Source organism: Delphinapterus leucas, chromosome 19, assembly GCF_059928025.1.
Source record: "Delphinapterus leucas isolate spDelLeu-1000000601 "Yukka" chromosome 19, BTC_Dleu_Yukka2, whole genome shotgun sequence".
In the NCBI taxonomy this organism is placed as follows: Eukaryota; Metazoa; Chordata; class Mammalia; order Artiodactyla; family Monodontidae; genus Delphinapterus; species Delphinapterus leucas.
This window is the reverse complement of record NC_143147.1, coordinates 68,761,511-68,886,120: the sequence shown is the minus strand read 5'-3', so window position 1 is coordinate 68,886,120 and position 124,610 is coordinate 68,761,511. Positions and strand designations below refer to the sequence as shown.

Below are 124,610 nucleotides of genomic sequence, written 5' to 3'. Positions count from 1 at the left end.
AGGTGGTTACGAGGGGACTTGAACCCGGGCCTCTGTTCCCTGCTGGAGGGCCTGGGCAGTTTGAGGGCCACGTGAGGGTGTCAGGGGCAGGGTGGGTGGGGAGAGGACAGAGCCAGGGGCTGGGCCGGGAGATGGAGCAAAGCTCAAGGTCTCAACCCTGGCCCACGGCCATCGCTGCTCCTGGCTGGAGAACCCCCGAGCCCTGGTGACCCACCGGCTCCGCCCCAGTTTCTCCACCCGAACCGGAAGCCGGGCTTCCGGGCTTCCCTCCCACCCTTGCCGGGAGCTCCCGTAGGGCGGGGGGCCCACGTGTCCCAGGCACAAGCCCCTGGTTTGGCCGGGGCTCAGCTCCTCTGCTCTGGGGCTGATCACGGTCATCGTCGGCTGCCTGATTGTCAGGGTTAAAGAGCTCCGGTTTCGAAAGCCACTTTGAGCTGTGGGAAAGAGAGGGTTTGAAGGAGAGAGCTGAAAAGAGCAAACGAATGGGCCACGGGGATAAAGAGACGCTGCTGGGCGCTGAGAGAAAAATCGCTTTGTGTCTCTGTGCTCGCATCACGGTTTTTACTCACTGGAGGCCGTCCTGCCATCACCATGTTTTCTCTGCCTCTCCTCCCCATAGACGTGGACTATACTGACCCCTGATCAGATCACACGGGCATGGCTGCGGACTAAACAAGTCAGGCTCACAGCTTGCCCACAACTTGGACGGTCACTGAATGGGGGCCACCCCACCATCCACCCGGCAAGTGCAGGGTAGCAGGGCCTGCAGGAGGGTGAGAGGGTCCGTGGTCAGAGGAAGGCAGATACGTAAGGAGGCCACCCTGCCGAGCCTTGGCCAAGGAGAGGGGCCAGTGTAACCACTTCCACTGGCTGGACGCAGGCTGAAGTCCCTGAACTGGGCTTGAGCCCCGTTGGGGGGCACTGGGTGTCCGCCCCGTGGTCTGAAGACAGGATAGGATGGCAGGGACATCGCCAGAGCGGAAGGTCTTCTTATAAATTTATTTATTTATTTATTTATTTATTTTTGTCTGTGTTGGGTCTTCGTTTCTGTGCGAGGGCTTTCTCTAGTTGCGGCGAGCGGGAGCCACTCTTCATCGCGGTGTGCGGACCTCTCACTCTTGTGGCCTCTCTTGTTGCGGAGCACAGGCTCCAGACGCGCAGGCTCAGTAGTTGTGGCTCACGGGCCCAGTTGCTCCGCGGCGTGTGGGATCCTCCCAGACCAGGGCTCGAACCCGTGTCCCCTGCATTGGCGGGCAGATTCCCAACCACTGCGCCACCAGGGAAGCCCCGGAAGGTCTTCTTAGAAGGGTCGTTTCCTTGTCTTGGAGTCTTGATGGCTCAGGAGTAGGGGCAGGGGGTGAAGAGAAGGTCCACAGCATCCTGCTCTGAGCGTTCCTGAATAACAGGTACAGGTGGGCTCTCAGCAGTGTCTGCCAGAGCTTTCCACCCAAGCGCATCTTGCCTGGAGTGCGGGGGCGGGGAGAGGGGTGGGGGGAGGGGGGGTGCTGGGCTGGAGTGCAGCTGAGTCAGTGGAAAGGGCTGATTTCCGATTCGAGAAAGCCTGCTATGACCCTCGCTGGCAACACTCTCTCTTCTGAAGCCCAAAGTGGCTGGATTGCAAATGACAAGAAGTGGGAGCTCGGAGAGAAAGGTGGAGGCGTTTCCCCAGTGGATTAATAAAAGCCTCCAGAAGAAAAAGTTTCAAAGCTTAAACACTTGCTGATCATCCAGATGGGATTTTTGTATCTACACCGATGCCAGAGGCAACTGCAGACCATGCCTAATTATCTGAAAACAATTCTTCCCGGAATCGCTCCAAAATGCAGTCTTCTAGCGATTCGTGGGTAGGGGCGGTGAGAGTCCTCAGGGAGAGGGCAGAAGGAGACAGGCAGCGTTGAAAGCAAGAAGAAATCTGTCTTTTGAGATCCCCTTTTAAAAGGACACCCACTGTAATTAAAATTGTGAGGCAAATTCACTTAGATGTACAAATGCTTTCAGTTTTCAGGAATGAGATTGTAATCTTTCCTCTTTCCCTGTTTTCTCTCTCTCTCACTATATATAGATATACACTTATATATACATACAAAAAGACGTCTGTATATAAATGTATATAAATACATATACGTTTTTTCCTCCCCATTTCTGGGCCATTTGAGAGGAGGTGGCAGATATCATACTTCTTTACCCTTTTTAGGGTGCATTTCCCAAGAGCAAGGACATTCTCTTCTGTAACCACAGTAAATTACCAAATTTGGGAAATTTCCATTCAAACAAGGCCTTTACCCAATCTACAGTCCATAGTCCATATTCTGATTTCATCAATTCTCCCAGTAATGTTCTTTCTGGCAACGTTTACCTTCTGGTTTATGATCCATCTCGAATCACAGAAAACAAGGATGATTTTTTGGTCTTAACTGAACCCCATCAATATGCATCCTGTTTTGTTTATATTTTCTCTGCTGGGTTTCAGAAAGGATTTCAAAGCAGCATACCAAAAAGGGGGCACACGTGTACAATAAGATAAAATACAACTTAAAAATATCCCACGAGGGAAATGACACAGAAGGGAAGAAACGCTAGAGCTGGGAACGAGATTACTTCAGAAAGAGACATCGCGTGAAACCCTTCACGGTTGTCGCTGGAGGTGAACCATGCTTCCATCTTGAGCTTTCTATAGGCCAAAACAAAGAAAGAAACAAGATCAGAGAGACAAGACAGCAGGTGGTGGTCCCAGGTGGAGGTTTCTGTCTTGCTGGGTAACTTTATTTTTTCAGTGTTAATGCCTGTGGTGCCTACCCTCTTCCAGCTTCTTCTCCAAGCTTATACCACCCTGGGATGAAGGGGAGAAGGAAGCTTGGAGACACTGTTAATCAACACGATGCAGACTCACCCCCAGGAAGCTGTCCTAGCATTCTTGTTCTTTCTTTCACGACACTGGCATCATTTGTCACTTCCTATGGATTAACCGAACTTGACAGTCGTTGACATATACGTGAGTGTGCACTGCTTGATGATTGCTTCTCTCTGGCTGGATTGGAAGGTCCTGCAGGGTAGGGCCCTCATCTCTTCTGTTCCTTAGAACAATCCCAAGCACCTAACCGTGCTCCAGAGCTTTCGTGGAATAAACGAGTGTCCCCAGGAACCTGCCCTTTCCCCTCCGCACCCAGGACCCACTGCCTGTCACTCTTTCCTCCCCCATGAAACCTAAAAATCCTGAAGGAGCCCGATCAGTGTCTCTGCTTGAACGTGGAATCCAGACTCTCAGAGGACAGACAGTTGGACAGCCAGTGGACAGCCGATAGGACTTGCTGACAGGTGGATACGGGGACTGGCCGAGAGGAGCTGGCGAGGGCCGGGGAGGTGAGGACCCCCGCATGCCCCCTCTGCACCCTGGAAGCGGGGCCCAGGTATGCCAGTGTTCCTTGTGAGCACCGGGCAGTCCTGTCCCCTTCCTCGGAGCTCAGGGCCTCAACAGGCGCCTCATGGCTGGAGGGCTCCAGCCCCCGCCAGATGCTGGGCTCCCAAGGGTGCCCCGCCACCCACCCTGCCCTCTGGCCCCCTGGGGATCCCTCGGGGAGCGGTCGGCTTGGCCTTACCCCTTGCCTCCTTCTCCCTTCATCCCCTGGTTCCCTGGGATTCAGCCAGAGCCGCCCACATATCTTTTATTAATATTAATTCCAAAAAAGGTTTTTTTCCAGTGCTATTTACCATCTGTTTTTTTCCCTTGTCTGAAAATGATTGGAGATGAAACGCCTGCTGCCTGGTCCCCCGAGTTGTCTCGGAAGGAACGTTGGAAGAGACAATGATTCCATTTTGTCCTCCAGCAAGACAAGCCCGGACCAGCTCTCCTCCCCAGGTCGCCCTCCGTCCAAGGGGTCCAGCATCCTGGCGTTTCTCATCACCTGCCTGTTCAGGGTCCTGTGCATCTTGGGTCCAGAAAGAAGTCTTGAGTGGGGAGCTCTGATTTCTCTCAGCCAAGTTCCCTCACGTTGCTCTGTCCTGACAAAGTCTGGCACATTTGATGTTTCACTGAAGTTTGCACCATCTGTAAATATAAATAGCCCGGTCTTGGTTCCATTAGAAGCCCATGAATGGAACAAAAGTATTCCAAACTGGCTCTGCCGTGAGGCCGTGGGCCCACCGGGATGGGGCTCCTGCTTCGGAGGGGGGAGGCGAGGCCAGGTGGGTTTCTCCTTCCCACTGAGCCAGACCTTTTGGCTTCCAGGCAGATGGGCTCCAAGCCCGCCTAGATCCATGCTGAATCATGGAATCGTATGCCACTGTTGAAGGGAACTTATGGGCGGGGGGGTCACTTAGCAGATGAAATTCTGAGGACAGAGCATCCGTGATGCGTCAAGTTCATGGAAGCGGGATGAGAACCCTGCTCCTCTTGCCTGAGTGCACTTTCTGGGGGGAGGTATCCCAGGCTTTCCCCACCCTGGGAAACAGCAGCCAGAGATGGGGGTTCCCCGAGGATCCTGTAGCTCTCGTCACCCAGGGCACTGTGGGCACCTCCACGACCTGAGCCCCCATCCTGCCAACCTCTGTGGGCACAAGGGGCGCCAAGTTTGCCGCAGAGGGACCCGCCATCCCTCCATGGGCTCTGCATGGGGCAACAGCGGGATTCGTTCCTTACAGGGACTCACTGGCTTTCCCTCGTTCCTGCCCTCATCTTTGGAGGTGGCCACCTTGTCAGGTCATTTTGTGCCTACCCTCGGTGTGCAGGTTGAGCTGATTCAATCTTCCATCAATCTCTTTCTCTCTCTTTCTCTCCCCTTCTTCTCAATTTCCAAGGGGGGGGGGGCGGGAAAGAAACAGAATCCTTTTCAATCTGTGTTATAGACCACATATCTGTGTCTCCCCCAAATTCATGTCCAAGGCACTTGGAGTGTGAAGGCACTTGGAGATGCCCCTTTGGGAGGGAATTAAGACATGAAGGGGGCGCCCTCGTGATGGGATTGGTGCCCTTAGAAGAAGAGACGTGACAGGGTTTGCTCCCTCCCTCTCTGTCTCTCTTTGTCTCTCTGTCCCTGTCTCTGTCCTTCTCTCTCTCTCCACTGTCCCCCACCTCCCCCTCCCACCACCACCTGACCATCTGCCCTCGCCAGACACCAAACCTGCCGGCACCTTGACCTTGCACTTCCAGCCTCCAGAACAGTGAGAAAAGAAATTTTTGTTGTTTAAGCTGCCCAGTTTGTGATGTCTTGCTACGGCAGCCTGAGCAGACTAACCTACCGTGTTAAACCTCGTGGAAGTTTCCAGTGGGACGGTCACTCCTTCTTTCACTTATATAGTATTGGCTGAGCTCCTCTGGAGTCAGGGGCCTGGCTGGGCCCTGGGACCCGGGACGGCAGGCATCCTCTGTGCCTTTTACCTTCAAAGTGCTTTGTGGTTCTCAAAGAGGGTGCCTTCAAAGGCGTAGTCCCTGCTCCTATCTGACCACAGAAACCTTTCTTTGAGGAGCAGTGTGCCAAAACAGATACTTTGAGGAACACTCAGTAATACTTTGGTCCAAAGGGGAGTTGGATGCTTTGGTTCGTGTTTCACCATGGCTATTACCTGATCCGGCAGAATGGAGTGGGGCTCAGTACCGAGTACCAGGCTGAACACTGGGAAGACTGAAGAGCAAAGAGACGGTAGGGAAAGAGAAACCACAGCGTATTGGAGAGGACAGGGCCCTTGGAACAAGGTGGACCAGGGTTCAAGACCTGGGTTTGCTATTTATGAGCTGTGTGACCTCTGACTAGTTACTTGACCTCTCTGTGCTTCCGTTTCTTTCCGCGTAAAGTAAGGATATCTTGGAACATCAGGGATGCCTCAAGATAAAACAGATATAAAGTACTTGGTACTCACACATGTGCCATAGGTGGTAGCCATCACTATGTCATGTATAGGCCGCACCCTCAGTGGGCAGAAATCAGAGGACTCGGCTGCTCTGGTCCAGGGTCTGTGAGCAAATCCCCCAGCCGCGTCCCAACACCCATTCAGAAACCAGATTCCTCCCGGGGCAGCCAGATCCTCGTTGCCTTTTGGTCCCTTCGGAGCCCCCAGCCCTCTGGGCCACTGTCCCCACCAGCCCCATCTCCCACGTTGGCCCAGGGAGCCCAGGCTGGGGTGTGCGGATTAACCCTCTATTGCTCTTTACTCAGTGGTCATCGTTGCCCTGCACTTAAGTGGAGGCCTAATTACCAGCACCTAATTCACGTCTTCCCTGGCAGGACGATAGCCAGCGCGTCCTTCTTTGATCTGCAAGAACTTTGCTGGAGTTTGAGATGGGCCAGGTTTGTGTTTCCGCACTCTGATCTGTTGTATTATCCCCCCCAGAGGAGCCGGGGAAGCTTTTTCAGACTTACATTGTAAGTGTGCCTTGCCAGGTCCTTGGCCCCTGTTTGTTTTTTGGGTTTCTTTTTTCAGTAAACAGGGTTGCCCCATCCCCTGTTTAACTTCGCTATTAAAACTCTCTGCGAATTGATGTAAGCTTTTATATACAGGATGGATAAACAACAAGGTCCTACTGTAGAGCACAGGGAACTATATTCAATATCCTGGGATAAACCAGGATGGAAAAGAATATAAAAGAAAGAATGTATATATGTGTGTAACTGAATCACTTTGCTGGACAGCAGAAATTAACATAGTAAATCAACTATACTTCAATTAAAGATATATACTGATTAAAAAAAAACTCTGTGCGAATCCACTGAAATGTGGAATCGAAATACAGCCTGGACCAGTCGAGGTTTGACACCCTCCCCCGCCCACACCTGGTGTGTGCTGTGTAGTATTCGCGTGCTTTCTTTCTCTCCTCCGTGTTCCTGGGGATGCTGGAAAGAAGACGGGACCCGGGTCACGGAAAGGGGCTTGAATCTCTTTCCCCCGCAGGCTCCCTCCATCACAGTGGACACGGTTCCTCCAAGACACGGTTTCCTCTTCTGAAAAGGGGGTTGGCTGAGAATTTCTCGGTGTATTAGTTTGCTGAGGCTGCCATCACAGGGTACCACAGGCTGGGGGGGTTTAAACAATAAAAATGTATTTGCTCGCAGTTCTGGAGGCTGGAGATCCAAGATCAAGGTGTCACCAGGGTTCTTCTGAGGCCTCTCCGTGGCTTGCGGATGGTCGTTTTCTCCCTGCGTCCACACGTGGTCGTCCCTCTGTGTCTGCGCCCCAATCTCCTCTTCTTAGAAGGACACCAGTCATGTTGGGTTAGGACCCACACTAATGACCTCCTTTTACCTTAATGACCTTTTTAAAGGAGCCGTCCCCAAACAGTCATGATCTGAGGTCCTGGGGGTTAGGACCTCAATATACGAATTGTGGGCGGGGGGACAGGGGCACAATTCGGCCTGTAACTCCAGATGTAGCGTAGGGGGACGTGGTTGTATTTATCACGTGGTTGTATAGCGTGCATTGTTGAAACCGAATCTGGTGACAGCCCAGTACCTTCTGTCATTTCGCAAGTTTTCCTCGCTAGCAGTCACCCACACGTTTCATGCCATACAATGTGAATGAGGATGTTCTTGTAAAGGGCACCAGAAAGAACCTTTGCTATTGGAAGATAGTCTGAAACAGCGTGAGACTGACTGCTGGAGCTGGATCCCAGCAAGAACTGAAGCAAGTTACATAACTTCTGTGCTGGACCTCATTTACAGGCAGGGCTGTCACAGGACTGTCGCGATGATGAAATGAGATGATGACTACGCAAAGCTCTTAGCAGAAAGCTTGGAGCATCCTACGTGCATGACCAGGAGCTCTAGTCATGGGATTACTTGGGATTAGGAGCTCTTGGGATTGCTTCCGGTCGGGCCCTTGGATGAAAGCCATCGATGGAAGACAGTCAGGCTAACGTGGGGTTTGTGCGGTTTGTTTCTGGAGTTGAGTTATTCAGGCTCTCCCTGGCTTTTTCCAAGAGAAATGGTTCCAATTCCTTTAAGCTTGCCTCACAGGCCCTTGTTTCCACTGCTTTGATCACTTCTGTGCCTCTTGCTGGACACTCTCCAACCTCCCCAAAGCCCTTTCAGGAGGGTGACACAGACCCAACGCAGCGGCCTAATGAGGAGCTGACGAATGCGGACTCGAGAAGCTGGAGAACTTGGGGGCCGGGGCATGTCACGGGCCTTTTATGCATGTGGAATCCAGCCGGCTTTGAAGAAGGCAAGGTGCTCTGTTGACTACGACCAGATGCCCCGGACTTTCCAGGATGGGCTTTTTGGAGATGGTTCAGATTCAAATATTCTATTTGATGGTCCCCATAAACCTGTAAAACGTCCCAGAACTTCTAACTTTTCTGCTTCCACACTGCAGGCCCCAGAGTGCCTCCTACACAGGGATGGGACACTGAAGTGTCCCCCAGCCTGGCAGGGGACAGATGACATCCCCATGTGGCGAGGTCACATGGTGGCGGTACTAGATTTCAAAGACCCTTCCCTGTAGCAAACCGGGAGTTATTCTTCATGCCAGACCACTCTGTTGGGAGTCTGTGGCCCCTTGGACAGCAATCCCCACTGGGCCTTCCTCTCCATCCCCGTGTCTGGCCCTGATCCGTAGCTCAGGGTAAAGCACCTAGTGGGTGCTCACCTGGTGTCGGTGACCCACTGGGAGCTGGTCCTGTCTTCATCCTCCACATGTGGTGGCCGCTTTCAGCCCGAAATAGATCCCTGTCTAATGGTACTGTTGAGTTCCATCCGGTTTTTGTAGGGTCGTGTTTTCAATTTGTCGTGGTTGTTTTGAACTTGATTCTTGGCTTTCTGAGCGGGAGTCACTCCACCAAGTTTAGCATCATGTGAGGATTTGATGAGCACAGCCTCCATCCTTTTGTTTAAGTCATTAGTAAAGAGAGGCCCGGCACTTAATCCCCATAGGGGCGGCATCCTTTCAAGCCGATGCTGTAGTACTGATTATGCAGTAAAGCGTGGCTTTCCTTGCTGGCCCTAGAAAGTGCGTTCATTGTAGAACATTTACAAAGTGCAGATAAGCATAAGAAGGAAATAAAAATAACCTGTAATCCCACCATGCAGGTGTAAGTGCTGTCTTTTGGTGTGAGTCCTTCTTGTTTAATATATATGTATACACACACACATTAATCAACGGGGATTAAATGATACACATTTGTGTTTATTTGTGAACTTGAACGTATGGCTTGAGAGCTAGTCACTATCCATGCTCAGCTACTACACGGACGTGCCCAAATCAAAAGCTTTTATATGTAATGTGTACACACAAGCACACATGCGAGTGCAACCCACACTACAGCTGACCCCTGAACAACACGGGTTTGAACTGCATGGGTCCACTTAGACAAGGATTTTTTTCAGTAGTAAACATTACAGTACTACATGATCCGTGGTTGGTTGAATCTGCGGATGGGAGGACCCCGGGATGCAGAGGAGCCGTCGGCACGGAGGAGACACAGATAGGGAGCATGAACTATAAATTATACTCAGATTTTTAACTGCATGGTGGGTTGGCACCCCGTAACCCCTGCCTTGTTCAAGAGTTAACTGTATACTCCATGAATACCTCAAATTATACTCAGATTTTTAACTGCATGGTGAGTTGGCACCCTGTAACCCCTGCCTTGTTCAAGAGTTAACTGTATACTCCATGAATACCTCCATGAAATGGTCCAAGAAAACAAGGGTAGCACTGTTAATTCCTTTGAGAAAGGCTTTTCACTATACTGGCCTCTAGGAGATTCCCAATGTGTGTACACATAGTAAAGGCTCTGAGAAGTTCTGCAGTAAAAAAAAAAAAAAAAAGAAAAATCCTATGTAATTTTTTCAAACTCAGCATTCCCCAAATTTAATTATCTATAAAACCCTGTTTCTAGACACACCTATTAATATTTCTTCAAGAAACATTTGTAGAAATGCTGTTATCAATTAAGTCTTGACATCAGGACGAAGAGTAATAATAATTTTTTTTTTTTTTTTTGTGGTACGCGGGCCTCTCACTGTTGTGGCCTCTCCCATTGCGGAGCACAGGCTCCGGACGCGCAGGCTCAGCGGCCATGGCTCACGGGCCCAGCAGCTCCGCGGCATGTGGGATCTTCCCGGACCGGGGCACGAACCCGCGTCCCCTGCATCGGCAGGAGGACTCTCAACCACTGCGCCACCAGGGAATCCCAATAATACTTCTTAAAAGCACTTGACTTAAAGTCAGGAGACCAGATCCCACCTTTGCCTTTAATGAGCTTATGACCTTGGATAAGTTACTTTTGTCTGAGCCTTGGTTTAGCAAAATGCTTGGATTTCCCTGTTAACCCCAACGTGCCCTGTTTTTGCCTTAAAGTGAAGATGAATTAAGTTAAATCGCTCTGGGATCATGTGCTCCTCACAGCACACGATCAGTGTGTCACAGCGTCACCTGGTTATTTCCTCCGTCTCACGGTAACGGGCATCCTTTATTTAGCACTTCATAGGTTAGCTCACTGGGTCCTTAGGGCAGGTAGAAGGAACTGGAGGGGTTAATGCACTTGCCCGGTGGCCACGTAATCAGTGTGGGAATTAGGATTTGAAACCTAGGGCCCCTGCTCTTGTCACTAAGCCGTACCACCCCATTCCTCCCCCCCAGATGGTTGTTGATCAGTTCTAGCATCTTCCCAGGAAAGCTTCAGCCTGCGGCTCACTGGGTAATAGGACTTCTCTGCTCTTTTCCTTCTTCAGAGGTGAGTAGTCATTTGCCACGTCCCACTCTTGGGGCCCCCTCGTCCTCTGTGATGCCACTAGGATAACAGGCCCACCCAGGCATGCACCAGTCCCTTGGGGATCCCTCAGGTGCACCTCCACAGGTCCTGCTGGTTTGAATAAATCTGGCCTCCAAGTTCTCCACAGTTTTCTCCCATCTCCAAGGGAGCCTTCCTTTATCACGGAGACTTCGTCTAATCCCCTGGTGGTATCAGCTCTCTGTACCGCCAAAGGGAAAGGATCATTCCTGTTCACTGCCCTATTTTCTTGCCTTCCCCTTCCTGTCTTTAAAGGGAGTGTGTGTGCCTGTGTGTGTGTGTGTGTGTGTGTGTGTGTGTGTGAGGTGGGGGGAAGGTAAGTTTGCACCAGCCTCTCCAGCCTGCCTATTCTATTTAATAAGAAATAGCTAAGGGACTTCCCTGGCTGTCCAGTGCTTAAGACTCTGCGCTTCCAATGCAGGGGGCCGTGGGTTCAATCCCTGGTTGTGGATTGAACACAAGCTGCGTGGTGTGGCCAAAAAGAAAAAAAATAAGAAAAAAAAGCAATAGCTAAGATTCACTGGGTGTTTACTACGTGGCAGGCACTGTTCATGTGGGCTCTTATCTCAAGAACACTATGAGGTAGCGTTCTTAAATTTACGGATGAATCCATGGAAACAGAGAGGTTGAGTCATTTACCTAAAGCCACACAGCATGTAGGAGTTCGAGCAGAGACAAACCCAGGCTCAGCCCTTCCTCCAGGGGCTGTGCGATTAACGCCTCTGTAATAGCACCCCGCTCCCACCGGGCCCCTCCCCTCCTCCCCCACTTCCTGCCCGCCTGGTACTGAGGGTGCGCCCACCGCCCCCAGCTTCTCCTCCACTCTGCACAAACCTCACTCTCCCCGGTCTCTCCATCGAGTCACACTTGCTCTGGTCCTCCCAGCCTTCTCTTAGTCCCTAAAATGCCCTCTCCTGCTTCCTGCCAAGAAGAGAGGACCTGAGGAGCCCCCAGAACGTCCCTGGGCAAGGTGGGTGATGCAGTTTCGGCCAAGGGGGAGGAAGGCCTCTCAGCATCTGCTTTCTGGTGCCCATCCTCCTGCAGGACCCGAGGGGACGTGATCAGCGTGTCACAGAGCCACCTACCGGCGGCTCTGAGAACAGGCCCTGGAACAGGCTCAGGCCTGAGACAGCAGATGGACACAGTTACTTGGCAGGGTTTTCTGTCTGTTCTGCCCCTTCCCGGGCCAGGCTAGACTCCCCGAGAAGGCCCGGGAAGACCCAGCTCTCTTCCTCTTGCCCTGCTCTGAGGACAAAGCCAAAGGGAAGGGGTCACTTTTATGGCAAAGCATCAGCCCCTGACGATGAGAGGCTGCTCACAGCTTAGGTGTCAGAAAGAGGACGGCACAGAGCCATTCAGAGCCCGATAAACAAAGGGTGGTTTTTCAGTCTTATAAATGGAGGGACAGTAACAGCTCTTGCAGGTCGATTGTACATGAAGTGTGTTATTCGGGAAGGACCGTCCTCCTCGGCTGGCCGTCTCCCTTTGAGTCAGGGTTTACAACCCCATCTCCAGGGCCCGGCACTGTTTGATGCAGAGAGAAGAGGCCACCATTCTGGTTAATTGCCATAATTTGCCTGTTCAGATATTGAGCTGTAAGGTGGCTGTAAGGAGCAGAGCATGGCCACTTCCAAGGAAATCACTGACCGAGAAGACAGCCAGGGAGATTGCACCTCAGGTGTTGTGTCAAAGAACGCGGGACACCGCTGCCAGCCATGCCCCCCGACCCTCTCCCTGCTCAGAGAAGAACATGAGAGGTGGGGCGAATACACACGCATATCTAAGTCACAGCAAAGAGGTGGCGACCCATGCACCCAAAGCATCTCCAAGGTTCTCTCCTGCCTGAACCCCTCCCAGCTGATTTGTCCCTCTGAATGGGGGCCTTATTCTCTAGCCAACATTTGTGAATACTCAGATGCACCTTGCACAGTATTGGGTTTCAGGAAATGGCAAGAGGCTTAAACGCGATCACCATCCTTCTCCAATGTAAGAGGGAGAGCCTTCATATTTAAATATCGGGTCTAGTTATTCTCATGAGTATATTCCTAGAAGGCAAGTCCGAGGAATTTACAGACTCTGTGCTTAAAGAAGATCTAAACCCAGGAAAAGCTAGAGTGATACAGTCATTTAAGAATAGATACCAGGGTTTCCTCAAGACAATCAGATGGCTATTCCCAAGTACTTGGTGCAGATGTGGTCTGACAATTGGAAAGGTGACCATGGATGGTGTAAACATGGAAGGCTTCTTAGAGGAGGAGAGATTGAAAAGGGTCTTAAAGGATGAATAGGCTTTGGCAGGAGGAGACAATGCCAAGGGCAGAGGACATACGAGGAAGTAAACCCATTTGTCTGGAACAGGAAGGAAACCCTGTGACCGAAAGTCCCAACCCCTGAAGTGGATTGTGGCCAGTTTGCAACAGGTTTTGAACAGCCAGCTAAGGGGTCTGGGCTCTCTCGGTGTCCTGAGGCAGCCACTGAAGGTTCTTAAACGGGGGAATCAATAGGATCAGAGCAATGCATCTGGACGACTGCAGCAGGAAAAGCGTTAAGAAACTGATGGAATGGTTCCAGAATGGGAAAAACAGTAGAACCCCATGACTGGGGGACACAGGGTAGGGGGAGGTCCCTGCATGCCCAGCTGGGATAGAGAAGCAGGCCTATTGGGTCCTTCTTCCCTGGAGCTATTGACAGGGTGAAGTTTCAAGCACCGGGTGTTTGGTTTGGTTTTAACATCTTTATTGGAGTATAATTGCTTTACAATGGTGTGTTAGTTTCTGCTTTATAACAAAGTGAATCAGCTATGTGTATACATATATCCCCATATCCCCTCCCTCTTGCGTCTCCCTCCCACCCTCCCTATCCCACCCCTCTAGGTGGTCACAAAGCACCGAGCTGATCTCCCTGTGCTATGTGCTGCTTCCCACTAGCTATCTGCTTTACGTCTGGTAGTGTATATGTGTCCATGCCACTCTCTCACTTCATCCATCGGGTGTTTTTAAAGGGGCTGGGCCTGAGCATGGTCTTTGGGTGTTCAGATGCAGCAGGAGTTTCCCTGGGATGGGGCAGGAGGGGGCCCAGGGTAAGACAGAGGCAGGCCCAGGACATTCATTCCATAATGTTACCTTGAGTCCTGGATGACGGGGCGGGGGTGGGGGGGGGGCGGCGCAGCTAGCCTCGCGCTCTCCTGCAGAAAACACAGTCGTTAAAAAAAAAAAGGTAAAAAGAAATAGATGAAAAGAGTGTTATATTTTAACCCCACCTATCCAGAATATTGTCATTTTAATGTGTAATCGAGGCTTTAAAATTGTTATGGAGATCTTTGACACTCTTTTCAGTTTGTTTTGTTTTGTAACGAGTTGGCCAAAAAGTTCACTCGGGGTGGTCCGTAGCTGTGTTAGAAAAACCCAAACTAACTTTTTGGCCAACCCAATACCAACTCTTTGAAATCTGGTGCGTATCTTACCTGCAGAGCACATCTCAGTGTGGACCAGTCCCATTCCAAGTTCTCTGAGAGCCACGGCTGCTACCTCTAGACAGCACTGAGTTAACCTGGAAAGCATTGTTTTGCAAATCCCAGGTGACCTTCTTCCCCAGGGGACATTGCTAATGTCTAGGGACAGTTTTGGTTGTATCGGGGGGTAGAGACCAAAGATGTGCTAAACATCCTTCAAGGCACCAGGCAGCACGCCCACAGCAAAGAATGACCCGGCCCAACCCGTTGATAGGGGCCACAGGACACTGGGCGGAAGTGGGCACTCAGGGCCAGGTTGTCAGGGCGATGCCACTGCAGACACTCCCGCTAGAGCTCAGGCCTCGCCTCAGACCGGGCAGGCTTCCAGGCGCCAGTGTCAGGCCTTCCTGGTGCTTTGTGATATGGCATGGACTCCACCCTGAGCCACTCAGATAAGACAGATTGTGTTTGGAATGACTATAGTCCTGCAATTACCCTCACCCCACCCCGCCCAAACCTCAGCATTGTGGTTACTGGATTGTGTGCTTCCCGCTCAGGGCAACCGTGCAATGGACAATCATGGGAATGGCCACCCCTACAGTTGTGCAGTGTGCAACCTATACGACTGTACGAGACAGCTCCACTTCCAGAAACCAGGGAACTGTGTCTCATTATTGCAGCAGCCTCTTCTGGTTTTCTTCTCTGCCATCCCCACGTTTAGAAGCCACAAAGTAACAGAGCAACTGATGACGATCTATGTAGTAGAAGAAGACTCTCTCTTTCCATGTGGGAGCCACAGTTGAGAATCGAAAGTACCACTGACTTTCTGTCCAGGATTCCTTCTCTTAAGACAGGGATCCTGCTTTTTTTTATAAGGACAACTTTCCCTCCTTTTTTCCTTCCTTCCCTACCTACAAACATTTATTATAGGGCAAAGTTGTGAGCTCATGGGGGTTGGGCTAGGTCTCTGAGCAGATCAAGGCAGAAGGATCACTGCTGGCTGCAACGACATTTCTGCAGGAAATTAAGATAAACTTGGAGCAAACTGTTTTCGGTAGAACCGGCTCAGTAGATGTTCGTAGGTGATATGATTTTTTTTAAATCTATCATCCAAAAACAAAGGCAATTCTGACTGAAAGCAAGAGTATATACAGCATTATGACTATGCATAGGCACTCGGGCCAGGCTTCTCTACTGGCTTACTGTGCTACCTTAGACAATTACTTAAATGCTCTGTGTCTCAGTTTCCCTGTTTGTAAAATGGAAAGATAATAATACCTACCTCAGAAGGTGGCCATGGGAATTTTAACAAGTCAATATATGTAAAATGCTTAGAATCATGTTTACCACAGAGTAAGTGTTCAATAAATGTTAGCCTGGAAGATAAACAGATTTTTGGGGTTTTTTTTTGTTTTTGTTTTTTACTGCAGAATTGCTCAGTCTTTGACATGCTTATGTGCTTATGTGACTCCTGAGGCAAGGAGTGGGGTAAAATAGATAGTATTTCCTAATCTTATTTGACCACTGTTTTAGACTGGGCCCTCTAGGAGACAAAGAAGAAAGTGCTGATGCTTTACTTGTGGGGATAAAGGCAGTAGGGATGACGGGAGGAGAAAGGGGGCAAGGAGAGGTGCAAAGCGTCATCACACGATACGTCATCTCCCTGGCTACCACCTGACCACGAGGCTGCCCAGCAGGCGTGCTTGCTGGGCTCACAGGATTTCTCCAGACCCCTCAGCAGTGATTCCAGATTCCATATCCGGAGGTGTGAGTTTCCGTCTCAGTGTTCAAGAAGAGCGAGGACGCCAGCCCAGAGCAGGGACGAAGACAGGCAAGGGGATCTGAGGGCGCCCACGGCTTCATGGCAAGGACAACCACGGAGCTCATTCAGGGGGAGTCTTCTCTTGGTAGATGCTCCGGGAAACAGGCTGCAACCTGCCTGCAATGACTCAGAGAGCCACAGTCCTGAATCTGACCCTCCAGGGACCACAAGGAAATTGCTCCAATAGGAAGAATACATGATTCGTTTTGGGAGGACCCCACCTGGTGAGGTCAGAAAGTGAGGTGTGATGCGGGAGGGGAGAAGCCGTGTCCATGCAGCAAGTACTAGCTCCCTAGGGCCACCGTCACAAAGCACCACAAACGGATGGCTGGGAACAACAGAAATTTATTCTCTCACAGTCCTGAAGTCCAAACTCAAGGTGCTGGCAGGGCCAGGCTCGAAGGGAGGAGACTTCCTTGCCCTTATCCTCACTTGTCGTGGTGGCAGGCGAGCCTTGAAGGTCCTGGGCTTGCGGCCACCTCACCCCAATCTCTGCCTGCGTCTAACCTGGCTTCTCCTCTGCAAACGTTTCTGAGTCTCCTCGGGGCCCTCCCTACTCCAGTAGGCCTACAGCTTAACCAATTACGTCGGCAACAACCCTACTTCCAAAGAAGTTCACATTCTGCGGTTCTGGGAAGGACACAAGTTTGGGGGGAACACTGCCCACAGCAGGGACAGCACGCACAAAGGGCAGGAAGAAGAAAGGGAAAGCCAGGCCACAGAAAGCGGCTGGAGCGGCGGCGTGCCTCCAGGGCTTAGCCTGACCCAGGAGTGAGCCTTCTCATCAGAACTTTGCTCTAGAGAGAACCTGGGCCCCATGTGGCCTGCAGTTTGAAGGGATCTGAGTTGAGCAACGTGATGCGATGATTTATAATAAGAAATGTATATTTGGTGTTTGTCCCTCGTCTGGCCCGGAGCTCCTAAAACCCTTGGAATTTGCTAAGTGATGAGAGCGATCAAGGTGTCTTTTGTTATGTTAATGAAATGACTTTTGGACCCGCACCTAAGGATGGGGGCTGGTTGCCAGGAGACCCAACCGAGTTATTAGACTGTTGGAAGTTTCAATCCCATCCCTCCACCCCCTACCCCAAGAGGAGAGGGGCTGGAGGTTGAATCAGTCGCCAGTGGACAATGATTTAATCAATCCTGCCTAGGTAATGAAACCTCCGTAAAAACCCCAAAAAGGACGGGTTCGGAGGGCACGTGGAGGTCTGAGGAGAGCGTCGTGCCTGGAAAGGGCGCGCAAGCTTTCCCCATACCTTGCACCATATGCATCTCTTCCATCGGTCTGCTCATAACTCACATCCTTTTACAATAAACGGGTAATCTAGTGAGTAAAATGTCTCTCTGAGTTCTGTGAGCCACCCTAGCAAATTAGTCGAACCCAAGGAGGGGGTCGTTGGACCCTCGGATCTGTAGCAATTCGGTCAGACACGTGGGCGACAATTTGGACTTTCAGCTGGCGTCTGAAGGGCAAGGGGCAGTCTTGTAGGACCGAGCCCTTCGCCTGTGGGATCTGATGCTGTTTCCGGGCAGACCGTGTCAGAGCTGAGTTGAACTGTAGGACACCCTGCTGGTGTCGCAGAGAATTGCTTGGTTGTGGCTGGGGGAAAACCCCACATCCTGGCATCGGTGTCAAAATCTGGAGCAGGTTAAGCTGGGGAGCCTTCGGGATGGTTTTGAGATCTGGGCTAGGTCTTGAGCAGGCAGTGGATGGGGAGGGAGGTGGGCACGGAAGGCCCAGAGCCCCAAACACGTTGTACGTCGGCTGCGTGCGCGTTTTCGGTTCAGTCCGGATGGAGACACCGTGGCGGGAAGGGAGCCGTGCGGGGTGGCCTCGGAGGCCCAGGGTGCGGGGTCCTGCTGTCTGAGGACGACTCTGCCGGCCCGTGTGCGGTGGGACCGTGCCTCTGACGTTGGACTAGGACGTGCTGAGCCACAGTCCCATGGCCCCTGACCCCAGACATCCCCTGGAGGACCCCAGCCTCTCACGGCAGCTTCTGGAGACTTTCCTAGAGATGGGCTTTCTGAGGCACAGCCCCAGACGACCTGCTGCTCCCCCGCCCGTCCCCCATGGGGGCGGGGCGCTAACGTCTGGCCCCTCCCGGGCTTCCCCCCTCCTTCCCCGACGCACCAGTAACCACGGAGGGGAGAAAGTAGAGGAGAGCAGCGCTGGAGAATGCTGGGGTCAGGAACTCGGGGAAGAATCTCAAATATGAGAGGCTCTGCTGACATGACTTAAGATGTGGGTGGCTGGAAGCTGCAGGGGATTTTAGATTAAAAGAGTTTCTGAAGACACTTCTTCAAGGTCAGTGACAGGAGGGTCCAGGCACATCTCCTGCCTCCTGCCAAGAATTCCAGAGGCCAGGACCCTCTTCTGGGAGCCGAGGTTGGAGAGTTTCCCAGGGAGCCCCCTCTCAGGGGCAGATTCCATCTCTCCCCATTTTCTTCCTCTAGAATCAAAAGCTGAGGGACACCTCAGCTTGAGGGGCCGGGGGCAGGAAAGAGGCAGACACGAGCATGAATTCCATCTCTCCACTGATTAACTGTGTGATCTTAGGCAACTGACTTAACCTCTCTGATCCTGTTTCTTCACCTATAAAAGTAGATTGAGACACTGAGTATAGTGCCTGGAGTAGGTGGTAGATGCTCAATGTCATTTTCCTCTTCAAAAGATGGCTAGTGGGGCAAGATTGTACACGTGAATTACACTACCGACTGGGCTGCCCAATCGGATTTCATGCATGCATGTCACAGATAGGTTGAGAGCTACTACCTGCCAATCACTGTCACGGGCACTAGGGATTTTGTAGTGAACAAAACAGGATCCCTAAAAGCTTGCACTCTGTTGGAGGAAGACAGAAATAAATAATCAGATAGACCCTTGAACAACACAGGTTTGAACTGCGTGGGTCCACTCGTATGCAGGGTTTTTTTTTCCGTCAATACTACGGTACAACACAGTCTGCAGTTGGCTGAGTCAGCAAATAAGGAACCTAGTATATGGAGAGTCGACTGCAAAGTTAATACACGGTGGCACCCCCTAAACCCCGTGTTGTTCAAGGGTCAACAGTATTTAATACATCAATTAATGCTAAGTGCTAAGAAGAAAGAAAGCAGCCCACGGGGGCCAGAGAGCTGGCAACGGGGACACATAGGAGGACCAGGGTGGAATTTGATTGATTGGGTAGCATTTTAAATAGGGACACCAGCGCAGGTCTCAGATCAGATGACCTTTAAAGAGAGACCAGACTCAAGCCAGGCAGAAGCAGCTACAGATGCAAAGCCCCTGGGCAGATGCAGGGGACAGCTGTGAGGTCAGAGCAGCTGAAATGCCAAGAACAGAGGGGTGAGGGGTCAGAAGTGAGGTCGGAAAGAACTGGGTTCGTATCATGGAAGGTCTTGTTGACCACGGCAAAGACTGCGGGCTTTATCTGCAGTGAAATAGGAGCCATCTTATCAATCCTATTTTTCCCACAACTCATATTCATTGGTGCCAGGCCTGGGGCGAAGCACTTGGCATACAATTAACTCTTACAAGAGCCCCTGAGGTGTGAGACCACTAGCCTCACGTTACAGATGAGGAAGGAGGCTCAGGCGTGGAAAGCATGAGTTGATTGCCCAGGCCTAGAAGTCCCTGACTCCATACCCTCCTTCCGTCTTGGACTACCTTTGCCACCGGGCCTCCAACTCTCCAACTTATTTCCTTGTTATCCAAAGAAGAAGGTCATGTCAAGACCCGTGTGAAGACAAACACAGACTGAAGAGAGGCACCCACAAGCCATCGAACTCCAGAACCTTGGAGAGAGACGTGGAATCTCGTTCTGGAAGGAACCTACCTTGCCAGCACCTTGATTTTGGACTTCTGACTTCCAGGACCATAGAAAGAATAAATTCCTGTTGCTTTCGGCCACCAGTTTCAAGATAATTTTCATGGCGGCCGTAGGAAACGGACACAGGTGTGCAGCATAATGGAACGAACCCTGAATTTAGAACAAGATGACCTGGGTTTGAGCCCTGGCTCTACACCTCCTAGCTGTGTATCTTCGCTCAACTCCTTTCCTTTCACCCAGGCCTCAGTGTCCTCCTCTGTAGAATGGGTACACTAATACCTGGCTTCCAGAGCTGTAGTGAGAATAACACGGGATCTAAGACAACACGGGTAAGACCTGGCAGACTCGGCAGAGCTCCTACGCCATAGAAGGGTGGGCTTGGGCAGACGAGATGATGAGCTGGAATCCCTGCTGCCCAAGACAGCACTCGGGACAGGGCCTAGAAGCAGCAACGCCCGGGTACTTGCTTCCAAACGCTCTAGCATGTTGTTGGCAACGTGGCTTCTCCCTGACGTCACCTCCTGAAGAGGAAGGGTGCCAACGCCCTGGCACTGGATCCTCAGCCGGTGCTTCCTGCCAGGAATCTGGGTGTGTGCAGGGGGTGGGAGCCCCATGCCAAAAGGGGAGTCTTAGGGCTTCAAAGCCCAAGAAAAGACAGTTAAGTTTATGGCGGACTTAGTCAGGAAACTGTAAACCTAGGACATGGCCCCCGTACAGAAGGTCCTTTGAGCACCGTCTCAGAACACATGGAACAGTCTGGGACCTGGTTCCAACAAAACTGTCTCTTAAAAATAAATTCAGAGTCTAGACAGGGTCATCAGAGCCTCTTTGCCACCCCCGGGTCTTCATACGTCATCAGGTTGGGGATCGTGCCCAGTGATAAACCAAGAAATTCCAAGTCCTGGGCCCCCAGCCCTAACCCAACCCCACCCTGGGTCTGGCTTTCACGAAGCCCCTCCCAGTGGAGAAAAACGGGAAGGAAACTGGAAACGGTACCTCGCACAGCCCATCCAGGCGGGCCAAGTATAAGGCTGAATCAGCCTCCCATCAGGGGCTGACTCAGTCACTGCAGCCTTGATTGGTGAAACCAAGTTTATGCAACAAAAATGTTGCCTTGTGGACCATGCACCAGAGATAAACAAAATCGTTTCATAATGATAAACGGATCAGTGAATCAAGAGGACATAACGGTCCTGAACATTTATGTTTCTAATAACAGTGCTTCAAAATCCATGAAGCAAAACCTGCTAGACCTGAGAGCGGAAGTAGACACATTCCCATTATAGTTGGAGATCCCAGCACTCCTCTCTATATCATTGATACATCATGTAGACAGAAAATCAGCAAAGATGTAGTAGGTTTGGACAACACTATCAACCAACTTGACCTAATTGACTGGAAGTAACCCAAATGCTCATCCACAGGGAATGAAAAAACAAATTGTGCTATACGCCTAGAGTGAAATGCTATCAGCAACAAAAAAGAATAAACTATGAATCATTCAATGAAATGGATGAACCTCAGAATTATTATGCTTAGCAAAAGAAGTGAATCAAAAAGGAGTACATACTTTATGAATCCTTTTTCTTTTTAAATCTTTTGGCCACGCCGCATGGCATGTGGGATCTTAGGTCCCTGACCAGGGATCGAACCCGCGCCCCTTGCAGTGGAAGTGCAGAGTCTTAACCACAGGAGCGCCAGAGAAGTCCATGAATCCATTTATATAAAGCTCCAGAAAATGCAAATTAATCTATAAAGACAGAAGGTAGATCATGGTTACTTGGGGAGAAAGGTGTGGGGAGGAGAGAGAGGGAATATTAACAAGGGGCATGAAGAAACTTTAGGGGGACAGAGAGCTTCTCACTCTCTTGGTTGTGATGATGGTTCATGGATATAGATGTACGTCGAAATTTGTCCAATTGTACATTTTATGTGCAGCCTATTATATGTCCATTACACCTTAAGAAAGCTGTTGTTTAAAATGTCCCTGGTGGCGCAGTGGTTGAGAGTCCGCCTGCCGATGCAGGGGACGCAGGTTCGTGCCCCGGTCTGGGAGGATCCCACATGCCGCGGAGTGGCTGGGCCCGTGAGCCATGGCCGCTGAGGCTGCGTGTCCGGAGCCTGTGCTCCGCAACGGGAGAGGCCGCAGCAGTGAGAGGCCCGCGTACTGCAAAAATATATATATATACATATATATCTTAAGGCTTTCCAGAAGGCAGAGGAGAAAGTCTCCCCTTGGAATCTTGTTTCCCAGCTGCACACTCTACCTGGTGCCCAGGCTGCTGTGCTCTGCTCCTGAGACATTTCCTGGTTTAGAGAGAGCATCTCTAAGAGGCCCAGTCCGGGGGCCGAGTATCCCAGGTGAAACCCCTCCCAGGAAGGGAAAACAGACAGGGATCCTTGGCAAGAAACGACAAAGATTTCACTGGGACAGAGTGACTTAAGGCTCTTGTTTGGGCCAGTGCTGGGCATCAGGTTCTCCTGGCATCTGGAGCTACAACACCCAACTCCACAGGTGTCTATTTCCATCTGGGACCTGAGGGACTGAGGGCCTCTTGGGGAAAATCTTCTTGTACACAACTGTCATTCAGTCATTGGCAGATGTATTTGGCAAACATGGGGCGGTGGTGCTGGGAAGGACTGGGTCATCTGAGAATCAGTCGCGTTGGGAAAAGGACTTTGGCCAGAGGGTGGCAGACGTGGCCACAGAACCTGGAGATCAGGGCTGAGCGTGGCTTGGGACGGAGCGTGCTGGCCGGGCCTTGACCATGTGAGCCTGGGAGGGAAGCTTTTTGTGTGAACTCAATCATCCCACTCACCTGTGATCTCAATGAGATACCGTATTGACCCCCAGAACAGGTGTCTATAAACCACAGGCCAAATCCGCCCTATTGCCTGCCTTTGTAAATAAAGTTTTATTGGAACACAAACCACCCCATTCATTTCTGCTTGGTCCATGGTGGTCATACCACCACGGCAGTTATATAGTAGCGTGATTGTGGTAGAGAACATAATGGTCTATAAAGCCTAAAACATTTACTATCTGGCTGCTAAGGAAATGTCCGCTCGGCCCTGGCCCTACTTGCCAGGCTTTATTACGGTGCGAATAATCTGTTTAGCCAGTAAGTAATTTTAAGACATTTTATTTGAAAGAAACAGATATAGATGAATGGATAACACGTAGTGTACACACACACACACACACACACACACACACACACACTGGAATGTTCTTCAGCTTTAAAAAAGAAGGAAATTCTGACACATGCTACAACATTGATGAAACTTCAGGACATTACGTGAAAAATCCAGTCACAGAAGGACACATACCGTATGATTCCACTCATGTGAGGTACTTAGAGGGGTCAAATTCATGGGGACAGAAAGTAGCAGGTGGTTGTCAGGACCTGGGGGGGAGGGGGGAGGTGGAGAGTTAGTGTTTGATGGGGACAGAGTTGCAATTTGGGAAGACAAGAAAGTTCTGGAGGTGAGTGATGGTGATGGTTTCCCAACAGTGCGAACGTACTTAATGCCGCTGAAGCTAAAAACGGCTAAGATGGTCAATTTTACGTTATATGCGTTCTATTACAATTTTTTAAAAAAAGAAAGAAAAAAGAGAAGCAGATAGGTGATGAAGTTGAATGTAATTTTCCGGGAAATTTCTTCTTTAGAGAAAATAGAGCACTTCAATGAGCTTTCAGACATCTTCCCTCTCCTCTGCTGCTCAGGACGCACAGGTGGGTGGAAGCTGTCCCCAAGCACTGCACATCCAGGGTCACGTGGTAGCCGTCCCAGGTGCTCTGAGGGAGTCATGTCCTCTCCTTCCTCTTTGGTCGAGGCGGGTCCCCTCGGTTCATGGGGCCCACGAAGGCCACTGCGCCCAAGCGGGCTTCTCAGGAGAGGGCGCCGGGGAACAGGCTGCCCGACCCGATGGGTGGGGTCCCTTGGGGGACAGGTCAGCAGGGAGGAGAGGCAGAGCCAGGACTGGCGTCTCCCCCGACCACTGCATCAGAGATCTCCCGGGAGAAGCGCGCAAGCTCACGGAAGGAGACGCGGAGAGGCTCTTACGGGTTGAAAGTGCGTGATGATGGTTGGCTGCCTCCTCCACCTCCGAAGGGTCACGTCTGTTTGTACAGGTGGGGCAGGAGGACAGGCCTGGGCCGAGAGCTCAGAGGGCCTCCAGTCGGGCCCAGCTCCCAGACCCCCGGGTTTTGTGACCTCTGGCGAAGAACTTCGTGAATCTGAGCCTGTCTTCGGGGGGTGTAGATGGGAAAACTAACATCTCGAGGGCGGCCACGATGAATCGATGGAGGGTTTATGGAAAGCACGCACGCGCTCTCCCAAAACTGGACTGGACGCCGTGGCCCCCAGCCTCAGCTCAAGTTCCCACTCCCCACAGCCAGCCCGTAGCGCAAGGCAGCGGATGGGTCCCCCCGAGTCTTCTCCAAAGACTGGCCCCTCCTCCGTCCAGCATGAGGGGGCTTTCCACTGGGAGGGTGGTGAATGAGGTTATCAGACACCTGCTCAGGCGCTGGAGAGGCTCACGTCTGTGTCAACCTGCCCATCCTGGGCGCCCAGGCCTGTCGGGGTGTTGAATGAAGCTGAGAAGCCTACCGCTGGGCCGACTTCTAAGTCCATCTGGGCAGCGTGGCCTGGGGCAGCCCCATTGACAAGCTGATGGACGGGCAGAGCCGTGCGGTGGCCGCCACTTCTGTCAAGGTGGAGCCTTCTGTGCATGAAGGGCAGAGGGAGTAAGAGTTAGAGAGCCGGGGACCATGGCCCTGAAGGAGGACCTTCCGAAGCACAAGACGGCCTCCTCCTGGCCACCCGGGGGACTGCGCCTGTCACAGCCCCTGTGGGGCTCCCTGTCTGGGGGTGGCCAGAGCCGACCACTCTGAGTGGGAACCCCCCTCCCCCGGTCACCATCCTTTAGAGGCAGCGCTAGAGAGAGCTCAGGCAGCCGGATTCTTGCAGGAGTCGTGCAACGTTGCCCTTGGACACAGTCTAGACCTGGGGGGGGATTGGCTGTGATCGGCTTCCCCTCCTGCTGGAGCTGGGGAGAGGGTGCGTGGCAGGGGGCTGGGTGTGAGGGTGGTGATGGAGACACAGGAGAAAGGGCTTGACTTGCCGCTGTTGTGTTAGGAATTGCAGACACCTCGGGCTTCTTAAAAAAACTCGCGTTGACCCCCTTCACCAAAACAGCAGTTAAAACCCAGAAATGAAAACAATAATGCTTCTGTGCAGGTTTTTTCAAATTAAATAAAGGGTGAAAGCAAACGATAAACTCAAGTAGGTGGCTCTGGGCTAATTCTTCTCGTCTGACTCTCAAGCCAGGCTACACGGGTACGAAAGGACATTCACTTTTCTCCTGTTGCTGAGCGTGGTGGCATTGTCAAATGACACTTTGTTGAAAATATTAAAACGTAGAGGTCACGCCAAACCCAGCTTGAAAGCGGGAGGACATTCTTTCGTCTACGCACCAGTGCATATTTGGAACCTTAGATGCAAATTCTTTGGAGACAGACGTGCTTTCCTGGCGGCAAGCACAGACAGAACGTTTGAAAGCAGGTCTCACTTTAATTTTTGACAAGTGTTAGGAAGACATACCCTTCGCAGCTTGAGAGAGATGGAGAAGGAAAACCAGCTTGCGTGTCAGAGAGTGGGGAGGGAGGGTGGGGAGAGGCAGAAGTGGCTTCTGGAAGGAACCGTCTGACTCAGTTTCCACGTCCACCGAAGGCTCTCTCTGGTGTTAAGGAGGGGGTGGCAGGGAGGCCACGAGGGCAAGTCCAATGACAGCATGGCAGCCATTGAGGTGGTGCAGGCACCTGGGAACCTGACAAGGAATCTGAATTTCTCCAGGGGCGTGGGGAGAGGGGGCAACAGAAGCTTGGGTTCCTGAAAACTCATGGGTGTTATCTAGTTTATAGTGGTTTGCATCCAGCCCTGAGCCTTGTGGTCCAGCTGAATTCTTGTAGGGCTCATGGGAAGTTGCCCTCAAAGTCTGCACCTGAGGGATTTGGAATGGGATTGTCCACCATCCTTTGGGGGCAGCCCTAGAGAGAGAGCACAGTCAGCCGAATTCTGACATTGCCCTCAGACAAAATGTAGACCTGGGGGATTTGGCTGTAATCACCTTCCCCTCCTATTGGAGAGGGTGCGTGAGGTCAGGGGGAGTATAATTTGTCCCTTCGCCCAGCCTTCCTGTGCTCATGCTCTGTCACGTGTAAACAAGACTCTGGGAAGTTAAGGAGGAGGGACAAGCAAGGCATGTTGGGTATATGCAGCAGGTGCCCGGAGCTGCCATTGCATCTTCCCAGCAACCCACGTTGGAGATGAGAAAATGCAGGTGAGGGCAGCCACGTAACCTGCCGAAGGTCCCCCAGCGAGCAAAGGGCAGGACCAAGATGCAACACAACCTTGCCTGGCTTTGAAGCTCTAGTTCCTTCTTCTGTACGGAGCCACCTACATGTATAAGAGAAAATCAGATGTCCAATGACCGGATTAAAGTCCCTTAGCAGTGGAAGAAATGAGACCAAAACACGCATGTCTCGGTCACTTAGTTTGGGTCGCTGCCCCTACGCATGAGTGACCTCCTGCATGCCTCACTGATATCTGATAGTTAAGGAAAAACCCTAGTGTGGCCAAGAGAAGGGAGTCTTGTTACCTCCTAAGCTCTCACGTGCTCTCTTAGCTTTCCTAAGCCACCCCCCAAATTCATCCCCATGGCCTTTAAAAAAAATTGAGGTATAATTCGTATACCACAAAATTCACTCTTTCAAAGTAGACAATTCAGTGGTTTTAGTATGTTAACAAAGTTGTGCAACCATCACCACTGTATAATTCCTCTAAAATTAGGAATTTCATCACCTGTAAAAGAAACCTCGTACCCACGGTCCTTCCTACCCCATCTCCAAGCCTCAGGCCTTGCCAATCGCTAGTCTACTTTCTGTCTCTATGGATTTGCCTTTTCTGGGCATTTCATAGATGGACTCGTGTACTATGTGGCCTGCTGTGTCTGGCTTCTTTCAGATAGCATAATGCTTTCAAAGTTCATCCTAGTTGTAGCATGTATCCGTACTTCATTCCTTTTTATGGCTGAAAAACATTCCCTCGTAGGAATAATTTGTATCTATTCATCAATTTGTCCACATCTTTGCCAACATCTGTTACTCTCTGTCTTTTTTATTGCAGCCGTCCTAGTGAGTGTGAAGGGCTACCTCATTGTGGCTTTTACTTGCATTTCTCTAAAGGCTACTGTTGTTGAGCGTCAATCATATTGGCTTGCACATCTTCTCTGGAGAAATGTCCAAATCCTTTGTCCATTTTTAAAATTGGTTAGTGGTCTTTTTGTTTTTGAGTTACAAGAGCTCTGGATATGAAGCCCTTATTAGATGTATGATTTGCAAATATTTTCTCCCATTCGGTGGGTTGTCTTTTCACTTTCTTGATTGTGTCCTTTGAAGCAATTAATTTTGATGAAGTTCAATTGATCAGTTTTGGGGGGATTCCTTTGCCTTTGGTGTTATATCTAAGAAGCTGTTGCCCGATCCAAGGTCATGAAGACTTACACCTATGTTTTCTTCTAAGAGTTTTAGCTCTTACATTTAGGTCTTTGCCCATATGCTGAGGTAATATGCGTATATGGTATGAGGGAGGGGTACGACTTCATTGTTTTGCTTGTGGATGTCCCCTTGTCCCAGCACCATTGGTTGAAAAGACTATTCATTCCCCACCAAACTGTCTTGACACATTTGTCTAAAATCAACTGATCATAAGTATATGGATTTATTTCTACACTCTCAATTCTATTCCATTGATCCACAGGTCTATCCTCATGCCAGGACCAAGCAGTCCTGATTCCTATAGCTTTGTATACATTTTTGATTACTGTAGCTTACTCTATGTTTTGAAATCGAGAAAGCATGAGTCTTCCAACTTAGGTCTGGTTTTTATTTTATTTTATTTATTTATTTTTGGCTGCACTGGGTCTTGGTTGCTGTGCGCGGGCTTCTCATTGCGGTGGCTTCCCTTGTTGCGGAGCACAGGCTCTAGGCGTGCGGGCTTCAGTAGTTGTGGCATGTGGGCTCAGTAGTTGTGACGCACGGGCTCAGTAGTTGTGGCATGTGGGCTCAGTAGTTGTGGCGCACGGGCTTAGTTGCTCCGTGGCATGTGGGATCTTCCCGGACGAGGGCTGGAACCTGTGTCCCCTGCATTTGCAGGTGGATCCTTAACCAGTGCGCCATCAGGGAAGCCCCTAGGTCTACTTTTTAAAGATTGTTTTGTCCATCAAGCCCCTGACCTTGGCCGCCTTTACCAAAAACGCGGGTAAGAAACCAAGAGCCACCTCCTCGCCCCAACCTCAAACCAAATCCTATTCAGTTGCCTTGACAAGCCCAGGCCAGCCAGACACATCGTCCCCTTTCCAAACTGACAAGCATGGTGCGTTCACGCTGGATCACCATGGACCAAGGGGGTGACCAGCCAAATCTTGAAGCCTCATCCCTCTTCTGATCATGAATCCTTCCAGGCTTTGAATCTGTCTGTATCAAAAAAAAAAAAAAAAAAAAAGAGGAAAATACATTGCCAAAATCCAGGCATCTTGTGTCTCATTTATATCTTGCCTCTGCAGTGTAAGACCTGCCCAGAAAGCCCACCTCTACCCCCTTCCTTCCTTCCCCTCCTCCCCGTTTCCCACTACTCCCCCCCCACCCTTTTGAGCTGGGTTGAGTCAGCCTCGCCTGTGTCCCGCCCCTGCGGTCTCCGGCCCAAGCTGCCCGCCACCCCCTGGGCAGTTCCTTGGCAGAGATTTGAAACGTTTCTATTGAAATGACATTTGAACAAACGCGGAGGGGTTCAGTTGTACTTCAATCAAATTCCGTCAGATCCAGTTGGGAGCCGGGTCCCTGTGGACAGTGCACACGGAGTTCCCTCTGTTTTCTGATTTGAATTGCTTTGTTCTTGGTCCAGGAAGGGGGAAAGAGGGGGATGCATTTGGCCTAAAATGAAACATTTCCCTTTTAAGTCAAAAACTTGAACGTGGCTTGAAGGAGAGAGTTTAAGCTCCATAATCCCCGGTCCTGAGCAAAGCAGTAACAAGCCTGCCGTTTCCTTTCTGAAGGAGGGGAGTCAGGGCAACAGCTATTGGGTAGAGCAGCCTGGCATCCCCGCGAGCCTGCCCGGAGTGGCATTTCACATGCTCCCGGGGCCACCGCTCAGAAATCATGTCCCGCAAGGCAGCTGGGCCTGTTTCCTTTCCCAGTCTGGGCAGAGATGCTCTGTGTTTCAACTGCTGGGGGAAACAACCCCAAAGCAGCTTTTCTGTGGCTCCCAGCTCTTTTCTTCCACTTTTGCTGCCTGGGCGGGTTCCCCCCCTGCCCCTCACTGCACCATCACAACAGGAGCTGCCACTGGTCTTTAACCAGCCCTGCTACCTGTAACCAGCAGCGGTTCTGTCACAGTCTTTCTTCTCTCCCCGCCCACCAGCCATTAGCAAGTGACGGAGTCTTGAGGGAGCGGAGTGGGTGTCAGGTCTTTGGGTTCCAAAAGTTTGGTTGTTCTCGCCCCAGACGTGAGAAAATCGGGCCAGATAACACTCTAAATTATCATCCATTTTGAAAACATTTGAATCGTCGTGGAATAGCCTCAAAGGGACGTGAGCAGGTATCTAGTTAGATTTTCTCATTTTTCTAATGAAAAAGTGTGCACCTGACTGAGTCCCAGCCTCCAGGCACGGAAGGCTTATTTGACTGGGACTTAGTGCTTCGAGCCTCTCCCTCGCAACACCTTCTGCCACCTATTTATTTTTAAATTTTATTATTTTAATTTAATTTTTATTTTATATTGGAGCACAGTTGATTTACAATGTTATGTGAGTTTCAGCCAGACACACCGTCCCCTTTCCAAACTGACAAGCGTGGTGCGTTCACGCTGGATAACCATGGACCAAGGGGGTGACTAGCCAAATCTTGAAGCCTTCAAGCCAATAATGTCAAAGAAGCCAATAATGTCTTCTTTCCCCACATGCTCTTCTAGAACCTTGGCATCCCCCTGCCCTTGAACCAGGGTGGGCCTGAGGGCTGCCTGACCAGTAGAGGATGTAGGAGTGACACCATGTGATATCAAAGGCTAAGTCATAGAAATGCCGTGCAGTCTGCCTTTTGCTCTTCTGGGGTGCTCCTTCTTTCCCCTCCCCCAGCCCACACTTCTCTAACACATCTGTTTATACTGCGGGGTTCACCTCAAAAATTTCCTCCCCAAGAAGCTGTCCATGATCTGTCCTGCTCCCAAGTGTACAGTGCCTGACCGTGGCCAAAGGGATCTGATCACCGTGCCCAAGAAAAAATCCAGGGCGAGGTGCTTCTGGGATTGGCACAGCATTTCTACGAGGCCCTCTAGGAATCAGGTTCTCTCTTTCCATGTTGTGAAACCCAGCATTTGACTTTCCATCCTTGGTTTGATCCCAATCTAGCTGCTACCTCTCCAAATGCCGTCTCTACACGCAACCATTCTCAAGTCACAAAGATGTGCGAGCGCTCCACATGAAATTCTCCTAGCATCTCATTGGCCAAATCTGGTCACATGATCACCCCCTAAGCCAATCCGTAGAACTGGGGATTGCACTTGGCTTCGTCCAATCATGCTTTCTCCCTTGGGTCTGAGAGGGGCCCATCTGTCCTGACCCTGTGGTCACAACAGAGTTTTTTTGTCTGTTATCACTTATGTGAGACAAATATCATTATCTTCCGGGCCGGACTGAGTTTGTCAAGGATAAGAACGATATCTGATTTACCCCTTTGCTGGGAGCAGCACACCCAGGGCCTGATATTTTAAGGAACTCAATGAATATTGCCTGAATATAGACCAAGCTCATCTTGGAGTCAAATCCCTTGTGAATCCCATCTTCTTATTACTCCCGGCTACTCAGGGGGGCCCCTCCGAGGCACCTGGGGAACTAGCTTTTGTCTTCTCAGCATTGTTCCCTACCAGCAACTTCTCACGAAAAATGCCAGTTCCCTGGTTGCTGGGATGGACACGTTTGCTAGGATGGTCTAATCATACACCCCACACCATGGTGATAAACGGGACCCCAGAGCTACCAGCAGCCATGCTCTCTGCTTGAGAGGAAGGAGATGCCCCCCCCCAGGAAGAAGCAGTAAGAGTCTGTGACTCTGAGGTCCTCAGAGCTGCCCTGTTACCCGCTCGGTATCCTTCGAATCAAGACCCACTTTCCCTTAAGCTGGTTCGAGTTAGCTTCTGTCACTTACAGTGCTGACTAATACAGCCCCCTGTCTAGACTTGGCCTCCTCCGCAGGCCTCAGTTCTTTGAAAACCAGTAGGTCAGCTTTGTTCACTGACGTGTCCAGTTCCCAGAAAGGTTCCCCGAGCCATTGCAAGGATGCCATAGAATGAATGATGATAATACGACAGAGGTGGGTTCAAATCCCAGATCTACTGTTTATAAGATGCAAATTACAGGAGCCACTGAAATGTACTGGAATTTAACCCTCTCCTTTTTAAAACGGAAATAACACACTGTCTGTTTCCCTCCTGTAATTGTTATTAGAAATAACATAAACATATATGAAAAGTCTCCCAGCCTCAAGGGCCTCACAAGAATTCTTTCTGCCATGTCTTTCTCCCTGTGGGCCCAGCCGATCTGACTAACTGGAACAGCGTCCATGCCTCGTGATGTCTTGGCCTATGGGAGAGGCATCTGTGTGTATCGGATCTTCCGCCACCATCTCCTTCCAAGCAGCGTGGTCAGAAGTGGTGCCTATGCGTGTGTTGCTGTGTTTTGAACCAACCGATGCTGGCACAGCCAACTGACATGAGCAGTGGTCTTGGCTGGCCAGTGGCCCTTGCGGTGCTTTGGTGGAAGAGCTCTACTCACCAGAAGTGACCTACAGTGGCCGTCCAATCAGATTCTCTCACTGAAAAATGAGGCTTGTAGAGAAAAGGAGAGAGAGGTGTGATTATAGGGTGGGGGAAGCCACTGAAAGACACACAGAGAGAAGAAGACAGGAGATGTCATAGATGGTCTGAGACTTAGAAAATTAACATGGCAACATCCAGGAAATGGGAAGAAAGAAATCTGATGCCACTATGTCAATAGCAGCAGGGACCTACTGGCCAGGAGCTAACAGATGCCTTCTGCTCAAAGGGCAATAGTAGGACCAGGTCACTCTGCTGGATGACCGGCGTTGCCATGGAAATACCCTAACTCTTGCAATGCCCTATTGAAAAACCTGGCTATCAAAATCCCATAACTCCTGTTATGGTATACGATGTTCCCGTTCTTTGTGGGGCATGGCTATGCAGCTGCTAAGATGTTTGCTATCTCTCTAGATTCCCCGGGTCCCCTTATTATAAACCCCATTAACACAGCCTGAGCACACCCCTGTTCCATACAGTTTAAAAGAACCCATCATACCTTTCTCTCTGCCTAACATGTGCAGGTGTTACCTCAAAAGAAAGTTTGGTGTAGACATTTCAGGCATTAGTGAAAAGACTAGTTGGTACATATATTTTAAGTTAAGGAAACATAAAACATCATGCCACACAGACCACAGTGTCCAACTTAATCGACAGAACCAGAATTATACCACAAAGGACTGTAGTCGTTATTCTTTAAAATAGCACTCTACTCTCTACAAAAGGCTTGAACAGGACTTCACACGCACAAAAAAAGGACGTCCAAACGGCCAATAAACACATGAAGAGGCATTCAGGCACTCAGCTTCAATAAGGCAATGACATACCACTACGTGCCCATCGAAATAGAAAATACCAAGTGTTGGCAAAGAAGCAGAGGACGAGAAACTCTTACACACTGTGAGATGGGACGTAACCTGGTACAACCACTTTGGAAAACTGTTTGGTGGAATCTGCCAAAGCGGAACACACATAGACCCTATGACCCAACAATTCCACTCCTAGGTATATGCCCCAAAGAAACACATTCACCAAACAACATGAAAAGAATTAGAAACAATCAAATGCCCATCGGCAGGAGGATGGGTAAAATCTACTGTGTAGACTCACAGTTGATAAATGTATTTACTCGGTGGATCCTGTGTGTCAATGAGCTTGAACAAACTTTAGATAAACGTCATGGGCAAATCTCATAAACATACTGTATGATCTATTTATATAATGTTCAGAAAGTTCCACCCACATAAAGTTTAAATCAGGCAAAACTAACCTAAGGTGTTAGAAGTCAGGGTGGGTATTATCTTTATCAAGGGGAAGGAAACTGGAAGGGGGTGCCAGGGAGGCTCCTGGGGTTCTTGAAATGCCTGTGAAAATCCATCAAGCTGTACCCTGGTTCGCTGTGTGAGCCTCTCTATTTATGTCAAACTTCAATGAGAATGTACCTTAAAAAAGAAAAAGACTGCCTGGTTCAAAAATTACACTGAATAGATCAATGTTGATGTGATTCATGTGCCTTTGTCTTTTAAAAACAGTTCAATTCTTTCAAAAACGATTCTTTCATTGTTGCATCAATATAATTCATCATGGCAAGCTCTCCTTTCACACTGTACAGACAGCTGTGTCCTCAGGCCCCATGCTGGTCGGCCCTTTGTGCGGACTCATCTTGTTTATTGGCAAGGCCAGCTCTGCTCAGCACCTGTGCTCTCTTGGAACCTCTAACCCCATCCCAGATGCCCTGGCTAATTTTGCGTTCAGCAGGGAAAAAAAGTTGTCTGATAGACAACAGGGTACGATGGAAAGAGCAGAGAACCAGATCTGCTTCCGTGGAGCCAGATCTGGACGATTAACACATTTCTGCCGCTTCAGGTAAGTTGCTTAAACTCTCTGAGCCTCAAGTTGCTCAACCTCTCTGAGCCTCAAGTTGCTCATCTGTAAAATGTGATCATGGCAGTTGTGAGGAATGAATGGGATGATATAAAGTAGCCAGCCCCATGCCCGGCATATTGAACTTCCTGAGTAAATGTGAACTCTTACTGTTGTTGTTGGAGAAGGATCTGAAATAAGTTTTTTTCTAATTTCAAAATTAAGGATGTTCTGTTGCCAAACACATGAAAACCACAGGAAAGCACCCAGAAGGAGACAGAAATCGCTCAGCGATAACCCCCAAATCGTAATTTTGTGGTGTGTCCTCTTACTCCTTTCCTGTCCATACACCCTGGTCCCCAGCTTCAGGTGGGCAAGAAATAGATGTTGATTTCCTCTAGTTCAGCTTGAATTCTGTTATGAGCCCATCCCCCTGCAGGCAGGAATTCACCGCATCAGTTCAATCCCCTTCTCTTCCCTGGCGTCGTATCCGAATTCTCAGGGTGGGTGGAGGAGAGAAGGAGGGAGATGAGGAGGAACTGGGGGCCGGGGGGTCTGGGCCATGGGTCTGGGCATCCATCTATGTGCTTTGCTGCCCACTGCCCCTCACTCCCATTTGCAGGCCCCACAGGTCCCCTAGAGCTGGCGGCAAGCCGGGGCATGCCATAGAGGCGGTCTGAGGTCCCATCACAGGATCCTCTCCGCAAAGCACCCTCTCTCTGGAGTCAAAGGCCTCAGAGGAATTGCCTCCGATGCCCTTGGCTCTCAGAGCCTTTGAAGGATACTCCACCTCTGCAGCCCCCGGCAGCCTCCGCCTAAGTGACAAGCAAGGCTCAGGGCTTTTTCTTTTTTTGTTTTTGGCCGTGCCTCAGGGCGGGATCTTAGTTCCCCCACCAGGGATCGAACCCGTGCCCACGGCAGGGGAAGCACAGAGTCTTAACCACTGGACCACTGTAGAAGTCCCAAGAGTTTTTCTCAGGAACCCTCCAGCCTCTAAACTCTCAGCCTTTCGCCCTCTACCCTCTCCCCAACATCCCTCTGTCCCTCTCCTACTCCAATCTTAACCCCAGAGGACATTTTCTGGGGTGGAGCTGGGGGAAAGTTTATCCATCATGCCTTCTGTTGTTGCAGCCCTCAAGACCCTTCTGTTTTTCAAGCCCCAAAGCCTGAGCCTCTCCTTTTCCACGGCTTCCTGTTTTACATCCCTTCCCCGAGGCAATAAGCACGGAAGAGCTGAACTTTAATTCCGAGATAGTGTGCCTGCGAGGAGGCTCAGCAAAGGGGAAAAGGAACTGGAGACACAAAAGTATCCCTTAATGCTTAAAAGACATTGTCTACACACACACGTGCGCGCACACACGCACCCCAGGAGGACGCAGCTTTGCGGCCTAATTTTTCCATTTAGCGATGCCGTATGGACCCATGCCTGTGTCATGACGGCATTTTTATTGACTTCATGCTGTGCCATTGCATGAGGTGCAGTCACTTACCTTAGTGCACCCAGTGTTGGAGAAATACATGACACATCTTCCTTGAGTTATGATGGGTTTACATCCCAATAAATCCACTCTAAACTGAAAACATCTTAAGTCAAAAATGCATTTAAATCACCTCACCTACGAAACATCATAGCTTAGCCCGGCCCACCTTAAAAGTGCTTGGAGCACTTAACGTTAGCCTGCCGTTGGGCAAACTCATCTAACACAAAGCCTAGTTTATAGTATATAAATGTTGGATAGCTCGTGTAATTTATTGAATCCTGGACTGAAAGGAAAAACCAGAATGGTTGTCTGGATCCAGTGTGGTTGTCGGTGTGTTGGCCGTTTACCCTCGTGGTCGCCTGGCTGCCTGGGCGCCGCAGTGGCTGCCTCTGCGCAGGTTCAAAAGGGAGGATCGGACCTCACATCGCCAGCCCAGGAAAAGATCCAAATTCGCACCACCTTAAAGTTGAGAAATCACAAGTCACACCGCTGTAAGTCGGGGACTGTCTGAATCTCCAAATCTTTATTACCGTAAATAACATTGCCACGCACGTCCCATGGGCAGGCCACTCTCAGCTGGGGGTTCTAAGACAAGGGTCATTATCTCTCTAAGCCTTAGTGTCTTGATTTATAAAACACTGGCACTACCTCACAGAGTCATTAGAAGAATTAAATAAGACGGTAGATGTAAAGATGTAAAGTGCCCAACAAAACGTGTTCGTTCAAGGATGATGAAGATGGTGACCATGGTGATGACAGTCACACAACTTCTTACAAATCTCTATTTTTCTCAGGATAAAAACCTAAAAACAAAACTGCTGGGTTAGAGGTTCCTTAAAAAACTAAAAATAGAGTTACCATATGATCCAGCAATCCCACTCCTGGGCATATATCCATAGAAAACTCTAATTCCAAAAGATACATGCATCCCAGTGTTCATAGCAGCATTATTCACAATAGCCAAGACATGGAAGCAGCCTAAGTGTCCATCAACAGAGGAATAAAGAAGATGTAGTATACAGATACAATGGAATATTACTGAGCCATAAAGAAGAATGAAATAATGCCTTTGCAGCAACATGGATGGACCTAGAGATGATCATACTAAGGGAAGTAAGTCCGACAGAGAAAGACCAATATCATGTGACATCACTTATCTGTGGAATCTAAAAAAATGATACAAGTGAACTTATTTACAAAACAGAAATAGATCCACATAGAAAACAAACTTATGGGGCTTCCCTGGTGGTGCAGTGGTTGAGAATCCACCTGCCAAAGCAGGGGACACGGGTTCGATATCTGGTCCAGGAAGATCCCAGGTGCTGCAGAGCAGCGAAGCCCATGAGCCGCAACTACTGAGCCCCCGCACCACAACTACTGAAGCCCGCACGCCTAGAGCCCGTGCTCCGCAACGAAGAGTAGCCCCCGCTCGCCGCAACTAGAGAAAGCCCACGCGCAGCAACGAAGACCCAACGCAGCCAAAAATAAATAAATTTTTAAAAAAAGAAAACAAACTTAAGGTTACCAAAGGGGAAAGAGAGGGGAGGAGGGATAGATTAGGAGTCTGGGATCAGCAGACACGCACTACTATATGTAAAATAGATAAACAAGGGCCAAGAAAACAAAAGCGCTGGGTTAAACGATAGGTACATTTTCTAAAATCTTCTGAGAACTATTTTGATTTACCCTCCATGGTCCCTGCCCAGAGCCCCGTTGCCAGCCTGGTGCACCTATCTCCCACCTGTTGGGCGCGTTGACTGCAAAGGGCTCACAGCTGCACCGTCATTTGGAGCGTCGCCCTTGGCCTATGGGAGCCACCCACGTGAGAAGTGCCCGGCAGGTTAGCCCGCCCCCAGGGCAGGCCGCAGCCAGCGGCTGACTGACACAGGGTGCAAAGGCCAGCTCCCCGGCCTCAAGGTGGGACAACCCGTGTTTCCATTCCTGCTCCCAAGCTCCCCATGGGATCAGGTTAAGCCAGACTTCAGCTGAACCACATCGTGGCTCTAGCCACTTCCTTCACTTCCTTAAAGGCTTTTCTCCTAAGAACCTTCCTCGATCAGTAGATCATTTCCCTGGAAATCCCTTCCAGAGAATCCATCTTGAAACACCCATCCAATAGCAGTGGGGGGTGTCAGGTGGGAGGTCTTAGGTGCATTGTGTGGTTGTCACTCTTTAAAGCGCGTGACCACACAGCTAGGCAGCACGAGCGTGTGTGCTGGTAGAATGGGTGTCTCCATCCCAGGACACCCTGCTCTGAATGGACGCGTCTCCCCAAACACACGCGCACGGGCTGCCCTCACCCAGTGAGCCAGTGAGCCTCGAGGCGAAGTAGGAACAGACAAGCCATGCAATAACAAACAAGCCAGCGCTACGAGAAGGCGGCGTGGAGCTTCACTGCCCTTCATGGAGAGAGGCCGAGGAAGCCAGCAAACAGAACCTGGGGGTCCAGGAGCGGTGAGGGGGTGGGCAGGCTGAGGCAGCTGAGACGAAGTCCAAAATGGCCAAGGTGAAAAGCGGGCACTGTGACCTCGTTCAAGTACATCCGTGCAATAAAGATGCTCATTGAATACGCAAACCACCTGATGCTTGCATGGTAGGAAAAATAATAATAAAACACCTGGCACTGCCTTTGGGTAGATCAGCCAATATCTTTATTCTCTCTCTCTGTGTTTGTCTCTCTCTGTCTCTCTCTGTCTCTCTCTCTGTCTCGGTTTCTCTCTCTGTCTCTGTCTCGGTCTCTCTCTCTCTGTCTCCTTCTGTCTCTCTCTCTCTGTCTCTCTCTCTGTCTCTCTCCCCCTCGATGACTGAAGTACCCACTCTGTACGGCCTTCTGCTCAATCCACACTGGTAATAGTGACAAGACTTTGATGTGCTCCTTATTCAACAGAATGTTGTTTAGTTCAAAGTGAGGAACAGAGGCAATTCTTTGCTTTTAAATTATTAGCTCCCTAAGTCTTCTGTAATGATGTAGTTTGACTGAAGTGTGCAGTTTATTAACTACATAAAGACGACATTATCAGAGCGGAGAAAGGCGGCGGCGAGCTCTGCCATTCAGCCCAGCAGCAGGGGTTCTAGGTGCTTTGATCTCAATCAATGCTAAATGTCTTTGTGAGATAGAGAGCGAGCTGAAATTATCTTTGGCATGGCAGCAGCATCAATTATTCAAGTCCTTTTCCTTATGAATTAAAGTGTTCAACTTCCACCCCATTTGTGGGATTGGGGCATTTTTTTTCTTTTATTGTTGTTTTCCAGTCAGGAAAGGCCCTTGGAATAAACCTCCGAGCGTCTGCTAATCATACCCCAGCTGATGACCTTTGAAAGGTCACATCTCCTCCTCACTAATTGCTTCCCCACCCTCACTCAGAGCCCTGGTCCTCTTCGAGGTGACCCGGAGGACTGCAGAGAAAACAGGGGCATTGTTTCTATCTGGCTTCGTGCCAGGATGGTCAGCAGAGGCCAATGAAGTAGCCCCTTGACAAGAAGTGTTGGTTTGAAATCTGATGAAATGGAGGCGTCCCCAGGCTGTTAGAACACCCCCGCCCTGGCTGACCTCAGCTGCCCGCTGTACCCCCCAAGGAAGAGGTCAGCTATCAAACCGCCCTTCTGATCAAGACCCAGTTCCTTTGAATACACCGCCCTCTGGGATGGTGATTTTTCCATCTGCAGGCTGAGACCCATGAGTGAGTCATCTAATCAATGTAGTGGATTGTGTCCAGCAGAACTGAAGAGAAAAGAAAAGGAGAGATCAGAATGCATTGGATGTATTAGGCTAAGTATTGTTCCTTGAAACTCTATTTCAGATCTGAGTGCCCTGGGTCAACATACAGCATCACCACCACCACTTCCTCACCAGAAAAACCTTGAGACAAGGATCTGGGGGCAAGTCGCGTATCTGGGGGGCGGGGGTGATTCCAGAAAGTTCTGTGCTAGGCGGGGTAAGTGAGAGAAGAAGGAAGAAAGCCAATGAACTGCAAGTTAATTACTGGGCTGCCACCATGGGCCACTGGAGCTCCTTCCCTCTGGGGACAGTCTGAGTTGTCCCACCAAAAATGAGGGAGCTGAAACCTTGGTCCACAAATACTTGTCCTCCATCGGTCAGGGTCTCGCCTGGATATTAGCTCCCTGTCGCTTCTAGGAGGCTCCATACATAGACCAAATATGCCCCCGTGGCCAGAGAGCCCCCTCAGGCAGAGGGATGGGACAGAGTGGAGAGAAACTGTCTGTGATGACGCTAGGGGAGACCAAGGGAATGTACACGGAGCACAGCCTCATCTGTTCCACCACGTAAGATGTATTTTGTATCATGGGTGGCAGTCAGAACAGTCTGAACATCCCTGCCCTAGACGATAAAGGTCAGAGATCCATCACCCATACCACTGGAGTATTCTTTAAGCCTTCTAGACTTTTCTCGAAAGCTCTGTATCAACTACATTCACTGACTTACTACGTTTACCTTACAAGTTAGTGATGTTGGCACAGCAGAAGCCCATGTAGGTCAATGAGCCCAGCAGAGTGCTGGTCTGGAATGGCTACTCAACAAAGGGTGAGTTGAATTTGAAACCAGTTTATGAACCACAGGGGCGGGGGGATCACTGAGTACCTACTGGATGCTTGACATGGCGCTTGGTGCTGTGGGCAATCAGGGCGTTGAGGTACTGATGATCTGATCAGAAGACAAGGCCAAGCAAAAAGCACCAGCTGGAAAACATCATGCAGCCAGTCAAAGACCGAGTCAGGAAGTAGGACTTGCCCCTGTGTGATGGTTAGGATCACGGCACCTGGGTATCTGGTCAAGCATTATTCTAAATGTTTCTGTGAAGGTGTTTGGGGATTAGATGAACATGTCAACGAGTGGATTTTGAGTACAGCAGATTGCCCTCTATAATGTGGGTAAGCCTCATCCAATCAAAGACCTCAGAAGAACAGGCTGACCTCCCCCGGGCAAGAAGGAAATCTGCCAGAAGACAGCTTTTGGACTCAAACTGCAGCTCTCCCCAGCCTCCCTCCCCCATCAGATGTTAGACTCACCAAGTCTCCACTATCACGTGAGCCAATTCCTTAAAATCTCTCTCTCGATATCTGTCTATCTATCTACCTACCTACACACCTATCTGTGTATCTCCTTTTGGTTCTGTTTCTCCGGAGAACACTGATTAATGACACCTAAATTCTCCCTTTTCACTCACCCCCAACCCCCCACAACCCGGTCACCAAACTCTTTGCTTTCACCTCTCTATTATCTCCAGAATCAATCCCGCTTTCCCACCCACACCATCCCATCCACGCCATCTTCTTACCTGGATCGCTGCACTCAACACATAACCAGACTCTGTCTTCCCACCACCTCAGGGACCTGTGGCACATGTGTTAAATGTTGGCATACTGGGAGCTGAGAACTTGACCTTGCCTAAGGTGACCTCAAGAGCTGAGCACAAAGGAGAAGAAGGCCAAGTAGGGGGCTGGAAGGGGAGAGAAGAGGGGTACATAAGATCTTCCTAGAGAAGGTGCTGCTGGAAATGAGTCTTGGAAAAATGGATGAGTGTTTACCAGGCAGGATGATAAAAGAGTGTGAGAAAATTTCTGGAAGAAGGAAGTGGCATGATGGGTTTAGGGAACCAAGCTCTATTTAAAGTGGTGTTTTTAAAAAATGTACGTTTAGAATTGTAGTACCCACAGTAGGTGAAATGGGTGCTTACATATTCTGCTGAGAATATTTTCCTGGAAGGCAAATGACCAACAGGTATGAAGAGCATTTGGATTTTTCCGCTCACTTGACAAGCAATACCTCTAGGAATTTTTTGGTAAGAAACGCCTGTAAAAGTGAAAAATTAGAAATATCCCAAATAGCCAACAAAATGGGATTAGTTCAATAAATATGCTGTATTCCCTACAATTGAATACAATCTGATTATTGAAAATGATGTTGAGATGAATATTTATTGTCATGGGAAAGTGTTCATGACAAATTAAGTGAAAAAAGTAGGTATTGAACTGGGTGAAAGGTACGTGGGAACTCTCTGTACTACTTCACAACTTTTCTGTAAATCTAAGACTATTCTCAAATGTAAAAGTTTGTCTAAATACCTTAAAAACCAGATATTTACAGCACTGTCTTATTTGTACTGATATTTGACATACACACTGGAGAATATATTTGAAGGTGATCCTAGTGGTTATTCTGTGTGGTAGGATCAGGGGCACTTATTTTCTTCTTTTTACTTATCTGTATTTTCTATCTTTTCTACAATGACTGTGGAGTACTTTTGTCACGCTTTTAATGTGAAAAATAAAGTTTATCTTAAATTTATCTTAAATGTTCTTTAAAGGGAGCTTATCAAAGAGGGAAAGAAGAAAGACCAGTAGCTAGAGGAAAATAGTATCAAGAGATGGTTTAACATTTTATTTTAGCCTTTATTCCAATTCTAAAATAGTATATTCTAATCACGTAGAAATCTGAACATTACTAAAATGTACAAAAAGTGTAATCGTCACACATAAGCCTGCTTCTCAGAAATGATCACTGGGGAGTGGACTCTGGTGCTCCACTGAGAGCCCACGGATTCCTTCGACCAGTTCTGGAGCTCCTCTCCTGGGTCCAGTGTGGCTTTGCTTCTCACCACCAGCACCTGTGACTCTCTTTGAAGGGCTACGTTCAGGATCCTGGAGCTGCTTTGCCCGAATGTGCAGAGAGGGAGAGGTGGCTGGGCAGACTATATGCGAAGGAGTAGAACATGCGGTGAGGCATAATTTACACTCCTGAGTTTCCCTGTGGGAGGAGACTGGAGCTACTCTTAACTATACTGAGACTGCATTCTGACTTGGCTTCCTCCCCATCCCTATCCTGCTTCCCCCTCCCCGACCAGGTTCTCCTGGAAGCACTTCTGTAGTAAATCACCTGCACACAAATCTCCATCTCAGGGTCTGCTTTTAGGAAAACAGTTATGTTGTTGCTGTTGATGCTCAAATTCACCTCCTTCCCTTCTTTTCTCTATACATACAACACGTGTTGCAAGGCTCTGACACGCTGTACTTTATGGACAACTTGGCTCTGATCTCCCCAGAAGCCAGCGCTGAGAGAGCCATGATTGGTCACATGATTCAAGGCATCCATGGGATTAAAAAAAAAAAACAAAAGCATAGCTGGAGAGAAGCAGAGGTATGTTCTAGCATTGAGTGCAGAGAAACATTTACCCTGTGACGTGCAGACAGCCACCTTCTCAACAACTACCTGCAGTGGTTACAGTAACAAAGTCCATAGCTGAAGGCAAAGGGCTGAAGTGGTGTGGCTGAGGAAAAGATGTTCTGATACAGTCCAAGGTTTAAAGTCAGCATGTAATCAGGGATGGCACAAGCAGACGCCTGTGGAGGCAAGGGGGTGCAAACGAGGCACCAGTGAGAACAAAAATGATCGGAGGGCGCATTTCCTGTGGGAGCACTACACAGCTCTAATGAGGAGCTGCCATGTGGGAACATTGTTGCCAGATCTTCAAGAGGATCTGAAAATCAGAATTTATATGTAAAATATCTCAATTTTTAAATACTGGAAATCTTTTTTGTTTTTAAAACACCAGGCCAAACAAATATGATTGTGGGCCAAATTCAACCCATGACTAACAATTTGCCACCACTGTTCTACGGGGGGAAATAATGCAGAGAAAGGGAAAAATGAGGCATACTCTTCAAATAAGCCAACCGAAAAACTACCTCGCACAATTTACCTTTTAACTGCATTTTTCTGTTGCTAAATGCATATTGTACAGTCAGCTTTATCTTCTATTTTCATTTATCACAAGCATTTTCTAACACCATTAAATGTCACCTATGAAAATAATATATATATATATATATTTTTTTTTTTTTTGCGGTACGCAGGCCTCTCACCGCTGTGGCCTCTCCCGCTGCAGAGCACAGGCTCCGGACACGCAGGCTCAGCGGCCATGGCTCACGGGCCCAGCCGCTCCGCGGCATGTGGGATCCTCCCGGACCAGGGCATGAACCCGTGTCCCCTGCATTGGCAGGCGGACTCTCAACCACTGCGCCACCAGGGAAGCCCTATGAAAATAATTTTAATGGCAATATTACAGAAGTACTTAAAGTGCTAGGGAGTTTTTGTTTGTTTGTTTGGGGATTTTTGTTTGTTTGTTTTTACTTTAGGAAATAACACTGCATTTCAGATAATTTACTCCAACTAGACTCCTAGGTGTGGAATTACTTTGTAAGAAATTTTTTTAAGCTCTAAATTCATATCAAGATTTAGAAATGCTGTTGCATATATCAATAGTTCGTTTCTTTTTATTGCTTTTTTATTGCATTCTACTGTATGAATATACCAAAGTTTGTTTATTCATTCTCCTGTTGATGGACACCAGGATGTTGATGAAATAATAAAAAGGTCTTTAGTGCCAAGTTTAAGAACCACTGAGATACACACAGAACATAGATGATCATAAATACCAATGAGGGAAGGAAAAAATAATATTATTACCTGTATACCCCTCATCATACATGGTGGGTCAGGTGGGTGAAGAGAAAGGTGAAAGAAAAAGTTGTTTGAGGACTAAGCATTTTTTTCTGTATTCTACATACAAGTGATAACACCAGGGAATTTCAATTACGTCTTGGGATAAAGAAGAAAGAGTTGAAAGTCACCAACAATGTGGCTTATGAGGTCAAATATGTAGAGTCAGCTTACAGGGAGAAAGGACTAACGAACACATATTTAGACACATAAGTAAGTGGTGGGGCTGAGGCATTTGCCTATGAAAACTCTTGTGACATCGAGTGGCCACACAACACACATCCTCCCTGGGCACCATCAATGTGCACTCATGGTCTCTAACCACCAGTGGGTCCTCAACGCTGCCAGGCACCCTCTGCATTCCTCTGGCCCCTTCTCACTTCACTCTCCTCCAGATTCTGTGCTTGAATCTCTTCTCTTCTCTCCCTCTTCTCTGTCCCTCAATATCCTCCTCGAACACCAGGCCTTCAATGCGCCCATCATGTCTCTGAGGAAGCCCACAAAAGCTACATCACCCTTCCAGCCTCCTCTCCCAGGAACCCATTCGGCGTCTTCAGACTCAACGTCATGAATTTATCTCCCCCAAACCACTTCCTCCTCTTGGTTTCCTGGTCCCATCAAAGGCAGCTCCGTTCTCTAACTCACAGGGTTCCCCAGTCTCAGCGCCTTTGCCTTCACCCTCTCCTTTCCCCTGATGACATGTTTCACGCCTGTTTGACCTCTGGGCTGCTCTTTCCTTTCTAGTCCCATTGCTGTCACCCTTGTGCAGTCCCCTTACCTCTCCAGCCCTATGGAGATTTCACAAGCTTGCTGTGGTTCTATCCATCTCAAACCCTGTCCCCAGATTTATTCTTCCAAAGTGTGGCTCTGATCAGCCACTGTCAGGCTCCAAAGCTTCCTGTGACTCTCCCATCACCTATCAAGTTAAGTCCATCCTCCTGAGCTCCGCTCTGGGGTCCAACTAAGTTACAATATCATCTCCTCCTGGCCCTTCAGTAAACTGAGCTCCTCATTGTTCTGGAATGCTTCCCCCCTCTACCCTCTGGCCACCGCATTGTCCTTGTGGGTCCCTCTAGAACTGGAACCCTTTCCTTCTCCTCTTCCCATCATTTAAGTTTCAACCTAAGCTCATCTATGGAAACCCTGATGGCACCAGTGGGGTGATTCTCCCTTCTCTGCAGCTCTGTACTCTCTAGGCAATTGATCACATTCTACTTTGTATCATTTTAATGCAGGTTTTAGCGTTCTGACTACCCAGAAAGCCCTTGAGGGCTGAGGCCATGCGATCCATTCTTGCACCTTCCAGCAACAGCCATGCAGTAAATCCTCGTAACGGGTGTTCAGTGAACCCTTAAATTACACAGGTTGTTGAGACTTGCCGAGGCAGGCCACATGTGTGGATAAAGAACTCTTCCCTGGCTCTGCTGCTAAGCATACACACACACCAGCTCACTGGCGTTTCCTCACAAGTCAAGCAGCGCAGACACATCCCTCATTACAAACCCGCCCAACTGCTCTCTCTTCAGACCCAGATCTCTTGCCCTGAGGGTTTCCGGCCAACACCCCCAGACTAGAATCTCAGTCTCAGGGCTTAGATGACTTCTTAGGGCCTCTTTCTTTGTCTTCTCGTCCCCAGCTTTTCACTTCTGGGACAGCCCCCAGGCGCAAGAGCAAAGCCAAAGCTTGACCCCAAGGCAGGGTCCCTTCGGAACCAGCTCGAGAGCAAAAGAAACCCTGCCTTCCCCGAGATGAAAGCTCTGTGCAGCCGGATCACCCGTGGCCTAATGCCACGCTGCCATGGCAACATGAATTTTAAGCAGTCATCGCAGAACCCGCCTCTCCTGTTTCAGCAACCCTGGAGCCAGCCTCTCCTGGGTGGGTCTTCCCACTATGAGTGTGCCGGGTGCACTCGAGGGACCTGAGTCACTTTCTGGGGTCAGGACGGCCCAACCTGGTAACTGATACCCTGAAACCTGTTAAGTGTGACGTCTGGATCACACTTACGTCTCCAGACATAGAGTTTGTTGCCGGGGAAGATGTGGAGGCACCAGCAGCCTCAAGGGAATCACACCCAAAAGAAGGCTGGAAACAGATTCTCACTCCTCTACCCTCCAGGAACCGGACCTTTCTGTATCTTTTGCATCCATGCAAAGATGACTGACGTGTGCGTGATCCCAAGGACGTCACCGCTTCTAGGGAAAATAAACCACATATTGAAACAACACAAAATGCGTTGTAACTGAGGTCATAATAAAGGCTCCTCCACTTCCTGTTAAGCTGTAGGCTGGGACCCCGGGTGACAGTGACACCAAACAACAAACACCCACAGCCCCAGCGAGGCTGGGATGCCCCAGAGGACAGGCAGGGAGGCACATGTCCTTCAGTCTCTGTGACCGTCCCCACTGTCCTGTCCCCCAAGGGTCAAGGGTGCTCAGAGAGACTGAGGCCCCAGCACACTTGGCCTCGTGCCCCAGACTCAAGTGCTGGAGCCCGGGTGGTCTCAGCGCTGAGTAGACGCAGCGCAGACCGTGTAACAGCGCCAATATCAGCTCTGGCTAGCACGCAAGGAAGTGGTGGCCCGCAGGCCTTGAGGTCGGTAGAAATCTGAATTAGTACAGAGTTTTAAGAAGCCAATTTGTGGACTTCCCTGGTGGTGCAGTGGTTAAGGATCCACCTGCCAATGCAAGGGACACAGGTTTGATCCCTGGTCCAGGAAGAGCCCACATGCTGCGAAGCAGCGAAGCCCATGTGCGCCCCAGCTACGGAAGCCTGCGCGCCTAGAGCCCCTGCTCCACAACAAGAGAAGCCACCGCAATGAGAAGCCCGCGCACCACAACGAAGACCCACTGCAGCCAAAAAAAAAAAAAAAAAAAAGGGTATGGTGGACTGGTCTTTAAAATATGCATACTTTTTAACCCAGGGATTCTTTTTTTGTTTCTGTCCTGGAGAGGTACTTGCAGATGTGCCCAGAGAGGAATGCACCAGGGTGTTGGTTGCAACATTGTTTGTTTTCATGAAAACTTGGAAACAACTTAAAAGTTCATCTACAGGAGAATAATCAAACCATGATACAAACTAAATGTGTTGGTTTCCCAGCGCTGCTGTGACAAAGTACTACAAACTAGGGGGTTTAAAATAACAGAAATGCATCCTCTCATAGTTCTGGAGGCTAGAAGTCTGGAATCAAGGTGCAGGCAGGGCAGTGTCCTTGTTTTCAGAGCGGAGTGTCCCTCTGAAGGCTCTGGGGAGTGGCCTTGTTTGCCTCTTCCAGTTTCTGATTGCCCTGGCAATTCACAGCATCCCTTGGCTTGTCGCTGCATAGCTCCAATCTCTGCCTCTGTCTTCAAGTTCCCTCTGTGTGTCTCTGTGTATCATCTCCTCTTCTTAGGATTCCATTCATTGGATTTAGGGCCCAACCGAATCCAGCATGACTAACGTTTCAGTAAATTCACCATTAGGGATTTTTTTTTGTTTTTTTTGACTGCACGGCACAGCATTTGGGATCTTAGTTCCCTGACCAGGACCGAACCAGTGCCCCCTGCATTAGAAGCGTGGAGTCTTAACCACTGGACCACTGGGGAAGTCACGGGATTTTTTTTTTTTTTTAAAAGACATAAAAATGTTGACACCCATAACTGCTGTGAAGTCATTGACTTTTCACATATTTCAACAAAAATAATAGAAAGTAATATGAGATGTAAAAGTGAGGTAATAATAGGGCCACCAATTCACAGTATTAGTGACGTATCTGGACATTTGCTGTGTAATCAGGAGGTTTTTATTTTAATAGGTGACCCGACACCCTCAATCCCCTAAACCCCAAGCTAAGCGTGGTACTGCCTTGGGGTCTGTACAAAGATGAGGTTATAGACGTGACTCCTGCCCTGGAGAAGTTCCCTTTGTTGAAACTGATTGAGGTGAGAGTAATATGCAGTACAAATGCTTCAAGTTCTGCTTGCCTCAAAGCCAAAGAATGAGAGAGTATAGAGGATTAATACAGGGAAGGACCAGCACCAGGGATGCTGCAAGGAAAGTAGAAACCCATAACCTAGGTCTCTCTAACATCTAATTAATAGCATATCAATACATACTAGAAGCTAACAGCTTGGGTCAAAGGTTTGCGCCCTACCGGGAATGAAGCTTGCTCTCCTCCCAGAATAGGTAGCCACGCTTCCCTGCTGGCTGAAATAGGCTCTGGTCTGTCCTCATTCCCTGGGCTTCTAGAAACCGGATCCCAGAAGGTGTTTTCTGCCAGCTCCTCACCGAGATGGGTGTCTCCTTCATTCCATGCCTTCTCATTTTATATGGATAACATCTCACCACGTTGTTTTGCATTTTATTGAAGGTTAGAGCTCTGAGATTATTTTGATATGTTTCACATGTTCCTGAAGGGAGCGAAATCCTTCCCCATAGAAGCCCAACTCACAGAGAGCCACATTCTGGGGTCAGAAAGACTTTATGAAGGCTCTTCTTTGCGTCAGTACAACCTTGCATGTAAAAATTGCAAATAGTCATTGAGCATTCACTAGGTACCAGGCACTGAACAGAGGTTTTTTTTACATAAAATTTCCCATAATTTTCATACCCCTGTATGAGGCAGGTATTACACAGATCCCAATTTTATGGATGAGAGAACCAAGTTTGGAGAGTTTTATTAAATGTTTAAGGTCACTCAGCTAGGAAAGGGTAGAACCTGGATCTGCCCCGAGGTGCTGTGCACCAGGCAGTGTGCTTCTAGCTGTCATGCTCTGCCCCCCCTCTTAATAGAGTGTATTCTAATTCTTAGTTTGAAAGTATGTTTCCCAACTAAACTATAAATTCTTGAGAGCAGGACCTAACTTTATTCATGGCAACATACCAAATGCCTAGTTGGCCTTCTATGACATTGGATGGATGGATGGATGGAAATGATAGGAAGGAAAAACCTTTTCCCTCTACCAATTTATGTCCATTGCTTGGGGGCCTGCAAATTAACTGACAAAAGAACAGATTAACAGATTAATTAAGGGAGGTTAATTCTCAGATTGACAGAGAAAAGACAAAGTTTATTCATGAGCATGAGAGTACCCAAAGGAATGGCTCCTGAACAACTAGTTAAGGGTCTATATGTCATCTAAATCAAAAGGGAGGTTAGGACTTCAAGGGAAAGCAAATGGTGGGAAACTAACGAGAAACAAATAGGAGAAACAAGCAAAGGGTATGGAAAGTTTTGATAAGGCTTTGTTTATGTAATTTCTCATGTAGGTGCAAGTGGTCCATCTCCCTTCTGGCTGTAAACCTCCCAGGGAGGGGATTTATGGCAGCTGTATTTTTGAGGCTTTGTTTAAGTCAGAAAGAAAAAGAAAATCAGGTGAGGTTTTTGCTGCTACTGCTGTTTGTTCGGATATTTTCAACTTAAAATAGGTTTCATATCACGTTGGTGGGTCCAAGTGGATGCTATCAGATGGGTGGTTGGATAGATGGATGGATGAGTGGATTGGTGGGTGGATGGATGGGTGGATGGAATGATGAAAGTGGATGGTATAAACTCATCTGTGCATTTGGGGTGGAGAGTAAAGAGGCATTTTACAGCAGGGCCAGAGCCACAGTCAGCCTCCCAAGACGTTCCGTATAAATCTCCCTGCCACCGAATCGCATCCACAGCTTGCTGAGGTGCCTACAGTTCTAAGTTTGGAGATGCATTTTCTTGAGCCAGAGATCCCTGTTTAAACGGAGCTACAATAGAGAGGGAAATAGTATAATTTGAGAATTTATATGAAATGTATACTTATAAATATATGTGCATAATAATATATACAATATATGTTATATTGTATATATACATATATATAATATATATACATATCTGTCTATATGTGTGTATGTGTATATATATATATATATGTCAGACAGCTGTGCTGCAGTGGAAAAGAAGACCCCGGATGAACTTCTAGTTCCAGCAACAGGACAGCTGAGCTAACACGGACTCCCTTCTGTTATAAAATGCAGAAATAATACTAAATGAAGATAACAATTACATAGGCCCTGGGGGAGAACAACAGGAGGCTCAGAGACTTGGCGGATCAGACCTAGGTCCCCTCCATCAAGTTGGAACACCTGAAGGGCTGCCCAGGACACGAAAAGGGGGATCAGATAAAAGGCAGAACTTCTCCCTAAGGTATAACAAACATATAATAGGAGCTGCCGAAAGAGGACAGAGGAACCTTATTCAAAGGACAGTGAATGAGAATTTTGAGAATGGAAACAAGACATGACTCCTCAGATTGAAGAAACACCATCCTGAGCAGGACACACAGAAGCATGCCCACCTCTAGACACACGGCAGGGAAGCTGCAGGACCCTCAAGATAAAGACCTCTTCTTGGAAGTGAAATGGGGAAGAAAATCTATAAAATAACAACAATTGGACTTCTTATCAGCAGCAAGACAGGGCAGAAGGATGAAATAATATCTGAAATGCAGAGAGGAAATTACTCTCAACTTATTCTTTATTCCGCTAAATAATCATTTAATGGTAATGATAAAAATCGTGACACGTGGACATAGAGAACAGACTGGTGGTTGCCAAGGGGGAGGGGGTTGGGGGAGGGATGAAGTGGGAGGTTGGGATGAGCAGATTTAAGCTTTTATTATACAAATAGAATGGATAAACAACAAAGTCCTACTGTATAGCACAGAGAATTATATCCATATCCTATGATAAACCATAATGGAAAAGAATATGAAAAAAAAGAATATATATATATATGTGCATAACTGAATCACTTTGCTGTATAGCAGAAATTAACACAGCATTGTAATCAACTATACTTCAATAAAAAAATAATAAAAATAAGAAATAAATAAAACTAAAGCAATACTCAAAGAAAAAAATAGTGTTAGGGTACAATAAGAATGAGGGTAAGACAGAGACATTTTCAGACAAAAAACTCAGTTTCCTAATCAAAGCCATTGATGAAAGATCACTAAAAGATGCACTCCAGTAAAAAGAAAGTGGACCTGGAAAGAGGAAGTGGGATCCTAGGGGTGACGGTGAGCAAAGAGCTGGGTAAACATGCAGTTGAAGCTAAATCAGCATTGACTATAATAAACAATAATAACAATCACAGTGACTCATTTGTTTAAAACCGTAATGGTACTAATAATAACATCAAGGCTGGCAAACTTTGACCCTGGAGCTAAATCCCGCAACAGCCTGTTTTCATATGGCCCTTGTGGTACAAATGGTTTTTCCATTTTTTTGTGTGGTGGTAAAATACATGACATAAAAGTTACCATTTTAACAATTGTTAACAGTTCAGTGGCATTAGGTATATTCACGTTGTTGTACAACCATCACCACCATCCATCTCCAGAACTTTCTTCATCGTCCCACACTGGAACTCTATCCCATTCCCCTCTGACCCTCAGGCCCTGGCAACCACCCCTCTGCTTTCTTTTTCTATGAATTTGACGACTCCAGGGACCACATATAATTGGAATCATACCGTATTTGTTCTTTTGCGACTGGCTTACTTCGCTCAGTGTAACGTCCTCAAGGTTCATCCATGTTGTGGCCTGTGTCAGCGTCTTCTTCCTTCATAAGGCTGAATAATATTCCACTGTATTGGGCTTCCCTGGTGGCGCAGTGGTTGAGAGTCCGCGTGCCGATGCAGGGGACGCAGGCTCGTGCCCCGGTCCGGGAAGATCCCACATGCCGCGGAGCGGCTGGGCCTGTGAGCCATGGCCGCTGAGCCTGCACGTCCGGAGCCTGTGCTCCGCAACAGGAGAGGCCACAACAGTGAGAGGCCCGCGTACCGCAAAAAGAAAAAAAAATTCCACTGTATGGGTAGACCACATTTCAGTTATCCATTCTTCCACTGATGGACACTTGAGTTGTTTCCACCTTTTGGGTCTTGTGGATAAAGCTTCTATGAGCATGAATATGCAAATATCTGTCCAAATCCATGATCTCAGTTCTTTGGGGTATAGACCAAGAAATTGAATTGCTGGATCATATGGCATTTCTGTTTTTGATTTTTTGAGGAACAACCCTACTGTTTTCCAGAGCGGCTGCACCACTTTATGTTCCACCAACAATACACAAGGGCTCCAGTTTCTCCACATCCTTGCCAACACTTGTTGTTGTCCGGGGTTTTTGATCGTAGCCCTCCTAACAGAGGTGAGGTGGCACCTCGTTGTGGTTTGAACTTGCATTTACATAAAGATTAGTGATGTTAAGCATCCATTCATATCTTTATTGTCTGTTCATTTTTGCTGACAAGATGGAAGGGAGGATGGATGCAGGGAGGAGTATAGAAATATTGTTTTGCTTCTTTATTAAGTATTAGAAGTAATCTGGGCGAAATGTTAACATGAGTTAATTCGAGGTGATGTGCATATGGCTGTTGGTCATGGTATTCATTGTATTTTATGGATTTTTTAATTCCAAAATTGAATTTTAATGAACACACCCACAAAGAAAATAAGGTGCATTAGATTCCATTGGAGTGCTTCTACCTGTTACAACTGGGGAAATCACACCTGCAGAATGAAGGTAGAGATGCTCTCCCCCCACAGCGCTGTAGTGAGAATGAAATGAAGCAGGAATTCATGGAGGGACTCTTTCAATGTAAGCCTGGAAGCCGTGGTTGTCCAAATCCCTAATTCCCCAAGACAGGGACCTTCAGGACAACACAGCTTGGTGGCTGCCTACGGGTTGAGGAAGAAGAGCCGGTTAGAAGATGGAGAAAGGATTTCTTTCTCAAGGTTCTGAGCAGAGTCCTGCAGGAATTCTGCCCAGGACCAGCCCAGAGCATGGGCTTGGTCATGTCAGTTGAATCTCACTGGACCCCAGCACACTGTCTCACACGCAGTGCCCCCTCTCCCTAAACATTTGGTATCAGGAAGACAGAGGCAGGGACTTCCCTGGTGGGGCAGTGGTTAAGAATCCGCCTGCCAATGCAGGGGACACGGGTTCGATCCCTGGTCCGGGAGGATCCTGCATGCCGCGGAACAACTAAGCCTGTGCGCCACAACTACTGAGCCTGCGCTCTAGAGCCCACGTAACACAACTACTGAGCCCGCGTGCCACAAGAAATAAAAATAATAATAATAATAAATTAATTAAATAATGAGGGATGGAAGGGAAAGAATTGAAGGAAGACAGAGGCATTCGTCCTCAACGTGTGGCCATACAGCGCCCTCCCACCAGAAGTGGAAAAACTTGTTTTCTGACACCATTTATTCCCCCTGTACATCACCCCGCGCTAGGCGCCTCCGGATGCCCCAGCCTCCAACCTCACCTGCTCAACGGAGGAGCTGACGAATCACTCAGGCTGAGGAGGGGGAGATGAAGGGGGCTTAATCAGGTTGCGGTGCCAGGAGTTGGAGCTGGACACAGAGAGATGACCCTCAAAGGGAGGAATTCTCTTGGCGTGGTCCACAGGCCAGGGAGGGAGTTTTCTTTCTGCACGAGGTTTTCGGCAGAGTCTCAACACTTATCCGAAGCCTCTAGAAACAGGTCACAGGCCCCTCATCCCCTCAGGGCACAGCAGCCAGGAGACCGTGCGGCGACCCACCCCCCACCCCCCAGCCACCATCAGCTCCCACCTCGCCGGCTCCGGGGGTTCTGGGGCTGAGGACGGGGTGCGTGGGGAAGCCCAGTCCCCTCTGCTCCCCACGCCACCCCAATCCGGCTTTCCAACAAGCAAAGGACTTTCTCCACAACAGGTCCCTGAATCCCTAAGGGGAAAGCCCAGCCGCCTCTCTTTGGGGAGCCATGAGCCTGGGACGCCCCCTTCTGGTGAAGTGTGGGGAGGGAACTGTCCCCAGAGCGAAGGGCGGGGCCTCTGAGGCTGAGGGAGGGAGGCCCCGTGTCACCAGACACACAGACCCCCCAGCTTGCCTTCTCTGCACCCTGGGACCCCAGAGCCCTCGGCTGATGCAGATGTCACGGTCCGTCTTCCGTTTCCTAAAACTAGCAACGGGCAGCATTGTCTCCTCTAAGGATAAACGACTTCACAGCCTCCAGGGGGCCACTGATGGTCCCCTCCCCAGAGGGCCAAGGGATGAACGCCTGAGGACTCCTGGAGAAATGGCCCTGGTGGTCAATTGTCAAAAGGAGGAAAATAAGCACATTCCCAAAACTCTGACAAAGGTAACGGGATTCTGTCTCTGTTTCTGCTGTGGCCCCAAAGACTGAGAATAAACCGGTAGGTGCCCACCACTCGCCCAGGTCCAGACAAGGTGCTGGACAGGTGTGCCCACCTGGTGGACCAAAAGGCATCCTTGCAGTCCAGCCTGTTGGGGAAGAGCAGTTGTGCCCTCTCTTCAGTTAAGTGAGGGGGTGTCACAGGGGCTTGGCTGTGCTCCAGAGTGAGAAGGGCAGGACAGGAGGAAAGTGAAGGTCAGTTGAGGCCACGAAGCAGAGGGGACGGAGGGAGGATCAGGTGCCCTTTTAGGGCAAAAGGATGCTGGCATCGGAGGGGCTGCACTGAAGGGAGTGGCTGCAGCCATTTGAATCTCGCCCCAGGCAACCAGAGATGTGACCACAACTAAGATGTGGACGAGGGGACGCTCAAGGGCCCAGAGAGGTCCTCATGCAACCAGCAAGGGGACTCGTGGTCCCTTCTGCCTATGGAAGCCGAAGCCAGAAAGCCCTCAAGGACCGAGGAAACCCCCCACCCAAGTAAGAGTCGGCGGGACGGGTGGTTTCTGTGTCAGTCAACTAAGTGCTTCCCTGTTCTCCCACCTCCCCGCTCCAGGGGCCAGAGGCTCCACAGTGAGTGGGAAAGGAGGAAAAGAAGCGCAGGGCAGACAAGAGGGAAGAAGCTGACCCCTGTCTCCGCAGCCCGGGCACCACAGGCGGCCCAGCCCGGAGCGGCGCAGAGGCTGCAGGAAGGAAGGAGCTGGACCTCTGGACGAAGTGCTGAGTTTGCTCATTATGATAACGTTTGAACTGCAAATGGAATTAGATCGAGATGGCTTTTGTCACCGACAGTGCTTGGAGTATTTGTTTTCTGAAAGGGACCAGAAAAGATACGGGACTCGCCAAAGCTTTCATTCAGGGTTAGGAAAAGAAAGAATGCACAGTGTAGGTTTAAAGGGAGAATGGGGTGTGTGTGTGTGTTGGGGGGGAAATACAGTTGTTTTCTTCTTGCACCCTATAAAGTTCTGAACAGACAAAAAGTTACATATGTATCACCTCATTTTATGTATCTCCAAATAACCCTAGGAAGAAGGTCAAATGATGACCTTGGGTTCACAGAAATCAAGGAGCCGTCCCAAGTTGGAAAGGGTCAGGGGGAGCTCAAGCATCTCACAACCCTACGATCCACCAAGGACCCACAGACCCACTTCCCCACCTTCTTCTGGGCAAAAACAGAGCTCCATAGGTAAGCAGCTTTCCTACCCCCTTTCGTGGTGTTTGGCACCTCACAGGCATTCCATCTGAATGAATGAAAAGCCACCCAACCATGGGATAGAGCATGGCTGCATTTCATAAATATTTACAAACTATTTGGCTACATAAAAACTCATCAGCACTCCTGCCCCACCTCCTGCATCCTCCCATCTTCCCATCCCCCAGCCAAGCCAGTGTAACCATCCAGTGTGGGAGTGCCTATGTGTCCACCAGTACCCGTTCTCCCCACCTTCCTTCCCCGTATTAGAACCTCCGGAAGTTCAGCTAGTCACAAGCTGGACTAACGAAAGACTACAATTCCCAGCCTCCTTTGCACCCAGGTGTGGCCACGTGACCAAGTACAGGCCAATGGGAGGTGGGTGGAAATGACACCCTCTCCTTCCTCTCTTCCCACTGTCTTCCCAGGCATGACCGTGGACACGGGGGTGGTGAATCAGCGTCAGTCACTACCCCAGGGCCGTGGTTGTCCACCTTGTCTGGACCTTGGGATCACCTGGGCAAAGGCTCTAAAACAGCCCTCTGATGCCAGGGCTCCACTTCCAGATTCTGACTTGATTGGACCAGAAGATTCTAATGTCCAGACAAGACAGAGAATAATCACACCAGCGCCGGGGGCGGGGGTGGGGTGGAGCAGCAAGGTGAAAACACCTCGGTCCCTGGATTTCTGCTCTTCCTTGGAGCCCACTCACCTGGGCCGCCTCCTGCCTTTGAGCAAGGATGTGACAGAGACAGAAACTCCTCCACGTGTGAACCACTGCCTCCCTTCCAGGGTTCTTTGTTACTGCTCTTTGGCCTGGACCTCACCTAGTCCAACCCGGGAATCCTCCAGTCTCCCATAATTGATGCTGGGAGCCGTGTGGGCTTGGTTTCTTCGTGGGACCCTGGGGACCTAGGAGTACAGCCGCCTAACACAAGTATGCAAGTCCAGGGTTGAAATCCTCCTGATTTCGAGACACACTGGCTGCAGGTGGGGTATGGATTTGCCTTTAATCTCACTGTAGACGAGCTTTGCAAGTAAAGGCATCAAATTAATTGGCCTGCTAGCCTTCCAAGAAAGATCTGGCCGATTTCGCTTACTCTCTGGGAGAAATGTTTCCTTTCCCTTAGACGAGGGACTCTTGTGAGCCCCGAAGAATGGATTCTGTAGAATCTAAGATGAGACACTCTTTCAGTGGTGAAGCATCTGTGTTCCCTGCAGGGGCAGTGAGTCGAGGTCTTGGGCACACACCTACCTGCATTCATCTTTAGAGGCGTGCAGAGAGATGGTTCAGCGGCCCCAGTACTTATGGGCTAAATAAGGTAAGTTGTCTGAGGTTAAAAGCAAGTGAGGGGCTCCTACCTGCTAATTGGATTCTGATGAAGCTGAGGATTAAAAGTGAAGAGAGCATGAGCGTTTGGCAAATCACTATCTTTTTTCCTACGAGGACTTTCCAGGCAACTTTTAAGAAATGTTTTATTCACCATGTAACCCTTAATCTCAACCCACTGTCCAATCCAAGTATGAGCCCAGCGGGACCCTTTGGGGCAACACTTCAGGGCTTTGGGCAGAAACCAATGACAGTGTCGAGCAGCACAGGGCGTCACCCGTAACTCCTATTCCAGGGCTTCTCCACGGCGGCATTGACATTTTAGACCAGAACGTCTTCTGTCATGGGGTGTGGGCTGCCCCGTGCACTGTAGGATGTTTAGCAGCGTCCCTGGCCTCTGCCCACTCGATGCCAGGATCACTCCCCGCCCTAGTCATGGCGTCTGAAAATGTCTCCAGGCCCTGCTCAAGGTTCCCTGCAGGCAGAGCTGGACCCTGGCTGAGAACCGGTGCTCTAGATGAATTCCACGAACTGAGAAGTCACAGCTGAGTCCGCAAGGGCTCAGCGCAGACTGCACCCATAGGGGGCGCTCCGTCAATGCTTGTTGGGGCTCCATCAAGGCGTGTTGAGTTAATAACTGGAGAAGAGGTGGGCGGGGCGCACCGAGGCTCAAACCTCCAGAAGTGCCTCCTACGTTCGTGCAGCGGACGTGAAAATGTGCGCTCAGGGGGCAAATGGACCGAGGGTCCCCAGCACGTCCACACCACGGCCAGGCTGCCCACAGGGGCTCCCAGCCAATGACCTTGCTTGGTGGGGGTCCTAAGGCAGAACCATTCTCACAAGACACAGGCTCAAGGACACCCGGGCAGCCTGGCCAAAACTTTCTTGGAAATGCTCCGCCATCTGAGACTCCCTGCCCACCGCCTCCCCAGATGTCAGCCCCCCACCATGGTCCGAGAGTCCTCACCCTGTTCTCCAGCCTCCACCCATCATCCTTCACAGGTGTCTCCCCCAGCAATCCCCTTGCCCACCTCATCCCATCTTGGCCTCTGCTTCTGGGTGGATCGGAGCACACCTGGCATTCTAGAAGGATGCCTTTCCCCAGCCCCCTCTTCCTGTGTGATGCCACAGCCTGGGACTTCCTCCCGGGGGGGGGCGGGGTGGGCTCCGTTGATGAGAGCATCACATAAAAACCAGTTTAGACAGGGAGGGAGTTCTTTGAAGTGATTCAGTTCCCTTTGTCCAGAAAACCAAAGACGACTTGAGATTATCTCATAAATAGCTAATAAAACCAGACACACACTAACATTCCAATCCAAAAACACTTTGACAAGGTAACCTTTTATCAGTTTTAAGGCGGCAAGTCAAGTCCTCTGGTCCACATGCCTTTCTTCTGACCAAGGGTCAGGGTCGAGGGAAGGGGTTGGCCAGGGGGAGCCCTGCCAGAGCACTCTTCTCCATCATCCATCCATCCTGTCTCTCCAGTCCCCAAATACGATCTTAATGCACTTTGGTTTAGAGCAAGCATGTCCCGCGGCCCCATCCAGCCGAGTGTGCAGGAGCGACTGCCTAGCCCGAGGCCCCAGGCTCAGCTAGCTTTGCCCTCGGCCAGGCTCTCCCAGGGGCAGATGACCTCCTTTTCTATGGCCTGGTCACTCCGTTCTCCTGTCCTCGTGTCCTCTGAGTCCACCAGGCAGGTCCCGCTCCCCGTAGACACATCCATTTTCATCTGGAAGAAGCTTCAGGCACAAGAGGAAAGCAGGTGGGTGGGGATAGGAGGTCACCAAATCCCCAGCTCACCCTGACATCCCTGAAGGGGTGTGGACACAGGTGCATTTGCCAAAGGCTGTGTGTGCAGGGACTGGCTGGGCGGATCCCTTTCATTGGGGAAGGAGGGAGGCTCCTAGTTTCTTGCTGAATGAAGAATAATTCAGAAAATGCTTTACTTTCATTTTCAAGGGGCTTTTGAGTTTTTATGGTTTTGATGAATTCAGGATGTTCCTATAGAACATGCCAGGACTTAATCTCAGCCCCTTTAAACTGCCTTCTCATGAAGTGGTGGCCACTGAGAACAGAGGTTTTAAAAGCCCCAAGCCTGTATGTGTGGCCTGGCTGTGGCCACAAAGCTAGAACAGTCCCTCAGCAGAGCCAGTTGGGAGGAATCAACAGATATGTTCGCCCTGGATCCTGACCCCTCCCCTCCCCCATCCCCGGATGCACAGTGCACAGCCGAAGCCGGATACTTGGGTATCCATGGCAACCTAGGACCCCAGCAGGCGCCTTCTTTCAACCAGACCTGGCAGGGCCCAATGCAGGAGCCTGTTGGTTGGTGCAAGGTTGCCCCCGCACCTGCTGTCTCCCTCCAAAACCAAATAAAGATGGGGGCTGATCCTTTGTTTTGCATTGTCTGTAACTTTTCTTTCTGCCCTGGTCCGGGAGTGATCAAGCGCCCCTCAGAGCCTCTGTTCTGCACCCAGGAGCTGCTTCGGGGCAGGGGGTCCTCAGAGGTGGGAACAGCAGCACCCACGATGGGGTTTAGAGGGGCCTCCCCTGCGCAGAGACTGGACACTGTCAGCACCCCTGCAGCCCCTCTGAGCCACCGGGCAGGTGTGTGCAGGAGGGGGTGGGGGAGGGGAGGGAGTGCGGGGGCCCAACACCACCTGTGGGTCCCACTGCTGCCACTGAGCTTTCCGGCCCTTTAAAAAATGCGATGGATTCATTAGATTAACGTCTTAGGGGTGGAGCAGGGTGGGTGGAAGAGTATAAAAAGGGGAAAAGAAGATGGAAAAGAAAGACACTCTTCTCCTTTTCCTCAGAAAGACAGGAGAGGGCAGCACTGAGTGTCTGGAAACTACCCGGAGGCCGAGGGGTTTAATGGGCCTGTGGGTTGTGTCTGTTCTCCCAGAATCCTCCTTACCCAGCCCCCACAGCCCCCAGACCACAGAGCCTCGGTCCTCACCAGACATCCACGCGCACCCGCGCGTGCACACACAGACACACACACACAGACACACACACCTCCATCTCACACACACACACACACCTCCATCACACACACACACCTCCATCACAAACACACACACCCCTCCATCACACACACACACGCCCACACGTGCACGCACACACACACAACCCTCCATCACACACACACACTTCCATCACACACACACACCTCCATCACACACACACGCCCGTGCGTGCACACACACACCTCCATCTCACACACACACACACCCCTCCATGTCACACACACACACTCCTCCATCACACACACACACACACACACACCTGCATCACACACACACACACACCCCTCCATCCTTACTTGGCTGCTCTCCGGGACCTTGGTCGTGGCAGCTGCCGGCCCGCCTCCCCCAGCGGCTGCACCTTCCCGTGGGGCACAGGGGGGCACCTGGGGGAGAGCCTGGCAAAGACCGGGGAGGCCAAACAGCCTCGTCTCAGGAACCGGCCGAGGGACAGGGCCACGCGGGCCTTGGGAAGGGCCCGGGGCCGGGGCTGGTCCGCGGAGGCCCCGCTGGTCTCAGCACCTGAGCGCCCGCGGGCGGCCTCCCGCTCCGGCTCCTCGCCTGGGGAGCCCTCCAAGGCCACCTTGATGGGCGAGGGGCAGACGGTGCTGCTGGGCCGCCGGAGGAAGCGGCCGGGCGAGGGGAAGGGCCTCCGCGGCGAGCGGCAGCGCGGGGAGCGGGGGCTGGACGGAGAGGAGGGCAGGGGGGCCCCGGTGTACACGGTCAGGTGAGGGCTGGGGGCCGCGCGCTGGTCCGGCTGCAGAGAAGGAGGGAGAGAGCGCGTAGTGAGCGGCGTGGCTGGTCCACGGCCCGCGGGCCGCGCTCGGCTGACTCAGCCACCTGAGCCGACGGCACGCGGCACACAGACCTCCCACCAAGGGGCCTGCCCGTCCCCAAGCCCTGGCCACGTCCCCAGGGCTGGGGTTTGCATCCCAGGGCACAGACGGCCCTTCTTCCAGGCCTGGGACACGGGGTGTGGCCAGGCTGGATTTCCAGTCGGCCTTGGACTCCGCCCCCAACGAGCAACGCCTGCACCCACCGTCCATCATGCCCTCCCTTCTCCATCCTCGGGACCGCCTAAAGTCTGGAGGCATCTAACACCCTTTTCACAGAGCAGCGGAGGTGCCAGGAGGAGAGCTGATCCTTCCAGGCCTAAGACCACCCGTCTTGTCCTGAGCCCCGACCCACGTCCACGGGTCATCCCTGGGGATGACCGGGCCCACCCTTTCCCACGCCCTTCCTCGCAGGCAGCGCAGCAGGACCTGGACCTTCCGCGGAGAAGGAGCCTGGAAACACAGACAAGGAGGTTATCGGTGGGGAAAGGGGAAGTAGGTAAGCAGATCAGCCTCCCTGGGCCACGGGGGCCGACCAGGGGGCAGCAGCGTGGGGTCAGGCAGGCTGTCGGGAAGGAGCCCGAGAGCTTCATCTGAGCTAACGGCGGAAGCGAGAACCCGAATCGTCGGCAGGAAGGCTCTCTGCTCTCACCTCCCCTCGGCCTGCTCTGTGTCCCCCCGTCACCCCGAAGGCCTGCCCTGGCCATGTGCCACATCAAAGCCCAGTGTGGATGGAGCTGGGGGCTGTGCTGGTCCTGGCGGGGAGAGGGCTCCTGGGACAGCTGGACCGACACTGCCTCCAAGAGAGAAATGCCTCCAGGGAAGAAAAACCCTCTTTGAAACTGTCACAGCCACACAGATGTCCCGCTTAGAGGGAGCCACCTGCCCCCGGGGGCCTGGGCACTGCCCTGGGGCCCAAGGAGGGCAGCTCCGGGCGCTGAGCTGGAGTCTGCTGGCTTCTGAGGCGTGTGCTGGTCCCGACCTGAAGAGGGAAGGGCACATCCGAGAACAGCCCTGAGAGGAAAAGCAAGGCCAGGGGGCCACAGGGAGCTTTGCCGCCGGGGCTGGGGAGAGCGGTCTCCACTCTCCCACCAGCTCCCTGAAGCTCAAGCAACACTCGGTTCTGAAACAGCAGCTCGGAGGCACTGATGCTGTTCCACTGCTCAGACAGGCCGACAAACCAGAGCTGAGGCCCAGAGCCGAGGCCACTGGGTTATTATACTAATCATCATTGTGATTATTGCTAACATACAGTGACAACTTAGCAAATGTGAGTTTCTGGGCTGAGCACTTTATGTGGACTATTGCATTTATCTCCCAGAGCCACTCGGTGAGGCAGTCAACTCTTATTATGCCCATTTTACAGATGAGAAAACCAAGGCTTCTAGAAGCTAAGCCCCAAGAATGCGGGGAACGGTGAGCAGATTTTGCAAAACCAGGCTCACTGGCTCCGTAGTTTGCGTGTGTCATGCCAGTCAGATGTCTCAGTGCAGGCTGCAGGTCAGAATCACGCAGGGTGCCCGTTACAAATGCAGATCCCAGGCCCACCCCAGACCCACTGGAGGAGAACCTCATGGGGGGCACTCAGGGAAAGCAAAGTCTCACAAACTTTGCTTGTGAGAAGGAGATGCTTTGCAAGTAAGCAAGACCCAGTAAGTTCACGGAGCTGTGCACTGCGCTTCCGACACCTGTGTCCTACAGGGCACAGTCTGCAAAGGAGAATAGCAAGAGGGATGGCTGGGCCCTGATGAAGGGTTTGGGAGATGACTGTCAGGTGTACGGCCCTGCAGTTTATGAAGCACTTAACGATGTGCCAGGTGCGCAAAGCATCTATTACCACCCCATTTTAGAGACCAGAATACTGAGGACCAGAGGGGTTCAGTACCGTCCCCATGCTCCCATCACAAACCAGTGAGTGTGGAACACAGAACTCTAAGGTGGCACCAAGATGCCTGCCCCTGCCCTTCAGGATGGGTGTGAGCTGTGGATGTCACGGGGCAGTCATCCCCGAGGTCAGGCTATGGCATACGGCATAGGTGACTCTAAAAGGAATTATCCCGGCGACCCTGATCTCATCACCTGATCCCTTCAAATCTGAGTCTAGAAGCCAGAGAGACAGAAGTCAGAGAGGCTCGGAGCATGATTAGGAATTCAACGAGGGAGGAGTTCTCCATGGTTGGCTTTGAAGATGGAGGGTGGGGAGCGTGCAGCAAGGAGTTTGGGCGGCTTCTGGAAGCTGAGAGCAGCCCTCAGCCGACAGCTGGCAAAAAAAATGGGGCCCTCAGTCCCATGACAAGAGACGGAATCCTTCCAACAACGTGGAAGAGCCTCCAGATGAGAGCACACACAGCCTCGCGACACCTTGACTGTGCACCCCGAACAGAGAGACCTGCCCAGTCTCACCTGGCCACCTATGAGCTGGCAAATGGTGCTTGTTGGTGCTAATTTGTCCCTTGGGGATCGCTAACTAATACAGTGACCAAATGAGACTCTGACTCCAGGTCCGTGTAACCCCAAAGGCTTTGCTTTTCCTACTGATCCACGCTGCCAGCCCATAGCCTGGGGGTTTTGTACGGGACTTGGGGTCCTGGGCCAAAACGCCAAACTAGGAACCAGGCTTTATTCAGAGAGATGGAGAGGCATCGAGTTAAGCGAGGACACACCCACCCCCAGTTCATTACCTTAAATCCCACTCACTCAGAATTTGCGGTCAACTCCTGCTATAATCCTCACTTTACAGATAAAAAAACAGAGGCTCATGGAGATGATGCAGCTCGACCAAGACGATACAGCTTAGGACAGCCAAGCCCCGCCACACACCCCCGCCCAATTCTGGCCCTTCCTCTCCACCCCACTCCTCCGCCCAGCACCTGCTTTATTCCAGGATGAATGACAGGACACGTTAGGAAGGTGGCTACTGTCCTGCTTCACTTACCTGGCCTGAGAAAGTCCCTTCTTCTGGGCAAACAGGCATCAGCCCGACTGGCCCTGGACACTCTGAGCAAGATGCCTTTTTCTACCCACTCCCACCGCGACCCTGGCCCCTCCCATACCCACCACGGGTGTGAAGCAGCAAAGCAGCGGTGTGCGAGGCACGTGGCAAAGAAATGACACAACAGAGACACAGTGAAGCAGTGCTTGGCTTTGTTTTGTGCTGCTGTTTTATTCTCTTGCAGAAGGAGCATGACACGGAGCGCGTTCAGTGGCACGGGAACACGAGCACAGGCTTTCAATGAAAGGCAAAGCAGGTGATGCAGGGACGCGGCTCACTTTCCGTACAGAAACTGGCTGAGAATTTGCAGGAGACCCTGTGGCCACTTCCTGGGAGCAGGTAGGTGGAGAGGGCCACCTTCCGGGGGCCACATGCCATGCACCAGTCCCCCCTTCCCAGCCCCTCTCACTCGCCCTTTCCCTGCTGCCCCCAAAAGCGAATGAGCACAGTTGGCCCCGTGGGGAAAAATCCATGTGGGCGAACACCCCATTTCTCCTACCGGTCAGCTCATCTGCCACCGCCCAGCACAAGACCTTCCCATCTTGAACAGACAAAACTGGGGACCCATGGACTGACCAGTCACTACACTGCTGCTGGTCAGCCCTCTGCAGACATACAACGTGACATCAATTCCCCACTCTCTTCCCCTCAAATATATCCTAACGGTCCCTGGAGAGCTAGACTCTGAGAGAGAAGAGAAAGTAAGATGGTTTGGGTCAACAAGGCTTTAAATACACCTCAGGAAATGCCCTAAAGAATAATGGACCACTGTACTGGGCAACACTGACAAATGCAAGGAAGAACAAGCTTTACTTTAAGACCATGAAGGTACTAGGGTTGCTTCTGATGATACTGATGACAACGATGACGACAGTGATGGCGATGATGGTGTGATGGTGGTGATGATGGTGATGGTGATGGTGATGGTGATGGTGGTGATGGTGGTGATGATGGTGATGGTGATGATGGTGATGGTGGTGATGGTGGTGATGGTGATGATGGTGATGATGGTGATGGTGATGATGGTGATGGTGGTGATGATGGTGATGGTGATGGTGATGATGGTGATGATGGTGATGGTGATGATGGTGGTGGTGATGGTGATGATGGTGATGGTGATGATGGTGATGATGGTGATGATGGTGATGGTGGTGATGATGGTGATGATGGTGATGGTGATGATGGTGATGATGGTGATGATGGTGGTGATGGTGATGGTGATGATGGTGATGGTGGTGATGATGGTGATGATGGTGATGGTGATGATGGTGGTGATGGTGATGATGGTGATGGTGGTGGTGATGGTGATGATGGTGATGGTGATGATGGTGATGGTGATGGTGATGGTGGTGATGGTGGTGATGGTGATGGTGGTGATGATGGTGATGGTGATGATGGTGATGATGGTGATGGTGATGGTGGTGATGGTGATGGTGGTGATGGTGGTGATGGTGATGATGGTGATGGTGATGGTGGTGATGGTGATGGTGGTGGTGATGGTGATGATGGTGATGGTGATGGTGATGGTGATGGTGATGGTGGTGATGGTGATGATGGTGATGGTGATGGTGGTGATGGTGATGGTGGTGATGGTGATGGTGGTGATGATGGTGATGGTGATGATGGTGATGATGGTGATGGTGATGGTGGTGATGGTGATGGTGGTGGTGGTGATGATGGTGATGATGGTGATGGTGATGATGGTGATGGTGATGGTGATGGTGATGGTGGTGATGGTGATGATGGTGATGATGGTGATGGTGGTGATGGTGGTGATGGTGATGGTGGTGATGATGGTGACGGTGATGACGGTGATGATGGTGATGGTGATGGTGATGGTGATGGTGATGGTGATGGTGGTGATGGTGGTGATGATGGTGATGGTGATGATGGTGATGGTGATGGTGGTGATGGTGATGGTGGTGATGGTGGTGATGGTGGTGATGGTGGTGATGGTGATGGTGGTGATGGTGATGGTAAGGATGATGGGGATGATGGTGGTGATGGTAATAATAATGATGGCTGTGATGACGATCACGGCAGCTAGCATTTACTGAGCACTTATATGCCAGGCATTTTCCTAGGCACTCTACTCCCTAGCCCTTGTATTTCCACTCAATCCTCACAACAAAAGCAGTCTTTTCTCTAAAATCCAAGCCTGAAAATGAATCCTGGTACCTTATGGCATAACTTATACTCTAGCATCAGATATACACCACATGGGTAGAGAAACTCAAGCTGTTTACAATATGGCATTAGTGGAATTAAGATGGTGCCTAAGTACGTGGCAGGATAGAGAATATCATAGTAATTTAAATGTATCAATACTATTGTCCAAATAAATACTATTTTTACACCATTTGAGATTCAGATGGACCCTGTGGGGCTACTGTTAGTGCATCAAAGCTGGCAGGAGCAGATACCAGTGGCTGGAGTCTAGAAGCAGACACACTTCCAAAACCTCAAAACTGGGTAGGGATCCTTTCTACCAAACATGAGAATTTCCTGGTGCACCCCCCTCGACCCCCCAGGCCAGACAATTCTCCCCCATCTCTGTGCTCCACTAGTGTGTTGCACACCACCCAGCCTATATCGCCTCCATGTACCCTTGTCAGCCCCTTGAGGGCAGAAAACACCTCGTCCATTTTTGCATCTGTGCCATAGCACCAACCATGGGCTCTCACACAAAACAGGTGTTTAAAATACATTTGTGGATGGAGATTAAGAGGTACAAATTACTAGGTATAAAATAAATGATACTAGGATGTAACGCACAGCACAGGGAATATAGCCAGCGTTTTATAATAAGTTTAAGTGGAGTAAAATCTATAAAAATATTGAATCACTGTTGTACACCTGAAACTAATATAATATTGTAAACCAACTATACTTTAATAATAAAAAATATATAGAATACACTTGTGGAACACATCCAGAAGTGAAGGCATGTGTCATCTCCCTTCCTTCAGAAGGGTAATGTGGAAGCACTCATCCGTCCAATAAGGAACGATAACCTACTTTGTTGACATATCTGTGCCTCTCCTTTGACTGGGGATTCTTGTGTGTCTGACACTGAGAAGGTTTCCATCAATGCGTGCGCCACACCTACTATGTGTCTGACACAGAGCACTGGGTACTCTGCAGGAGGATGACAGACACATGAAGCAGACACGTCTCAAGAGTGAGGAGTGGGCTGGTGAATAGTTGAGTCAAAGATGAACAAGACATACTCTGTGTCCTGAAGAATTCAAGGTGCATTTCAACTCTCCCACCACCCTACCACCATTTTGCTAGGTGTGTAACCTCAGCTCATACAGGGGTAACTAGGATGGAGGGCAAATACCTCCAGTTCCATGCTTCTCAAACTTTCCCACAGAAGTAGGCCCAACAGCAGGAGAACTGGGCAACCATGCTCTCCCAGGAGTCTGAGGGCAAAAGCCTGAATCCGCCACAGCCAGGCATGAGATATCTTTGACGTCTCAGCTTTTATCTTAAAAAATTCATGTACAGCTTGCAGTCTAATTCGTAATATATTCATGATTATTTTAATGTGAAATTTAAAAAACTATCTAACTTCCCTCCCATTGCAAATCTTCAAGTAAAATTGATGGCCCAGGCTGGGTATGCTCCTGGAATTCACTGACTCTGGTTTGAGAAACATGGATCTGGTCCCAACCCCTCATTTCAAAAATTATGAAGCAGAGAGGTGAAGTGACTTGCTCATGACCACATGGCTAGCGACAGAACGAGGACAAGAGTCTAAGAGGCCTTGTCCAAACCCGGAGGTCTTTCTACCCACCCATCCATCCATCCATCCATCTATCCATCCATCCATCCATCCATGTAATATGTTTATGCAGAATTCACTAGGTATAAAGCATCAGATTCCAAATAGTGAGTGAGATACGGTCCCTTCCCTCATGTCACTCAGTTTACAATGGTTCATCACCTGAAATTTCTGCTTGAGGCGCTCCCCCTACGTTGGAGGACTCCAAGATTCTTCAAAAGAGAGATGAACAAAGCATCTCTGTAGTTGCTCTTCCAGAGTGTAAACTAGTCTATGACTGGGGAAGACAGGGAGATTAATAGAATCCCTTTGCTAACGTGAAACCAAGAGCCTCAAACCTCTTACAATGGCCTGGAAAGCCTGCGATGGCCTGCCTGCCCACCTCTTGGACCTCATCTTGTACCACTGCCCCTTTGTCTACCAGGTTCCTTTCATCTGGCCTTTCAGTCTGAGCCATTTCCCACCTCTGGGCCTTTGCTCATGCAGCTCCCTCTGCCTGGAAAGTTCTTCCTGCCTCACCTGCACTCCTTCTATGGCCAAATCTTTTTCATTCTCTGCTTATCCGCCACCTCAGAGAGTCCCCCTGAGTCCACACGCACCGCGTCCTCTACTACGGCACTGTATATGCATTAAAGCACATTCTATGGGTTTTATCATATTTTTGTTTGAGTTGCCGATTACAAGGATGGCCTCAGTTCTTCAGCCCTCCACATCTCCCTGTCTTTTGCCAGAAGACTTTGAAATTTCTCTCACTGAAGAGGTAGAATCGATTTCCCCAGCCCTTGATTCTAGGCTGGATTTGTGACTCGCTTTGGTTATTAAGATGAGGCACCAGTTCCAGGCCTTCATCTCAAGAATCTTACGTGCTTCCACCGACTCCCCTGCAATTTTGCCATCCTCATAGGATCATGCCCAGGCCAGGCTGTTGAAGGATAAGAAACATGTGAGCAGAATCCTTCAACTCATCCCGGCCTAGGCTGCCACAGATCAACCCTCACCAGGCGTGGGGATGAGCCCCACGAAGATCAACAGAACCTCAGAGATGACCCTATATGCATAAGCCATGAACACTTATTCTTCTATACCACTCTAGTTGTGTGCTTGTTTGTTACACAGCAGCAGCTACCTAATACACTTGGCTTCCTTATTTTTTTGTCAGTCCTGGACTATAAGCTCCATGAGGCAGGGAACATGTCTATTTTATTCACCAATGCCTGGCACATAATAGGTGCTCAGTTAATTTGCTGAGTGAGTCTTCTTGATGCAGAAGGTCGGTACCTGCTCATCCACTTGCTTTATCTCTTTTGCATTCTTACACAGGTGTACAGGAGCAAACCCAACTTCAAGAATTACCTTTAGGCCTCCAAGGTCAGAGCTGGAACTGTCCTGACCACCCCACCCCCCACCCCTGACCACAGGCTGGCCTAATCTAAAGCTATGGAGGAGGAAAGCACCAACATCTAGATAACATCCCAAAGAGTACTATCTTTGACCCTGACTCATTTTGAAAAGGTCACAGATCTCTAACCATCCCTCCTCCCATGAATGAAGACATCGGCACCTTCGTCCTTAACCAAAAAGATGCTCCATTTTACCTGGACTTCTCTGGAGGCCTCTGGCCTATGTCCTTCATTCCTACAAGCTACTAATTCCCCTGGCATCATGTAAAAGGGGGATGGGGAGGCAAAAGCGAAGGAGAGGGCCCACCAACCCTCAAAACTTAGGACTAAGAACAAGCTCAAAAGAAAAGTCTCAGCAGAGTTTCTCCAGGCAGGTGTGACAGAGGGGCCCCAGGAAAGGGCATCTACAGGGGAGCCCTGCAGCCAGCCCCTGGTTGGGGCGCCCCGTCCCCGGCTGCTTTAGAGGCAGAGTCTAAATTGGAGAAAGGAGAGGAGGAGCTTTGGACGCTACTGGAAACAAACATGCGGAACGATGCCCTGGGGGTAGTTAACGACGCCCTTCTCGCCAATGGCGGTTCACGAAGCAGCTTTTCTCTCTGGTTCTCACCCCCAAGGACTCCGGAGGGTAAGACAGGCGATGTCACAGCAACGGAGTCAGGTGCAGCCCCCCTCTCCCCGCCTCCCCCGTGCCCGCCCGGCCCCTTGGCGATCTGGAGGGGTAAGAGGAAGCCCAAGACAGGGGTCCGAGGAACCGGGGGTGAACCCGACTGGCCCACCGCCCCCTGAATGGGGCGCAGAACCCTCTAGACTCTCCCCCACCCCCAGGAATAAATAAGTAACTGTGCATTTATTTGGGAGGCAGCTCTTTTCTGAGTTGGCTCCTGCGATCCAGTTTGCTCATGACCTGGGTGATGTCCACCGTGTTGGCCGCTTCCCGAGCCTTGGCTTCTTCTTCCAGCTGCCTGAGGATGACGGGGCTTGGGCTGGAGCGCAGGGGACGCCGCATGAACCGGAGGCTCGAGCTGAAAGGGAGGAGAGAACAGTGGCTGGTGGAGGGCCATGCGCTCCCCGAAGCGACACTGGCACACCTGGCGGGAGGTGAGGCCGGACTCCGGATCGGCCCCTTATCCCCGCGGGGAACCTCACGGGGGGCCCTCAGAGGCACATCCAGCCGTGGCTCTTTTCTCCCCGCTGGGAGGATGGGACCAGACTGAGGACCAGCTGCCATCATATCTTAGGCTTAGACGCGGCCAGGAAGACTCAGATGGTGCCAAGTACAGACTACCGTTCATGAGGTTTAGAAATCAACGAGGCATCTTATCTTCCTGGAGGCCCTTCCAGAAAGAAGCGGACAAGGAGGGTCTGGATACTGGAAACCCAGGGGCTCTGGCCCCCAGGGAGAATTGGAACGCTTGTTTTCAAAAGCCAAGGTTCTGGGGCTTCCCTGGTGGCGCGGTGGTTGAAAGTCCGCCTGCCGATGCAGGGGACGCGGGTTCGTGCCCCGGTCCAGGAGGATTCCACATGCCGCGGAGCGGCTGGGCCCGTGAGCCATGGCCGCTGAGCCTGCGCGTCCCGAGCCTGTGCTCCGCAACGGGAGAGGCCACAACAGTGAGAGGCCCTCATAGCGCAAAAAAAAAAAAACAAGGTTCTGGAAAGGAAGGAAAGAGCGGGGCCATCGAGGAGCGAGCCTGCACGGGCAGAGCAAGGGGATGGGTCCTGAAGAGGGGTGATGAGCAGGCGTGCGCTGCGCGCCTGCACCAGACCCGGCGGACCCTTTCTCCAAAGCACTGTGCGCATGCGCGAACCGTCAGCCCCTTCAACAAAAGCCAGTCGTGGATCCCCGACCCCAAACTCTCCACCACGACCTCGGGAGCCAAGACAAAGCTCTGAGTGAGGCAGGCGATGGAGAGCATACTTGGAAAATGAGCATTTCAGCAGCAAGGGGAGACTTAAAACCTAGGACCTCCCCAAATTTCAGGACCACGTAAGCCCCTGGAACTCTAGCATCCACCCTAGGGAGGAAGAGGGCTCCCCTACCCGTAAGTCAGGGCTCCCACCAGCCCTGCCTGCCTGGAGCTCCATTTAACTTGTTCTGGAAAAATTAAGTTTTGTGCGCTGTCTCACGCCTGAGAGTCACGGGGCAAACTCATACCCGCCCTGCCATCCCCACATAGTTCCAGGCCGGGCTTCCCACGTCCCACGGGGGTGCTCTCACCCGCGGTAGCGGCGACAGCATCACCGGACAGCGGCACCCGACCTCACAGCCGAGCACTGCACCTGCGGTCTAGTGCCGCCCCAGCCAAGCACCACCGGACAGCGGTACCCGACCTCACAGCCGAGCACTGCACCTGCGGTCTAGTGCCGCCCCAGCCAAGCACCACCGGACAGCGGTACCCGACCTCACAGCCGAGCACTGCACCTGCGGTCTAGTGCCGCCCCAGCCAAGCACCCGGATGCCCCGCAAAAGATCTCAGCTGATCTCTCAGGTCTGTGCCAACTTAAAAAACATCTGGAGAGAGACATACGAAGCTCTCCTCCCTTCCCCACTACTTTCTGGCAGAACTTCTGGAGCTATTATGGCCCTTTCTTGTGGCTTAAAGAAAAGCTTTCAAGTCCCCAGGGACACTGAACTCCCTTCCTTACCCCGTGAACCTAGAAGAATAGCACCACAAAGACCTCCTTTCTCTCCTTTTCATAACAGGGCCATTATCCTCAAGAATGAAACCAAGTTGGGGTGTTTTTTTAAGCTCCTTTGACAAAGGCTCTGGTCCAACCACCCCTCTTTTGAATTGACTGGAGACTATGGAAAAAGAGCCCAGCGTGGGCTGAGCTGGCAAACGGGGCGGAGAACATCTACTAAGGGGGGGCCGGGAGAGGGGCGGACAGGACATGCGCTGGCGCTGGGAAAACCTCCGCCAAAGTCCTGCGTCTTTGTTCAAGCTGCCGTTCGGATACTCTTTTGAATCTTCAGTCCCTGTTGAGTTTTCTTTTTCCCCCCAAAAAGGAGCCCAAACTGCCCCTCAGAACATTTCATCCTTTGCCCAAGGGCTCTGCCAGATGGGATATGCTCCATATCTCCAATGAGGAAGGTGAGAATGAATAAAGAAGGCCGTCCCCCTGGCTCAGCAAGAATACTTAGAGTTTCCCTGTACATTTTCCCTAAGAGTCTATATTTTTCTTGGGGTGCAATCTGCTCTCCTCTCCACAGTCTTAGGCCATTACAAAGGACATTACCAGGATGTAGCTAAATTAATTGCTACACATCAGTTTGGAGGTGGAGAAGCGCAGCAATTAAAAAGCCAATGAGATGCTTCCATTTGTAATAAAGGTCATTATCCCAGCTCATAATCAAAACTCTTTGAAACCAGTGTTAGGGAAACAAAAGTTACTGGCAGTAATTACTATGTGCATCTTGCCAGCATGATTTCAGAGCATGGTGAGAAATACTTCCCAGTCCCCAATATTTTCATCCAGCAAATATCTTGAGAATAGCCGTTTGGCTGAAAGAGACCCTCCTTTCCCTGTAAACAAAGCAGCAGGCAATGAGTGACTGCAACCCATTCCACTTGCCTTCTCTTGGTGGTTTCCTGAGGTTCAACCGCTCTGGCCAGCATTTCCTTATAGACTGGGGATTTCAAGTAGCGGGCATAAGAGTCCTAGTGGGAACAAGAGAAAAACAGTTATTATGAGAGGGAAAGTGTCACATCAAACGAATACACTGGGGCTTCCCTGTGGCGCAGTGGTTGAGAGTCCGCCTGCCGATGCAGGGGACACGGGTTCGTGCCCCGGTCCGGGAAGATCCCACATGCCGCGGAGCGGCTGGGCCCGTGAGCCATGGCTGCTGAGCCTGCGCGTCCGGAGCCTGTGCTCCACAACGGGAGAGGCCACAGCAGTGAAAGGCCCACGTACCGCAAAAAAAAAAAAAAAAAAAAAAAAACGAATACACTGGCCGTTTCCCCAGCCTTCCCTCGGCAGTGAGATTGCAAAGTTAAGAGGATTTGTATCCTTGTGTGCAAGGCATTCAGATGTGTGTCTAAAGCCACGGCGCTCAAGTGTGGTCCCCATGCGGCAGCGTCCATTTCACCCGGCCACTTGCTAGAAATGCACATTCTCGGAGACCCGGGGAGTGGGACATGCTGAGTCTTGGCCAGATGCTGCCGCCCTTCACACTAGAGAACCCTGGTCCACAGCCGCCCCCAAAGAATCTCGAGGGCTCTCCAGCGAAGTATGCACGAAACAGCAGACCCTTGCTTCCAACCTTGCCCACCCGCTACCTCCACTTCCAAGCCCACTCACAAGTCCTTCTCCCCTGAATTTCAGTAGAAAGGCAAGAGGATACCAAACCCAGCCCAACCAAAAACAGCCCCAGGCTCAGACTCCTCTTGTGTGGCTATTTACTGGGACCCTCGGCAGGTTCAGGGAACTTCCTGAACGCCTGCTCCCCGCAAGCCGACTGCAAACTCTAGTCGTAACATACATGGGACAAAGCCCACAGAAACATCTAGGAGAATTTCTCAACGACCAATTGAGAATTTTAAAAAATTTATTGAAACGGTACCATTCTAAAGACTAAGTAGTAGCAGTCAAAGTCATGAGAACTGTGGACAGAAGACCTAAATAGACATTTCTCCAAAGGAGACACACAGATGGCCGACAGGGACATGAAAAGCTGCTCCACGTCGCTAATCATTAGAGAATGCAAATCAGGACTACCGTGAGGTATCACCTCACACCGGTCAGAATGGCCATCCTCAAAAAGTCTACAGATAACAAATGCTGGAGAGGGCGCGGAGAAAACGGAACCCTCCTACACGGTGGGGGGGATGTACATTGGTGCAGCCACTATGTCATGACGGTCTATGCGACGACTGCAGAGTGAGAAGCCTTAAGAAGGCACGCAGGGGCTTCCCTGGTGGCACAGTGGTTGCGAGTCCACCTGCCAATGCAGGGGACACATGTTCGAGCCCTGGTCCGGGAAGATCCCACATGCCGTGGAGCAACTAAGCCTGTGTGCCACAACTACTGAGCCTGTGCTCTAGAGCCCACAAGCCACAACTACTGAGCCTGCATGCCACAACTACTGAAGCCCGCGCGCCTAGAGCCCGTGCTCTGCAACAAGAGAAGCCACCGCGATGAGAAGCCCGCGCACCGCAACGAAGAGTAGCCCCCACTCACAGCAACTAGAGAAAGCCCGCGCGCAGTAACAAAGACCCAACACAGCCAAAAATAACAAATAAAATTTAAAAAATAGATTAAAAAAAAAAACAAAACAGGGCACACAGCCTCTGCAGGCAGCCCTCCCTGGCCAGGGGGCCCAGGAGCACAAGGAGGGGCCAGCCCAGCGGGCAGGAGGGAGAGACAGCTGACAGCCCTGCATCTAACACCGCAAAGCAGTAACCACGCATTCTCTCCCTTTTCCCCACATCTAAAGAACCCTCCCAGCACCTGGGGAGGGAAGCGCTTCCAGGCCTCCGTGCACCCTCACCACGGCCGCGCCTACCTTCTTCATGAGCATGTAGATGTGGGTCTGTGCGGCGTCCAGCACGTAGCGGTGGGGATGCTTCAGCCCCTTGACTGTGATGTCCATGGTTTTGCCATCTATGTTTATCCACCGCCTCGCCCCTGGGGCCAGAAACAGCCTGAGACGGGGAGGAAGACGTCAGCAAAAGTAGCCAGACCAGGTCAGTGAATGAAAAGTTCACAGCTGCTTGGGAGCGAGGGGTTGACAGTCGTGGGTTGGGTCCCCCGGGGTGAAAGTGGTCCTTTTTTTAGGAGACACTAAAGCATTTGAACAGGCCATCAAGCAACATTTCTTAGAAGCAAGAAAACAGCCCTGCCAGCATCGGGAATGTGAACTTGTGTTTGACTTTGGAATTCCCAACCTCTGGCAGAGAGAGAGCAAAAAGTGGGTGGGCTGACCCTCCCCCAGCTTTCTCCCAGGACCTCCAGCCTCCCGGAGCAGGGGTGAGGTGTCCACAGCGCGAGGTGAGGTGACTGATGGGGATGCGAGGTGCGGGGGGCCTCCATCCAGTCTCCGACCTCAAGCATAACCGCGGGGGGGCGGGCAGCTGGGGTGCCGGGGGGAGACCTCCCCACCAATCTGGCTCATCCTCACTTGTAAATCTCCTCCGCTTTCTCCTTGACCTTGGACTGATCTCCGTACTTCAGATCCTCACAGGCTTCCCAGAATCCCAGATTCTCCCCTGTGCGGGGGGGGAGGGGGGGGAGGGGGGGAGGGGTCGGGGGAGGGGGGAGGGTCCACGGGGACAGCCGGACAGGAGTCCAGATGGGAGGGGAAGGGAGGAAAGAAGAGAAACGGGTCAGCTGGGGTACATCCCGTCCTGGAGCAGCGACTACGGCGGGGGCGAGACCACACGTCCTCTGTCCAGGGCCCGGAGAGGCTTGTTACCCCAGTGAGCACACCTACGTGCTCCAGGGGGACACGTGCCCTGTGTGTGCAGCCCACGTGTCTGCCGGGAACCTGCGCTTTCCCCCAGGGCACTCAAGTCAGAGCTCAGATGAACCACCAGAGGCGGTCTCATTCCTCTTCATCCAGGAGGTCGCACACCTTGCTTGGACAAGTGACATCTGATTAGGCTGGGACGCATGCGTCGCTGCTCTGTAGGTTTTCTCCGTGAAGGGTCCTGGTGACTTTGCGCCTGGTCGATGACGCACGTGACTCCCACCTCCTTTGTGCACAGAGAGCCCATCTCTTAGGGCTCCTCGCGGGGCGTATTCCAGCCAAAGACCCTCACGGAGACGCTGCCGAAGCAGCGATGCTGACGGGCTGGCTCTCAGGAAGGCCTGGTCACCTGAGCCGGAGAGTCTGCGCCTCTGGGCCCAGGAGGAAAGCCAGCTTCTGCCCCACCCCGTTTCCTTCCAACTTCTCTAACTGGAAGGGGGTCCTCCCAGCCCCCAGTAGTGGGGACACCTCGGTGCGCCATCCCAGGTGGCCAGTTTCCGCCTGAGAAAATAAACGGGGTCAGTCCAGTGGGAGAGCAAGAGCTTACGTGTGCGTGTGTGTGTGTGTACGTTGTGCGTGCACACGTGTCTGTGTATTCGCGTGTGTGCATGTGTGTGTGTGCCTGTGTGTGCATGTGGGGCAGGGGGGAGGTGAATCACAGAATGCCATGGTGGGCGGAAATGGACCAGACCATGCCCTCCTCTCCATTCCCAGTATTCTCTGGAAGGCTCCCAGGTATTTTAGACTGGAAAAGTTTGCACGATCCTAAACTAGTTGACCTCTGTCCCGTAACTCCACAGAGATCCTTCCTCTTCAGCATGAAATTCAGGGTGCCCCTGGGACCGAGATCACAAGCATGAGTAAGCAGGCCAGCAGTGCTCTTAAGTGACAGCCACTGGTCTTACAGCAAGTGCCCTGTAGACCACCTTGCCCACGGCAAGACGGTTAATTGCTGAAGGGTAAAATTAAATGAGCAATTATTCACACTAGTCAAAAGGCGGAAACAACCCACACGTTCATCAGCAGATGAATGGATAAACAAAATGTGGTACATACATACAATGGGTATTATTCAGCCTTAAAAAGGAAGGAAGTTCTGACATAGCTACAATGTAGATGAACCTTGAAGAGAGCATGCTCCGTGAAACAAGCCAGACACAGAAGGACAAAGACAGTCTGATTCCATTTATATGTGGTTCCCAGAGTCGTCAAGTTCATAGAAACAGAAAATAGAATGGTTCCCAGGAGCTGGCGGGGAGTGGAGGAGTGGGGAGTTAGTGTTTAATGGGGATAGAGTTTCGGTTTGGGAAGATAAAAAATTTCCGGCGACCGATGGTGGTGACAGGTGCACAGTGATGTTAATTTCACTGAACTCTACACTTAGAATGGTTAAAATGGTAAGTCTTACGTTATGAATATTTTACCAGGGTAAAAAACAAATTAAATGAGCACAGAAAAATGTGTACATGAATGTTCATAGCAGTACTACCCATAATAGCCAAAAAGTTGAAACAACCCAAATGTCCACCACCTGAGAAGTAGATAAACAAAATGTGGTATCTTCACAGAATGGAATATTATTTGGTCATGAAAAGGAATGAAGCATCGTTACATGCTCCAACGTGGATGGACTTTGAAAATACTATGCTAAGTGAAAGAGGACAGAAAGCCACACATGGTATGATTCCATTTATAGGAAATGTCCAGAACAGGCAAGTCCATGAAAATAGAAAGTAAATTAGTGGTTGCCTAGGGCTGGGGGTGTGGGCTGGGGAGTTGGGAGCAGAGGAAGACAGAGAAATAGGGAGTGACTTCTATGGGTCAGGGGTTTCTTTTTGAGGTGGTGAAAAGGTTCTAGAATTATATAGTGGTGATCGTTGTGCAACTCTGTGAATCTACTACACAGCACTGAACGGCACACTTTAAAAGGGCATGTGAATGATACGGTCTGTGAATTTATAGCATGTGAAGCATATCTCAATTTTTAAAATTTTAATTAAATGAACTGATTATTTACGTGTTCTGCTCGTACCGGAAGCCTCGGGAATCTCATCCCGAGATCACCAATAGCGCTCTTTTAATAACGCAGGGAAATCTTGGGGATGGATTCTTACCAACACTAAGTGACGCCTGGGTGGGATAAGCTCAGAGTGTAGTTTGTTAGCCGACCACTAGATGGCGCCGGATCCACTTATTCACCAGTTGCTTCCGGCCTGTCCTAAAAGCAGCTCCCTTTCCCATCCAACTGTTCTGGGTTTTATCACCTCGCGGCAATTAGGCTTAATCAGAAAAAAAGCGATTTTCAAGAATCCATCTTAGCATGTAATGTGTGCATCCGGCAGTCAAACAGGCTTATGGCAAGTCCCGTGGGATACTTTCAGGTGCAACCTCACAGGCCAGTGGGTCCTGGGGAGCCAGGCCGTGTCAAGGCTCAAATGCGATGCTCCCCACGACTGGGGACTTGGAGAGAAATAAAGGAACCCCATAAAAGTAAACTTTTCAGGGAAGGTGGTGAAGCCCATGGAATGCTCCGCCTATAGGGAAGCTGGTCCCGATCTGGCCTTTGCTTTTCCCAGGTGTCTCCCACTGCAGTGTATTTACGAGGCTGCAGGGGCCTCCGGACGGCTGGGGTATAAAATGTGGCCTCATCCATTCCATTCAAATCCTCCAAGGAAGCAGACCAGGAGCTGAGACAGTGGCTCTCGATCATGGCCGCATGTCAGAATCACCTGGGGAGTTTTCAAGACTTCAGAGATTCCGCCCCAAACCAATTAAAAAGGAACCTCTGGGGATGGGATCCAGGTGAACTGCATGGGCGGCCACGGCAGAGGGGCCCTGAGCTGAAGAAAACCAGGTACATGGCGGCAGCAGACCCGGGAGCTCGAGGGTGGGAGACCCAGGGATCAGGGTGAGCCAGTGAGGGCAGCCAGAGGGGATGGAGCCTTGGAAACCTGAGTCATGTCCACGTGGATTCTGTGAGCAAAGCAATTCCCCCGACTGCGGGGCCCCCGGGAGCCAATGGAGAGACAGGGTCCAGGATGAGAGTCGGCCCAAGCAGAGCTATGGAAACACCTGCCGAGCAACCTCGGAGTCCTAGGCTAGACATTCAGGAATATTTCTAAAAGCAAATGTTTTATTTAAAAAACTCAGAGACCCACCACTGAATTCTTTCTTGAGAAAGTACTGGAAGCTCTGTCGACCCTTGGGGTCTCGGATCAGCTCGCTGAAGTTGAAAGCCCATCGTTCCACCCGCATCTTGGTTGGGAATTCCACCCTGCAAGGACCACAATTTGTAAATGCTCCAGACACTCAGGCCGCACCCAGGGGGCCTGCGTGCGGCGAGGGGGCTTCAGCCCCTGCTAACCTCCGCGAGTCCCCCGGCCCAGGGCACGACCCAACCCTCCCCTCCTCCATACCCGCACAAACAAGCCGAGTAACCCCTTGCTTGGAAAATGCAGCCTCAGACACGTCCCCTGGGCCTCGTCTCAGGATTTGGCCTCCCCAGCAGGGGGAAGGAGGCCCCCAGCAGAGAGCCTCATGCTAACCCTTCAGGGCAGAGGGACGTGCACGCCTCCTCGAAGGCCTGTGGAGACCAGGGGGCCAGCCTGCCACACCAGACCAGAGAGAATCCCAGAATGGCCCCGGTGATGGGTGCTGTGGCCACTGCCCCCCCTCAACACCCCCTTCCCACGGGAACATCTGGTGACCCTTCCTGCCGGGCTTCAGGCCCCGTGCCCCCAGGCAGACACCCCACAGGCCCTGCCGGCCGTGCACCCTCTCCCAGAGCCTCCCCTACGATGCCAGGCCCACTCCACCGCCGCTCATTCTGAACACGCTTCGATCTCAGGAAGGACACGCGAGCCCAGCTAGCATGGGGTGGGTCTCACGGTCTAGAAAATCCAGAAAACTGTTGGCTTTTCTCCTATTCCTTATGGAATTCTCCGTAACCCAACACAGCCCCTGGGAAACAGAGGTTCCCAAGTCCCAGACACCACGTTGCCCACTGGTGCAACAGCTGAAACCATAACTGGGTACAAGTGATGTCTGTGGTATCTCAAGTCGGTCAGGCGATCTTACGCTTCCCTAACGTCAGCGTGGAAACAATAAGGATCCCGGAATAACAGCTACCACTTACGGAGTCACCATCTGTGACGCACTGTGCTTTACACACACACCCATCGCTGGGTCCCTAAGGGAACGCGGCCAGCTGGATAGCACTTCCAAGACGACGGAGGCTCAGAGAGGGTAAACCCTTGCCCGGGCCCACACAGTAAGAAGCAGGGCCCGGCATCAAACAGGTGTGCCAACTTCAGCGGACATCAGAATCCCCTGGGAGACTCATTAAAACACCGACTGCTGGGTGCCATCCCCCAACTTCCTGATTCAGTCTCGGGTGCGGCCCCAGAGCTTGCATTCCCCACGAGTTCCTGGAGGACGTTGATGCGGCCGGTCCATGGCCAACCCTGGGAGCGGATGCTCCGAGCCGGTCTTGTGAACCCTCGCTGCTCACTGAAATCAGTGGGCTAATGGGGCTCAGGAGGTAAGCCAGGCCAATTAACAAGAGGCTTTGGAGATAAGGGCTGGATACTGGGTTTTCGTCTGCTATGTTTTGTTTGTTTGGCCGCACTGCGCGGCATGTGGGATCTTAGTTCCCAGACCAAGGTTTGAACCCGCGTCCCCAGCATTGGAAGCGCGGAGTCTTCACCACTGGACCACCAGGGAAGTCCCTGTTTTTGTTTTTGTTTTTAAGCTTCCCAGGTGATGTTAATACCGTTCTAAAATCTAAACCATTAAGAAGAAGGCCTCCCATTTTTGGGGGGTGGGGCTCATTTGGCATTCACCCAGTACCCTATGATCAAGGGCTCCTACATAAGCATCACCTCTTTTCTTCACCAGCAAATCTCTACCTCAAGCTTCCATACTCCACTCTCCATTGCACGTAGCATCCGGCAGCATCCACGCCTCCTTCCCAAACCCTCTCAGGACGGTCCCTGTCCTGGCCAGGTGACCCTGCCTTTTCCCCCACAAGAGCCGACTTCTGCACATCCTTGTGCACAGGGAGGTACAGGCTGCCTCTCCCTTCTGATAACTGCGACAGAGACACAAGCTCCAGAAAACCGTCCTAATAACTAGAGGCCCCGGAAGACTCCCCAGAAGATGGTTCTAGAGTCTTGGGCTCTGCGGTTGACCCCCGACTCCAGGTGAGCGCCCTCCTTTACCTGTCTGCTGCCCATAGCGGGCTACGCGGAGGGGTGAAAGGCCTCTGCAGCTACGCCTGCTCACCTGGCCGGATCTGTGCCACCTGGGTGTTCCTCATGCCTTAGGTGGTGATGGCCTTGGCGCTGACACCGCTGTGGCATGTACCTGACGCTCTCTGTTTTTCCAGCTACCCCATCCCACCCCACACGCTCCTTCCAGCCCCTTCTGCCTCTCCTGCTCCAGCTCCCTCTGAACTGCCCCCCTCTTCTTCCCCCCTATGTTAGCTTGGGCTTTTCCCCCCCTGCATCTTGGCCTTTGCCCCCTCTTCCAGACGACAGATTTATGCAGGCACAGGTAGCAGCAACAACTGTTCAAATTTCATAAACAGCCAAGGAGTGAGTGGTGTAATCCCCAAGGCAGCTTTAGGGCTCTGCTTTCCAGGAACTTATTTTTACTCTAGTCAGAAGTCAAAAGTGCGAAGCCATGAAGATGATTGTTTTCAAAAACGCTCTATGGGCTTCCCTGGTGGCGCAGTGGTTGAGAGTCCGCCTGCCGATGCAGGGGACGCGGGTTCGTGCCCCGGTCCGGGAAGATCCCACGTGCTGCAGAGCGGCCGGGCCCGTGAGCCATGGCCGCTGAGCCTGCACGTCCGGAGCCTGTGCTCCGCAACGGGAGAGGCCACAGCAGTGAGAGGCCCGCGTACCGCAAAAAAAACGATCTATGTATTGTTAAAGCAGAGTTACCACTTGACCCAGCAGTTCCATCCCTAGGTACATACTCCAGAAAAATGAAAGACACATGTCCACATAAAAACTAGCACACGAATGCTCACAGCAGCATTACTCACAATCGCTAAATGGCAGAGACAAGCCAAAGGCCATCAGCTGATGGATGGGTAAACGAGATGTGGCGTGTGCATATACATTAATATTTTTCAGCCGTAACTCGGGATTGAGTATGAATACCTGCTTCAGCATGGATAAACTTTGAAGGCATTATGCTAAGTGAAAAAAGCTAATCACAGAAGACCACAGATTGTGTGATTCCATTGATATGAATGTCCATAATAGGCAAACCTGTAGAGACAGAAGGTTTAGCGGTTGCCTAGGACTGGAGGGTTTTGGGGAGGGGGATTTGGAGGGTAATAGCTAAAGGGTAGGGGGTTTCTTATTTGGGTGATGAAAATATTTTAAAATTGTGGTGATGGCTGTACAATTCGATGAATATAGTAAAAACCGTTGGATTGTACACTTTAAATGGGTGAATTATACGGTGTGTGAATTCTAACTCAAAAAGTTACTTTTAAAAGGACCCCGATATCTCGAATACCTACAGTTTGGCATTTAAATCCCAGAACTGGGTGTCATCCGTTACCCAAGGATTGCTAGGAAGGCAGCCCGACATGATGGCGTCGTTGGACGAAAACTGCTCACTGTACTTGACGATCCTGAAAAGCAAACGGAAAGCGATTTCCTAGAAGTTCAACACCCCAGAGACCAAATCAACACTCAGGTTGATCGACCAGCCTGCCCTCCTTCAACTTGATGGATTTAGTTACATACTTGTTACTGTCTTCTTAGAAAAACGCTCTAACAGCCCTCGGGATTGGCAGGTGTTAAACAAGATCTGTCCTATTCTAGTTGTGAAATGAAACCTCACCAAGATCTGTCCTATTCTAGTTGTAAAGTGAAACGTCGTCTCCCAAACCAGTTCTTTGTGACTTCTCCGTACGTATTTCATTAAAATACAGCCTCTTTACATTTGATCATGAGTTTTCAAAATGCAAAGCTGACTCTTTGCACGTGTTCAAACAGGTGTCTTGGCACCATCTTGGAAGCACAAGGTCGCCACAGACTCGGTGAGATTCTGTTGTGCCACCCTGGGGTCCACCCTTGGTCAAATAATGCCTGCATTTGGGAACTCAGACCCAGTATTCACAGCGGTGGTCTCACTGAGACAAACGTGGGCAAGAGCTAATTCCTCCTGGTCGGGTTAGACCTTCTGAGTCAACACGTGTACTGGTATCTGGCAGTTTGGAAAAAACCTGGCATGCCTTCACCCTACAGGTGGGGATTGCATCCGTAGTATACACGTAAGGCACCTGCCACGAAGTCTGCCCACAGCCATGAGAGTTTGATAGAGCAGGACCGTGCCCGAGAGATACACCAGAGCTCTCGGTTTACAGTTCCGCGCAGAACTCAAGCCCCTGGGCTCCATCTGCCCCATGACCTCCTTATTCTTATCAGACCTTTACAGTGGAGCAGCTGAAGGGAAGGGGAAAAAATGCATCCACAGGTCCAAACACTATAATGATGTCAAAATTATGGTAATGAGGCTCTGAGACAAACAAAAATTGGGAAGTGGGCCTACGAAGTATCCAGTGTAGCCTTTGAACCTCCTCTAATGGACTTTCTATTTGGTTTCATGAAACTGGGTTTCTGCAACATCAGAGCAGGTGGGTCTGGCTTTATCACAGAACATTAGAACCCAAAGTGAGCGCCCGCGTGCAGCCCCATCTGTGACTCGGCAGCCACAGACAGAAGTCACTGCAAAAGGTGGGTGAGGTCAGGGCACGTATTTTCGGGCAGGTGGTAGTTTTGCAAACTACGGGTTTGGGAGGATGTCAAAAGATATTTGGAGATTTTGACAAGAGCCTAACCCTAACCGCACTGGAAGAAAGGCACTGGACAAAACACAGTATCTCCCACCCCGATCAGTACCTGTGGGCAGAATAAATGACTCGTCATGTCATGTGTCCCCAGAAATCAGCCAAGTCCATTTTCAAGTGTGCAGAAAAATTGCAGACCTAGAAAGGTGAGCCTCCAAGGAATTCCACATTTTGAAAGGGTAATTGCTTACATTTGGGGGGCACTAAACCTTTTCGTGTCTTCCAAATAATGCCCTCTGGGAGACTGGATCAAAGTAGCCTGAACGTTCAAGAATCAAACATAAATTTCCAGTTTCTCCCAACGGGATTTTAAATCAAACATTAACAACGGATACTTATCAGTACATTGAACACAGAATCCAGCCGGTGAACTTCTGACTCTTCCCACTTTCCCATCCACACAGACAGGCTTGTCTAGGGCCTCACCCAACCCTGATTTTGCCTAGCCCGAGACCTGAAGACTAGCACTGAGCGAAGAACCAGGAACTAAACCCCCAAGAGACTGCTTTTGTCCCCGTGAGTCCTTCAGGCTCTTACGTCAACCTATGACTTGTCAAGTTCGCCTTGAAGCAGTTCCCCTCCTAACTATTGTGCAAACCTCACCAAGACCAACAAAGCAGGGACGTACCCGCCAAGGGACACGGAAGACTTCACCGTGGACCTCATTAAGGCCTGTCGGTAATACATGATCTGGAAGAGAAACAGTTGTTAGATGTCCAACTGCCCCACGGGGGTGTCGCCAATGCCGACACATACGTATGGCTCCAAACCAGAAGCCATGTCCCCATCAAAGCACCCCATTCCGTTCCCTCAAGCCGGCCACCCCAGGACCAGCAGGGCTCAGGTCTGCAGCAGATGGGTGGCCCCCAACTCCAAATAAGGAGCCTCCTTCCCTCGCCTCATCGTGTGCTAGTCTCGGAAAAGGCACCAACTGGGAAAAAAAAAGCTCTAAGGTGCGTTGAAGTGAGACATGGGATAGACACAGAAGCTTAGCTTTTCCCCCAAATGCCTCTGACTCACAGAAGCAGATCTAACTAACCTCACGGCCAACACTTCCCAGGGCTCTCTGTCTTGCACCCCGGATACAAGATTTGCCAACACAGGTCGCTTGTCACCCTGGACAGATGCTGAGCCGCCCTGTAACTGTAGCAGCAGGGACCAGGGTGGATGCATCCGCTCCACGCCCCCCAGTTCTGTGCCTTCGGAGGGCATTTCGCACCCTGAGCCTCAGCGTCAGCCCCAGCCAGATCTTACATGAGATGCTTTGGCTTCTGTGCCGTCCGTTAATTGGGAAACAGCTGTTTGAACGTTACACATGGTTTTCATTTCATCACTGAGTGCAGACCATGAAGCCAAAGTACATATGATTTGTAAGAGGATTAAAAATCAGATTCCCTTGAAACTGGGAGACTAATTACCTCTTTTCTGACAGAAACCACTGTTTGTTTCTGTAAAACAAAGAAGCAAAAACCATTAAACAGATGTCATGAAATCATTACAGTCCAATTACCCATTTGAAAAACAAAAACCCTTCCCCAAGAGAAAACTGCCCGTCTCTTTTGACTTAAAGGATAGAATTTCCCCATCACCAGCCCTTCCACCCTATTCTACACAACTTCTAGAGAATAAGACCAGCTAAGAGGTTTGCTGAGGGAAGGGGATGCTTTACCACTGTAACTTTATCCTATTCTCCGAAAAGCCAAGATGAATTCAAGACTAAGCTCGGGATTGCTCCCAACCCAGCGTAGCGCCTACAGAACGTCTGAAATGGAACGGGGGGCGGGGGGGGGGTAGAAACTAGCGACTTGACCAATACCATATGTTGCGGGGGGAAAGCCACGCTGTCAAAAACAAAGCACACAATTAAAAGACTCAAGAGAAGCCTCCACTGCAAGCTGAGTCCAAGAGCTGAGCTGTAACATGGAAGAGCTCACACCGGGCCCTATCCTCTCTGAAGCCGCTGAAGCAAGTTCGCGTCCCCTCTCTGGACTTTTTTTTTTTTTTTTTTTTTTTTTTTTTTTTGTGGTACGTGGGCCTCTCACTGTTGTGGCCTCTCCCGTTGCGGAGCACAGGCTCCGGACGCACAGGCTCAGTGGCCATGGCTCACGGGCCTAGCCGCTCCGCGGCATGTGGGATCTCCCCGGACCGGGGCATGAACCCATGTCCCCTGCATCGGCAGGCGGACTCTCAACCACTGCGCCACCAGGGAAGCCCCCCTCTCTGGACTTTTAGAGTCATAGCCGAGGAAGGATGGCTCCGAGAGGGGTGCCATGTTTAGGGTCTTGGAAGCTCCTGGAAACCATTCAGACCTGTCTCCTACTAAACTCTCCTACCATCTGACATGCTTCCCTGGTACCACTTGTCTGCCCCATGCAAATCTTGGAGGCTGGGCATGGTGGGTGATGCCAATTCAGCTTTCCTAGGTCTGGTCCAGGGGCCGCCTGGTGCTCTTACACTTCAAGCTGAGCATCTAATTGCTGGCTGCTAAAACCCACGTTGCTGAGTGCAGCCAGGTTTGCGCTTGAAATAGAGTCAGAAGTCCAAGGAGGACACGATCTCCCTTAGCCAGTTAGTAAAATAAGTACTGGACCAGAGCCCATTAACGAGGAATGAAGGAAGGTCTGATCCGGAACGTCATACGCAAGTCTCTCCTTTCTAATCCACGCTGGGTTTCATTTTGCATCGTTAGATTGTTTTTATGTGCTTGCTTTTCGCAGGAAATCCTTCTTCCTGGGTGGGGTAGGGAGAGTTAACTCAGAAAGGTAATGCTCAGGTAGGCCTCTCTAATCTGCCACCCCTTCCCAAACTTCCTTCTTCATAGCGCTGATCACAAGTATAATTAGATATTTGTTTGTGTGACTCTTTGTTTAATCTATGTATGACCCATTAAGCACCATGAAGAGCAGGAAGACCATGTTTATCTTCCTGAGCATGATGTATGGTACAGAGTAGATGCTCATTAAATGCCAAACAAATGATGACTGCAGTGTGCTTGGAGGCCTAGAAAAATGGAGATGTATTTTAAGGTTAACAGAATATTTTTCCACTTAAAAAACTGAGAACACTCCCCAAATATTTTGGCAATCACACTGATTATCTGTTCCAATTCTCTAACAGCCCTAACATAGGGCTGTTTTAGAAGACACATGTTTCAGGTAGAAAAGAACCCTGGGGTCAGAGTAGGGAAGCTGGACTTTTGTGTAACAATAACCACCAAGCAATAGTACAAAGCAAGTTACACCTCTCTGAGCCCTTACAGAGTTTGAGGGAGGAAGGTTTTATTTTTCTGATTTTCAGCTGAGGAAACCAAGGCCCTGACATCTCCTGGTCAGTAACTGGCTGAGGCAGGATTCAAACCCAGATCTGCCCTTTGCAAAGCCGAGGAGTGATCCAGGAAAGACAGAAAATGATCTGCTCTCTTCACCAATGCCTTCCTCCTTGCCCTGAAGCTGAGGATACCGCCGAATGAAATGTCTTCTCTGTCCGGCCATTTAGTTTAAAATTAAAACAAAAAAGAGCGCTAGGGCCCCAATCACAAGAGGACGCACACACACAGAAGACACTAGTAATTAACACTAGTGATGGTAAAACACACTCCCAGCTAGAAGGGAACTAAGATCTGGGGACCTAAAGCACAACACGGTGACTATAATTAACGATACTTGTGAGTTGGCCAGAAAGGAGAGCTTAGCTGTTATCACCACAAAAATCGCAATTACGTCAGGGGATGGAGGTGTTACCTCACCTTATTGGCGGTAATCATCCTGCAATATCTACATGCATCCAATCACACACTGTACACCTGAAACCTACATATGTTATGCGCCAATGATACTTCCATGAAGCTGGAGTCCAGAAGCACGAGCACTGGTATAAAGATGGCACCTGTACTATAAAGCAGGCACCACCATAAACACCCTCCTTTGAAGCGCCCAGGCCCCAGGATGAGCCGTCCTGTGGGCCACTGGCCTCTGGCCTCGGGGACCCTGCGTGGACGAACACAGACAAGACAGGCAGACTCTCAGCCTGTCCGATGGTCTCCGGGCTCCCCGGGGAGCTGTCCTTGCAAACCGGTCACCAGCACACCCATTTCTAGTCTACTTAGCGTGGTCTGACTTCGGCTTAATACCTTTATTTCTGGGGTCATTATCTCAAGCTTCAGGGTTTTAAATTTTTTATATTTTAATTCCCTTCTTGACTTTGCTGTCCTTTTAGGGCTCTGTGTCGAAGGTGTGGTTTGCTGTGGGTTTTCTCGGTCCCCAAATTACCAGCTATCTCCTGGGAATCAGACTGCAGTGGATTTGATTGAGTCTAAGAGTTTGCCCACCTCCACCCTGGATTGTCCGTGTGGATTTCAGCATTTCTAAAAACAGCCGTCCAGGGTCTTCCCTGGTAGTGCGGTGGTTAAGACTCCACACTCCCAATGAAGGGGGCCTGGGTTCGATCCCTGCTCAGGGAACTAGATCCCACATGCATGCCTCAACTAAGAGTTCACATGCTACAACTAAGGAGCCCGCGAGCCATGACTAAGGAGCCCACCTGCTGCAACTAAAGACCCAGTGCAACCAAATAAATAAATAAATACTAAAAAGAAAAAAAAAGCTGTACAGAGGATCTGCCTCCTGTGGATTGACATATAGGGTATCTCTGTGCTTTTAAGAGTGCATGTGTATCTGGGAAGTGAGGGAGAGGGTTCGGGACTTTTCTGAAAGACGGAGAGAGAATTTGATGGGGTGGGAGTCGTTATAAGAAAGAGTATAGACTTTGGGGTCAGAAAGGTCAAAATCCCTGTTCTGTCACTAATCGACTTTGGATGACTTATTTGGCATCTCAAAGCCTCTGTTTTCTCATTCGTAAAAGGGAAGAGAAAAGGGGGGATTAAATGACAGAATCCTTAAGTGACTGGCATAAGGCGGGGACTCAACGTACCCTGGCTGCTGAGAAGATTCAGGGTATGGCATTAGCCCCAGTTACGAGATAAAATACAGGATACCCAGGCAATACTGGGGACATATTCATGCCAACAAGTTATTCGCTGCTTATGTGAAATTTAAATTTAACTGGGCATCCTGTATCTTACTTGCTAAACCTCACAACCTACTTTCAATATGATTATTACCTAGCCAAAGGCCATAAGAAACATTAAAGTGCAGTTATTAAAAACTACACTGGCTTCCCTGGTGGCGCAGTGGTTGAGAGTCCGCCTGCCGATGCAGGGGACACGGGTTCGTGCCCCGGTCCGGGAAGATCCCACATGCCGCGGAGCGGCTGGGCCCGTGAGCCATGGCCGCTGAGCCTGCGCATCCGGAGCCTGTGCTCCGCAATGGGAGGGGCCACAACAGTGAGAGGCCGGCGTACCGCAAAAAAAAAAAAAAAAAAAAAATACACACACACACACTTCTAAGCAATTCAAAGAAAGCCACCTCATGGTAAAAGAAGAAATAAACATTTGTCGCACCGTGGAAGGCACGCACAAACCCGGCTTTCTCGGCAGCTGGTCCACCTGGGATGAACTCACTTCTTTATCCTTCATCCCAGTGACACGTGTCGCTACAACAGGAACACTCGCCTAAGGGACTGTCAAATACTCTGCATTCTCGGGGTTCTGACTTCGGACTTTTCACTCGCAGAGTTGCCCAAATAGGGACGCATCCAGATCTTGTTTACACAGCTCTTGCCGGCCCTGAAACCCAGATGCAGGCTGCAGAAGACTGTCACAGGGCAGGAGGGCTCAAGGCCGTGCCCTGGGAGACCCTGGGGTGACAGTGGACAGAGGCGGCACGGGAGCCCCAGACAGGGGTCAGGCAGTCAGGCGGGAATCTGTGCAAACAGGGCTGAGAGCCCAGCAAGCCATGGAGTGAAACGCAAGGCGGGGAGAACCACAGGGAACCGGGGAACACAGGCCTGGAGAGCAGAGAACGGGTCAAAGGCCAGAAACCAGGAAATCCGGGAACGGAGGCCGTTAACACAAAGCAGACACAGGAAAGAGATGGGGGCAGCCGGCCGGCCAAGGAGCCGAGAATCCGAGGCTGTGAGCCTCCGAACGAGGTCTGTCCTGCCATGTCCTTCCCGATCAGGCCCGGGGGGGATGACCACACAGCTTCTAGGGCCCAAGGCAAGATGAAAGCGCCCAGCCCCTGGTCCGAAAAAGTAGTAAGAATTCTAAGCCAGCAGAACATCAAGGCAGGTGCGGGGCTGCTGAGCGTGGAGCTGGGGGCCCGAGCACAGGCCGTCTGCTCCTGAAAGGGGCCCTGGGTGCAGGACCGAGGGGTGCAGTCGGGGAGCAGAGGTGGTACCCGGAGGACCTAAACGTCCCCCTGGCTGGCTCAGCCTGGGCAAACGGCTCAATCTGTCTGTTTCCGTTTTGTCCTCTGAAAAAGGGAACTTATATAAGCCTCACTTCCCAAGCTGCTGGGAGAAGGTAATAAAATCCAGCAAAGCTTCTAGAAGCTGCGTGATGGACATCAGGGCCCGTCAGCAGGACACGGAGTGGGCTCAGGAGCCCGTCCACTGGGGCACAAACCCCAGCTTCACCGTCTCTGAGACGTGTGACTCGGATGCGTTGCCTGGTCCCTCGGCCTGTCTCAACTGTGGAGCAGAGATGCTAAAGCTTCTACCTCGTGAGCTGCTGAATCTGCACAGAGCCCCGACCGGGGGTGAAGCGGCCGGCCCCGTGGCCGGCACACAGGGAGCTGTGGGCAAGCCCCAGCCCTCCCCCTGCTACCACCGGTCACGCGGGAGCCCCAGGAAGACAGCCGTTTTCCCCAGCTGGGGGAATACATGGCGGGAGGGGCTATTGCTCACGGAGGGCTCCAGGCGGGGGCTCTGCAGTGCACAGGACTTAATACGGGGCAGCCACACTTCTGTCCTTCGCCCAAAGGCCGGTGTGGCCGCCAGCGTAAACAGTGAGGCACCAGGCAGGGGTGTGGACGCTGGTGCCCCCCCACCCCAGCCAGGGCAGAAGGATGAGAAGAGACGAGGACAAGAAGGCAACTGGCGAGGGACAGTCCCCAAGCCGGGTCGAGGGCCTCCAGACCCCATAAACGCTCTCTGGCAGCAGGGAGACAGTTGTAATGACAGTGAACGCTGCAGTGTACACGTCGGATCCCGTTCTAGACACTTCACATAAATGACCTCGCTGAGGCCCCTGAAGAAGGAACTACTCTTATTCCCATTTTATAGATGAGGAAACTGAGACCTTGAGCTCAAGAGCTTGTCCAAGGTCACAGCTCCAGGGGGTGGCGGAGCTGTAGCCACTCTGGTGTCAGAGCTCCCTCGAGCACAAGGCACTGGCCCTCGTCACAATACGACCCTGGTGACCCTGTCGGGGTCGGGGAGGGAGGGCCGGCCCCGGGCACTGCTGCCCACAGCAGGCTGGGGCCCAGCCACCACTCAGCCCCTCCCTGCAGGGCCAAATCCTCTGAGATAACGGGAAGGTGGCCCCCCACCTCCAGGCATCAGGACTGAGAGAGGACACGCTCCCTATGTGTCACCCTGGCTCTGGCGGGCTCCTCCCAGGGCTGGGTGCCCCAGCGGCCAGCGGCCATCAGCCTGAGGAAGTGGGTCACCCAGGGTCGTGGACACCTGCCAACCCCACAGCCTCCTTCCTGTGCTCGATGGTGTTTATGGCTCTTGGATCATTTGCCCCTGTTTAAGGGAAAAAGAGATCTTTTCAAGAATTTACGAATTCTCGGAAATGGGTCATCTCTTCAAACCGGCACCGAGAGATCTTCTCTGAACGAGGCAGCAGTCCGACACCTCGGCACCCCCAAGACCTCCTGGACACACGCCCCGTCCTCTGGACCCTCTCCTCTCAGGCCAGATAAACAGGGGACACTGGGTCCCACTGTGGGGAAGGTCACACAGGTAAAGCCCAGCCCCTAACAGCTGGCTGTGACCCGCGCTGGCCAAGGGGAGGACGGAGGGTCCCCGTGCGCACGAGGATTACGGTTCTTTGTTCTTCTTAATGCACCAGGGCAGCCAGAGTGCAGACAGGAGAAAGAGAGCTGGTGGGAGAGAGACACAGAAGGCAGAGAGTAAACGGCAGTGACAGCGCCCCGGCCACACAGCGCCACGGCCGCAGCCTCACCCCCCGCCCCTGCGCGGACTCCGGGCTGAGAGCATCTCGGCCCCGAGCCTGCCTGCCAGGGAGCCTGGATACACTTCCTCAGTGGCGGGGCCTGGCCGCCCTCCTGGGAAGGCACCCCAGATAGTGCCCGAGAGGAAGCAGCTCACTCAGCGTCTGCGCTGTCCTGCCAGGGCTGAAGCTAGAGATCCCGCCCCACGCACACGTGCACAGGCGCACACACACACATGCATACAACGCACAGACACACACAGACGCACACGCACACACACATGCATACAACGCGCACACACACAGACGCATATACATACACATACATACATACACACACAGACGCACACACACGCACACAGACACATACACATACGTACACACACAGACACGCACACACAGACACACACATGTACACAGACGCATACACATATACATCCGTACACACACAGACGCGCACACACACACACACACACACACAGGCACACACAAACACAGACACACATAGACACACACACACGTACACATACGCATACACATATACATCCGTACACACACAGACGTGCACACACAGACACACAGACACATACACACATACACACACATAGATACACACACAAATGCACACACAGACATATACATACACACACAAATACACATACAGAGACACATACAAACACGTACACAGACACATACATATACACACATACGCACGCACACACATAGACACACAGACACACACAGAGACACACACACATATACACACAGATACACATACACACACACACAGAGCAGCGCCTGGTCCGAGCGAGCGATGGGCCTTCCCCCTCCGCCACACCACAGAGGTTTCCACAGCTGCCTGATTCATAATAACTGCAAATCTTCCAGCCGGGTTCAGTATTTTCCTTGATGACTCTGTTTCCTTGGTAACCGAGCCTGACAAGGCCCTGGCAATGATCTGTTATCTGATGAGAGGAACGTAGGAAAGGCCGCTGAAGGCTGACGGTGCCAAGCGTGCATCAAAGGAAGGGTGACTCTGAATTACAGATGAGGGTCCCAGCAACGGCCCCGGGGGATGTCCTCTGGGGACGCGACGTCCCCTCCAGGTGGACTCCAGCCGAAACCGGGGCCTCCGGCCCACACACTGGGGGGGTCCCTAAAGCCATCCTGAGTTCCAGGTCCCGGTGGGCAGCACACACGAGTCAGAGCCTCCTGGCCAGCTTTGGCCTGTGCCCTCCTCTTGCCCCTCGACGTCCTTCCTCCTCCTTTCCGGGCTCACCCCCCCGGCTCCCGCCCAGGGCTTTAGGCACTGGCTCACGGATGACACACTAGGCTAACAAGGCCCCTGACCCCTTGCTGCCCAAAGACAACGGTAGACAGAAAGCAAGGAAACCACCTACCGCCAGTTTACGTGGGCTTAGGCTGGTTTACTGGCATCTGTGGTTCTCAGCCCCGCCGGGGGGCACCGGACAAAGTCTGGAGACAGTTTTGATAGTTGGGACTGAGGGGCAGGCAGGGAAAGGCTCGGAGCTACTGGCATCCAGGGGGTTCAGGCCAGGGATGCTGCTGAACACTCCACAATGCACAGGACAGCCCCCAGAGCACGGCCTGGCCCCAAGTAACAGTGCTACGGTCGGGAAACCCTAACCAGGATGCCCACTCTTCCAGCAGCTTCTGCACCATCTTTCTTTAAATAAAAACCCATCTTAGGAAATCAGCCATCCATCATCAATGGTGGCCTGCTGGGGGGAAAGGGTCCTTTTAAAATAAAAAGCACAGGAGGATCTTTGCAAAGATCCCACCCAACGAGATGCAAAAGAAAGTGGGACAGTCCAGGTCCTGTCACACGGATTAAGGTTTAAACCCAAAGTTGATTCAAGGGTTGTGAGCCTGGGGCCTATAGACTTCGGGGCGGGGGAGGGGGGACTGGCAGAAATTGTGTTTGAAATGCCTGTCTGCACACCCCTGGGTGAAATGGGCCCATAACTTTCATCAGGTTTTCAAAGGGGGAAGTGACTCAGAAAAGTCTGAAAACCAGCCATCTAGATCCCATTGGCTCTGACCTGCACGCTGCCGACTCCGGTCTCTCTTGACTAGAAGCCCTGCCATGGCCTCCCTGCTCTGATACCACACAGCCCATAGGCCTCCCCTCTTTGGCAGTCTCAAAGGGGAGGTACCAGTGCCCCACAGACACAAACAGACAACAGACATGTGGACACCTTCCCAGCCTGAGGCCCTGACCCAGGCCCCGCCCAGCGTATGCAGCAGAGACCTACCTGTTTTACCTGAACTTCACTTGGATCGGTCACTCGGTCCAGGCCATAGTCCAGCACGTCATTCATCCCCGGCTGAGTGGGGAAACAAAAAGAAAAACGACATAAGAACCGCTGCTGGGAGAGTCTCCGGTTTCTGATTAACTCTGGACCTTGGTCAAGCTGCCAATCGTGAGGCCAAGCTGAGGGGCGTGGCCCAGCCTGTGGGGGGCTACAGGGGTGTGCACGGTTCTCCAGGCGAGCTGGTGAGTTTCATGGGGCTATTCCACCACCACAGCGTCCCCAGAACCTAAAACAGAGGGATGGAGAGAGGGATGGAGGGAGGGAGGGTGGGTAGGTGGACGGATGGATGGATGGATAAGTGATGGATGGATGGATAGATGGATGGGTGGATGGATGGATGGATGGATAAGTGATGGATGGATGGAGGGTGGGTAGGTGGACGGATGGATGAATGGATAAGTGATGGATGGATGGATGGATGGATGGAGGGTGGGTAGGTGGACAGATGGATGGATGGATGGATGGATGAGGGGCGGGTAGGTGGACGGATGGATGGATGGATAAGTGATGGATGGATGGATGGATGGATGGATGAGGGGTGGGTAGGTGGACGGATGGATGGATGGATAAGTGATGGTTGGATGGATGGATGAGGGGTGGGTAGGTGGATGGATGAATGAGAGGGTGGGTGCACAGATGGATAAACAACCTGCAAACTCAATCAGGGTTCACTGGGATTGGCACGTGGGACTCCCGACTCCCTTCCCGCTCTACAGTTCATTGTGTTGGAGAGTCCAGGCTTCCGTCAGGCACCCAGAGGTTCCAATCCCGGTTCTGCCACTTCCCAGCTGTGAGGAAGATCTTGGAAACTACTTCTCCTCTCTGCCCTTCCCACCCCTGGGAACTGCAGACGATCCCTCCTGCCTGTCAGGTTCTTGTGAGGATTTAGCACACGATGGAGTATGAAGCTGTCAGCAGAGCGTCACTGTTACCAAGCAAAGGCTGTGTGCATCGTAAGGGCACGTGTGTGAACACCTGGCCCAAAGCTGGCCTCAGTGTCTGCCTGTCTCCATCAGGCCTCCCCAGGCAGCCCTGCTCGGTCTCTCAGCCCCTCGAGGCCAGCGATTCGAGTCTTCCACCTCCTCTGTTTGGTGCGGGCACCCGTCTGGTACAAAGAAATCCCCCCAGGGTGACGGAAGACAGACATCGCACACACACACTCGCATACTCCCACACTACTCACATGTACACACTCTCGCGCTCAAGGACTCGCTCACGTGCACACACCCCCGCCCACTCAAAGCTCACATCATCACTCTTTCGCACTCTCACAGGTATGCACTCACACCCGAACGCAGCCACACGTGCTCACATCTGCGGCTCACACACGTACGTACCGGCACAGCCACACGCACACATACACGCACACACACACGCTGCCCCCCTCGGGGCCCCTGCCCCCCAGCAGGCCCTCCAGCCTCAGGGGCTTCCGTGCAGTCGTCTGCTCGTGTCTTGGACCCCTTCTCCAACTCTTGGCTCTGAACTTGATCCACACTCTGATGTGAATTCAGCTGCTCCACGGTGCACCTGTGCAACCGGCGCAGGACCCTGAGCTGGAGCCGCCCGCGGGCCTTGTTCTGCGGCCGGTCCCCACCGGCCCTCCCCACCCCTCAGCTGCTCCCATCGAGCTGCGGTCCCACCCCGGGGCCCTGCCTTCAGAACTCTCCACGGGGCTGCCTTTCTCCTGCTGCTGTTTTGGGAGACTCCCAGGCTGCATTCGCTCACGCACTCATTCATTCATTCACTCCTTCCCTTATCCACTCATTCATTCACTCACGCACTCATTCATTCATTCACTCCTTCCCTTATCCACTCATTCATTCACTCATGTACTCACTCATTCATCATTCACTCATTCATTCATGCATGCATTCATTCAGCCACTCACTCACTCATTCACTCACGCACTCATTCATTCATCCACTCATTCACCAGGTAGCATGGGGGTCTCTGTTCTCCACAACAGTCACCAGAGCCACCGCTGACACAGTTTCTGGGATGCAAGAGGCAGCTGGAACGCAGATACCGCAGAGCTGACCGTCAGCGCACAGGACACAAGGGCCATGGTGGCCTGGCGGTGGGCTGTCAGCAGACAGGAAGCCGTGCAGCCGCGTGCAGCCCGGGCCAAGTGCAGGAAGCCCCGCCTGCCCAGAGACGCCAAGCCCACCACCACCCCCTCCAGCGGGAGGAAGTATGAACGCCAAGGCGTGGTGCCCGAGAACATCCCTGACGCAAAAGCCGAAGAGACAATTTGCTAACGGCTCCTTAACTCAGGTTAGGAAAGGACCCTCGTACCCCCAAGGGCTGCCCACGAGGAGGGGACAGTCCCAGAGCCGGCATCCGGAGCAGGGCCGGGGTGGGCGCTGGTGCCACGTCCCGGTGACACGTGGCTGCACCGCATCCCTCCCGTCCCTTGTCTTGTTCTCTCCTCTTCTCACCATTGCTCTCTCCCCTGACGTACAGTTTGGACCTTTTTGGTGCGCGGCACAGAAAACAAAGAACAAATAAAACACCAGATAGTTTTAAAAGCAAAACAAAACAGGGGACAGAGAGAGAGATGAGGTTGACGCAGGGAGACACAGAATTCGAGGGAAGGGTTGGAGGAGCCTGATCTTGGCGTGAACGTTACTTCCGCGGACAGCTGGCCCCAGACCCCTGGTCTGAAGCAGGACCCCGGCCCTCACAGCTGTCCCCGCATCCGTGCAGGGCACATTCATCTGTGTGTTCCAGTCCCAGCCCCTCCACCAGACTGTAAGCTCCCTGAGGGCCACGTCTGTCTCGGCTCCCAGTGGAAAGACCCCCTTTGCCTCCTAGGCCCCTGGCACAGGGTGGAAATTCACAGAACGGATGTTTGGGGCTTTTTTTCTTAATCTGGATCAGAGTTGATGGACTCTCCCATCCTGTTTTAATGGTAAAACGTTGTATGTCAGACCCCTTTCCTAGGTTCATTAATGGCCTTTGAAAATATTATTTTCATAGTGTCACAGTGTTCAGTCATGGAGCTATAACTTAATTTACTTTGCCCTCTCTGGACATTCAGTCCACCCTCAGCAGGAAGTGGAGGACAGACATCCTCTCGGGTGAGTGTCTGCACTTGTAGTTGAAACAAAGGCCGTTTAGCTCGACGCTCAGACCAGCAACCGCCTGACTTAGAGCACATGTGCCACAGGCCGCCTCTGTCCCCACACCACCTCCTACTTGTACCCATGGTCCATGTGTCAGCGGCCTGTATCCTGGGGAGACACAGATGCCACAGATGGCACAGCAACAATGCACGGGAGGCCCCGAGATGACTTTTCTAAAGGAACCGTTTCTCCTTCTGTCCGTTTACACAATGAACCTTCGTTTGCATCGTGCCCAGATCTGTACCCTGTTCCGCTGGGGAAAAGTGTGAGAGGAACATGGCACTCCAGTGTCAGCAGTTTGCACTTGGAGCTGCCTGAGCTGAGAGAGGGCCACCCGTGGGCGCACCTCCCATGGCAGCATGTCAGACAGAGGTGTGCTCACGTCCCAGCGCTGCCCAGGCCACTGCGGCTTCCTGAGGCTCGATCTCCCCACCTGAACGACGGGGCAATGACACCCCTATGGCACAGCATTTCCGTCAGGTCCCTGGGATCAGCCAGGCCCAGGGCTTAACCCAGGTGCGTGGCAGGTGCTCAGCGGCCTTCGGCTGTTACATCACGCCCGGCGCCCGGCTCCCCGGCTGGTGCAGACTCAGGGCCCCGGGAAGGTTTCGCGGATCCAGGGACAGACAAACGAACGGGGATGAATGTGCTCAGGAAGTACAGCAGCTGGCTACACTCACCCCACCCAGCCAAATGCTTTGTATGCCCGGCTGGCTCCTTCCCACCCAGCTGACAGTGTGTCTGGGGTCCCTGGAGACGGTCTGACGGCCCCCAAGCGCCTGGGCTGCTGCGTTGTCAGTCAGATTGCTCAGTTTCCAGCCGAGACAGACTTCAAACCGGATGCTCTTCAAACGGGACGCATCCGTCATCCTGACGCTCTTGGGCCACTGAGAGGCTTGAAGGCTTTACGAAAGTCAGGGAGAGGAGGAGCCAGGGCCACCCGGCCCCGGCCCCGACTCCTGGTCCAGTTTTGGGCGAGGGGATCGGCAGTGAGAGGGCCGGGGCGGGGAGAGAGGTTTTGTGTCCGGGGAGCTTCATGTCTGCTCCAAGCACAGCAGGCTTCCTTCTGCGCGTGGCCCCCCCAGTGCCGCCAGTGAGGGACAGGCACCTCTGAACCCAGCACCATGTGCGTGAGAGTGGCAGCAACCACGTGATGCTCTAGTGACCAAGGAGGTGACAAAAGGCCTTAAACGCACAACAACATCACGTGACACTGTCACCGGAGGCAAAGGAGCATGGAGACCAGGAGGGAAGGCTCTGCAGTCTGTGGGTCCAGGTCCCCCGATGCTCGCTCACTGGCTGTCACTGGCAAGTCAGCAGCAGCCCTGGGCCTCTGCTTCCTCACCAGCAAAACGGGACTAATCACGTAGCCTCTCAGGTAGGGCCGCAGAGATGGAACGAGAAAGCGCGTGCAGAACGATGCTTGGCGCACAGCCAGGGGCACTGCAAGTTCTCCACTCAGGTCTGCGGTGACGGTGACCGTGACAACGCAGGTGATGGAGGTGGAGGAAGTGGGGACCGTGAGGGAGGTGGTGGTAGAAGCCACTGTCAGGGACACACTGCTGAACGTCTGTGCTTCTGTATCACACAGGGAAGAGCCATTCGGCCACCTGCCCGGCGTCGGGGCCGAGAGCTGCCCCAGGAGGCCTGGGAAAAACGTGGATAAGCTGCTTCTCGTCGTGTCCCTGTAGACCTCCTGGCTGCAGGGACAGAGGGGAGGAGAGGGTCCCAGGGCAGCTCGCGTGCACAGTCAGACTCTGTCACCTGGCAAGGGATGCAGGCACACGGGCGTCCCACAGCACGGAGTCTCCACACGGGATACAGAGGCCGTTTTCCACCCTACAAGGAGCAGGACCGCCTCGGTCACGGGTGCCATGGGGCACCAGCGCCTCTTACCACCTGAGAGCTTATCCACCATTCGCCATTCTCCTCACCAAGGGTCCCCCCAGGCTTCAGGATCAGATGACAATATGGGCTGAGCACGGCCTGCCTCCCTCTCACACAAAGATCTCACCCCTGCGCTACCCGCGGGACGGCGGGTGTGGGCTCTGACCTCCAGGACCCTGTGCTCGGTCAAGCAGCCTTCCGCTCAGGCCCCCAGGGACCTGGGTCGGGCATCGGCCAAGTGGTCTAACTGGAGGAGGTGCCCTGAAACAAAGCAAAACCAAACACGCCTCAACCCCAGGGCCTTAACCTCGGCAACAAGGCATCGGAACCAAAGTCCTCGCAGCTGGAACACCTTACGGGCTGCCTGTCTTGGATGCAGAAAGAAAAGTAGCAAAACGGCCCAAGTCCGATGGGCTCCAAGTTCAAAACTCCAGAAGCTTTGGCCCCGTGAGGGATGCAGTTCGCTCTCCGGTTCTGAGAACTTGGTTCCCGGTCAGGCAAGAAAACTAAAGGAGGAAGACGAGGAACGTGTGTTCCGCGAATGCTCCACTTCGCAGAATTCCTTCCGCTTCTCCCACCTCCTGTGCCCGGCAGGCAGCACACGGGTCTGACGCGGGAGGGAACCGAGGCGGCAGAGGCCCCCGCGGTGGGTGGCGGTTACAGCCTGCTTCTCCGCGCTGGGCATGCGGCTTCCCTCCCAAGTAGTGAGCTGCTACAAGTCGCATCTCGTATGTCCAGCTTGTGCCTCTAGGCCACCTAACGTCCCAAAGCCAGAGACGCCACGTGTTCTAAGCCATGAGGCTGAGCACACATTTATCCCCGGCCCCCATCTCTGCCGGGGACCGGATCCAGAGAGGAAAAGGACAGCAGCAAGAGACACATGGCACGGCCGTGGCGAGGCCGGCTTCCGGTTCCCTACACGTGTGATTTTTCCTGCCGTGGAGCCTGTGTCCTACCTTTTCCTTCTTACATTCCTCTTCTAAGGCATCGAGTCCTAGTCCTCACACGAGGCAGACTCATTCAAGTCCCTCCGCTATGGAAATGCACTCAGTCCTAACAGCAACGGATGGGCCACGGGCGGACTCCATCCAGACGGTGAATTTCCTCTTGCAGCCAGAGGCCCGTGGATGTTACTCAACAGCGAGCAACAGCTCCTGCAGATTCAATTCTAGCTCCAGGCAGAGATGAGCCACAAAAGGGGGATGGGGAGCAAGGTTGGGAGTGGTCGGGCGCAGGAAGAGACGGGTGAAACCAGGGGGGATGTGGCACTCACGGGGCATCGGTGCACCAGCCAGTACGCCTTCTCCTGGCGATCCAGCGCGTACCTGTCCGCTTTATTCCTTTCCTTTTCAGCCCTGAAAAGCCAAAACCCACGTTAAAGGCCAGTAAGGTTTTGCATCTGTTGCTCACGGATGGACCCCCTTCCTGCTGAACCCCATTCCGGACCACTCTCCCAATCTGCCCAAGTAATCTGTGCTTTTGCCATAATGAGAATAATGAAAATAGCGAACATTAATACCATCCTTATGTGCTAAATACCCTGCAACATACTTTTACACATATTAACTCGAACCCTCCCAGTGAGCAATTCTCAATTTGCAGTTCAGGGGCTGAAGCAAAGAGAGGTTGAATGTCCCACTGAGGGTCGTGCTGTCACCAGGGGGCAGAGGTGGGACCCGAACCAGGGATCTGGTCCCGGAGTCCAGCTCCCCCTCGAGAGCACCAGCGTGTGATGCGATCGTGCCACCATGACCAGCCCGAGGATCAGACCGTCTCCCCCAGCGTCTCCACTGGAGTGAGCGTGGATGACATTCTCGGCCCACCTGGCTTCCGGATGTTTCCCTGCTCTGATAAACAACATAATCAACAGCGGAGTCAGGAGGCAACGGCAATGCCACAGCCTGGGATGGGGAAAACGCGGGCCCTGGGGAGTTCTGGTTTCTCTCTAGCCGTCAGTACCACTCTGTCACTTCAAAGAGTTCGCAGCAAGTCAGGGTTTCTCTGAGCCCAGCTGATTTCTGTGAAAGGTTATTCAGTCTCCCTCTTTCCCATTACAGGCAGGAAATGACAGGGGTGAGGGAGTGTTCATTATCATACCCCGTCCAGCGCCATTGCCACGGCGACGTGCGCTCCGCTCGGCGATGCCTGTTTGCCCAGGCAAGGCAGGATGACGCACACGCCCTCCTCGAGACAGAGTCGGCGGATTTACGTGCCAGCTCGTGTATTGTGAATAACATAATATCCAGAGAGCCAGGTGGGTGGAGAGTGCCCTTCCAGGGGGGTGTTTGGCAACATCCTCTGGAAATTAACTATAAACACGGTCACTCCAACTTCCCCCTTGCCAACTGAAATGGATTTTCTACCGGGTTAACTACCCCGTGTCCTCAGGAAGATGGGCCGCAGGTGGCCTGAGGCACTGTGGACTTTCCATAATGCTGGACCACCTTGGCGATAGAGTTGATCGCTAATTTACTGCAATGCCCTTTCTGGCTTTGCTCTTGTGTGACAGAGATTATTGGAGGAGGGTGGTGATGAACGGCGTTCAAGAGAACCAGTAAACAAAGAATTATCTTAGTTTGTCATGTTGTGATCTTTATAGCAACAGTATCCCTTAGTCGATGACACTTTGACTCAATCATGTATTTACTGATCTCCACTATGTTCCAAACGCTGGGAGAATTAGGGCGAACCAAATAGACTGTAATGGACTGAACGTTTGCATCCCCCAAAAACTCACACGTTGAAGCCCTAACTCCCAGTGCGACAGTATCTGGAGATGGGGCCTTTAAGAAGGAATTAGGGTTTAGAAGTAATTAGATGAGGTCATGAGAGTGGGGCACTTATGACAGGATTAGTGCCCTGGTAATAGGAGATAACAGAAGAGTCTCTCTGTCCATCTCTCTCCCCCATGTGAGAGCACAACAAAAAGGCAGCTGTCTGCAAGCTGAGATGAGAGCCTTCATCAGAAACCAAACCCTGCCACAACCTTGACCTTGAACTTCCCCCTCTCCAGACCTCTGAGAAAATAAATGTCTGTTGTTTAAGACACCCAGTCTACGATGCTCTGATACGGCAGCCCGAGCAGACTGACACACAGACATATGTCCTGCCCTTCCTTGACTACCTTTAGGTCTAAACATTCCACAAATAGTCAAGAAGTAAATATAAAATTACAAATTGTGTCATGAGCTCTGAGGACACATTCAGTGTACCATAGTGCAGAATCAGGGATGGCCAGTGTGGTACTTTTTAAATAGTACGTCTACAGTCCTGTGACCCTCCTTCCACTGCCAGGTGGGTCTATGTCTTCCCCCACTGAGACCAGGTGGGGTTTGTGGCTGTGTTGACCAACTTGAGTATATCACAAATGGCACTGTGTGATTTCTGAGGTTGGGCTATCGAAGGTGGGGCAGCTGCCACCCTCCTCAGTGAAGTATTTGCCCTTGGGGCTTCCAACCACCTGTAGGCAGTGTTATATGCCTGGTGCTGTGAGGAAGCCCAGGGCAGACCTTCCAGCCCTCTGGCTGCAAGCACTTGAGAGGCACTGATCCACAACTGCCCAGCCCAGCCGTCCCAAACTCCAGACCCACAGAACCCTTGAGAGATAATAAAATGCTGTAGCCACTCTGAACCATGGAGTTTCAGGAGGATTGTGTGCAGAATAACAGCTGATCAGAAAAGCTCATTTGACTGGGATTGATATACACACACTTCCGCATATAAACTAGCTAACTAATAAAGCCCTACTGTAGAGCACAGGGAACTCTGCTCAGTACTCCGTAATGACCTAGATGGGAAAAGAACCTAAAAAAGATTGTATATATGTCTATGTCTAACTGATTCACTTTGCTATACACCTGAAACTAGCAAAACATTGTAAACCAACTATACCGCAATAAAAATTAAACAAAAAAAAAAGAAATAAAAGCTTCTTTGAGCACATGACATTTGAACTGAGGGTTCTCTCTCGAAAGGGTGGGACCGGATCCTGTTTGTGTTTCAAAACTGGGGGCATATGGGAGCAGGGGATGCTGCCGTGGCCCAGCTGACAGTGAGGTTGGCTCCAGGGTGATGGAAGCAGACAGAGGTGGACAGGTGTGGCAGAAGGGATTCTGCCAGCAGTACCAGCGGGACTGGATGACTGAACACAGGACATGGGTCAGGGAGAGGTGAATGGGGGTTCGTTGTACTGATACGCGTAACACTGAAGGGAGAGAAGGCTTGGGGAGCGAGGGGAAAACATTCAAGTATGGACAAAGTTAGGCTGAGGTGTGATGTCAACGTGAGATGTTGAGTTTCTAGCTGAGACGCTGAGTCTGGGATTCAGGAGAGAGGTCTGTGCGCAGAGACTCAGGGGAACAAAATGGGTGCCTCGTGAGCCAGACTACATGGCCACCTGATTTTGTGGTGAGATCCTGTACTTGTATTAGTTAGGCTTCTCCAGAGAAACAGAAGCAGTAGGAGGATAAATAGAGAGAGACAGAGACAGAATTTATTTATTTCAAGGAATTCGCTCACACGATTGGGGAGGTTAGCAAGTCCAAATTCTGCAGGACACGCCAGCAGGCTGGAGGACTAGGGAAGAGCTGGTGCGGCAGCTCAAGTCCAAGCCCGTCTAGAGGCAGAATTGCTTCTTCCTCTGGGAACCTCAGTCTCGTAACACTTTCAACTGTTTGGATGAGGCCCACCCACATTGGGGGGAGTCATCCGCTTTACTTAAAGTCTATTGATTCAATACTAATCTCACCTAAAAAACACCTTCACAGTGACATCTGAGATGGGTACTGGACCAACTCTCTAGGCACTGTGGCCCAGCCAAGCGGACACATAAAATTAACCATCACAGATCCTAAACCTGAAATCTGAGGCAGCCTTTGACGGAAGCAACAGAATCAGTGGGGAAAAGCCAGCATCCCAAGAGGAGAGTGGCTTTCAGGAAGTGCTCATCCCAAGGCGTCTAGACGCGAATGGCCAAGGGGCTGCCCCATGATGTGGGCAGCTCAGAGCTTTACCCAGGCTGAGGCCAAGGCCTGAGTGGTGGGGCTTGCGGGGGCCACTGGGGGTACCTCTGTGCTGCAAGGCAGCTCGGTGGTCCAGAGTCCTCTGGGTCACGGGCTCATCCTGCTTGGAGCAGAGGAGGCAGAGGAAGCTGCAGAGGGGTCAGGGGCGGGGCGGGGGCACGTCCCAGTCAGCTCTGTGTCCCTGGGGCCCGGCCCAGTGCTGGAACCCAGTAGGCACTAAAAACCGCCCACTGAGTGGAAGTAACACTAGGCCAGGCTGGACCACGACCTCACCAAGTGACCTTGGCCAAGTATTCTGACCCCTCTAAGCCTCCGTTTCCCCAGTTGCAGATGTGAGAGGCGACAAGAATTACTGCTCCCGGCATTTCCTCTCACCAGCGTGGGATGAGACAGTGCACGGAACCCACCCAGTGGAGCCTCACACACAAGTGCACGTGACAAAAGGTTAGCAAACTGCCCCCCCCCCCCCGCTCTGTCTGAAAAACACCCAGGCAGAGGCACCTTCACGGTGAAAGGGCAGAGCCAGCTCTCCCCATAATGCGCCTCCGCATGAATTCAGGCCTGAGAACAAATTCCACCCCCCCACCCGCCACCGTGAGCAATAAAGCCATCCTGCCTTCCGGATTCCTGTCTGCCCGGATGGCACTCCTGTGTAACGGTGCTCACCGCTTGGTATGGCTAATTTTATGGGCCCAGGGGTGCCCAGGTGATTGGTCAGCATTATTCTGGGGGTGTCTGTGAGGATGTCCTCGGATGGGGGTGCTTTCAGTTGAAGAACCTGAATAGAACAAAAAGGTTGATCCTCCTGCAAATAAGGGGAAGTGCCCTCTGCCTGGTGGCCTCGAGCTGGGACATTGGTCTCTTCCTGCCCTCAGGCTCCAGCTGAAACACCAGCTCTCCTGGGGGTCCAGCTGGCCGACTGCAGGTACTGGGACGGCTCAGCCTCCATAACTGTGTGACCTAATTCCTGGTAACAAATCTCAATCTCAATCTCTCTACTCTCTCTCCCCCCTCCTTCCCCTCCCCCACCTCCTCTCTAGCTAGATCAATACACAGAGATTCTGTTTCTCTGGAGAACCTTGACTCACCCACCACTACTCTTCCTCCAGGGCTGCTTCAGGAGGACGGGGTCTCCACCATCCAGCCCAACCATGTGCCAGCCACTCTAGACCTCCTGGGGTCTGGACCTGCCAGGGTGAGTGAGGCCGGGCCGGCTGGACTCACTGTTCTGGTGATCACTGGTATTGGTCCCCAGATATTCCTGACTCTCCTGCATCTCAGACACACAGGAGGACTGCGCACCCCGTGCACCCTCCTTTGAAGCAGGCATAACCACATGAGCTGCCTTGGCTAGTGAATTGTGAGCAGAAGTGACGTGAGTCCTGGAGTGGCTGCAAGCATGTCAGGGCCCCAGCTGACCCACGGTGGACACGTGACACGAGCAAGAAACGAGCCTTGTGGTTTCATGCCTCTGATTGCTGGGTGACGTTTGTTGCGACAGCCTAACCTCGTCCTGACTGATACACGCTCCCCAACATGTACAGCTGGCCCTTACAGACAAGGCAGGGCCCCCAGGGGGAACTTCAGGTCCAGTTTTGAACCGGTAAATGAGGGCGAGCGGTGAGTGGGCTCTAACAGGTGACTCTGATGACAGCTCTCCCATGTTTAAGACCCTTCCATGGCTCCCCACGGCCCTGAGCACAAAACCTTCTCCCGATCCGCTCCTGCTAACACATCCAGCCTCACTTCCGCCAGTTTGGGGCTTTGCACTCTCTGTGCCAGCTCCAAGGGACGGCATCAGGCGGGCACTGCCATGCCCCCAGACTCTGGTTGTCTGCTTAGAGCAGCGTCCCTCTCACCTCTCCTCTCCTCTCCTCTCCTCTCCATCCACCACCACCATCCCTCACCTGGATACACCCTCTGCAGCCTCCAGATTCAATGCTGTTTCTGCAGCTCCTTCTCCAAACCCCGACGTGGGGCTCTCGACTCACTGAGGCATCATGGCCTGTCTGCTTGCCTGCCGGGCTCCCTAGACGATGCCTCTACCTTCCCTATGCCTCACCCACTGTTTAACACATAAACACTCAATAAAAGTTTATTTTATTAAAAAGAAACAAAGAAGGAAGGGAGGAGGAGAGACAACCAGGGGACCAACAAGATCTTTGACTCACCGGTACTGCTCTTTGGCCTGCATGATGACAAAGTCCCACTTGTAGTTAATTTTTTTGTTCAAGAAATTATAATTTTCCTAGAGGAGGAAAACAAAATGAGAACACTGAGCCCCGCAACCTATCCTGTGTGCAGAGGGCAGGAAGCCTTAAGTCAACAACGAGACCCAGCCAGACGGTCTCCCAGCCCAGCTGTGCAAAGGCAGTCATTCAAAGGGTAGCACCGAATTCTCCACAAGCCTTCACAACAGAAGCCACAAGTTGGCTGGTTTTTTTTTTTAATAAGTGTGTTCCAAATCTGGTAAGGAAGAGGGGGTCGCGTGCGGGAGAGCACGGGGGCTTAGCGTCCAACCACAGAGCGCAACAAATCCACAAGCTAAGCCCTAACGTTGCTGTGATGCTGGCCTTCTGCAGACATGCTTGCAAAAGGCAAAAACACAGCAAGATCGTTGCTCTCTGCCCAGAAGTCTAGCCTTGTGAGGGTTAGGGCGTGCTCCTTGAGAAGTATGACTCATCCTGCCTAAAACAAAAGTCTGCACTCGTGTCTCCCCATCTCAAACTCAAGTTCAAATGTGTCCATCCTGTAATATGCATTATCACACATATTAATGAAGTCCTATTATTTTGGGACAGCAAAAGGAAAGTGGTAGCTACTGTGTGCCCAGTAGTTACTGAGGCAAGGGCTTAAGTTACAGCAGGAGAAGCTGAACCTCAACATGGAGGAGAATTTACTTCAGCCGGCTGCTTCTAAATATATGGATGGATGAGGGATGGATGGATGGATGGATGAGGGATCAACAGACAGATGACAGATGGATGGATGAGGGATGGAGGGATGAATGAGGGATGGATGGATGAGGGAGGGATGGATGAGGGATGGAGGGATGGATGAGGGATGGAGGGATGGATGAGGGATGGATGGTTGAGAAATGGATGGATGCGGGATGGATGGATAACGGATGGATGGATGGATGAGGGATGGAGGGATGGATGAGGGATGGATGGATGAGGGATGGAGGGATGGATGGATGATGAGGGTACATATGAATCGATTGATGGGGGGAACAGGGGAAAACAGCTCAAGACTATATTCCACTCAATTATAAGAACCTATACTTGACAGCATCTCTATACCTTTTCATATTCTTCTAAAATCCCTTTCTTCTTGATATTTCTCTTGGCCAGATAGATGGCTGGAAAAGAAAACAACGACATTTCCCATCATCCTCATATTTCAAAACCCCTCTATGCGTGAGGCTGTCGTGCTCAGCTTAGTGAAGAGAACGCTCAGCTGACCCAGTCCCTCCCCTGGGAATCACTCCCAATACAGGTGAGAACTGACATAAAGGCCGTGATGACAGCAAGACAAGTGTCACCAAAACGCAGCAAGTAAATAAGCGGCGTGGTAAGCCCTCCCCAGGGCATAGGAGGAGGGGCGGAGCTTTACCATAGTCTGTGTCTTCAGCGGGCCACTGCTGGGTGGGCCAGAAATACGGTGTCTGCAAGAGAAACCGGGGAACCAGGCTTACACGCTGGGCTGTGAACCCCTGGCCCCCAGCCCTCTAGCTTAAAACATAAAGCTGCCTTAGCCCCCCCACTGTTTCTAAAGATCTGTGAGGATGTGAAGCCAACCAATTATCTTTTCAGATGACACTAACCCCCTGTTAACACCAAAGGTCAAGGCCAAGGCTCACCTGAAATCGATAGAGGCTGTTGTCAGGCTTGAGAACGAGGTTCTTGGGGTCTTGCAGGGGGTAGATGTAGCCGTACTTGACAATAAAGTTGCCCAAGTTCTGTGCCTCTGGGGAGAAGCGGTTGAGACAAGGCAGTTAAGAGCAGGGGCCAAGGACAGAATCTCACGGCCCCGCCCGCACAGAGCACCCCAAACTCAGGTCAGGTACCGCCATCCTAACAGCACTTCAGCTGAGAAGTGGGGACAGTGGTTCCTGAACTTAGTTGCAGACAGGTATCAACTGGGTAGCCAAGGCTAAAAGGAGGGTCCCCCTGCCCAACCCCCGAATGACAACTCAGTAAGTCTGAAGGGCAGTCAGTGACCCCACTGTTGATGGTGCCACAGGTCATCCACTGCAGGTGTTTGGGGTGACAGGCGGGGAAATACTGGAGGAGCATCGCTGGGCCCTTTGGGTCTGGAGAAGTCCAGAGGAGCAGGGAGAGAACGTCTCTGCTTGACCAACAGACATCTCGTCATCCCGAGAGGGGCAGAAAGGTGAGGCTGTGTTTATGGTCAACTTCTACCCCAAGCTCAGCTCTGCCTGCACCCTGGGTCCAGATCCCAGGCTCCTCCCCACGTCCCTTCAACTCCCACCCGCCTTCAGTCTGCTCAGAAACACAGTCTTGGTTCTAGATTTGCATCGATTAAAGGATAACTATCCTGGTTCATTCTCAGAGGCACCAGTGAGAGCAGGTGTCTTTCTACCATCAAGAGAGAATCCCAGCCCTCCCATCCTGCAGGCCCAAGACCCAACCCACATCCTATCCCACAGCTCAGCCTCCCAGGAGCGGGGAGGCTTCCTCCCCACCCTCCCTCCTCATATCTCCCTCCCTCTATCAGAGACCAGACCCTCGTTGTACCAACAGCCTTTTCGCTAGTGGCAAGTCAGGTCCCCGAGGCTTTCTGCTCCAATCCATCCTTCAGACTGCTGCCTAACATCCCAGCTTAAATCTGATTACTGTACACACCGCCACGCTGCAAAACCCTCCATGGGTTACACTGCCTCTCTCCCAGATAAAATTTGGAATCCAAGAATGTACCAGGTGCACCCCACCCGTCCACTGCCCTCCACACCCAGCTGAAGTCACTACTCCCCATTTCCCCTGTTACCACTCCATTCCTCATTCATTCCATGTTTACGTCTTTGCTAATTTCCCCGCTGGGAAGACAGATCCTCTGAGCTTCCCTCCAGGATTCACAGGCATCGCTTGTTTCGGGACCAAGGGCACAGTATGCATCACCCCCTCCAGGAAGTCTTTCTTGATTACCCATGAAGTTCTCATCTCTCCAATTAAAATGTCAATTTCTCAGAGCCGCGGGCTGAGCCCCCGTTTAGCTTCTACCCTCCAGAGGTGCCCCCAGGGTGACGCGCATACAGCAGCCCTTGGTCTCGGAGGAAAAGACGAGCTCTCACCCAGACTGGAGACCCACAGCCGCTGGGTGATCCACTGGAGAACATCACTCCCTGCAAAGCAGAAGCATTTGGCCACCGTCAGAGCCTCCCCGACCTCCACGCCCCCCTCCACACGGTCGCCCAGCCGGCCTCCTCCCTGTTCAGCCGTGATCTCGTCCTTCTTCTGCTCAAAAGCTTCAGGGATGCCGCTCCCCACTCCCCCCAGCAAAGTTCAGTCCGAACCCTGCAGCCCATAACTCAGGGCCGTCCATGCTCCAACTCTGGCCAGGTTTCCAGCCTAACGTCCCCTACACCCTTCAGGCTTCACCTCTCTTGTGATACTTATTCTCTTTCCTTACGATAATTGGTGCCTGGACGTCATTCACCGAGTAGGAAGTAAACAGACTAAGACTTAACAATGAAAAAACACAAAACAGACCCAAAGCAAGCTGTCCGTGGAACTCTGGATGGAGCCCGGACCCAGGGGAGTAAATCAGAGCCAGGGACGGGAGGGGAAAGGGGTGCGCCAAGGGCAGGGCTGGTTCTCCCACACCCCCAAGTTCCCAGGCAGAACTCTGAGGGGTCAGAGAATTCTAAAGCGAAACCTGGCTTTCCAGGTCGTTGTAAAGACGATTTTGTCGAAGCGGTTAAGATGAACCGCTTTTTAAGGAACACTTTGTGGGGTGATGTACCACTTCAGACCGTGGAATGCGGGCTCCGTGCGCCCTCTCGCCCTGGGCACTGCAAGGCCGAGGGGCTGGCCTGGGAGCAACGCAGACTGCAGGCTGGCGTGGAAGAAACCGGGGGAGGCACACGGGGACAAGAGCAGGAGGGAACGTGCACCCCTCCGCCCCCAGCAAGTGTTCAGATTGATCTAAGGGCCAAGGCAAGCTGGGTCCCACCAAGTCCACAGCTGATGCAGGACCCCAGGGAAGCTGTGGCCTCCCACTCAGCCCGGGCCCTCTGGCCCCATCGGCAGAACACACTCCTCGCAGGAGGCGGGCGGGATCATCTCGGGAGAAAGATGCACCTCAACTCCGACGTCGTCTTGCAAATGCCAACAACCATATTTTCCAGCCACCCCGGCCTGCTTTCCAGAGGCCGAGCTGGGTCCCCTGCCTGCGTGGAAACCAGCCCACAAAACACACCAAGGAGGAGGGTCAGCGTCTGAAACCCCGCTGCCTGTGTCCTTGTAGCTGGACTGTCTCAAAGGACACTTCCTCGCTTGCTTGGGGGTGGCCAAGGGGCGTTTCTTCTGACACCCGCGGGGGGGTGGGAGGGCTTAGGACCCCTCCCCCACTCTCTGGGCTGAAGGAGCTGCCCACAGTGTGGCTGAGGGTGGACCCCCTGTAACTGCCCTTCCTGCGCACACCCCGGGCCACAGATATCCAGCTATCAGCTCTCCACACCCACGTGCCCACCGCAATGGCTTTCAGAGGCTTCCCTGTGGCTCCTGGCTTTAGTCAGCGCTTTGCTTATTCAAAAGCAAAATTCTTCACCTAAACCCCTACTTAAAAATCCCAGGACTGGGTGTTTTAGATTTTCCACCCCAAGTCTCTACACGGTGGTGTGCAGATCAGGAAAGAGAGCCCCCGGCAGAGAGCAGACAGGTTAGCGCTCCCCACCAAGGGGCTGAAGGTTTTCTCATCCACTTGACCGCTTCCTGAAATAGGTCGAATGAGGTTACGGGGGCCCCGGTGTGTCCACCACGTGATCTGTGCCGACAGCACCACAGGCTGCTCAGAGCCCACGTCGGCCACCGTCGTCCCCTTAAGTCCTGAGTCACCTGCCCTCTGAGGAGTCGGGTGGCACTGATCCCGTTTGCTTTGATTAGGGCCGATACTGCAGGACAGGGCTCCTCCTGGGCTCCGACTGCAGCTGGGACTCACCTGAGTAGGATGAACAAGGCAGAACGTGGCTGGGTGGGCGGCCCCGCACCAAATCCAGGGAACCAGGGGCCCCACCTGCCAGGAAGGAAAGCAGCTTGCAATCCCGGACAGGGAATGAGAGCATGGACACTTGTGCGGTGTAGCTGGGTTCAAGCCCACGCTCAGCCCTGGATGCGTTTAGTGACCTGGGGACAAGATGCTGGAACTCTGCGTCTCCGTGTCCCCGGCTGCAAGAAAGGGCTGGGGGGTCACATCTCTCCCTACGCTTATCGTGGGTGACACAGTGCGGGACACAGCCAGCTATAGGCCCCGTGGAGCATCACTGAGCACCGGCCACGTGCACACTAGAGCCTTGTCTGGTTCCTGCAGGCATCCCCTGAGGCAGGGATCACTACTTCTGCTTGTCAGATGAGGAAATGGAGACTAGGGCTACACGGCAAAAAAAAAAAAAAAAAAAAAAAGGCACCCAAAGGATTCAATCCCAGGGTGCCTGACTCAACGTCCAGGGCCCTTTGGACAGTTCGAGACCAGGATTGATTCATGCACTCGATAAACTTTTGTTAAACTTCCACCCTGACCCCCAGCTGCACTAAGCGCAGGGGTTACTCAGATGAGCTAGACGAGATCTCTCTCCTCGAGGGTTGCCCAATCCAGTGGAGAATTCAACCAGAATTCATGACAACCAGGAGCCGGGAGGGGGTGGGGTCAGAGGTCAGAGGCAGCCTGCAACGTCCTGGGGCACCCAGGCTGCTCTGGGTCCTAGTCTTTCCCAAGTCTAGACCACTGGAGTTTTCTTTTCTTCTGTGAGCTAGCCTGCCGCGTGCCAGCCATTCCTCTGCTGCTCCCACCAGCCGGAGCTGGCCTTCTGTCACTCACACTCAGGGAGCCCGAGAGGCGCTGCGCTGGCTGGGACGCGCCTCCTTCCGGCCGGCTTTGCCTCTGCAGAGACCCCAGTGCCTTGAGTGACAAATACTCAGGTCACGGATGGCGTCAAGAGCGAGGGCTCACAGGGGACTCAGCACAGCGGCGAGTCCCAGGCTCGCGCTCTGAGAAGCAGCCCCCCTCTGCCAACAACACGACTCGGTGGGAAAGGGACTCCTTACTGCAAAAATCACAAAACAAACGCAACGCACAGATTTTACCCAAATCACAAAACCATCGCAACGCACGGATCAAAATGCATTCTTATTTGGGGGTCCAGCCCCTTCTGCCGATATCCTGAAATGACGCCCTTTATCCCACCCCCAGAGAAAGGAGACTAAGGTGCCCTGCCCTTGGGGGAGTCAAGAAGGGTCTGAATGTTAATTAGGAGACAGGGAAGGATGGAGAAAACAAAGGCCAATTCTTTTTTTTTTTTTTTTTTTTTTGCCAAATAGTATTTTTTCTGCTACTTGATTTTATTAAAACAAATCAAACAAGACAATCAAATAAAAAACAACAGTAAAGGTTTTTAAAATGACCTCCTGGAGAGGAGGAATGGCTTCACAAGGGGACCTACTGGATTCTTTTCTCTTTCCTTTCTGCCTCCTTGCCCAGAAGGAGCCTGTGGAGCATGAATGGGCAAGTAAGCAGTAAGTACATGCGGCTTTGTGGGCCACGTCACGGTCTCTGCACAGCTACTTAACTCTGCCATTGCAGAGTAAAAGCAGCCACAGATAATACATAAATGAGGACGTGTATCTGTTCCAATAAAACTTTATTCACAGATACAGAACACGGGGCGCATTTGGCCCACGAGCTATAGTCTGCCGACCTCTGTGTACAGTCTGTTCCAGGCCAAGACCAAATCACAAGATACATTACCCGTCATGGCGTGAGGGACGCTGATGACCGTGACCTTCTGGTTCTGCACTCTGACCCCCATCTCTGGGTCCTGCATGTCCTTGACGAGGGCTTCAATCTGCAAGACAGAACCACCAAAGCTGGCTAAGCAGAACCATCTCGAAGGCTGAGTGAGGCCCTGCTGGCAGCACCGAGGGAGCAAAAGATGCAAAGAGGAACACGGGGCCCTTATAACCAGGAGCCCACCGCCCAGGTGGGCAGCGCGCAGCTGAGAACTAAACGCGCGCATCAGAGGCACAAACACCTCCCCAGGTGTGAGAGCTCGGACGGATTCATTCTGCCAAGGAGATGCTGCAGAGGCTTTTAGGAGAAGATGGGACTTGGAAAAAAAAAGGGTTTTGTTGGATAGAAATTGAGAGAGCTACAAGGCACGGGAGAACGACAGCGCCCAGGGTGGGAGCGGGACGGGGGTAGGGGAGGGGCCGGGTCTCAGGGGGGCCACAGAGGGTGGGCTCTGTCCCAGCAGCTCTGGCTGGGGAGCGGTGTCATCGGGCCCGCACCTGAGAGAGGAGCATCGAAGCATGAAGAAACCCGCCCCAACAGAGAAAAGCAGGGGCCTGTTCACTATTGCGACCGTCGGGGCACAAGAAGATGGGGCTTCCACCCCTCCCACTTCCGCCCCTCGGTCTGTCCTCAGCAGGGCAGCCCGTGCGAGACTTTCAATTATTTTAGGCTGTATCTCTCCTCTGCTTGAAACTCCGCAAGGGCCATTCCACTCAGTCAGTGGCCAAGCTCTCCTACTGGTCTGCATGGCTGGGATCACTTCCCCCCGACTCTCCCCCTAATAGGCTCAGGAGCCACGCCCAGCTGCATCCTACCTCGTGCTGCAACCTCAAACTTCCCCCCCCATTCCTATAGCACTCACCTTCCAACGTCCGAAATAATCTACCTGCTGATCATAACGTCTGCCATGTGTCTCCCTCGCTCCTAGAAAGTAAGGTCTTCAAGAGCAAATCTTCCTTTTTTTTTTTTTAATTTTTTGGCCGCGCTGCACAGCATGTGAGCTCTTAGTTCCCCGACCAGGGATCAAACCTGCCTCCCCTGCAGCGGAAGCACAGAATCTTGACCACTGGGCCGCCAGGGAAGCCCCGAGGGCAAATCTTTTGTCTGTTGCTGTCTGCTGCTGTATTCTGACTGCCGGGAACAGCGCCCAGCACGTGGACAGTACCCAGTAAACAGCCGGCGCATGAATTAATAAATAAATAAAGGCAGGGGCAGAGGAGATAACAAGAAGGCATGGCTTTCAGAGCCCTCGTTCTGACTCTAATTACCCAGGATTAACCGTACGTGCAAGTGACTGACTGGTGCAGTGAGGGTGGCAGAGAATAACGGCAAAGTTTATAACTTAGACGATCGGAGTTGCCAGTTACAAAAATAGAAATTTCAAAAGGAGGAGCGCTTTGAGAGAGCAGACACTTCTGCTTTTGGAATGCTGACTGCGAAGGGCTGCTGAGATAGCCACGACGTCTGGAAGGGGATTGGAAACGAAATGTCCCAACTTCAAAGGACACGACAGTCAGAGATAAGAACTCGATTCATGAACATCGACGAGAGAGTTGACACCAGAGAGAATCCACGAACCATCGGAGGAAGCTGGAACTGCAGGAAGACACCCACAAGGACAGCCCTCATTGTGTTTAGAGTATTTTTTTTAACATTGATGAATACAAAACATTTTTCCACTTGAAAAAATTAATAGGAGTAAAATTAACTGAAGGATATTTTAAAACAAACTGGATGGGTTGGCACAATTGAAAAAAGACACCCAAGCACTTCTCTGGTCAACGCTGATGACAGGCATCGACAAAGCCTCACGTGCAGACGCTTCAAAGTTCGTGCTCCAGGAAACTCCTCGCGAGGGGAAAACCGTGCACACCCCCAGCCCCCCCAGGTGCCTGCAAACGATCAGTCCGTCATTCAACAACCAGGCAGCCATGGTGGACTCAGGGAACCAAAGATAAAGAGCTCTGGTCCCTGAGCGTAAGGAGTTCACCGTCTAGTGCAAGGATATTACAGGACGATACGGGAAGTACAGTGACCAGGGTGAGGCCACGGTGTCCTGACAACACACCTGTACCAGGGAGGAGGTGGCCAGGAGAGGCACTCCTCGAGTGGTCATAAAAAGACGAACAGGAATGAGGAGGCAGAAAGGGCAAAGGATGGCAGGCGAGGACCCTAAGGCTCAGTGAGCAGCAAAAGCAGAAACACAGAATACGAACGAGTAAGTGGAAACAAAGACCTCTCCTGTCCTCCTCCGGCTGGAAGCCCTCTCCTGAGGTCAGGGCAGCTGCGCACGGCTGGACAGATGCTCACGGAGGGTCTCCCCTCAAACCCAACCTGTCCACGTCCCAACCACGACCCAAAGCAAAACGGCTCACTGCGCCACTGCTTCCCCCGGTTTAACTAGCTTGGTTACGTGATCCTTTCTCTCCTGCTGCTTCATAAAATAACTCATCCTCACACTGTACAGCCCTTTACAAGTTCCAAAGTCCTTTTAGAGTTTGCGTGTGCTTGTGGCCCAAAGAAAAGGAACCCAAGATTCTCATGTCCTCAAGGTTCTCTCTTAACTGCAGGAGTCCACTCAACCTCTCTGAATTCCCTTCCTCTACCATAAAATGACAGTATATTCACAATTGATAGCATTTTGTTACCTCTTAGAATCTAAGTAATTGTGTAAAAATGCTTTGTAAGGACAGATATATAAAGATATATAAGCAGAAAGATATATACTTGGGCTTTCCTGGTGGCGCAGTGGTTGAGAATCTGCCTGCTCATGCAGGGGACACGGGTTCGAGCCCTGGTCTGGGAAGATCCCACATGCCACGGAGCAACTAAGCCCGTGAGCCACAACTACTGAGCCTGCTCGTCTGGAGCCTGTGCTCCGCAACGTGAGAGGCCGCGATAGTGAGAGGCCTGCGCACCGCGATGAAGAGTGGCCCCCGCTCGCCGCAACTAGAGAAAGCCCTCTCACAGAAACGAAGACCCAACACAGCCAAAAAATAAATAAATAAACAAATGTGGGGTTTAAAAAAGAAAAAAGGAAAAGAATTTAAAATTAATCAATACAATCATAAATAACATGTAGGTCAAATAATAAAGCATAATAACAAAAAAGATATATACTTTATAAGGAGAGATATTTGTTAGTGTTTGTGGGTTAGAATCATTAACATCAGTAGTGTTCGTATAATCAGTGCATCTTTAAAATTTTGCACGCAGAGCTGTCTTTAGATGCCTGGGAATAAAAACCCTGCTCTACCAATCATCCAAATATAGATATTTACTGAGCATGTATTAGGTGCCCGGCCCTGGCAGGGGGGTTGGTACAGGAAGATAAAAGACAGCCTCCCGGGCCTCAGAGAGTTGGGAAGATATGGTATGAAGATAAACAAATGAACTAAGATAAACACTAGGGATCTGGGTGCGAATAAAGTTCAGTTCAAATCATCCTCCAATGAGCAGGCGAGGTAAATCACTAAACTTCACTAAGGCTCATCCTCGGTAAAGCAGAGATGAGCACAGCACCGGCGTCGTCAGACGGACGTTGTGAAGATCAAAGGAGATGAAGCAGCGAAAGCACCTAATACCATGCTGTGCACAAAGAATTTATTAGACAACAACTGCAGACTGAATTATGCACCAAAAACTAGGGAAAGCAGGGATGGGAGTAAGAGCCAGGAGGAGAAGAGGATGGCTGAGATGATCCCCAGACATCACACAGAGTGAGAAGGATTTTCCCAGCCGGCCGCCGTACTGCAAGGGAGGGACGGGGCGAGGGGCCCCGCGCTGGGGCCCCGCGCTGGCTGACGCAGGAAAGTGAAAGGCTGAATTTGGAACCCTCGGGCACGGTTGGTGGGAATGCAAAATGTATGCAGGTTCCTCCCAAAATGAAAAATAGAACTGAGACAGGCTGGGACCTGGGGCCCTTTGCTGCAGTGCCCACACCTGGACACACGTCACCTCAAGCAACAAAATACAAAGAAACTATAAGGGACGAAAAAAAGACTGCGCGCATGCCCAGTTGGGGCAAATTCTGGACGACAAGATACAAAAAGGCCCAAAGAACCCAGCTGCCACTTCCGAGGAGCCGGGAGCGACAGCAGGGTGCTGCGCAGGCCCCCTGCACTCAACACCACCAAGGGGTGGGCAGAACGCGTCAGCCACCACTCCCGCCCGACCCCCGGACGCACCCCTACCCTCACCCCACGTAAGGAGCCAGCTGCCCCCCGCCTCAGCCAGCCAGCAAGGGGACCTGTTGTTTGTTCTCGCTCCCCCTGCTGCAGCAGCGGCCCCAGTAAAGCCTTGCCTGAATCTCTTGTCTGGTCTCTAGTCAATTTCTATTGCTCAAGGAGGCCAAGAACCCTGGTCAGTGACAGAACTACCAGATGATCCAGCAATCCTATTTCTGGGTATTTATCAAAAAGAATCAAAATCAGGATGGCGAAGAGATATGGACACTCCCGGGTTCACAGCAGCACCGTGGTCAACAGCCAAGATGTGGAACCACCTAAGTGTCCACTGGTGGATGAACAGGTAAAGAAAATGTGGCACATCCAGGGATTATGATTTAGCCCTAAAGAAAGGAAGGAAATTCTGGAATCTCCGACAGCCTGGATGAACCTGAAGGACGTTATGCTAAGTGAATAAGCCGGTCTCGGAAGGACTGCACGATTCCACTACCTAAAATCGGCTAATTCACGGAACCAGTGGAAGGGCAGTTGCCAGGGCCTGGGGGAGGGGGAGACAGGGAGATGCAATCACTGGGCATGAGGTTACAGTCAAGAAGATGAAGTAAGTTCTAGAAACCTGCCCTGCAATATTGTTTCTATAATTAACAGCATTGTGAATTATACACTTAGAAAAATGTAGGAGGGTAGTTTCTTGTGTGATGTGTTCTCTCCACAATAAAACAGGATTTTTTTTAAAGAGAGACACAGCGCGCAAGAGAGAGAAAGAGAGATGGCCAGGCTGCGCTGGAGGGGAAAGGTCAGGCGGGGAGCCCCGAACTGGAGACACTCCACCCGCCACCCCGGAGGCTGGCAGGCCCCCCACGTCCCCAGGGCGGGAGGAGGGGGGACACGCGACGTCCTAGGTCAGCGCCTAGGGCTGGGCTGTCCCATTTCCACCTGCTGCTAAACCGGCACCGGCAGCAGAACCACAATCCCGAGAAGCGGCCGAGATCAGGGGCAAAGGTCACGGCCGCTCCGGGCCCAGCGCCGGCCCCTCAGCTGCCCGCGGGACCGGCCGGGGCCCAGGGCCGCCCGGGGCTCCTCGTGCAAGACCCAGCGCGAGCCCGTCCGCACAGACGCGCTCTCGGCTCGCGGGATCCTTCTGGAACAGAAATGACGCGTTTCCGCTCCACTCGGAGCTGCAGTGCTTGGCCTCCTGCGAGGTCGGGGCCTGGGGGCGTCTCGGGCCGCGGGGGCACCGAGCGGCTCCCAGCGGAGAAGGGGGCGCGGGACACCCCAGGAGGTGGCCGGAGGGCGGCTGCTTCCCCCGGACGCGGGCGGGGACCGAGGGGCCACGGGCGGCAGGGGTCACCTTTTCTGGAGTTGTTTTTTCTAACTGAAGCACAGTGGATTTGCAGTGTTGTGCCGGTCTCTGCTGTGCAGCAAAGTGACTCAGTTACACACATACAGACATTCTTTTTTATACACATCCTCTCCCGTTATGCTTTTCTGGAATTCTTGTTTGACCCTGAGCCTCGGATTCACCTGCTCCTCCCAGAAGTGCCCGCCATTCTGACGTGGGAGCCCAGGCCTCCCCTTTCCCAGGGTAACTGCCGGAGGAAAGTCCACATTTGCTCCAAAACTTTTATCAGCTGAAACAGCAGCATTGGAGAAGAAAGAGAAACCCCTGCTATGAGCTAGAAACCTGAGCTTCTCCAATAGAAAGTCAGGGGATTTGATTCCTTCTCTCTGCATTAGAAAAAAAAAATCTAGTTATAAAGAGTTTGAAAATAACCTTCAGAGGAGGAATAATGAGAGTTATTTTAAAAACACAATGAGGGGAGTCCGATTTCTTTCTGGCAGGTGTGTCACCTTCACAGAAGAGAAGGGCTGGGGGCAGCAGGGAGCACCACAGGGACCTCGAGAACATTCTGAGGGCGTTCGGCCCATTGGGGTTTGGATCCAGTTTCCTCAGAACTTCCCTTGTATCAATTCCTCTGAGGGGTCTCCCCAGGCACCCAACAAGGAAACCGTAGGACTCCGGCTGCTGGTCCCGTCTCTGCTATGGGCTGGATGGCGCCCACCCCTCAAATTCATAGATTGGGGTCCTACCTAACCCCCAGGACCTCAGAATGTGACTGGACTGGGAGAGAGGGTCCTTGACAAGGTAACTGAGTTAAAAGGAGGGCACTAGGGTGGCCCTGTGACAGTGTGACTGGTGTCCTTTGAAGAAGAGGAGATGAGGACACAGACACCACGGGGGGCGAGCACGTGGGGACACGCGGAGAAGACGGCGTCTGCAGGCCCCGGAGAGAGGCCGCCGGAAAGCACGCTGCGCACACCGTGCCTGGGCCGGCGGTGCTCTGCCGTGGCGGCCCCAGCCCAGTCATACAGGCTCTGGGCTCCAGCTCTGCTTCCAGCAGAAGAGCCCCTCTGCCCACCACAGACAGGGGACAACCCGAGTTGTGTCCCCAGGTCCCCAGAGGGTGAAGAGCCCTTGCCTTTTTGCTCCCAACTGCTGCCAACTCTCACGCCCTCCTCCTCGTGCCTGGTGGGCATCCCCCCGGAGACAGGGAGGCACGGCCACCCCCGCCCCAAACGTCAGGCGCCCTCCCGTCTCCCACACTCAGCTCCCCGCGATCCTGGGCCACACGAGGACGGCGGGGTAACCAGGCGGTGCTGAACCCCGGGTGACGCCGAGCTGGGGGCGGGATGGGGGCGTCAGATGCCACGTGCCTCTGCGTGACTGCAGGCGTGTCACCAAGGAACAGGAACGACGGCTCCGAAGGCCTCGACATCCCACCTTCCACGCCCACGCTGCCCCTCGCTGTCACTCCCTGTGCAAGATCTCGGGCTGGGATTTTCCTCTGAGCCGGAGAAGGTTCCCCAGGGGGATGATAATAATCAGTACTTTTCTGTACAGAGAGGGAGCAAGTGACCTGGAACCACGGGGTTGTCTGGCAAACAGAAGGGGCTCCCACTAAGGAGCCTGTCCGCCCAGAGGCCAGCAGACCCCTGGGCCATCTCACCCTGAAGCCTCTCGGACCCTCGGGGGCACCACACACGCTCTGACCGGCGCTTAGGCCACCCCAGCCAGAAGCCCAGGAAGCATCCTCCACGACCCCGGTCAGCTTCTGCGGACTCTGCTTTTGTTTCTGACCTGTCTCCTAACAGGCCTCTGTGGCACGTCTCACCTCCCTCCTGGACCGTCCGGCTCGGCCCACCCGGCCTCTGCCTTGGGCCTGGCAGGTCCCCAGCCTCCAGGGCGCCCTCCAGTGGTGGTGCTGTTGACATTTAGGGCCGGCTGTCCTGTGCACTGTAGGTGTCTAGCAGCGTTCCTGCCTCTTCCCTCCAGCTGCCAGGGGCAGCCCCCTCCCTAGCTGGGACAACCCCAAATGTCTCCAGATGTCACCAAATGTCCTGGGGCTTTCCTCTGGGCTGTGCATTCAAATCACCTGGGAAGCTTTTCTGTATTTGATTATATATATATATATATATATATATATATATATATATATATATATAGTTTTTTGGTCGCACCGCACAGCATGTGGGATTTTAGTTCACTGATCAGGGACGGAAACTTTGCCCGTTGCAGTGGAAGTGCAGAGTCTTAACTACTGGACCGCCAGGGAAGTCCGTGGGAAGCTTTTCTTTGAAAACACCAATGTTTTGGGACTTCCATGGTGGCCCAGTGGTTAAGACTCCACACTCCCAATGCAGGGGGTTCGATCCCTGGTCAGGGAACTAGAGCCCACATGCCGCAGCTAAGACCCGGTGTGGCCAAATAAATAAATAATTTTTTTTAAAAAAAAAAACCAATGTTTGGACTCCATCTGACTTGACTACTTAATTATCTCCTACGTAAATGAGAAACTCTAAGGAAGGTGCCCTGATAACAATGTTTTTTAAAGTGCAGCCAGGGTAGAGAAGCACTCCTACCCTCTAATCAGAATCATCTTTCTAACATGGGAACCAACTCGTTTTATTCGTACCCGATTTTAAAACGTCAAATGGCTTCTCAGCGAACACAGAAAGCGTCAGAACCCCGGCTGGATGTGCGAAGCCCCCAGTTCTGGAGCCTCCTTCACTACCAGCCTTTCCATCACCAACTTCCTGCCCACCCCTGCCCCCCGGCCAGCTACCCCAACCCCTGAAGACTCTCCCACGGCACAATGCTATTCCACACTTCCAAGCTCTGCATTCCCCCAAATGCCACTCATCTTCCCGTCCTCCTGACAAAAAAAAAAAACAAAACACCTACTAATTTTTCACACCTTCACTCAGTTACAAGCCCTCCTGTGAAGGCTGTTGGTCCCCAACCCAGATGGCACTGACCACTCCCTGCTCTGCGTTTTATATATGTGCATCTCCTCTAATGACGTCTCCCACGACCTACAGAACATTCTTCTTACTTATACAGCGGTCCTTCTCTATTAGACCCTAAGCTCCAGGAGGAAGGGGCTGTGTCCTAATCCCACAGTGTCCCCAGCATCAGGCACAGCGCCCAGCACAGATGCACACGACTCTGCGCACGTGTTGAATGAAAGAATGATACAAGCGAAAGATCCCGTGCTCCGCCCGGGTCTCCTCCCTTTTGTTTCCGCACCCCCTTGCCCCGCAGCAAAAGGAGATGCCGGACGCCACACGGGAAAGCAAAGCACTCGAGGCTTCTCCACGAGGCACCAAGACAGTCAGACCTGAGGCGCATCCCAAGGGCAGCAACAGCTGTTCCTGGCTGGTATGGAGATCTGGACGTCATGGGGGAGTGGGGGATGGAGGGGGGACGGGCCAGCACTAGGACAGGAGCTCACAGGGGCCACGGGAGGCGGTCCGCTGTGCGGCATCCCACACACACACGCACTTAGCGCACACACTTAGCACACGCCGTTCCTCTGCCTGGAACAGCCTTCTTTCTCTCTGCCTAGAACCCCCATTTATCCTTCAGTTCTCAGCTCCGCGTCCCCCAGGCACCTTCGGGCAGGCCTTCCCATGGCCTCTCCTGCCCCCAACATCACAGGAAAGCTTACAGCACTGGATCACATTTGGCGACAACCTGTATTTTTCCTGGTTCCACCACTTAGCGGCTACGACTGGGGCGAGTGACTTCACCTCTCTGAGCTTCCCGCTCTGTAAAATGGTGATGATAACTCTGTCTCATGGAATAGATGAGAACACGCATGTAAGGGCCCCACTGGGGACACAGCCTACTTCAAAAATATCCATTGAGTGGTGGGTGACAGTTGCACCCAAGTCCACATTCCTTAGGCCTGGGTCCCTCTCCAAAGGCTGGGCACCTCGCTCAGCTGCTTCACGGTTGAGGGCCCCCTGGCACAGGCTCTTGGGACCTGCTCTGTGATCTGACGGAGGACCTCGGAAGACACAGACAGACGGGGATCTCCCCCCATCCAACAAGGCAAAGGGAGAGAGCAGCGCTGAGGTGCGGGCAGGGCAGGGGGGTTGGGGAGAGCCGACCGTCACAGCGGAGGGGCCCCCGAGCTGGGCCCGGGAGTGGGGGGGACGAGGGCTCGGCTGGTGAGAAGGGGAAGAAGGGCTTTCCCAGTGGAGGGATCTGAGGCTTGAAGGGCACAGGGTTCCTGGAAAGACGAGGAGGTCGCTGAGGCCACAGCCCCCCTGAGTGAGGGGGGCTGCTCTGTTCTGTGTCCCTGCAGGGCAGGTGTGGGAGGCCAGTGGGAGGTCAAGCCGGAGGGGTGAGTGGGAGCAGGGTCCTCAGGGGCCGGGCTGGGAAGGCTGGACGTCACCCTGTGCACGGGGGAAACCAGCGGAGGGTTTCAGGGCGAGGGGATCCGTGTCGGTTTGCGAAAGAAACCCAACATGCCGATGAATGGTATTGTGGAGGCCGGCAGGTGGGGTGGAAGACAGGAGTCCGGGGTGGAAGAGAGGAGGCAGCGGTGGAGGAGAATGGGCTGGAGACCAACATACCAGTCAGAAGGCCCAGGTAAAGACAGGAATGTCTACCACATAACAGTCATGACGAAACACAATGTCTGAGGCTCAAAAACAAACAGAATGTCTCCAGACAATTGCTCTCAGAGCCTCAGCGCCCGAGCTGCCCTGTCTGGGAGAAGAAGGCAGTCCTGGGAAATCCGGGAAGATGACTGATGGCTCTCAGAGGTCCAGTCTGGGCAGTTTTCTCTGATTTTAGGAGGTGTTGTCTGCAGTAGAGGCTCTCAGGGTTCTTTCCCAGTGAGACAACACTCCACCTGTTTTTATATCCTCACACCTCTACCACCTGGAATACGCACAAGCTTATTGAAGTAGGCGGACCAAGGGTGACCAACCGTCCCAGTGTGCCCAGGACTGTCCAGGTTTTAGCGTTGAAAGTCTTAGACAAATCAGGACAGTTTTGACTACGCCAATTTGCTGAGCTCCAAGGGCTCAGGGCAGGGCTCTTACTGTCACAAAGCATTCAGCTAATTCTACTCAAGACAAGCCTAAGACGGTGGACACCACACTGTGAAAAGTGGCTGCAAGTGGGAGGAAGGGCGGGCAAGTGACCCAGGACCTAATCTTCTGCTGACCCCTTCTGATACCGGTCATCTCCAAAGCCTAGAACAAAATGAGCCATTTCATCCCCCAATACATCACCACACAAGGTGCGTTCCACCCCGCACAAGTCCCCAGTATGGACACCCCCTGAGCCCAGCCACTTGCTCTGAGAAAGCCTTTGCATGGGGAGGGTCCTGACTTCCGCTGCGCACAGAGAGACCTGAGATCCACAAATACACACACTTGAATAAGGAATCTAGGAGCGCTGCAAGTGGGGTGTCCCTTTAGCCTGCAGATCACACCGTTTTCACGGTCTATGTGCACACACTCACCACACGCACACGCTTTAAAATACTGCAGTGTGGATCAGAAAAACAGCAAACCTGCTAATTTAACATCTGCGAGCCTCTAACAGTATCAGGAGACTGTCTCAAATCTAACCCAGCCTCGCTGAACTGCCTTCCTGCGCCTGCTCTCCCAAGTAACAGGTTGTTTTCAGCCTCCAGCCGGCAGTCGCCCTCGGCTGCAGATTCTCCACTATAAACAGGTAACAAGGAAACCTAATCATTAGAGTCTTTAAAAGACGGACAGACCGAAACACAAGGCAAATAAGTCACTTAATGACATCAAGCGGCACTAACCGACCACAAGGGCTGCCCCCCGCCCCTGCCCACATCGCCGCCGGCACTTCCCGGAGTTGGTCCCCGCGCCCCTCCCGGGCCCAGGTGATGGGACCGCGCTCACCTTCCGCAGAAATGCCATCCTCGGCCTGTACTGCTGACCTTGGTGTCGGATTGTCATCCTGGACCCTGGCGGACGCAGAACCTGGACACAACCGGAGGGAAGAGGAAGCCCTCGGAGAGCGAGCCGGCGTCCCCGTGGCCGGGCTGGGTTGTGCTGCTCGCGGCGCCCCCGACCCGCGCGCCCGAGCCCTCGGGAAGCTGCCCGAATCCGCGCCGGCCAATCAGCGCGCCGCGCCGCGGGCCGGGCGTGCTCCGCGCCGGCGCCCACCTGCCGCCAGGGGGCGGTGTCAGGCTCCGCCGGGGCCCGCGGAGCCGCAGGTGAGCCCCGCGCGACTGGGACCCGCGTGGGAGGGTCTGTGGCCGAGGTCGAGCCCTTAAGGAGGATGGGACTTCGGTTAGGAAGGGCGACAGGCACGGGAAAGGGAGGGAAGGGAGAGTCTCGGCGTATCACTGCTGTACACCTGAAACTAACACAACATTGTAACTCAACTACACTCCAATAAAAAAATTAAAAATTTTTAAAATGTTTAGAAGTGTTTAGGGGAAAAGCAAAGTCTACGTGGAATTGGTAAGATGTTGGTTAACAAAAGAAAGGACGTGAAGAATAAAGAAGGAAAGTTGAAGTCCCTGCTGGGCCAGCTGCCTGGTCTATATTTTCAGTTTCTTTTCTGTTATACGTTATTACAAGAGATCGAATATAGTTCCCTGTGCTATACAGTAAATCCTTGTTGTTTAAGATGCTCTATATCTGGATGGGAGTTATGGTTATACACAGGTAATCATGTTTGTCAAAACTCATCCAACTGTACTCTTAAAATTGGAGCATGACATTGTCTGTAAACTATACCTCAATAAAAAGACTGACCCAAAAAAGCAAGTATTGTCTTGCAAGACGGCAGAGGGACATCGTGCTAAAATGAAATTCTCCTGTGACTCGGTCAGGCAAGTGGACATGCAATCACCATCACCACCGTCACCACTGTCACCACTACGGTCATCTGCAGCCTCCTCTTCATCAACA

General features: G+C 51.8%; 2 protein-coding genes across 2 annotated transcripts; both read right to left on the bottom strand.

Moving 5' to 3' along the window:
• Positions 1–56,485: 56,485 nt before the first annotated feature.
• LOC149746806 (regulator of G protein signaling 9-like) lies at positions 56,486–63,162 on the bottom strand. The gene is made up of 7 exons (XM_089901841.1): positions 63,124–63,162; positions 61,281–61,347; positions 61,075–61,170; positions 60,725–60,786; positions 60,544–60,641; positions 59,655–60,182; positions 56,486–58,068 (listed from the first exon to the last, which is right to left on the bottom strand). The coding sequence occupies exons 1-7, from the start codon at positions 63,160–63,162 to the stop codon at positions 57,918–57,920; spliced, it is 1,041 nt and encodes a 346-aa protein (XP_089757967.1). The 3' UTR covers positions 56,486–57,917.
• A 5,210-nt stretch (positions 63,163–68,372) lies between these two features.
• LOC111182909 (regulator of G protein signaling 9) lies at positions 68,373–123,714 on the bottom strand. Its single transcript, XM_089901733.1, has 17 exons — positions 123,591–123,714; positions 112,129–112,225; positions 108,458–108,508; positions 107,006–107,112; positions 106,759–106,810; positions 106,446–106,504; positions 105,315–105,391; positions 99,396–99,477; positions 93,060–93,122; positions 84,116–84,145; positions 83,326–83,387; positions 81,363–81,476; positions 77,989–78,104; positions 74,483–74,570; positions 73,868–74,006; positions 71,938–72,023; positions 68,373–69,389 (listed from the first exon to the last, which is right to left on the bottom strand). Exons 1-17 carry the CDS (start codon positions 123,645–123,647, stop codon positions 69,215–69,217), a joined length of 1,455 nt encoding a protein of 484 aa, XP_089757859.1. The 5' UTR covers positions 123,648–123,714; the 3' UTR covers positions 68,373–69,214.
• Positions 123,715–124,610: the final 896 nt, after the last annotated feature.

Bases quoted from the DNA above. Each gene is read 5' to 3' on its own strand.
- LOC111182909 (XM_089901733.1), bottom strand. From the start codon at position 123,647: ATGACAATCCGACACCAAGGTCAGCAGTACAGGCCGAGGATGGCATTT. The intron at 83,388-84,115 runs GTAATTAGTCTC...TTTCTCTTCCAG, and splicing joins TGGTTTCTGTCAGAAAAGAG to ATCATGTATTACCGACAGGC. The intron at 74,571-77,988 runs GTGGGTCTCTGA...CCCCCCGCACAG, and splicing joins TCTCAAGAAAGAATTCAGTG to GGGAGAATCTGGGATTCTGG.
- LOC149746806 (XM_089901841.1), bottom strand. From the start codon at position 63,162: ATGCCTGTTTGCCCAGAAGAAGGGACTTTCTCAGGCCAG. The intron at 61,348-63,123 runs GTAAGTGAAGCA...CTGTCTGAGCAG, and splicing joins AAGGGACTTTCTCAGGCCAG to TGGAACAGCATCAGTGCCTC. The intron at 60,642-60,724 runs GTCGGCCCCCGT...CTGTGTTTCCAG, and splicing joins CCCCACGCTGCTGCCCCCTG to GCTCCTTCTCCGCGGAAGGT.